The sequence below is a fragment of the Drosophila tropicalis genome, unplaced genomic scaffold, assembly GCF_018151085.1.
Source record: "Drosophila tropicalis isolate 14030-0801.00 unplaced genomic scaffold, ASM1815108v1 contig_4, whole genome shotgun sequence".
Taxonomy (NCBI): Eukaryota; Metazoa; Arthropoda; class Insecta; order Diptera; family Drosophilidae; genus Drosophila; species Drosophila tropicalis.
Window position 1 is genome coordinate 1,305,574 of NW_027172862.1, and position 136,980 is coordinate 1,442,553.

General features: G+C 37.1%; 9 protein-coding genes across 13 annotated transcripts; 3 read left to right on the forward strand and 6 right to left on the reverse strand.

The window, feature by feature from the left end:
• Window positions 1-5,700: 5,700 nt before the first annotated feature.
• On the reverse strand, window positions 5,701-7,959 carry XRCC1 (DNA repair protein XRCC1). The gene is given in 6 exon segments (XM_068285056.1): window positions 5,701-5,967; window positions 6,042-6,364; window positions 6,426-6,514; window positions 6,575-6,686; window positions 6,688-7,760; window positions 7,822-7,959. Coding segments are annotated over 6 exon segments (1,758 nt in total). The 5' UTR covers window positions 7,873-7,959; the 3' UTR covers window positions 5,701-5,857.
• A 309-nt stretch (window positions 7,960-8,268) lies between these two features.
• LOC137573222 (protein DENND6B) lies at window positions 8,269-10,660 on the forward strand. The gene is made up of 2 exons (XM_068285095.1): window positions 8,269-9,560; window positions 9,619-10,660. Exons 1-2 carry the CDS (start codon window positions 8,373-8,375, stop codon window positions 10,468-10,470), a joined length of 2,040 nt encoding a protein of 679 aa, XP_068141196.1. The 5' UTR covers window positions 8,269-8,372; the 3' UTR covers window positions 10,471-10,660.
• An 876-nt stretch (window positions 10,661-11,536) lies between these two features.
• Window positions 11,537-14,476, reverse strand: Mcm3 (minichromosome maintenance 3). The gene is made up of 3 exons (XM_068285094.1): window positions 12,979-14,476; window positions 12,690-12,923; window positions 11,537-12,628 (listed from the first exon to the last, which is right to left on the reverse strand). The coding sequence occupies exons 1-3, from the start codon at window positions 14,335-14,337 to the stop codon at window positions 11,747-11,749; spliced, it is 2,475 nt and encodes an 824-aa protein (XP_068141195.1). The 5' UTR covers window positions 14,338-14,476; the 3' UTR covers window positions 11,537-11,746.
• Window positions 14,477-14,839: 363 nt separating this feature from the next.
• On the reverse strand, window positions 14,840-18,479 carry LOC137573198 (protein MMS22-like). The gene is given in 4 exon segments (XM_068285068.1): window positions 14,840-15,936; window positions 15,938-17,322; window positions 17,385-18,016; window positions 18,079-18,479. Coding segments are annotated over 4 exon segments (3,423 nt in total). The 3' UTR covers window positions 14,840-14,931.
• A 507-nt stretch (window positions 18,480-18,986) lies between these two features.
• nmdyn-D6 (nucleoside diphosphate kinase 6) lies at window positions 18,987-20,250 on the forward strand. 2 transcript variants are annotated; one of them, XR_011031833.1, is made up of 3 exons: window positions 18,987-19,282; window positions 19,344-19,941; window positions 20,000-20,110. XR_011031833.1 is itself a non-coding variant. In XM_068284998.1 (2 exons), the coding sequence occupies exons 1-2, from the start codon at window positions 19,083-19,085 to the stop codon at window positions 19,624-19,626; spliced, it is 483 nt and encodes a 160-aa protein (XP_068141099.1). In that variant the 5' UTR covers window positions 18,987-19,082; the 3' UTR covers window positions 19,627-20,250. The 2 variants fall into 2 exon arrangements, 1 of the variants encoding a protein (XP_068141099.1); XM_068284998.1 differs by having other exon boundaries at window positions 19,344-20,250.
• Window positions 20,251-21,255: 1,005 nt separating this feature from the next.
• Window positions 21,256-39,479, reverse strand: sbm (sobremesa). 3 transcript variants are annotated; one of them, XM_068285243.1, is made up of 9 exons: window positions 39,341-39,479; window positions 26,713-26,887; window positions 26,541-26,587; window positions 25,736-25,837; window positions 24,192-24,434; window positions 23,623-24,121; window positions 23,452-23,548; window positions 22,965-23,283; window positions 21,256-22,875 (listed from the first exon to the last, which is right to left on the reverse strand). In XM_068285243.1, the coding sequence occupies exons 1-9, from the start codon at window positions 39,390-39,392 to the stop codon at window positions 22,805-22,807; spliced, it is 1,605 nt and encodes a 534-aa protein (XP_068141344.1). In that variant the 5' UTR covers window positions 39,393-39,479; the 3' UTR covers window positions 21,256-22,804. The 3 variants fall into 3 exon arrangements, with proteins under 3 accessions (XP_068141344.1, XP_068141343.1, XP_068141345.1); XM_068285242.1 differs by lacking the exon at window positions 39,341-39,479 and adding an exon at window positions 27,031-28,152; XM_068285244.1 differs by lacking the exons at window positions 21,256-22,875; window positions 39,341-39,479 and adding an exon at window positions 27,031-28,159 and having other exon boundaries at window positions 22,989-23,221.
• A 2,891-nt stretch (window positions 39,480-42,370) lies between these two features.
• Window positions 42,371-42,799, reverse strand: LOC137573400 (zinc finger protein kipf-like). Its single transcript, XM_068285336.1, has one exon. It carries the CDS (start codon window positions 42,797-42,799, stop codon window positions 42,371-42,373), a length of 429 nt encoding a protein of 142 aa, XP_068141437.1.
• A 1,339-nt stretch (window positions 42,800-44,138) lies between these two features.
• On the reverse strand, window positions 44,139-97,762 carry NetA (Netrin-A). 2 transcript variants are annotated; one of them, XM_068284996.1, is made up of 7 exons: window positions 96,177-97,762; window positions 60,544-60,732; window positions 49,214-49,363; window positions 48,966-49,151; window positions 44,948-45,013; window positions 44,546-44,873; window positions 44,139-44,485 (listed from the first exon to the last, which is right to left on the reverse strand). In XM_068284996.1, exons 1-7 carry the CDS (start codon window positions 97,336-97,338, stop codon window positions 44,344-44,346), a joined length of 2,223 nt encoding a protein of 740 aa, XP_068141097.1. In that variant the 5' UTR covers window positions 97,339-97,762; the 3' UTR covers window positions 44,139-44,343. The 2 variants fall into 2 exon arrangements, with proteins under 2 accessions (XP_068141097.1, XP_068141098.1); XM_068284997.1 differs by having other exon boundaries at window positions 44,361-44,485; window positions 48,962-49,151.
• Window positions 97,763-128,374: 30,612 nt separating this feature from the next.
• On the forward strand, window positions 128,375-129,734 carry LOC137573326 (gamma-butyrobetaine dioxygenase). Its single transcript, XM_068285256.1, has 2 exons — window positions 128,375-129,312; window positions 129,372-129,734. The coding sequence occupies exons 1-2, from the start codon at window positions 128,405-128,407 to the stop codon at window positions 129,697-129,699; spliced, it is 1,236 nt and encodes a 411-aa protein (XP_068141357.1). The 5' UTR covers window positions 128,375-128,404; the 3' UTR covers window positions 129,700-129,734.
• Window positions 129,735-136,980: the final 7,246 nt, after the last annotated feature.

Sequence of the window (136,980 nt, forward strand, 5' to 3'; positions counted from 1 at the left end):
TTTGTTTCATTGATTCTAGTGCTAATAATATAAGGTATACACACGATTATAATAGATTAGATAGAAAACTTTCACAAGAAAGTCTCTGTTGGAAATTTCTCAAATTAACTTACAAAATGATCATTAAGTAGATTGTAATAAAAAAGTGATTAAAGTGCTTCTTAAGACATGCCCAGCATAGTTACATCTAAAGGTAAAGTTATCATCCAAGTCATGTTGATCGTTGAGTGGATTTTACTCCCGTACAGCTAATCAAAGTGCTTCTAAAGACATACCCAGCATAGTTACTTCTAAAGGTAAAGTTATCATCCAAGTCATGTTGATAGTTGAGTAGATTTTACTCCCGTACAGCTAATCAAAGTGCTTCTAAAGACATGCCCAGCATAGTTACTTCTAAAGGTAAAGTTATCATCCAAGTCATGTTGAAAGTTGAGTAGATTTTACTCCCGTACAGCTAATCAAAGTGCTTCTAAAGACATGCTCAGGAATATTTGCCCCCAAAAGTATGCAAGAAGCAGTCCATAAAATATGCTTTTAGAATACTCTACAACTCTGTAGAAATCAAATCTTGAAAGTCAAAATAGTTTGTAGATAATTTTTAAGTCACAAGGCATCCGAAAAATATAAGCTTTGTGTAAAAATTGAACACTTTTTCAGCCTTTGGCATACTTTAAGGGGCAAACGTCCTACATTTAATGCCGTAAAAGCAATTCAATTGGGTAATTGAAACCTGAGGTAAAGGAAATATTATTATTCTAGAGATATTTTAAATTAAAATTTAGTTTCCATAACTATTTGTTGCCATTTAAATGTGTTTTCTTTTTTTCTCAGTGTATGCAAATTACTTAGACTTTCAGCTTTCCTTCCTTTTTTTTGTTTACTGTCTTGTTTTCGCTTTTCTTTTCTTAGTTTGCAACTTAACCCTTTGGACTCGCGATGGTGGTGAATTTGTTTTTTCGTCCTCTTTTTTTTGTTTTTTTGCGACTGGCATTGCAATTAAATGTTAGACATCTGAAGATTGCTCCTAATCTTTATACGTTGCTACCACTTGGGCAAACGAGAGGCGTCAATTGCAGTAAAATAGGAGTGGAAAAAAGTGAAATTTCACACACACAAGGCACAGGAAGCTGTAAAGAAGGCATTGGGAGTTGGAGTAGGAAGTGTGCGTCATCAGGTTTATATGTGGTAGTGATGCTTAGATGTTGCTGTTGCAGCTGTTCCCTAAAACAAAATGGGGTTAAATTGTACAGAAATCACGCGTCATGTATCCCCCACCAAACAGAGGGAGAAGGATGGGAAGAGGGAGAGGAAGAGGGAAAGCGTGTGATATAGTGTGGGACTAGGGTTATGGGTTGCCTGCTTTGTTTGGGAGCACTTAACACGACGGCAAAACGGGGCGCTGAATCCAACAACGACTACGACTACAGCGAGAACGATGACGACGACGACGACGACGACGGCGACGGCGACGACGGTGATGATGACGACATGCACTTGAGTTGCACAAAAGGCTGCCACCCACTCAGCACAGTTTGCACCGTTAGATGCACTAGACAGACACGAGACAAATAACCAAACAAGAGGGAATGGGTACAGCGAGAGAGACGAGAGTTTCTAACCCCCTTTTTATTTCTGTTACCGTTTTTATGTTTAGCATCCCCCAAGCAAAACGTCAACGTCGACTGCTCTGCTCTGCCCTGCTCAGCTTTGCATCGAGGCATTGCAGCTCTTGATGTCATGTTGACATAGAATCATTTTCTGGCCGCAGGTTTAGTTGCAACCACCCAAAGACACTCGTGTTGCAGGTGCAAAAGTGCCTCAAGCTCAACTTAAAACTAGAGTATGAGAAATCACTGGAGATGTGAATGAAAGTGAAATGGTGGTGGCTATGCCAATGCTCAAGTGGTGTGATGGAGCATGGAAAGGGAAAGGGTCGTTGCTTCTGCTGGTTGAGTGCACTTTTTGCACTATTCAAAAGTGAAATATGATGGAGACGAGATGAGAGGAGAGGAGTGAAGAGAGCACGTTGGTAGAGATTGGGGGATTGAGTTGCATTGGTGGTGCGTCGTCTACTGGCACTTCTTTTGAGGGTGCGTCTCGTCTGGCATTTACCACCTACCCAGCTACCTACCTACCTCCCACTCATTCTTTCGTTCTACCCCTTTCTCTCTGTGTGATTGACAGAACGGGGTGCGAGCCTCATTCAAACGAATGTTGGCTCAATGCAAAGATGCCAATGTCGCGGCCGAGACCGAGACCGAGACCAAGACCAAGGCCTTCAACTGAAGATAAAGAAACTCACGTTCAGTTTCTTTTATGCAAGCACCCTCCACAGGGTGGAAGGCTATCGTATAGGGCACAAAGGGTACATTAATAAGGTTAATATCCATGTAACTGGCGGAAGTTACAAGTGATCAAACCTGGTTGGAAGATCATTTCCCAACTCTTTCTTTTCTTAAGTATAAGCCTCAAACTTCTCTGCAGCCATTTATTGTATTTACTATTTGAGGTTGTTTCATATTTAGTTGTTCCATGAAAGGAAATGGAAAAGAAACTCGGCTTTGGCCTTAAGCGATCTCTGGTGAAGCTTAATTTATCGTTTCCCCTTGAAGATTTAACTGATCCTTAATCTGTCTACAATTATGACCTGTCTATAATGATCATAGACCTTTCACTACCACATTTTTCCTCTTGTTTTAGTTGTGAGCGATCTTTTAACAATTCAAATTCAATGAAAAGTGTTTCATCTTCAAATGTTTTCAATTTCATGAGTGTTTCCTTCTTCGCTCTTTTCTCGAGAGATCTTCCTTCTTTATCAATCTTAATGTAATTGTATTAAAGTAATAGTCATCTTAGCTTATCAAAGAGTTTATTTGAAAACAATTTGAAAGCAAAACAATAATATAAAATATCACGAGCATATATAAATGCATATTAGATGGGATGGAGCGAGACACTTGAATGTATAGAGTAATGGCAAAGTCGGCATTGCCTCTAGACATAAATGTGGAAAGTGAAAGCAATGAAATTTCGCTTAGGCTCTGATGCCCGGCCTGCGCTTTACGAGCCCTCTGGAACAGGAGCAGTAACATGGACAAGGACACGGACCACGGATCGTACATAGCTGGGCCAACTGTAAAAACTTGAAATAAAAAGCAACTGAAATACACAACACTAATGTCCTTAACGGCCAAATGCGTTTGACTTGGGAATAAAAATAAAACAAGGAAGAAGAAACTTTGCCTTTACCCACACCTACCCACCTAATCCTCCATCCAACCACATCAAGCTCCTTCTCATTCTCCTGCAACTCCAATAGCTGCTGGTCTCATGTGTCGACGACGATGAAACGCACAACTTTTTTTTTATTCCTTTGTTTAGAATAAATATAAATGTGCACGTGTTTTTGGCAAATGTCCTGCTGCTGCTGCTGCTGCTCTTGCCCGTTTTTAGTGGTGGCGCACAAAACCGCCGTTCATGCAAGGGGCACGGAGGAGGGGGCATTGGGGTTGTTGCTGTTAAATTTTAATGCCACCATATCGATATAGTACATACGTCTGTATGTATTCTGCATACTTAGATGCTAATATGTATGTATGTGTGCGTGCATAAATGCCAATGGAATCTATAAAATCCACAAAGAAGATGCTTCGATGCGGCAATGATGCCGTCGCTGCGCAGTCGCGATAAGAATGACGACGCTTCCAATGTTGGCAAAAAGGAATCACTGGGCACACACACACACACACACACACGCACATGCACACCCACTTTGCCACACCTATGAATATCCCATGAGCCTATGCGAAACTCAAGCAACTGAACATTTGTTTTCACTTTACATAAATTTGCAATTGCTTCAAATTTGTAATCAATACCTACCCCCGATGTATAACAGGGGCATCGCGCTCCCCCTTACCCTTCCCACACCTCCACCACCATCATTGTGCCTAACATCCGCTTTCGCATTGCATGAAATCACAACATGTAATCCCAAAACAGATTTTATCTTATCCATGGAAGAAAACTTTTTCTAATAGTTTGCATTGAATTGAAAACTAAATTAATTCCGAATCACTTGCCTAAAAAAGATTTCGAAAATATGGAAAAATAGATTATTTTAACTAGCACTAGTTTTGTTCAAAACGTTGATCCTATTGCAACCATTCAGGTTTCGTTCTCGTCCTCAAACTGAAATTAGATTTATTATTAAAATTTTCATGAGTTCAAAGGTGATTCACTGTCTAAATGGCAAACGATTTCAAATGAAATCAAGTGGACAAATTTACTTGAAAACAAAATCAAAAGACAATTTTGATTCCAATTTGGACTAATTTATGCGGAGTGGAAACGGAAAACAGGATCTTGCCAAAACTTTCGGATCATTACTATAAAAGAGGTAAAAATCTGTAGAATTCCTTTTTGAACATTTGCTAGATATAGAATCTATTAATATTTACTGAGATTAGAACAAATTTCAAATCATTTTGTGTTCAGAACCCAAGAACACATCCTGCAGCTTGCGAGGCCATAGTAGTCAATGTCTCATTAGTCTGTTTCTCTCCTTTTTTCATATTTTAAAGTCATAAGGACAGTAATAAGTCGATCGATTATGTATCAAGAAACCTTGTAAAATAATTTGCAACTAATTTTTAAGCTTTTTCTATGTACTGACCATAGAAAGGATATAATAGATATAGACGAAATACCAATAATATCTATTATTCTCCCCCTTTTTTAAAAAAAAAATTCAGCCTTAGGAAAGTTATTCAAATCTGTAAAAAGATTTCAGGTTTCTTAAAATTGAAAATATTTCATTAATCCACAATTCTTTACATTGATATTGAGAATTGAGAGGACCAACAATTAAATACCATGACATATATCATATCACCGACTCGAAAAGTACTTTCAGTTTACTGATGTAAACTCTTACCAAAAGTATTGATCGAGTATTTCACATTACTTTTATTACTGCAAACCACTTACCTATACAAGTTACACACTTCAATTCGTCAAAACAAACAGTTGATTTAATATCGACCACCTATTAAATTAAAAAAATTGTATAGGAAAATGTTTAAGTAATATTTTCATAAATTTAAATAAAGATACCAAGATTATCGGTATTATTAAAGTTTATTTGCCCAACAAATGCGGCTGATTGCGTTTTTTGATTGATGCAAATTGTATTGTTTATTAATGGTCCTTTTTTTTCTTATTCTTTTTGTTTAATTTATGTGAAAAAAAGAATCATTTTAACCAAAACACAAACCCATTTGAAAAGCTTTTAGCTTAAAGTTGTTTCAGGATGTGACTCCTTGAGCTTTACTGGAGCTTTGGCAAGCTTATTATTTAAAGGACAATCGTTCTTAAGCTAAGTTTAGAAACTAAGAAACTAAAGAATATGCTTAGATATAGAGAAATGGTTAGACAGATGGTTGAAGAGTTGGATATATACATATATACTTGTTCATATCCTTGACAAAGGATAAGCAAAAACGCCATTAGAACTTTTCATCCCAAACGGATTTTCACACGCAAAATCAACAGACAGTATAAGTTAATAATTATTCGGAAAAAAAGTTATACTTATTTAAATTATCAACTAACACAAAAAAGACAGACAAAAATGGAAAATCTAATGAAAATGATCAACTTATGGGTAAGAAATGATGAGTTTAGAAAACGAAACGAACGTTTTCGTGGGAATACTCGTACTATATTCTCTTGGTAGTCCCGAACTGAAATTATCTTGGACGATGCATTAAACAATATTCATATTCAACTTCCTAGGGAATTTCATGTAACAAACAATTTAGGGTAAATAAATATATAAACTTAATGATCAATACCATCAACTTTGTTTTTTCTTTTCATCTAGATAATCCTCCTCGTCTGTGCTAACTTCATAGACATCCCGAGATTCGGTTTTCATCTCATTTTGTTTCTTCTTTCGATTGTTTTCTGTATTAACCCAAAGAAACAAAAGGATAAAACAAATAAATATTTAATTAAAGTCCAAAATTCGTTTATCAAACCTTCAGCAACTCGCTCCAGTTCATCTTCGGTATCAATGCCTGACGAAATATTGTGTGTAATGTTTTCTTTGTCCTGTGGTACAAATTCCACATCCATGTCATCATTATCGTCGTCCTGGCTAATTAATTTAGTTTGCGGTCTCATCGATTCGTCAAGTAACTCAACATCACTTTCCGGTTGACCCAAATCATTGGTATCCAAGGCATAACGTCGCCAGGGTAAATACTTTTTCAGAGCATAACATTTCTCAATCCAACTGCGTGTCACAATTTTTCCCTTGCCTCGGACTTGATTGTATTTGGGTGTATTCTTAAAGGCGCATCTGTGAATGGAGATTAATATACATTTTAAGGAACCTTAAGCATGACTTTTGTTAATCTTACATAAGATGAGTACAACCAGATTCCCAGTCTGCCTTATATTTAGCTCCCAGTGCCACAGCTTTGGAACGTAAATCAGCACGATCGGGATTCTGGAAAGGAAAAATCATGAGTATTATTTAAAATTCAATTTAATTCTGGTGTAAAATCACCTGTATACCACTTATAACTAAAACCACGCCACGCAACAATTGATTAAAGGGTCGATACTGAAGTTCAATCTCTTGCTTTTTTATGCTTTTTGGCTGGAGTACCTTGGTTGTCCTGGTCTATGAGGGAAGAGGATAAGCGTTTTGGCGCTCGACTTGGACTTTCTTTGGGCTTGGCCTTGGCTTTGGCATCAATACTTTCTACTTTTGCCTCTGACTTCTCTAAGGATAAACGTTTTGTTTTGTTCTTCTTGTTGTTTTCCAGTTCCTTCTCTTTCTCGTTCTCCCGTCGGCTCTTGTCCGCCTCAATATGTTTACTTAGACGCCGTAGTTTGGGATCTTCAATGGGAACTTTATCCGTGTTCTCGTCTTCGTCATCATCATTGTCGTCGCCAAACAAAAGGGATTCTCGATTGCGGTCAAGTGTCTTGGTCTCTGATTTCGTTTCTGCTGCAGATGCCTTTGCCTTGGGCTTAGGCGTTACAGTCAATGGAGATGATCTTGTTTGACTCAATCGCCGCAATCCTGATCCACTAGATGCATCGCGTATAGCAGCTGCTGTTGTCGCTGGTTTGGGAGTCGGAGTGGCCGCTGAAGCTGTTGCTTCACCCTTCGTTGACTTCCAACGTTGAAATAGTGCCGCCTGACTCTCTGATTCCGAATCGGGTGATTCTTCACGCATTTTAAATATGCCAAAATGTTTGAATTTCTCCGGCACCAAGGATTTTGTTTTGGGAGTCGCCGAAGCGCTAACCGTATTACTAGCCACCGCCGCTGGGGGGCTGCCATTAACATGTATTTTGATAAAGGAAAGACCATATTGAACATGCTTATTAAATGGTTGAGTGCATATAATCTTCACCAGTTTCCATTTATCTGGCAATGCAGTCGAACACAAGGCCTCGCCATTAAAGCAACGCACACGATTCAAATTGCTGGAGTTCTTACTCTCAATGGGAGTCATAAACGAGCTGGACAAGAGAAGGGCATTAAAGTCATTCGGTTGGCAGCCACTCCGACTGACCATTACCTCAATAAAGGCCGAGTGCTCGTTTCCTATATCAATGCCCGTGATTTGTTGGGGTTCATTGAATTCTAATATCACATAGGCAGACTTTTCGCCAGTCTGTTGGGTCTTCCATTTCATTTTGCCTGAATGATCCTTGAGCAGATTTGCCGCCACATGCACCTGGGCGGGATAAAGAACAATCAGTCTATCAACAAACCGGAATGCCCCATGGACTACTTACTGCATCTTCGCTGCTAACTTCACGTACGGCTTGGAATACACCAATGGGCATTCTGATCTAGTTTCTCCAAAAGATTAGATCGGAGAATCAAAACAACTATGACAACAATAAACTTATTTATGGCGGTTTGATGAAATTTCGTTTTAGTGTTGAAAAATATATCGTTATGATTTATCGATGTTATCGATTGTCTAGAAATCTGCCACTGTCGATAGTTGACTTTATTTGCGTGAATGCTTGGATTACAATTTTCTACAATCTGTTATCAGTTCAGTATGGATTCTATATTTTATTTTATTATTTATATATATTATTGTATTTTTTTTTTAAATAATAATATATACTTTCATTTATGTAAGAATTTAGTACAGGGTATACTCAAGTCGATGCAATAGTATCGGTGTCTTTTATCTCAATCAAAACAATCGACAATCGTTTGTTGATTTGTATCGATGTGTCTCCCACCGCTAGTTTACGTGTGTAAATAAATATAAAAGTGAAAGTAGAGATTAAGCAATTTCTATGCGACTGTAAATGTTGCTTTTATAATAATGAACACCGAACGCCAGTTCAAAGAGTCAACATCGGATCACCGTCATCCTCCAGCTATGGCGACGACCACGGTCACAGCAAGGCTTAACGCAAGAGAGAAGCAACCAGCAGAGGACTTGGAATCCAATAGCAATATCAACAAACCCAATTCCAGCAGTCTCAACGATAATGCCACCAACGATTGGATACACTTTTCACAATGGATTCACTGCTTTTGTGTGGTCACATTTGATTTGAATTTAGGCCAGGCACTGGAGCATGTGTATCCACCTCAGTTTGTGCCCAGTGACCAGGAAGTCAGCAACATTTGCTATATGGCGTTCCCCGACTCGAATTCGGGCTGCATGGGCGACACCAAGTTCCATATGCGTTTGCGTGCCTTGTCCAAACCCAGAGCCTATGCGCCCATGACCCAATACAACGGGGATTGCGCACCATCCATGCGCCAGGATGCTTCCCATTTCTGGGGTTTCGTCTATTTTCGACAGAAACGTGATGCAGATCTGCCGCGTGGTTATTTCCAGAAGAGTTTTATTATAATCACAAGGCTACCGTTTTTCAATCTCTACTACGATATGCTATCCCAGCTGGCACCTCGATACTTTGACGAGGGCATGGATGTGATTATGCGGGCCAGCGAACAGATTAACAGTCATTGGCCCGGTCTGAGGGTCGGTCAAATGTTAAATTTGCCCCTACTTGGTTATAATTATCAAATAACCATACCCAGAGCCCAGAGCAGCAGTCGTGGCAGCAAATCAGCATCATTATCCCACATTGAGCAACAGTCCAACAACAAATCTTCCAGTGCCGAAGTGGTCACAATGATGACCATAATCTTGCCATCGGTTAATGAAATTGATTTATTTCGTAGCTTAAGCATGGTCCTAGAGCAAATATATACACTCTGGGAGCTTGTCATAACCGCTGAACCCATTGTGGTGGTGGCCACCTCACCATCGGATTGCTCTCATATGGTACAATCCCTGTTGGCACTTATAGCACCCTTGGAATACTGTGCCGAGGCGCGTCCATATTTCACAATACATGATAGCGAATTTCGGGAATTTACCCACGATTGTTCCAATAAGACGGGACCACCGGCCTGCATTTTGGGTGTAACGAATCCATTTTTCATCAAATTGCTCAAGGATTGGCCACACATGCTGCGTCTGGTGGACAATCAGGTATGAAGTTCACAATTTTTCCATAATGAATTTGAATTTGAAAATTTTGTTTTTGCAGCAACAATTACTGCAACTGCAATTTCAGTTCCATAAGAATTCACGAAATGCCTCATCATCATTGATGAAGCCCACATCAACCAGTGCCCATAACATACTCAATGGTGGTGGTGGTGGTTCCGAAATCACTTCATCCTCCACATCTGCATCCACCTCTGGTCTATTAACCAAATATAAGCCATATCTTAAAAAGGATAAAACACTGATTAAGAAAGTTTTGCTGGGCATGAAAACCAAACGGCCGGAGCATGTACAAACCGCTCTCATTCGACGTCATTTGTTGGAGTTGACGCAAAGTTTTATGATACCATTGGAGCGTTATATGGCCACATTGATGCCACTGCAAAAGGATATTAGTCCATTTAAATCGGCACCAAATGCCAGTAGCTTTAAATTGGATGATTTTCTAGCCACCGTGGAGTTGGCTGGCCCCCAATTAACATCACCAGTGAAGGGTGATTGGAAGGGTCTATACAGACGTTTCTTTCGTTCGCCAAATTTTCGCGGATGGTATGAGTCAAGACATCGCGAATTGCAGTTAACCCTACAGGATCTTCAATTACAGGCCCTATCGGAGGCCAATTTAGAGCATTGGGCCCATGATAAGCAGGAGGTGGAGATAATTGATATGATACTCAAATTGAAACAAAAACTGAATCTCTACAGTGATAACAATGCAGAGGGCATTGAGGGCATATCCTGGCTGAGCACTGGTAATGGAAGTGGTGCTGGTGCTGGTGCTGGTGGTGGCGGTGCTCTTAGTGGTAACTCTACACAACAACAAATTCGTGCCCAGATAGAGTGTATGAAAAGTTTACTGCCACCCGATCTCAAGAATGTGGTGAATCTTTGATCGTTAGCCAAATATTCTCTCAGCCCTTAAATTCCCGCCCCCAAACCATCCCCCTAACAACATATATATATCATTTATGAGAAATTTGTAGTCGCTTTAGAGTTAGTGTTGATAGATTTGATGAATGTTGTCTCTTGTGTGTTATTTGATTTTATTTTAAACTAAACTTAAGAAACATTTTTTTCCCCCACTTTTTTTTTCTTCTCTGTCTAAATATAAGTTTTAACTGGCAGCTATATAAATTTATATATATATATAAATATACAACACAAAATGTAATCCAATTTGAGATCAGATTTAAATCTAAAAGTAAATAAAACCAAATAAACAACAAAAACATAGTAAAAACCCCTGTAAAATAAGTCCAAGTATTAAAAGTAAGAAAAAAAAACTGGTCACAATGACTAAATCAATTTGAAATTATCTAATTATAAGCTAGTTTAAAAATAATATATCTCGATGTAAAGAATTTTTGGCAGACCAAGTAAAATCGAAAAATAATCTAAACCAATTTATTAAGAGAGTCTCAGTTCAATTTTTCGAAAATGTTTTCAAAAATATTTCAAATCTGTAATTAAATATTTGTTACCTTAAACATTTTTAAGTGCTAAAACATTGAATTGTATTAAGTTTTAAAGATCTAAGACCAATGAATCGCATATTTTAAGAGATTTGGCTCATTAGTTTAGTTAGTTTTGAAATTCTAACTAAGTGTCTACATTAACTATTTGGTTTTAAACAACTCGAAATTAGAGCGAAAAGTTTTTTCTTTCGATTTCTGTATGTTTTATATTGATTTCTTCTAAGTAAATTGAAATACTTCTTCCTTTAAAATTGTAATTCCTCTTAAAACTTTGCTTCCTTAAAGATTCCTAGGGCTAAACTTTAAATAAATTTTATAACATTTTCCAAATTAAGGCTAATTTCAGAGAATGGCTCAATAGTTTCAAGGTGGAAGTTCTTTTTATCGATTTCTTTTATGGAAAAATTGCTCAAAAATTTTTAAAGTCCTTCCTTTCTTGGAATCCACTCAATTCGATTTGAAACTGAACTGCCAATTGTTCCATTATTTTAATTATTATTATTTCTTTAATCAACTTTTTATTAGGTTATCAAATAAACATAAAAAAAAAAAAAATATTACGAATATATGTTTAAAACTTAACCAAAATATATGAATGTGAAATTAGATAATGAAGAAATGCCAAAGAATTGTTAAATGATTGGAATGAATCTCTATATATATGGGATAGAATAGTTGGATGAGATTTGGTTTTTAGATAAGGAATACAATGTCATCGGCGACCATAATTTGATTGTCCTCGGTCATGCGATGGACGGCAGCTTCGATCTCACCTGGAGTGAATGTCTCCGGGTTATTCTCATTGATGGCCGCCGTAATGCGAGTAAGGGCTAAGCTCTGTTCGCGAGCCTCCCGGAATAGACGCTGGAGTCCATTCTTAAAGGCACCCAGACGAGAATCTGAGATAACTGCAGGCTCTTGGGTTGTTGATGCAGTGGATGCTTGCTGCTGGTCCTCACTGCTCTGGGCGGTTTGTTGACTCTGGCGAGAGGGTATCGAACGACGGGTCTCACGACGAGTAAGATCACCGGCATCCGGCTGTGGGGTCTCGATCTCATCGTCATCATCAGTGTCCGCCGACGGATCGGTGCGGGTACGCTTGCTGCGTGCAGAACGTGTTGTATTCTCATGGCCATCATCGTTTTCGTTATCCTCTTCATCCGAAGTGGCGCCATCACGACGACGTTTATGACCACCGCCGCGTTCCTTTTCGAGAACCTTCTTGAAATAGGCAAACTGTACCAACTCAATGGCGGAATGGGCATCAACCATGGTCACCGTTTTGGACAGGCGGGCCCGGGCATGTGCCGTGGCCAGACGAATCAGTGTCTCCAGTGTACGGGCCGTAATCGGTTGTGTGCGTGCCACATCGTTCTCCACCGCCTCCTGGGAACGCAGACGCGAATACTCATTGGCAATGGCCTCGCAGGCCTGTTCGCTCAGCTTGGGCTTCATGCACTTGGCAATATGTATGTATTTGCGCATAAATTCCACCGACAGAATCTTCTCATGACGTTTGCGTGACTTGCCATGAAGTAAGGCATCATATTTCTCATACAGTTCTGTATCCTTTTTCTATAAAAGGACAAAACTGAGTTAATAGAAAGCTGGAGCTTAATTTAGATATGAATCTTACCTCATCTTGGTTGGATACAAAGGACAAAGAGTCCGCATAGGAGCTGCCCATTGACAGTGGTTCACCATCTGCCTCCTTGGGATTTCGATAGCGATGCATGCGTACCACATGATCGGATATCATTTGATCCACATCACTATCAATCACATCGAGCATGACAAAAAGTAAATCGAAACGTGATAGCAATGAATCTTGTAGACCAATATTCTCCATGGGTGTCTTGTATTGATCGTACTGCAAAAACCAAAAAGGCTTAGATATAGGGAGGGGACGAGACAATTTAACTTACCCGTCCATAAACAGGATTGGCAGCAGCCAGCACCGAGCAACGGGCATTGAGTGAGGCATGAATACCGGCCTTGGAGATGGTCACACGACCCTGTTCCATCACCTCATGAATGGCTGTGCGATCGATGTCGCTCATCTTGTCAAACTCATCAATGCAGACAACACCACGATCAGCCAGGACCATGGCACCAGCCTCCAGACGCCTTTCGCCCGTCTCCTGATCCGTGGTCACAGCAGCTGTCAAACCCACACCGCTGGAACCACGACCCGTTGTGGGTATGGCGCGCGGTGCAGTGTTTAAGACATAACGCAATAATTGGGATTTGGCCACAGATGGGTCACCGATGAGTAGAACATTGATGTCACCACGCAAACGTGTCCCGTTTGGAAGTAGCTTCTCCACGCCGCCTAGCAGCAGGCAAAGAATGGCTTGCTTCACATACGTATGACCATGTATCGAGGGGGCCAGACTCTTGCTGAGCAGCTCAAAGATGTCATTGTTTGTGGCCAGCTTCTTACACAGCATGATATCCTCACGTGAGATGACCAAATTGCTCTCCTTACTCAGCAGTGAAATGTTATTGGCCAGTAGAACTGTGCGGAAGGTACCAGAGGTGTAGCCACCTTGTTTGCCCGGCAGACAGCGATAATTGCCCACAATTTGGACACGATCGCCGGGTTTGCAACGATCCACCAGATCATCATCGCATACAATGTCCACGGAGCGTGGCAATTGACCAGCTGGTGCCTTCTCCGGCATCTCCTGTATGGTCAGTGTCTGATGATCCTTGTAAACAGATAAGCCGAATTCTGTTTCCAGCAGATTGCCATCCTCATCCTTGGTGGGATAAACGGCACTCGAGGGCACAGCCTCGAATGATGTTAAATCTGTGTATTTACGCTCCATAACCTTGCGTGTGGTTGGACAATAATGCACACTGCGCACCACCTTCGGATGAATGAGAGAGACCTTTGTTACAATGCCCTCCACACACACAAGATTACCCAAATAGACGGAGGTCAGTGAACGCGGCGTCACATGCCGATTGCCAAAGCAACCCTCGAAGCCCACAAAGAAATCCTCATGCTGTTTGGCATAGCTGGGATCCACAGTCGATGTGTATTCCTTGAGGGCACGACCGAATGCCAATTGCTCATCCGACGCATTGCTAAGTAGTCCCATGGCCCGGGCCGGATTCTTGCGCTTAAGATCATTGATATTGACCACCAGACGCTTGCTCTTTTCGGCTATCATATCTTTGACATGGCCAGCATAGATACCCTGATCCTCTTCATCGTCCAGAAAGTCCATATATTCCACTTGTATGTCTCTAATATATTGCTCGGCATCGTGGGACATTTTTGTATTTATTTATTAAACAACTAACTGTTCTCTTTTCTTCAACAAATTTCTGGCGTTCCTTTCACAACAATGCAGCGAACCAAACAACACAAGAATATCAGAATATATTTATAAGTATTCTCTTTTTGCACGCCGTTCGCAATAATTTTGGCGGGATTTGCATTTATCGATAATCGTATCGATAGGCAGTGCTGCCAACTTGTAAGCAGTATGCCGCATTTCTGGCAACATTACGAAAATTTATTGGCGGCATTTTAAATTTCCCAAAAAAAAAGTGAAAGGTTATTAAAACGAAGTTCCTTATTTTATTTTAAATAGAAAAAGAAACATGTATATTTTTGAAAAGTTGTGTTGGAAGCAAATTAACTAATTAAGAGATATCCCTGGACAGTGCTGCCAGTTAAGATGCAGACATCTGGCAACATTGTGAAACAAATATTTAATGGCGCCATTTTTAATTTTGAAAATTGCATTTGATTGAAAGGAAATTCTTGAAAACTTAATGTTAATATAAAAATGTATTATATTTAAAAGTAAACTATATACAAAAATATACTACAATTAGAATACAATCGAGTTGATTTTGTTCAATTATTGCTGAGGGAAAACCTGCTGCAATCGCTGAAGGCATTTCCTTATACCCACATCTTCGCCAGCGCCACGTTTAAGCTCTACCATTTCTGCTTCTTGCTTTACGAATGGCAACAATGGTCTAACCAATTCTGGTGCCTGCTCAGCCAGTTTGATAAGCATTTGAAAATAGAAATATGTGCAATGAGCCAAATGCTTTTTGGCCAATGAGCAAACGACACTTGAGCAAATCTCTTTGGCTTTTGTGGACGACTTGAATACTGGCAATGAGACAAGTACCCGATAAATGGCTAAAACCTGGCCACGACTATGCTCAAGTTCATCCACAAACATAATATGCTCCAGCAGGGGCGAATGAATGGCTCTCAACAGAGTGAGAAGCTCCCTCTCCTGTTCCACATTGAGTCCTTCCATCAGTTGTTGCAGCAATGTAATAATAAGACCAGCATGTGTACCCGCCTGGCGACGTTGTACGGCTAGAAATTGGCTGGTAAGTTGATTTAAAACATATTGAGCCAACTCTCCATCATTATCGGCCTGCAGGAGAATAGAATAGGGGCGAGCCACCAGTTTCACATTGGTGGTAAAACTGAAATGTGGTGTCCAATGGTGTATAAGCTGCTCCAGAGTCTTGCCCAAATATGTGTCCGACGTATAGGATAAACGTCCAATGCCTTGCAGCAATACCGGAAAGATTTTATGCACAATTTGTGGCAGACGCGGCTCGGGCGGTGTTCCAGCCTGCAATTGGGTGGTCAATAGAAATCTCACCATTGCCAGGTGAAAGAAACAACTGGGCTTCGATCGAACATAGGCCAGAGTAGGACAATTGTAGATAACAATGGCCAAGAAGCTAAAGAAACGTGAGCCCAATTCACTGCGCAAACGATCCGGAGGTAACCACTGCTCGAAACGATAGACATAGGCATGAAGCTTTTGGCTATATTGCATGCGCATGTGCAGACCCTCCGACTCCTCCTGCTGCTGGGCACGTTGGCCCAGGGCTCGAAAAAAACGAACACAATGGTTCTCGACTTGCCTGCAATGATGCTGGCTCCAATTGCAATTGCCGAAACTCATCCAGTTGGCTAATATGTTGGGTTAGAGCCACAACCACTTCATGTTGTGCCGTCAGAAGAACCAGAGATTTAACCCAGACTTGTATCATTATGGAATTTGTTGGAGTTTTGCCCTCCGCTTGAAGAATATATAGCAAAAGCTGTGCCGATGCCGACATATTGGCCGGTTCGGGACCTTGGAAGAGACCAGCAATTAGATTATCTCGCTCCTTATCCTTCTCCAGGCCAATAAAATCGGCCAGCAACTGGGTTAGCTTATGACTTTGGGCATTATTCACATATTGCATCTTGAGCAGAGGTAAAATGTGTTGCTGTAAAGCATCTTTCATGGCCACAGCTCCTCCTCGAACATCATTGAGACGTCCAATTAGCGTGTGCAACATCTCCCATATACGATCCTGCGAAGCTTGTCCACACTTTTCCGCATAAATGGTTAGCCAGGGACCCACCAAAAGTTGCTCGCCACGACTAAAATCATCAGCCAATTCGAATATCGATTCCAAAGTATTAGCATAGATTCCACCAATTTCCACATCATTTCGTATGGCATTCAATTGGCTTAAAAGTTTACCAATATAATCCTCCATATTGTGATGTTTCCGAGCATGAAGTAAAAGCACAGCCATATGTCCTTTGGCAGCCAAAAGACGGCGTCCTGGTGGCAACTTGTCCAGCACCAGACACAGCAGCATCTCTCTCAGTTTGGTGGCCAAATCGGCAAACGATGCATGCGACAGTAATATGCATAGGAATAGCTCGATTATATGATGGATTCCAGATTCATTGAGGGCCAATAATTTTGCTGCACTAAATTTACTGAATATGCGACCCAAAAGCTTTTGTCCCTGCGACGGATGCGAACGCATTGTTCGACCCAATAGCCAAACATACATGCTAAAACTACTGAGATTCAAGTCATCCAATTGCGTCAGATTCAAGAGCTTTGTATAACGCTCCAAATAGGCCAAACCGCTGGCCTGGGTGAGGGGCAATTGCTCCAATTGCTGGACATGGAAATTGGAATTTAACAAACGATGCAAACATTCCCAAAGTTGACCCAGAATATCGGGCAAAGCAGCAGTAGCATCTTTACCTTGCTCTAGCAGCGGGGCTAAGAGACATAAATAGACACGACGTTGCTGTTCATCCGGAGAAGAGGCAAGAAATTGTCGTAGAAGCGTTGAACAATGATAATCTCCAGACATAGACCCTTCAGTGTCATCAGCATCATGATCGCTGGCCAGACGTGCCAAACCAAGACGCAGCCATGCATAAAACTCATGATAGGCTAAATTATATGTAATAGATTCACCTAGACAAAATAAATCATAATTAGCTTTAATTTGGTCTTCCTTTTTCTTGGCCCAAACTTACTCTGACTATGTCCTTGGCCCTGTGTGATCTTTAGCCTTTGCATGGCCTGATGAAAGTGTGTCCAAAAGGCCATGTTCTTAACAATTAAACGTTGTTTGATGAGCAGCCACAACTCTTTGGTACAGCGACAAATGAATGGTGAACTATGTATCAATTCGGGACGATGTTTGTTACGATAATGATACCAAGAACATAATATTAAATCATCCAAATTACGTTCCATTTGCCGCACAAATTGTTCATGATTTTTTTCTCTTTGAGATAAAAGTATAATATCCATTAATCTCCATTCCAAGATACCATGATATAAGTGATAGCCTGGAGACTGACATTCATTTCCTTTGCTATTTTCAGCAAAATATAAAGTTTTCCATGTCTCGGCATCCAATTGTTGATTAAGCAATTGTTGCATATCCTCCAGCCAATGCCGGGACAATGTCTCCTCATCATCTGCATCATCATCATCATTATCATCTGTCGCCTGATATAGTCCGATCATCAGATGATAGAAATGTGTCACCTGTTGGCGTATTTTAAACCAACTTGATCCAAGAGACAAACGTGTTGAATTCGTGGCCCCTTGTAATTGCTGCTGACCATTAACAGCCGCAAAAAGTTTCTGTATGTTTTTACTGTGAAATGAATGAAAATAATGGATTTGGATGGATTTCATCATAAAGTACAAGTTTCTTACCAAGCTTCGCCTTGCAGATAGTTTCTTACAGCGACCACTTGTTGCAGCTGATTGCAATTGAAATCAAAATTTAGATTCTCAATATTAGGACGTGGCAAGTATGGCTGACCATAGCCATTGCGTATGAAACTTTCGTTGGGAAATTGTTTTGTTTTCAATGTATCACGACCATTGCAATTAAATTCGGGTAAAATTTCCATAAACCGATCATCATCTTCTCCATGGTGCTCGAGTACCGATTGTTGCTGGTGTCCCTGCTGGGAGTGACATCTTTGGGTGGCCTCATTAAAAGCAGTGAGTAGATCATCATCGTCATCTGATTGAAAAAGATCATAATCCATGATCCCAATAACAATAATAAACAATTTATTCTTGATGAGCGCCGCGCTTCTTTTTGGCATTGCCAGACTGCCGAAAGTATTTCTATCCCACCATTCAAGTGATTCCTGGTGAGTGCGGCGTGAATTTCTGGCGTTGCCAGAGTGCGGAAAATATTTTTTCAAAGTTCTTATGTTTCAAATCAGTTATTACTACTTTGAATTTGAATACATATATCTATTTCAATTCGGACAGATGTTTACTTGTTTAATCTTTATATTAGAGTTGTGTCGTTTATCATTAGCAAATTTTGCATTAGCATTGAAAAAATAAATTTTAATGATATGTGTTGTCAATAGCATTGAAAATGAAAGGTCATGAAAAATTTAAATTTGGCATTGAAAACACAATTCTATTAGCATTATAGTTAAAAATTTTAAATGAAGAAAAATTAAAACCTTTTTTTTTAATTTTTGTATTATTAATTAGCTGCAGCACTCGTGAATCTCGTGACAAGTGATAGTTACTCTAAGCTAACTCATTTAAACACATCACTAACAAGTGTCATCACTATGAGCACTAGTTCTTACTTATTGGTTCCAAAATTGAGGCGGCAAAAATTTTGCAATTTATTTAGTTTTCTTTAATTTTTGTTGACATTCGCCATAAATTACAAATTAAACACAATGGAAATAACATTGGCACTACTCAAGCCACATGTCCTGCGTAATACCTATGCATTGAATCAAATTAAAGCGCTAATTGGCAACAATTTCAAAGTGCTCGAAGCGAAAGAAGTTCAGATTACGAAAGAACTTTCCGAACGTTTCTACGCAGAGCATAAAGGAAAATTCTTTTATCATCGCCTAACCAGTTTCATGAACAGGTGAGTCTCACATGAAATAAATAGTTATTTATTTCGATTCAATTATCTGCAAATTTCACAGTGGTCCCTGCTATGCCTTGATCCTGCAAGCAGACGCCGGCATACAAAAATGGCGCCAATTGATGGGGCCAACAAAAGTCTTTCAGGCAGTGTACACTGAACCCCAAAGTATTCGTGGAATGTATGGTCTATCCGATACCCGCAATGCCTGCCATGGCTCCGATAGTAAAGCATCCGCCCTCCGTGAGATATCCATCATTTTTCCCGAATACAAAATGGAGAAGGATACCCCACAGGCTGAGGGTCAAGTTGCACCCCAAAGCCAACAGACCAAACTAAAATAAATACAAACACTTTAAGCGTATAATAAGTTCATCGGATGAAACGGTTTTACCATCTCATCTCATTCGATAAAGGAATTTCTCGATCTCGATCTCTCGTAACACTAAAATCAGCAGCAAAAAGCTTTAAATTTTCCTAAAATACTAAAAAGTCTAAGAAGTGCAAATGGAATCCTCCACTAGTCGGTTATTCTCCTTGGGCTGGAACTATTTCAGCTTATGTAACTAAGTTATTGATGGACTCATCTTAGGATTACTTGTAGCAAATAATACCAAAAACTTTCGGACAGTACTAAGTTTTATATGTTGGAAGCTAAGGTAAGAGCCTAAACCAAACATATATGTATCTCAACTGATTTTACGGCATTTCTTTTAGAAGTTAATATATACATAATATTAATTGATCTAAGGTCTTGCCTTTTATACAATTTTTCCGTTGAATATTTCTTAACGTATTTCCTAAGAGAAATAAATAGTCACAAACAAATTATTTATATTTAATAAGAAAATATTTTTTACTGTTCAGACGAATTCCTATAATCAAAATGTCATGTTTTGTCTGTTTGTCTGTGATTTGTTTGATTTTTTTCATTGTTCATATTAAGTAAATTTTCATTTGATACTGCAGCATACATAGAAGATGTTCATAAACTTTGACCGAATCGTGAAATCCTTAAATCCATGTATACCATCTTTGTTTCATGCTAAAATTACTTAACGATCTCTAAACAAACAAAATAAGCAATTGTTGTATGGGTGGATTGTAGTCCCCTAAATGTATGCAACGAAAAATCTGTCGCCTACATTTTTCGCTATTGCTGAATATTTTCTGAACCATTTAAATGTCTATTCGACATTTTAAATATACAAACGGAAGACTTATTGAACAAAAGTTTGAAAATAATCGAATTAAAACATTCATACCTGAAGTTATCAGTCAATTAATATCGATTAATAATATGAATATTTACCAACAAGACTCTGGTTGTAACTCAATCCTACAAATATTGTCGATAAGAGAATATGAATTGACCTCAGGACCAATGTTCAAAAAAATTCTTAAATGTCATAATTAGTTGAAAAAATTTAAGTGCAATTAGATTATGAACATTTCGTAACTAGTGAGGGATGTCTTTCTAGTCTCATTATCTATTATTGCTAGTTAAGCGATACATTTTCGTCACTTAATTAGCATAATTTAAGTAGATCTTGAATATTAGCATATTATGCTATTACATGTTATTTTCTAAACAGAGTGGGTCTAATAAGAATACATTAATGGATAAATTTGCTCCGTAAAGTATGCAATAGGCCATCGAAAGTTTTGCGTTTATGAATGTTGGAAGGTTGTGTAGGTACACAAGAGACTTGAAAAACAATGTTGGCAACATTTTCAGCTACAGGATAATGGAAAATTTCTTTTAATTTTCAAAAGTTATAATCTTTAATAACTCATTGCATACTTTAGGGGGCGAATTCCCCTCATTTAACATTCCAAAAGGGTGTTACTAAGTGGCTTTCGCTTCTCTCTTGTGTAAGCACCGATTATAGCTATAGCGTGATATTTTGTCGTTGTCGTGTTGTCGTCCCCGTGGCCTGGTTCCTTCGAGACTAATGTGAGTATTAAATGCATTTAATTCTGTGTTTCCAAAACTTTATTTCATAAATTTCATCTGGTTTACATAATACAATTTTTACTTAGCTTTAGGTACGTGTATAGATAGAGAGAGCTGTAATTTTCGAAACGAGTTATTTCAATTTGCTCGATTTCCTATCGAATTACCATGTATATATATACATATATCATTAGTTTTGCTCTTTTATTAGTTGTTTATCCCCTTTGGTTTTCTTTCTGGTTGCATCCTGTTTCTTATTTCTTTCATTCTGATTTGATTTTGTAAATAGTTTGTTGTAATAAAAATTATAAAATTTATAAACTTAACAAATTAGATGTACATATATATATCAGATACATATATATTTGTGTGTATATATATGTGTATGTGTGTGTGTGTGCAGTTGTAACTTCAGTTCAGACAAGTTTCGAGGTGAACAGGAACAGGAGCAAGAGTGTTAAGCGAAGGAGTCATTGTGGGTTTGTGTGTCTGTGTGTGTATCTCACTTTCCCTCTCCCACACTGCTTTCCATCTCTCACACTCTCTCATTCTCTCTTTCATTCTCAAGTTTTGAGTGCGCTTACCCTTAACCTCATCTTGTTGTTTGTCTTTTTCTAACTAATGCTTCAATATATTAACAATTAACTGTAAAATTTGTCATATTTACTTGCTCTTTTCTGTCTCATCTTTATCATAACCTTAGAAAAGAAGGATATTTGTGTTTCTCACATACACACACACCCACACACACACACACATACACACATCAAAATTCTAGAAACATTCATTCAGTTGGGAAAAGGAATAATTCTTCCCCGCCTATGCCTACGTCTACGCCTACGTCTAGATCTACATCTAAATCCTCTCTCTTATAATATATGCATGTAATATATAGCTACATATATATTTATAGATATATTTATATGTATAATAGTATATATTGCTATTCAAATGGATCACTAAGTATCGATCCTAAACGTTACAAAACAAAATGAGCGAGAATTGGTGGTCATTCCGGTGGTTTTTGGAGTGGATTGGATTGGTTTTATTTTTGATTTGGTGGATAACACTTCTCCTTTTTGTTTGTTTTTTTTTGCTTTGACCTTTTGTCTAACCTCCTCCTTAACCCAGTGATCTCATCTTGTTTTGCACATACGTTTTGTATGTATGTATATCAACAACTATGCAACATTTTTTGCTCCTACATGTAGATAGATTGATTGTTTTTTCATAGATAGATAGTAGTTTAGGTAGTGTGTATACATATACATATATATATGTATATATATATATATATAATATAATAATAATGTTTGAATGTTAGCAGCTATTTCGAATAGCTGTCCTTATTAGCTTTGTAAGTGTAACTGAATGTTTTTTTGCTTTGCATTTTGTCACATGACTCCAAATCCACAAACACACACAAACTTATGTTTTCTCTCTCTCATACCACGATCATCATCATCAGCATTATCATCATCATCATCACCCGTAAACATCATTTGCAGGCAATTTGAGCATTCTATTTTTCTCTCTTGTTTTATAGAGTAGTGACTATATGACTATTACTCAAACATGGCCATTGATGAGGTGGGTACCACCTCCAATAGCAGCTGAAAGAATAGCGTTACTTTATCTAAAAAGAAAATGAGAATAAAATTAAATACAATCTTATAAATATCGATGTACATACATATATACAACTTGTGTATATTTTGAACTTACTCATAAATCGCGGCGTCATTCCCAATTTAACAAATGGCACATAGAATATGAGGCCAGCGAATATAAAGATCAACGCATATAGATACTCAATGCGTGGTGTTTCAAAGATGGGTGCGGCAACCAGATATATGGATATAACCAAAACCACAACAGGAATGATAATTGGCACTTTATATGGCCGTGGATAGTTGGGTTTGGTATAACGCATCACGATAAGGGCCAACATGGCTCCGCCATAGAATATCCAAGCGGTGAAACTGAAGAAATCAATCAGTGAATCAATTGTGCCATGCAGCACCATAGCCGAGGCAATCAGCGACTGCAGAGATTTAACAATCGAGAAGAGTTTTTTTTTGGTTTTTCATTTTGTTTTTTTGTTTTTCTTACGAATTGGGAAAAAAAGAAAAAAAATCGAATTCCATTTTCTTTTTTTTTTTCTTTCTTTGGGTTTTTTTTTCTATTATGCGTTTTATATATGTACACTTACATGGAATATCAGTCCTGGAGCTGGTGTTAGACGTCGCACATGTACATAAGATAGAATATCCAGTAAATGTCCTTCACGGCTGGCCGCAAAGCAGAGACTGCAAAGTGCAAGGAGAAGAAGAGGATTTCAAATTAAAATTGCCAACTGTTTAAATTTAAGGTTCTACTGTACCGTCCGGCAGCAAAGAGTGTACCATTTGCACTACCAAATGTACTAATGGTAACACTCAGTGGCATTAGCCAGGCCAAGGCGCCCAAAATGCGATTGCCAAAGGTTACCGCCACCGCATCCGATTCAATCATCTCTTGCGGGGACATGGCTGCCAAATAGGAGATATTTATAAGGGCATAGCATAGTGTTACCAACGGTATGCCAATTATAATTGAACGTGGCAAATTTTTGCTTGGGTTCTTGATCTCTTCGGTTACATAGTTTAGATTATTCCAGCCATCGTAGGCCCATAATCCTGTATAAAATGCTGTAGCAATTGAGCCCACATTTGGTAATGGCCCACTAAATGCATTCGATAGATGATCCGTATTGCCCTGTAAGAGTTTCCAGGCACCGCCACAAATCACAATGAGCACAGCAACCAATTTGGCTGCAGTGAATACATTTTGAACGGCCATGCCCGCATTGACGCTATAGCAATTGACGAACAGGATCATCACTAAATTGAAAACAAAAATGAATAAGTTTGTCTGTGTGTGTCTCGTGGTGTGTGTGATCGATCCACTTACCGATTGCCACCAGAGCCACCATTTTGACAACGCCACGGGGTGGATCACATTCCGTCATAAAGGCTTCCACTGCATATTGGGCAAATGATAAACATATTATGGCCATTTGTGATGGCTTCAATACCAATGTCGATACCCATGAGAATAGAAATGCCGGCGCCGGTCCATAGGCATCCATAAAATAGGCCCATTCTGCACCAGATGATGTGTTCATCGTGCCAAGTTCAGCATATGCCAGAGCGCCTATAAGTTAAAAATGCAAAATCATTTCCATTAATTGTTAACCCAAAAGATTTTCAAGCTTAAAAGCATACAATATACAAGGATCTAACAATGATCGATACTTTGATTATGTCCATAAGGACTTTTCTAACAATTCGTCTAAAAATTTACTCATTACGCTTACTAAATACAAATACAATTTCGAAATTATCTACTTTTAACGTGGTAACACTTAATTCAAACTTTTGAAATCCCGTCATTAAGGGTTATTATATTAATCTAGAGCCCCAAAACTGGGAAATTTCGACAGAATTTCTTCAGGGAAGTCGCTAGATACCAAAATCTAGTGTTTGTTTCAACACAAGTTGTAATTTAGTTAGTGTTTTGTCAATGATAACAATGATAATGTCCCATCACATCAATCGTATCTTTACTTTTCGAGATATTTTAAACATGAATTGCAAAAAAAACGTTTTGACAGTTTTGAAAGTCGCTTCCACATAAAAAATTTAGTTATAACTTGGATAATATTCAACAGATTTGTAACGACTTTTTATACCCTAAAAACTGTTATCTTTAAAGCATTATAGTTAACAGAAATCCTTAATCCATCGGATCAAAATGTTAGGTCCAGAAAGTAGCAATAGCTAACTAAATATGTTATTAACTTTTATTCTCTGAATTTTCACTCTTTTTAAAGGTTTGCCCTATCAACTACTTGACTGCGTCAAAGGACATTTTTCTGCCCATGCCATATTGAAAGGTTCCCATAAAAAATGCCATTTTAAAATGGATCGAACCCATAAAAGATTCACAGATTTTTGGCGTGTGCTTTATATGACGATGTATTTTTCGTGTATTCTGAATAATTTCATGGTTCATCCATTTTAATTAAGGAAAAGTTTTTAATCTAAAGCTCTCTCTGTTTGTCTATTTCTCGTTTTGATCATAAAGAACTTTTAGTGTCAAAATGTTATCAAAATCAGCTTTAGGGACTGAGTATGAGTATGAAAATAAGTTTGTCTCTCGAAAAAATGCACGTGTTTTGTTAGGGAAATTGGAATTGTTGTGAGTTGAGAATTCAAGAAAGAGTGAATGAAAGAGCGAGCAAGAGAAAGAGAGGAAGAGCCAACTATGCCATTCACTAGAATTCTCTTTAGTTTGGCCATTTGCCAGACTAAGCAACAAGTTGTATACACATGTGATTAATGATGGCTCCGCCTGATGATGATGATGATAATGACGCGGTGATTTTGCCAAATAGGTCGTTCATATGCATGTGACGCGCGGTGTTTATACATATTTTCCTCATATTTACTTACCCAAGAGCGAGAGCAGACCACAGGCAAGCCAGATTATAAAGCTAACTCCAACGGAACCAGTGCGAACCAGTAAACCGGAGGGTGACACAAATATTCCAGACCCTGTTGAAAGAATGGAAAAAAGAAAGTGCAACAAGAAGAGAAATTTAATAAGTATATAAACTATTGCATACTTATGAGCGTAATGGCAAGCAGACTGTCCAAACAGCTGTGTAGATATAGATATATACATATATATATATGGTAGATAAGTGTATGTATCTGTCTATATACATATATATATATGCATACGTATTCTTATCGATTTCGAAATGCTAGATAAACGTGTGGGCGTTTGCGACGTCATCGTTTTGTTTTTTCGAGGCGAAGAGAAAGCTTTCGCAACATTAACAAAGTTTGCCATGCAACAATATTGCCGAAGTAGACTTCATTGCGTGTCCGCTTAAGGTCAGAGGTGCAGTAACAAAAATTGTTGTCAAAAGAAAAACGAAACGAAACGTTACAAATTTCCATATAATCCTAACCACGCGAAGAATTGCCTGTTGCCTGTTCGTTTCAATTTGCGTATACGTTATATATGTATCTAATACATACATACATACTAACATACATTCATATGAATCTAAATTTATGCGTATACGTATTTTTGGCCATGCGGCACATTTAAGAAAAGTATAAAAACGAGAAACGAAAAAATGTGCCACTAGTAAGAAAATGGCGTGTTCTGTTGTCTTATGTATGTATGTACATACATATAGTCAGATATAATGTGAATAGATCATTAATAGAAGGTAATACCACTTACCTATCATAGTTCCGACAATTAAAGCCACCCCACTGAAGAGGCCCAGCCTAATAACAAAACAAAGAAACAATATTAGATCAAGAAATAATGAAAAGTTAGCATTAAAGTGTGAAATATGAAACGACGGAGGAAAAAAAAAAAAACTTTCCTATGATTTAGACATTGATCTTACCTTCTCTCGAGGTGAACAGTGTCGTTCGTCGTTGAGCCATTCCTCTCCAGCGGCTTCCGCAACCGCCCGGTCCCTGATGTGTCGGTCTCTGTCGCTTCGGGCCCTTCTGTTCCAACAGACCCATTGGCACACATTGTCCCATTGTTGCACGTTGCTTTTGTTGGCACATTATGTCCTATAGGAAACACACACACACAAACACATTCAATTAGTTAAATTATATTGGAACCGTCAAAATAAAAAACAAAAAAAAAAACAAAAAATGGATGGCCAATAGATCCATGGGCTTTTCTATTTTGATGGGATCCGATTTGGTACCTCGATTATCTGTTGAATTAGCTTTGCATGCGTTCTTTTGCAAGCAAAATAGTTGTGATATTTTTATCGCGCATGGCATGGACGGATAACAAGTAGCTAAAATTATTTCGCCGTGAATTTCAGCTCTCAGCGAAGAATACGAAATTGAATTCAACTAACGGAAGGGAAAAAACGCGCGCGCGTTTATTAAACAAGAAATTTGCGGGCAAAGAATCACGAACGTGAACGATGTGGGCGACTTATCGCAGGCAACTACCGTTTTGTGCCGCTTGGCCAGGCCAATATAGTTGTAGTCCAAAAATGCGGCAAGCCGAAGGCAACCCGAATGCCAACGAAGACGATACGAAGGCAAAAGCCGTAAACCGAATGTCGAACGATGGCAAGAAAACGTAATGTAGGATGCTGTTATCTCTCTTGCGCGTGCTCCACACACACACACACACACACACTCTCTCTCTCTCTAGCTTTGGCTCTCTCGTTCTCTGTGTTGCTGCTGCTGCTTTACGGGGCCTGTCTACGTGACATACAACAATGTGGCGTATACTTGTCGTACTTTTTCTTAATACACATACAAATGTATGTATGTATGTATGTACATATATCGTATATGTATATCGTAAAATGTATAATACACGAATGCGAGTTTTGTCCTCTCCCCTCCTTGTGATTTATGCAATTTGTTAAAACTTTTTATTGTTTTTATATAGTAGAAACAACTGAATCAAATAGAACAACAACGAAAATTTCTTTCTTTTCGTTTTCTGTTTTTAATTTGATTTGAAATATTTTCTGCTTCAAATTGCCAAGGTGAAGGCAATTCTATACTCTTCTAAAGAAAATTTGCTTGTTGTTTTCTGTTTTTTTTTTTTGTTTTTGGTTAGTCGGCGCCGTCGCTTCTATTTTTAACGTATAATTTCAAATTGAGTTAGTCGAGTGTGTGGTATTTTTTTTTATTTTTCTAAATTTTCTTTTTGATTTTTTGTCGCTCAGTTGTTGGTTTGTTGGTTGCTCAATCGAAACTGTAATGAGATTTTTGTTCTTTTTTTTTTTTTTTGTTGTTCATTTGCTGGGATGCTGCAAGGGCTGCACGAGTTTATTTACGAATTCTCTTAAAGTCTCTCTCGCTAGTTGGCCATATTTCTCTTTCTCTGTCAGTTGTTCTCTCTTACTCACATTCGCTCTTTTCGATTCTCTAGATTTTAGTCAATAAAAATTGTTTCATTTGTCTCAATTTGTGAAAGAACTTTTCGCAGCAGCAGCAGCAGCAGCCGCACGCACTCCAAAACATGTTGCCAAGCTTCGAAATTGAATTGACCGAACTAAGGAAGGGGGAAAACTACGTCACATACCACGCGCTGACAATGGAGCTCCTTGCCGACAAAATTTCATCAGTTCAAAGTTCTAGATTCTAAATTCCCTCACACTTGTAATCTATGTACATATGTATGTACATACAGATGTATCTCTCTTCATTCATACTTGGTATACATATATGTGTGTACATATATCTTTCCGACTGGATGTGCCCCCAAAAAGCCAAAAAGAAAATGAAAATTGAAATCTTTATTCTGTTCGTTTTATCTTGAACATGAGAAAATGAGGTACGATAATCACACACACACACACACACACACACACACACACACACATACATACATACATACATATGGTTAGACGGCTATACGGGTGGTACGTTCCGTAAAACACGTCGGGGGCATATGTATATAAATAAATACTAGATATATATGAATGTACATATATGTCTATATATATGTACATATGTATGCCCGTCTAAGACTCTTTGCATACATATGTATGTATAGCCACATACATCTGCATATAAACATAAATAAACCGAAAAGGCGTAAAAGCCGTTCGTTTTCTTTATTGTTATTATTCGTCTTATTCTTTTTTTTTTCTCCTTTTTTTTTTTTTTTTTGTTATTTGTCTTGTATTCTGTCATAAAAGTCACGCGGTTCATGAACAAACATGTTGCGATGGGCTTTTGGGAATGGATGGGCGGATTGGGGGCGTTTGGGTTTGTTGGGTAAGGGCAAGGAGGAGAATTCGTTACTATTTTCGATCTTAATAGATTGGGCAATATCTCTCGTATTCTCCATAGATGAATGGGAGAAATACGAAATTTGCAGTAAATAGAATTTGTGTGAAAATGGGTTAATTATATATGTATGTATGGTATTTTATTTATGTGCCTGTATATTGGTCATTGGGTCTTTCATTTGGGCAATCGAGTGTATTCATAGTCATTTCATAGCTTATTTTCAGATGAGTGGGCGAATTGAAACGAAATACATTGAGTAATTGCTTCATGGTAGACACATTGACGGAAGATATTGAATATATTTTATTCATATCAAGTGAATGCATTCATTTGCACCAATTTGGCTGAATGATTACATGCTTGAATACCAAACCAAGATGCAACGAGTTCAATCTGACAGCTGTCGCCTCCCAAACGTTCTGCTCTTGTCAAATCTAAACATTCATCCCAAAAATCGGTCACATCCTTTGCAATTCATTTTGGGTATACACTCATTTTGGGTTGGCTATAACCGACTATGACTACAACACGTAAAAGACTTATCGTTAGCTCTGATATAATAATTTTGCACACGGCCTTTTTTCTTCGTCACTTCTCACTGTATCAATTTATATGTATCAGATAAATTATGCCATAGATAAAATCGGACTTGCCGAACGGTTTTTAGTTTTCAATGGTATTCTCGGGAAGATCACACTAGTTCTTTCAGATAAGATCCGTTTCTGTTTTCCAACTGGATATTTATTTGAGCATTTAACGTAAATACGATACGATAAACGAACGATAAACATTGATCCATCAAACTGGCAGAGGGTATATCCATTTTTGTGGAAGCTTGAAATTTTTTCTAAAGGACTCGAAATGTGAATCGAATTTATTGTCAAATAATGTTTTTCTGTGTTAAATTGAGTTTATAGTCCTTTTTTAGTCTGGGCAGAGCGCGATTTATTTCAGAAAATGGATAGTGTAACGAATTGATTAGCTGACTGAACCTTAGATAAATTGAACAGTAGATTTAATAGATTATTGAATAATTGATACAATAGACTAAACAGTTGAATAGTTGGTTCAACGGTATATTGAATGGAATATGTAATAGTTTATTGATCAGTAGACTTAATAGTTGATTGAACAGCAGATTGAATAGGTTATTGAACAATTGATTGAAGAGTTGGTTCAACGGCTGATTGAATAGTAGATTGAAGAGCTGATTGAATAGGTTATTGAACAGTTGATTCAACGGCTGGTTGAAGAGTAGATTGATTAGTTTATTTAACAGTAGATTGAAGAGCTGATTGAATAGTTAATTGAATAGTTGATTGAATAGTTGATTAAACAGTTAGTTAAGCAGCTAATTGAACATCAGATTCAACAGGTTATTGAACAATTGATTGAACAGTTGGTTCAACGGCTGATTGAATAGTTTATTGAACAGTAGATTGAAGAGCTGATTGAATAGTTGATTGAACAATTGATTGAACAGTTGGTTAAAGATCTAATTCAATAGTTAATTAAACAGTAGATTCAATAGTTGCTTGAATAGAATATAATAGAATAAATAGTTGATTGAACAGCTTTTTGAACAGTTGATTAAACCATCGATTAATGATTATATGGAAAAGTTTATTTAATAATTGATAGCCGGATGAACTAATGACTAAACTTATCAGGTCCAAATGATATCTTGTAAGATATCTAGCTTATGTCTCATTGAAAGATCGCGTATATTCTGTCGCTCACAAAATCTATAGAAATTGTCAATTTTTGACACAGGGCAAATGAAAATCGGCTATCTGATGCCATAAAACTTTCGCATATCATTTATTTTGGCAAGTGTTTTATTAGATATGATTTGGATTCTCTGCTTTGTCGTGCCCAATAGACCCATTTGCCATATAATGTGCCACAAAATTTTAATACCGGGGCAATTAGATTTGTCCCCAACACCAACACACAGCCACAGGCCACACAGAGTACATGGGCACGCCCGTGGGTGCACGTAGACAAATTGGCCAAGCAAATAGACAAAAGCAGTTAACAGATCGGCTGCAGCTACAGCTACGGGATGGTTACGCAGCGGCAGCGGAGGAGGAGGAGAAGAAGGTGAAGGTGTTTTGCGGGTACACAGGTCGAACGCCTGATCGGTTAATTATTTAGACAAATTAACACACGACAAGTGCAAAACAAAATATCTACATATATATATATATATGTACATATTTAGATAGATAGACAGATAAGAGAGAGCCAAAAAAAAAAAAAAAAACCGACCAACAAAAAAATAGAATAAAAGTAAATAAATATAAAGCTTGTTACTGGACACCGCAACGGACACAACGGACGGACAGCAGTGAATATTTATAACAAAAAGGGGTCAGGTTTGGGGTTTTTGGATGGACGTATGTATGTATCTGGTATCTGGTGAGGTTTTTGTTTTTTGTTTTGGCCAAAAGTACTGCTGTCAACATGCGTTTAGTTTAATCGCCCCCACATCTTCATCTCTAACCGCAAACCCCTCCCCATACACCCACCCACCCAATGAAGACGCCTCTGCAAGTGACGCAAAGAAATCGCCGACGTTTTTGACGTTAGCAGCGGCGCTAGCGCCGTTAAATGAGTAATAATCACGCGCTGGTTTTTTTTCTTGGTTCTTCGTTGTTTTATTTTTTCATCCACCCTCCCCCAGCCCGAGAAATTTCAAATATGCAAAAACGAAAGGCGACAGGAAAAAAAAGGCAGGGCATTAGGAAAAGTCGAGCATAACCCTGAGGTAAGAGCACATGAGGTACAGGTACACTGAGAAAATAAAGAAGAGCGGTCTAGGAGAGGGGAATGGTGTGTGGTTTGGATTGGTTGTTTTATGCATTTTAATTGGCAAATATCCAAATTAAAATCATGTTGTCTTGGTCTTTTAAATGTATACATACATACATAGGAATGTATGTATATATTTATATATGGAACACTAACTGAAGTCTATAGAAATTGTAATCAAAATGAGACAGAGACAATATTGAATATTTTTTGTTGTATTTCTTTGTGAAAAATATTTATCCAATTGATTTGTTAAATGTTTGATAGATGATTGTTTATTTAGCTATTGATTGATTGATTGATTAACTGACTGACTGACTGACTGACTGACACAGTTTACCTTTGACACTTTTGAATAGCAAACGATATGAGCGCGTGTCTACATCCTGGGGTTTTCGTCAAGTGTTTGCTCAAGTGTCGACAAGACACGCAAAGCCAAATACATGAATGCCTCTATATATACATATATCGGCATACATATATATACATAGAGAGAGAGAGAGAAAGATGGAGAAATGGACAAAACACGCAAACTCTTAATTGATTTGTGTGTATTGATGGACAGATTGTCAAGCCATCATCATAAATATGTACATATGCATGTTCTATGTGCCGCTGGTTATTGGTTCAGTGTCATTGGCCTCATCTGTGGGTATAAGTGAAGAACCGCAGGCAACCAGTTTCAATCAAAGTGATCATGGTGACGCTCTTTAGGAAGTCTGGTAACTCAATCAACGAAATGCCACAATTTTCTTCAACTTTGTTTTGCAAGCTTTATCTACAAACTCTTTCAGCGCCTGATTTTAGGTGGCAACTCTATCAAAGAAATGCCAAAAAGTCCTGCATAAATCCCTTTAAATAGATTTTGTGGTCATTTGTAAGATTCCTTAAAAACACAATTCTTTAACAAAAGTCTGGCAACTCTATTGAAGACTTTAGTAGATTGACGATTGTCTTAGCTTAGAGACCTGTAAATCATGTTAATAAAACAACCATAACGAGAAATTAATGTAAAAAAGTCATTTTAATCTATAATACAAAAGCAATGCACTTCCCCTCCCTTTCCCTTTTTTGCTTGGAAAAAATAGCAACTCAGTCAACACATTTCTATAAAGGATCTACTGGAGTTTCTCCTAAGTCTCCTTAAAAAAAATTTGGGTAAATAAAGCTGAATAAGGTATAGAAAGATCAAAAATTCCTTTTCACAACTTTCATCAGTGTGGTAACCCTGACAAAAAGACACTCTAAACTCTTCTTATAGTTTTTTTTTTTTTTGAAAAGTTGTTTAATTCAGTCCAGAAATTAGAGTATTCCTTTAGACAGATTATACTTAATATCTAGATAAATATTGTTTACTGACCTAAAATTGTTTTTGAAGTCTATTAAGCCTGATAGAAGGATAATCTAGATTCTTGCAGCTCAATGTCTTGCCTTTAAGCATCTAAAATTACTTTTATATTACTTTTTCTCAATCCTCCGATTGATATCGTAAATTTAGTTAAAACTTTAGCAATTTTAAGTTATTTAACTGCAATTACTTATTAATTATCAATAAATGAGACACGAAGCACGAGTAAATTAAAAAACAATTTAACGCAAAAAGCATCGATATTTAATTGCAAACATTTGTCAGTCCATTCGTTTCGTTCTATTATTGTATATATACATACATACATATGTATAAAGGTCGGTCTCCACATGAAACATAGAAATGGCTGATCCCATTTGCGTCAAACACTACCACAGACAAGCACATCCAGCACCACCAGCGCTAGAACCACCAACACCATCGTCACGACCCTCCTTGCGTCTGCCCCCGCAGTGTATTCACTTTATTGGATGCTGTCGAAATGTTGTGAGTGTGTTTTCCTTAATTGAAATGTATCGTTTTGTTGTCGTTTACTTCACTTTTTAATTTCAATTGAGTGGAGACCCCGCAGACAAATACACCGACGGGACAGACAGACAGACAGACGGACAGACAGACCAATAGACAGAGACACATGCCATTAAGTGGGCGTGGCAAGGGAGAAGAAGAAATGCAAGTCAAAGTCAATGTCAAGTTTAACTGCCGCTCATTTTCATTCATTCAGCGCCATTTTGTAATAAACGGGGCTGAGAGGCGGGTGAAAAAAAAAACATAAATAAATAATAATAAAAAAGTTAAAAATAAAAAAAAAAAACAGAAATAATTTACAGCAATTTGTCACTTTCAGTGTGTTTTTTGTTTTAATTTTAACATTTTTTCTGCCGTTTGTTTGCCTATTTTATTTATTATTATAATTGTGGCATTGGGTTGCTAATTTATGTTCCCAACGACCTTGACATTGTCACCACAAAACACACAAACACACACACACACAAATCCCAGAAAGTAAACCGCAGTGAAATGACCAAAAATTTAAACTTAATTTAACACTGACAAATTATTGCTAATTTTCCTAAGCAAATGCCTATAATTGTGACTTAAGTCTAACGATAAATACCATTTAATCACCCTTATTTAAATTTTACTAAATGAAATCCTTTATTAAATCATTTTGGTTTAACCTACAGTTATATATTCTATCATTCAAGTAACCTTTAGTTAAATATATAACCAAGAAACAACCCCCTATTTAAAAAGGAAAACAAAATGTTTAAGTTCGCTTTCTTTAACTTCAAGTTGGTCAAGTTTTGCAGATCAAAGGCAACAAGAGAAGAAATTGTTTGCTAACTTCTCTTCAAGTGAAGGAAATTTGAAATGTGAGAAGAAATTAGATTAGACCTCTGGTTTAGGTTGATCAAAGTAACACTCAAAGACTGTTTATCGTATATTCAATTTAAAGTTGATAAAGTTTTGAATATGTAAAGCAAGACTTAAAGCTGACTTCTAGATAAAGGTTATCGAACTTATAGTGACTCAATTTTGAAAATGGTAAGAAAAGACAAGGTAATTGCAATTAATTGCTAAACTCTGATTAAAGTTTTTGGAACTTTGAAGATCAAAACGAACTAAGAAATTTGTTTGTTTGTTAAATTGTGGTTAATGTTTATAAATATTAGATATTTTTATTAAGTAGATGATCCCTCTCTCTGTGTTCGTTTTTCTTTTGGTATCTGTTGATCGGTTGCGTATTTGCTGATCTTTGCAATACATTTCATGGGGCTGAGCCATTCGTTATGGTTATGGTTTGAGGTCTATGGGTTGTTGCGGCTGTTGTCGCTGGCATTTCAATTTAACTCAATTGAATTTTATTTGACTCGTGACGTGCTAGTTTAACGCTGTGTATCTCCCTTTTCGTCCCACTCTGTTCTGCCTTCTCGAAATGACGCTAATGATCGGCCATAATAATTACAAAGCGATAAATTCATTTGCCCAGCAAGTAAGAGAGAGAAAGAGAGAGAAGTAGGATGCTGCTGCCATAGAGAAGAAGCGTTAGATCCCCCTTCCCCCCACACATTCTTCTTCGTTTGTTGGGGCAAAAGCAATTTACGACAAACGCCGCCAGCGAGAAAAATATATGGAAAATTTTTAAGAAAATAAACAAAAAAGTCGACTTTAAATCACCCTGTTAAACAAATTGGAAATAAATTTTTGTAAGCTCGAGAACTTGAGGGAATTTAAAATTAGTTTTTCTTTACGAATAGAAAATGTCATCAAAGTGAATTTCCAAATGTGTTGACTTGAAACCAAAACCATGGCAAAAGTTTTTTCTTGGTCGAATGCAAGAGTTCACATCATTGAAAAATAATAATCGAGCGCACAGGTGCACATCCTTGTTTGTCCTTTTCCCATAAATGTTTTATGCATGATGGCAGTCTCGGCATATGTCCAGCAAAATGAAGGTAAAAAACCCTAAAAAAGTTTTTCCCTTTTTTTTTATATATATATATTATATATATACAAATGTACATATATATTTTCTACTCATTTCTTTATTGTTTAGTTCGTTCCATTTTTGTTTTTGTTGGTTTCTCATGCAAACTTAATGCCGGCTGATGAAATACGAAAAATTGGCTGGGCTGCTCCTACTCCTTCTTTTTCAGACTGTTGCCATGCGGCTAGGGTCCAGGGCTCAAGTTCCAAGCTATTTTTAGAGGTAAGGCAATGTGAGACTCAAGAAGAACGATTCACAGACATACAAACACGTACAGAAAGAGAGAGAGAGAGAGAGAGAGAGAGAGAAAGCCAGCTGGGAGCTGGGAGGGGGGGTCTCAAAGTGCTCCGTTTTTTGTAGAGGCATTGAACCTACTTTCGTTGGCGGCTTATGTTCAAGCACAGGCTGCCAGGCGCCTGACAGTCAGCCGGCCAGACAGTCATTCAGTCAATTACTTGTAAGGACGACAAGGATTCTTTTTACTTTGCTCTCTCTATCTCTTTCTTATGCCCTCTTTCTTTCGTTATCTCTCTTATTTTTGTTGTTTGCCTGCTTGTCTGCTTGTCTGTAGTTGGGTGGAAAATGAAATTTAGAGGCTCGTCCTATTTGCTTGTTCCTTGTAACTTCTCCCCAGGCGTTTTCTAACTTGTATGCTTGAATACTCTAACCAAAAGTTGATTCATTACGAGATTTATGCAATTTTATACATTAAAATAGGTTTCACTAAGCCACAAATTTGTAGTTTTGTTTCTTTTTCTAGAGTTTTATTATTATTCAGGATCTCAAACAGGTATTTTACTAGATGTAATAGAATGTCCTTAGTTGCTACTACTTTCAATTAAATTGAAAGAGCATCTACAGTACGCCATTCATAAGTATATTTTCCGCGTATAGTGCCTTGGCATCCAATTGAGTTTCCTTCAATATGTAAGCACGTATTGTGTATGAGGACTTTATAGCAACGTCTGTTGCCTGTTTTTTTTTTTTTTCGTTGTGGCGGCCACACGTGGCGTTTATATATCCCTAGCCACGCCCCTTTTGTGAACGAACAAAACGAACGATATAACGAAATGCCTTTGGCCACCTGTTTTTATGGCCTTCCTCACGCAGATCCTACCCTGTCTGCTTTTAGCCTTACGCAATGTGTCGTTGAATACCGGCTGCTGGTGACGTTACATATACCGTCATCCCAAAGAGAAATTTAGCTCTTCACAGCTTAGAGAGAGAAAAGTGTGTGTGTGAGTTCTTTTTTTTGTGTGTTTTTGAGGCATGCGCCAAGCAGCTTGTCCTTGCCAAGAGGACATCTCTCGTTAAGGTTTTCTGATAACGCCAACGCTGTCGTTGTTATTCGTCTCGTAGGCTGTGTTATCGTTGGACCCAACCCTCCCCCAGGCCAATTCTGGTGTCTAATATCTTGGCTTCAGTTGAAGGCTACCAACTGATTTTGCTGAGCGCCGATTCATTGTGACAAAACTTTTGCAGGGCAAATATGGAAATCCTTAGCATAGTTTTCAGCGCTATGAGGGTCGCCTCAAGGTCCTATACAAGTATGAATATATACGCATGTATGTGTGTGTATCTTTCAGCTGGTCAATGAATGGATAGAATGCAATTAAAACTTGCGAGGGGTGTGCGGGGCTGTGAATTAAAACAAACATTACACACAAAAGGGCAGTGAGAGATTTTAATGAACTGCTGAGATCATCGGCACTATTTTTGTTATTATTACTTTGATTGATGAATGAAATCTTAGACAAGCAAAATAAACTTTTACTGAAATCATCATTAATATTAGATTAAAATTCAACAAAGTGTGGCTGAACTGAATGAAATTAAATTTGGACTTTTTAAAGATTCCTTTGTTCTTTATGTCTGTGTGTGTGTTTGTTTGTTAGCAAATGCGTCACAAATGGTGAGGCAAGCACAAATTATGTCAAGTGCCTTATCCTGTTTCTGGCGTCATCCCCCTTACTTTGTGTTTTCCTCTCTCTCTCTCTCTCTCTTTTGCTCGATATGTCTCTCTCTCTTTCTTTCTCTCTGATATGCCCCAACTGCTGTTTCATACAATCGGTTGCCTTGACTTTGTCCTTGACTCTCGCTTGGCTGCAACATTTGGCATTGTCTTATTGTTGCTTCCGGCTGCAACGCAACTAAATAATTTCCGTCCTCCCCCTACCCGACCCCAACCGCCCAACCATTTATAAAAGCCGGATAAGTCAGGCTGGCTGGCCAATGGCAACGCCTAAAAATAGACAATGTTTATTCTCGAATCATAGAACACTTTTATGCGAATGCTGGTACAGTTAGCTAGGCTTTAGCATTAACAAAAAAAAAAAAAAAAAAAAAAAAAACAAAACAAAACTAGAACTAAAGGTGATAACGATTGCGTAACAAACAAAAATTGGTAAGAGGAAAATAACCAAAACCATAAAAAACCACCCATTTGCACAACCACAAATGAAAGTGAATGGACAATAATCGGTAATTTGCTTTATGTATAGACGATTAGAAGGTCTCTAATATCTGAATGAAATGAATCATTGAAAATTTGACCATGCTAGAAAACCTTAAAAAAAAAGGGGTCACCTTTTTAGTTTGAACCTTGAAATTGTTTTTTTTTTTTTGTAGCGTTTCCCACATAAAAATATAGAAAGTCGTTTTACAAAATGAATTAACTCTTTTGGGCAAAGCCAATCTGTTGATCCGATCAGAATAAGTTGAACCTTTGATCAAGTACAGTTTCGGTAAATTGAAAGATCCAAAAAGTATGCTACAATTTTGTATGGTTTTTTATGGCATTTGTGATTGTATTTAAGCAATGTTTACCGTTATGTTTAAAAGGTTATCTATTAGATTAAATAAATGTGCTGGTATTCACATGGCACTTTCACTAATTGACAAAAGAAACATATACATACATACGTATACGTATGCAGATAGATATAAAGATAATGTATTCTACCACGTGCACTCTTTAATAAGAGAGGTAAAGAGAGTGTGAGAGATATATACATACATACATATGTATGTGTATATGTATAGATGCACAGCTGTTTATTATTGTTGGTTTGTTGCATGCGGCAATGCCGGCTGCAACTTCAATGAACTTGGCTAGGACGCAGAACAGCTGTTTTGTTGCAGCACACACCGACACACACACACGGACTTTCACACACACCCACGAATATACACTCATATTTTCTGGTAATGTCCATAGTTAACCGTTATTTTTAATCAAAACGCATGCGTCGCTCATCAAAAAAAAAAAAAAAAAAATTAACAAAAAAAAAAAAAAAGAAAAGAAAACCGACTTTTGCTCAAAGAAGCCCATCAAAAGGCTTGCCGAGGCAAACAACTTCATCACATGCTGACTGGGCACTTAGCACCAATCACTAAAAAATCACAGTAAAAATCGCAGATATCGAATGCTAATTTAAGGTAATTGAATTGGCGATACACTTAGATGAAATAATGGATTTTGGAGGCTGGACCGCGCTTACGTCCTACGTGATCTCACTCACATATATACACCACACACGCACACACACACACACACACACACTTGCACACTCACCATTGGCATGAATATTGTGATTTGTGTCGTTTGGTTGGACATGCTGATACATGACTTGCTACAGTGCACCAATGTCGTCACTATCATGTCACTTTAACCACTGCAAGAGAATGAAAGCGGTCTCGTCTAGCTCTCAGTATTTATAAGGTTGACGGCTATTCGGAAATGTTTTCGGTATCCGAATCGAAATTTAGTTAAGCGTTGCCGGTTTTTTTTGCAGTCGTCGAATCGACTCCTTGAGCTTTCTGCCCTTTTTGCAGCCACGCGAGAGACAGAGAGCGCCAAAGAGAGCGAGACCGTCTGTGCGAGAGAGCGTAACTGTAATTGAGAGGGTCCAGCGAGAGCTTGTGTAGGCGGAACCTTTCGAGTTAGAAAGCTTTATTTTTGGTGCGTCACAAATATTCGATATATGTATGTACATATATGTCGTCTCTTTACATATACATATGTATGTATATGTATATAGATCTGTATGCACTGATTATTTAGCTTGATCGGCACAACAACAACAACAAAAACGTGACGAAGAATGCACTTGTCGTACAGCTGGTTAGCTACCAACTGAAATGCACTTCTGCACCAAACTTTCATGCAATTCGAGGTGAATCCATTATTCACAGTGCCTTAAAGCATATAATGAACAAATTATTCAACAATCACACAGTTTGATTTTGAATAGACTTTAACACCCTGTTGTTGAGTCAACTTGCAAAAATAATGCTTCATATGGGGTTTGATAACTTTTATTTTCAAATACTAAGTTCAAATTACGAGACGGTCCAAAGTTTGTATTTAGATTATACCGTTTATTTATCAAGATGATCTTGGAACCACTGTGTAACCAAATATATGTTTGTATATATAATATATAGCTAACTAACTATGTATGTATGTATATACCTACCTACATATGTACATATGAATGTATATGTACCTATATGTCGCCCGTTAGATATAAACAACCTTTCAATGGCGAGCCGTAAAGAAAAAAGAAATGAGTAAAAAGAAAAACAAACCTAACCAAGACTAAACAAAAACCTCAAATCCGAGCCGGCACCAAGTAAATAAGAAAAAAAAAAAGAAAATAGAAACAAATTCGCTGACTACATGGCATTTCTTTTCTAATGTCATGTTGCTTGTTCTCGTTTGTTTTGTGTGTTTTGCTTCATTTCACATATAAAAGAAAAAGAAAAACAACAACTGCAACAACTAACTATAATTAGCTGACTAGACTAAGTTTTGCTAGCCATTGACGTAGCCCAGTTAAAACACTGTAATCTGAGATTTTGTTCGTTAACCAGTTAAAACCGATTATATGTACATACATACAAAAATATTTATTTATTTCCTTTTGCCGCAATACAAGTTAAATGAAAATGCGTAACCCAAAAGTCAACACAAATCGATTAGTTAACCGCACTAAACTGGCTCACATCTAGATACATACATATATACATACATACATATATAGTTATTCATTTTTAAATTACAAAAATAAATTACAAAATTTCAATAGAAATCTCATGCCGCAAATCGCACGTAGCTCAATTTTACTTGAAATTCTTTGTGATAACTCAAAAATCACGTTATTTGATTAATTGCTGCAGAATTGCTCATCGCATGATTATCTCATTATCCGACCTCCACGTGAGTAGAAAATAACCCGTGATTTATATTAATTAGAAACTTGCCATGCATCTGAAATAAGTAATCTCAAATTGGTATTCATTCATTTTCATTTTGTAGCTCTAAAACAAGCTCTATCTGAAGAGTCAAACAAGATCTATCTACAAATGTCTAGACTTACTAAAGTAAGGGGTGAAATTACCTAAAATCGTGACATAGCTGTTCCTTAATCAGTGTTGTTAACAGACTCTAGGTTTAAATTAAACTTACTATCCTATTCATTCGAATCGCAAGCAATACATCAACCAATAATGTTGTTAATTCAGTAATCAAAGTTACTTCAATATATTGACCAATACATTTATTAAAACATTGACAGATGAGCAAACCAATATATTGACCAATTTTCTTCAGTTAAAAAACGTATTGAATAATCTGCTTTAGTTTGAATTTGAAATTCTTTTTGACAATTGCATTGCTAATGTTTCCTTCATTCCTTCATTAACCAATATATTGAGTTTTGTTTGCATATTAAATGATCCTCTTTGGTTTCAAATTTATATCCTTTCTTGTAATCGTTAGTTCCTGACGTATCCTTTAGGCTGTTGTAGTTCCTATTAACAAAGTATTTTAGTTTTAATGAATTTCACTTTAGTTTTTTTTTTGTACTTTCATACCTAAAAATAGTCACAGCGATTGTTCCATCTCTTGATTGCGTTTAATTTGCTGTTGTTGCTCTTCCATTGAACGAAATTTGGTTACTCGTTGTATTAAAGCCTTCTCCTCTATGCCATGCTTAGCCATTTTATGCAAACGCAACTTATAGTGCTGCAAAAATGTTGCCGGACAGCATTCACAACGATAACGTTCGCCGGTATGTCGACGTATATGCGATTTCAAATCATTCGCCTGAGCAAACGCCTGCGGGCAATGTGGACATTTATGTGGTCTTTCGCCCGTATGAACACGCATATGTATGGTTAAATTGTATTTACGCAGAAAACCCTTATCGCATATTGTACAGAAATGTGATTTTTCGCCGGTATGATATCTAATGAAGAAATAAGTAATAATAAAGAAACATGATAGGTTGAATCAATTTACTGCCTACTAACTTCTCATGCACTCGAACATCGTCAAGTCGTGGAAATCCCTTGCTGCAGAATTTACATTTGTATGGCTTTTCGCCATTATGCCGCCGCAGATGGATGGCCAAAGTGTGACTATTCTTACAGCGTAAACCGCATTCCGGGCAAAGCATTGCTTTATTATGGCCTAGCTGCTTTATATGGGCATTCAGTTCGGCACGAGATTCATGACTGATGGTACACTCCTTGCAGATATGCGATTTGCTTGTGGCTATAAAAAATAAATAAAATTATCTTTCACTTGGGGTCCAAATTGTTATGTTTTTACCCTTTGGTGAAATCTTATTCTCCTCTCCCCCTCTGCTAGACAATCATTTTCTAATTCTAGTTGCGATTCCTGGTCATAGTTGATTAGCTCCTCCTGGTGATCATCATCATCATCATCGATATTGTCTTGCTGAAGTTGCTCGTTCTCCTTGCTCTTGAGTAACTGAAGAAGTTGACGATAGCTTTGCTCACACTTTTGCTTAAAGTGAAATGCATTCTGGAGAGCCAAAATACAGGCACAGCATATTCGCTGAGGTAGTGCATCTCTCTGGACATGGCAATTGGTGCACTCGTTGAGCATTTCAACTAGACTTGGTTCCTGTTTCTGATCCTTGTGCTCCTCATTGGGATCATTAAAAATGTCCATTAATTTCATATTCCTGTCCATGCAGAGGCGGCACATTTCCAACATTGACATGTCCTTGACTTGGAATCACTTGAAGCAACAAGATTAAGGAAATACTTTTATGATTTCAAAATGACTCTAAAATCAAGTAGATGAAAATTTAATATATATTTCATATTTCCTTATTAAGATTTTACATTTAACACTTATGAATCTGTTGAATCATTTCAAAATATTTAAGTTAGATTGTGGATTTTAATATGAAATTGAATATCTTAAATGTCGTTCATTTTTCAAAGGATTAAATCCTTAATAAAAGAAGTTATGTTTTGTCAAATAAAATATAGATTTAAAATCTAAACAGTCCATAAATACTGTTAAACCTCAGAATACTTTGGAAATCCTCGGAGATGGAGATTTTAAATTAATTAAATTGACTCTGATTTAATCGAAAAATTATTTAAAGTAAATTTTCAGTCAAACTAAAATATTTTGTTTATTTTTTGTTGACATTTCGAAAGCAATTAAAACTATGTATATTAAGATTACCGTTTTCTAGAATTTTTGGATGATTTAAGTAGTTAATTTTTAAATTATAAGTTGAATTTAGTTAGCCCGATTTTGAATTAAAATTGTTTATGTTTTGGTTTCTTATCAATTTGTCTTATCGTATGTATAAACTCACACGACAAGTAACAAAAAACAGCTGTAAAACTCACCACCAATAGCGATGGTCCACAGACATATCGTGACTGCTATCGATAGTTTATACTTTATAGTTAAATAAAAATGTTCATTTTCTTTTATTTATCACAAATAAACTTTAAACGAAATGGCAACGAGACGGCTGGTTTTTGTACTTGCGTTTTTGTCCCCTCTTGATACTAAATTTTAAAACTGCTTTAAATCGAAGTAGCTTATTTAATTAATTGCCAAATGTTTATGGAATTTTGTCATTATGAACATAATATCGTTCAACAATTTGCATTTGTCATCGATTAATTCAAGGTCTGCGCTGTTATCGATATTTTTTTTGGCTCCATCTATGTTTCAAGTAGTTGCGCAACTGTTTGCAATTTTCGAAATTAAATTTAAAATAAAGGTTCGTTTGAAACTGGTTTGTTTTTCTTTTACTGTACAATATCTATTTTTTTTATTGATTTATTTGTTCAGTTGTTGGTTTTGCTTACAATTATTGATTGGTTTTTTTTTTTTTTTGGGCTTCTTTCTGTTTTTTTTTCTTTCTATTGCTGAGACTGTGTAAGTGGCAAATATTTCGATTTTTTTTTTGTTTAGGAGAGGGTTCTTATTGGATAAAATAATACAAATCATATATATATATATATATATATATATATAGGTATATATATAGAGATAGATTGAAATTCTTACGTATAGATAGATGCTTGTTGTTAACAATTAAAGTTATTTTTAATAAATTAAATACCGCTAAGGTAGCTCTTAAGATTACCACAAGAGAGAAGAGAGATAGAAAAAAAAAAAACATGAATTTGATTTGATTTCTGGTCCTTATAATATAAATAGGGGTAAGAAGATTGAGATTACAAGGAAAGAGATAGAGTTATAAGTAAAGTTGGGAAGAAAGTAAGGAAAAGTTACGCGCACGAACGTGCTCGTCTCTGAAAACGTTTCATGCGCCGATACCAATCATCTTTCCATTCGATAACAATCGAATGTGGTCCTAGACCCAAATAACCTGGCTGGGCCTCGTTATCACGTCCCAAAATCAAATAAGATCTGAAATAAGTAAAGGATAATTAGTTGTTAAGCTCAGACAATCACACTCTTTAAACTCACCTGTTCACTTTGATTCTGGGACAACGACACTCGAGACTCTTAAATGGTATGATCCAGGTCATAGGACCTCGTCTTAGCATTGTATTCGGCATTCCATAGACGGCGGCGTTCCCTTTCGTCGCGATTTTGGTACGTTTGAATATGGCCTGAATTTGAAGATCGTAGCGAACCATTTCGTTGTTGTCGCTGTTGTTGTTGCTGCTGACCTCCGACCCCGTTTGATCCACCTGCTGATCCATTTCGTAATCCGCGTCGGTATCCATTGCGCGACTTGCTGCCGCTGCTGCCTCGCTGCTCGTATCGATACCAATCACTTTGGCCATTATTGCTGAGAATAAAAACCGCAATATATAATCGATTACTCAATTAAGCTGATAAATTTGTAGATTTACTATATCTTACCGTAATCTCTTCTGCAAAACTTGTTGAGATTTAACCTTTTGGTGCTTATTTTGCATCTGCCGCAATCTATTTAAAAAACAAAAACAAAAATAATGGAAAAATCGAATATTCCAATTAAAATTTAATTAAATTGTAATAAGGGCCCATTTACTTTGCCAATGCGTAAATGAGAGCCCAATAAATTTGAAAATAGATGGAAATGTGAAGCTGACATAGGCAAAAGCAAAAATTCGTATACATCCATATAAACTCACATACATACAAACATACATACATATGTATTTACTTTCCTGCCAGCCCCTTTCCTGGCCCTTTTGCTGACTAAAACCAACCATTCTTTGAATATGCCCTTGTGTCCTTCGTTTAGTTCATTCCACTTTGGTGTTTTAACATTTTAATTGCAAAATTTATGTCTTTATGGCCAATGCCAATTAGCAGAAACAGAGACCCAGCAACAACAACAACAACAACAACAAACTCAGCTAAAACAGCAGCATACATACTATAATACCATACATATCTGCACATAGCTCGATCAGTTTCACATTAGCCTTCATTTCATTACTCCACTCCACTCCACCCCAATTGGCTATCTGTATCTGCATGCCAACTAAATTTAGCCAATGCAGGCGGCAAATGTAGTGCAACAAGTTGGCCAAAGAGACGACTTTTATTATACCCTGTGAATGCATTTTTTCCAGCATTAAATCTCACAATCAATTTTTCTTTTTATAATGTATACGACTTTAACTGGGTGAAGGAAAGATAATAGATTTCCGTGGAGATTGATTGTTTTAGAGCAATTGTTCAATACATTTGCCATAAAAAGTTATCATGTAACTAAAATACCTAAAGTATTTCATAGTTGAGTCCTGGGAACTCCTTGATTAGCATTTGGCTTAGGCTTATGAATATGAGGTCGATAAAGAAAAGACAAAAGACTTCATCCTTTATGGATTATCTGCCAAGATGTTTTGATCTCCTTCGGGAATAGCTAAATTGAAGGAGTAGCTAAATTTTTTTAATGATTACTTTAGTATTTAGTATTTAACAACTAGTTTTAGTAGCAATCACTACAGCATATGGCCATGAAGCAAAAAGGTTTTGCACCAAATTTCATACGCCCCGTTACCCAGAAAAAGAGAAACTTTAGTAAATTCTTATCAAAGGAAATAAAAAATATATCAAAGGCTAGCGAAATGAAGAAGACTAATGTGAGACATAAAATATAAAACAAAATCAAATATAAAATGAAACATACAAATTATTTCAATGCGTAAAATTCATTGTAATAAAGAGGAGCTTATGCTTATTATACCCCAAAGTGATGGGTATGAAAGGCAGCAAATCGATTTTTATGTTGTTTATTTATTTGTTTGTTTTTTTGTTTTGTTGTTTTGTTGTGCCGATTTTGCTCACGATCGATGGCAATGTCAAAGCACATGCCACATGGTACATAGACTTGTTGAATCGTGTGTTCAAAACGAAACAGCAACAAACGACAGATTTGCCCCTTCACGCAAATCAGTTGAGAAAAGTTAAATCACTTCCATTAGCATTGTACACACACACACACACACAGAAGCACACACACATACACAGAAACACAACTTTAAATTAACTCAAAACTCGAACAGAATTTTAAATTAATTTAATAAGATTATCAAATTATAAATTCATAATTAACATTCATGTTGAAGCACGGTTATATGGCGATAGGCGGAGTCAGACCAATGGGCCGGGCCAATGAATGTGGCAAGGACTAACTTTTTCCGCTTACCCCTTCTCGCTCTCTTTTTGTCGCTATTTCTCCATCTCTTCTTTTCCATTTTGCTAACTCTCAGTTTTCAGTTCTCAAGTCTCTCAGTTTAGTTAGTTTTTTTTCTCTCTCTCTCTCTCTCTCTGGTTATGGCAAACTTTTGCGCTTTTCTTTGCCGTTGACAAATAAATTTAACTGGCTGCCTTTGGCTTGAATTGATTTGCATTTCGAATGACGGTATGATGTGATGCCATGATGATGATGTTGGCCAAGTTAAATGGCATAGTTACGTTACGGATAGGCGGCTTCGGATAGTTGACATTCGCATACATCAAGTTCGGTCTCAGTTAGTTTGTAGCCAAAAATGGAAGTTGCTTAATCGAGTTAGACAAATTTGCATATAGTTTTAAGATTTTTCACTTACAATGATGCTTGTTGTTGTGGTTTTGAATGAAGGCAAATTGACGAGAAATAAACTAAATTTTTTGTACATTGCGCCCATAAGTATGCTTTAATTTTTGCCAAATGTAATGTAAACAGGCATAAATGGAAATTAAATGTTAAAATATACACATTTTACATATATGTATGTTGACATATTTGATTTAAAATCAAAATTTATTTAAAACTTTTAATAGTTTTTGGCTTTCACTACATAGTCTATTATGTGTATATCATATTTTGTCTAGACAATAGTGAGTATTAGTAAACTGGCACTTCTGTTTGGAGTATATTGTCGCTTCTTTCACTTAGCCAATTTGTCGTTGTCTTCAGTTTACCCATTACCCGAGATCTCTTTCTGTTATACCAAGTAAACCACTTTTTGGTTTTTTTTTTTTGTTAGCTAATGCCATGGGCAAATAGTTGGACAGCAATTAGCTTTGGCCAGGGTGGAAAGTGTAGAGTAGCACTAAAAAGTATCTAACAGATACTTCTCCTTGCTTATTCATGGGAAATTAAATAAAAGAGAAACTTTTTAATACATTTGCGTAGCAAATTCTCACTCCATCTTCATCTTGTTCTCCCCAACTCATCATTTTCATTTTCTCGTTCCTTATTTTATATCACTTTTTTGTGTGTGTCTGTGCTACTTTAGAGAAAAGTTTGCTTTTGCTTTTACTTGAGCACGCGCCACCTTGAAGAGAGTTGTCCTGAAGCAATGGAAGAAATGTTTTGGTGAAAACAAAGGATGCGGAATGGGGGAGGGAATAAGGGAAGGAGATGCCATGGTTTCAACTGGGCTTACTATGATTTATGCTGCGTGGCGCATTTTGTTTGCTTGTTGCATTCTCTTTTTGGCTCGCCATCACTGGGCCCAAAAACTGTAACTAAAAGTTGCTGGCAAACATTCTGTCTTGTGTCTGTTGAGTGCTGTTTCTGCAGCCACGCCCCCTCCCAGTACAGTGGCCAGTACTTTTGTTGTTGCTGTTGTTGCCGCTGCTTTTGGAGAACCGACAACCGACTGCACTTTAGCGGATTTGTGTTTTCTCACCCATTTGAAAGGATTACAAGAAACCAACACACATAAAAGCGTTAGAAAGCGCCGCGTTCAACTTGAAGTGTTATAAGCGGTGAGTAAGGAGAGACAGTAGAATGGTGAAGCAGGAAGGGAGGAGAGGCAAAGTAATGGTAAACACACGCTAACTAAAATTGTATTTCAAACATGAACAACTTGTAAACAGATCTTGAGTATAGGGTTTCGATCTATCCGATTTGAATATTTTTAGATATTTAATTTATTCATTCGATCTCAATATTTTCCAGGTTTTGTTACTACTAATCCAATTCATTTTTATTGCATTTAATTTTTAAACCATTTCTTTAATGTAAACAAAATTTATCACTATGAAATTGGAAACTATTTTAAGTTGTTAACGAATTTTCATGTTTCCTTTCGATAAATAAGGTTATTGAAAGAAAATCAAGTAATATTTTAATTTTATAAGCATTTTCATTTAGTGGTGGGCTTTCATTTTCAAAGAGTAAAAGATGTTAAAACTTTCGTAAATTTTCTTCATTTCATAGTCGAAATTTGTCTTTCCTAGGACATTGAGTAACCTAAAACGACGGTTCTGGAGTTGACTATCTTTTCTTTCAATTGCGTCTCTTAAGTGTACAAATAATCTTCTCTTCTAGTTAGTAAAAAAAGGGCGGCAGAATTAGTGGGCGGCAAGAACTGTAGTTGAAACGATGATGCACATATACACACAGAGACACACACGCACAATAATGGAGAATGAGTTGAGATCACTTACTTACCCCTGCCGCCCTCGCTGCGATAATATTGAGATTGAGCGGCGGCGGTCATTGAGGAAGAAGATGCTGATGCCGCCATTCTACCATCAACTCCCCCTCCTCCTCTTTCTGCTGGTGATGATTCATAATCGGGTGTCTCCGGTTCTGTGTTCTGTGTGTCCAGCATATTGGTTATACGCGGTGATTGCTCTATGAATACATGATAAATATTTCAAATCCGTTTAAAGGTCAAAGCTCATTGGATCACTTACTGATACAGGGTGCAATGTGTGAACGACTCTGTTGGTAGCCGAGGGCACAGCGATTGCAGGTTAAACCGGTGACACCGTCCTTGCAGGGACATTGACCGCTGGTGCTATTGCAGATCTTGCCAGATGAACCAATCGGATGGCATGCGCAGGCTGAAAGCAGAAACAAAAATCAGAATACAAAGAAATTTAGCAATATCGAAATGGTAAATCAATGGGGAAAAAAAGAATTCTGAATTTATAATAGTAATACAGATGTTGCTCAGCGTGTTGAGAGCTTAATTGGTAAGTCCCGCTAACCCCCCTCCCCGTCATATTCTCGTACATATGGACACTTCAAAAGCCATAGCATCATCCCCCACGTTCAATCTCTTTTCCTTCAACGAAACGAAAACAATTTGCCAATTTTGGTCCACTTGAGTTTTACTCAAAGTCGTTTTAAGTTTTCTTTTTTTTTCTTTTCAATGGGATTCCTTTATGAGCCGGGGAAATGTGCATTAAGAGAAACAGTTTGTATGTATGTAAAAAATGGATAGAAAAAGAAGGAATGGCAAAAGTACACAGGGAATTATGCCCTTTCAACGGTTCTGTCTATCAGTTAATTGCAATTAAAAGTGCCAATTGGCCAATGGCAAAATAATTACCACTGAGTGATGAAAGGGTCAGGAATGGTCATTTAGCTTAATGACCAGGCTTGCCACACAATTTGAACAGTTTTCGTTTGTTAAACTATGCAACAATTTTAAGAATTTTTTTTGACGAGACCTGCTAACTTTGTATCATTTCGTTCTTTGAACGCGGTCAACTATTTTAGTTAGAATATTCATTAATCTTATTCATAGACATTGCAAAATTAAGGCCAGGTCAGTCAGAAATACTTATCTAAGGGAAACATTCATTCAAAGCGATATGTTGGAGTAATGCAAGAGGACAAGACTTTAAATTTAAGCTGGGAAATGTTTTTAGGAAAAGTTTTGACTCTATATAGTTTTAAAATGATCAAGTACAGCTGATGGGGGATTAGCATTTTGGTACTTGAAAAGTTTATGCATAATATTTTTTCGCCTTATTTTTTTGAAAGTATTTTCATCTACATATTTTCTTTTCTCTTGGTTGTGTGGCAATGTTTTGGTCATTGCAAAAGTTTCTTTTCTGCAGAGACTTTGTATACGATTTGTATGTCATGTGTTATTTAGCATTATCTATTATGAAGTAGTTTTAAAATTAGCCCCTCTCAGGCTTTCATGTTGTTGACTTGTCTAGTTAATAAGCCGCTTTTGGGCCACATTTAATGGGGCTTTATGTTGTTGATTCTTGGCCAAAAGCTGTTGCATATTTAAAGATATCTGTTGTCAGTTAATGGCGAATGGAGGGGCAGGCACACGTGTAGTTGAGGTGAAGTTAAGGTAGAGTTTTTGGTAGAGGCGGGCGGTAGGTATGAAATTAGTGGAATATGTTAACTAGTATTACTATCTCATTCTCTCTCCAACTCATTGACACTGCCTCACTGTTGCTGTCTCTGTATTTATCTCGTACTCTATGCACCGAGTGCGTGCAACATTTGGTAATTTAATCCGATTTACAATAAATTAAATGCGATTTATATGCACACAGCGACACGTCCGGAAGATAACAACAACAATTCCAGCAACAACAGCAGCAGCAACAGAAATGACAATGACAACAGCAACAGACAATAATAACTGGCTACAGCAGCAACAGCTTCACAGTGTGTCCATTGTTACCAGCCCGGGGCATCATAGCCCCACCCCCCACCAAACACACACACTTTTATATCATTCCTGTCTCCCCTTGATTGCACATGAACAAGAAGGGCAAAGACACAGGATATGGCACAGTGATGCAAAAGTTATAGAAATGCCCCTCTGAAATAATCAAACTAAATGTTGCTCTTTTGTTTTCTTAGACTATTATTATGAAATAAGTTTTCAGATGAACTGAGTAAAAGTTTGTCCTCGGTCTTCCTCTGAATTCTTAAATTTTTCTCCTTTCTTCACACTGTAAGCCATTTGGTAGATAATTTTTCTATATTTGGTGCCACTGTTAAGCGAGTCGTGCTATAATGGACATTTACCAATATGCGTATATTCGGATATTGTTAAAATAACCAAGAACGGAAAACCAAAAAGAGCAACTTCAATCACATTCAGCATCGACTTTGCATATACCCATCATTCAGTTAACACTTTTGAGCACCCTATAAAAGGAAAAGGGTGTTGAGTTGACATTGACTTAGTTTGGGTTATTGATATTCAAGAATATACCCATTAATATATCGTTTTACAGGGTGAACACTATAAATACGACCAACTGAAATGAACAACAAGTTCATTACGTAAAGAACTCCTACCAATGCCACCCATCAAACCATTTCCATTTCGCTGTATCTCTTTATCAGTCCATTGGTATAAACCCGTCCATATCCACCATTCAGAAATCCTCCATGCATATCCCTGGCGCATTCCATATGTTGCCTGCTGCTGTGCTTTTTTTTTTCCGTCCTGACCAAGCAAAAGATTATGAATTTTCATTATAACGAGCCAAACCATAGAGACACAGAGAGTGATAGGGAGAGTGAAAAGAGAGAGAGAGACGGTGATAGGGAGAGCGAGGCGGGGAAAGAGATAGGGATGAAGATAACAGAGGAGCCACATGATGAATGCAAAATGCATGCAACACATTTCGAGTGGCTTCATTTTCGGTCAGTTATTGTTGCTTCGTTTTTTTTTTTCTGCGGGATTTCACTCTCACCTTTTTCCCCGTTTTTATCTTGGCCAAGCAACAGGGTATATGCCTTTTTGTATATGGATTCTTGATCCCCGCAAAGCGAATGAACATATTAAATCGGTTAAATAAACTAAAGCTTCTCGACTGTCGATTCTTAAGTATTGGTTATCAAAATATATTCATTGAAATACGAATTTTTAAAGCGTATTCAACATTCGATACTTAAATGAATAAATTTTAAATTTCTAAGTTGCTTTATTCGGATAAGGGAACAATGAGGCGACTGCATGCTTTTGAGTCATAAAGGACGACCTACATTTTTGCCTTTGATTTGTCCAAGAGATAAAGCCACAAAAACAGTTGTTAACCAAGTCCAACACGAATCAATGATTGAATGAATGAATCATCATTCATACATCAGCCGCAACATCTGTGGACGATCATTTGTGGTTGGCTTGGCTTGAATTTGTATTGCACTTCTCCTTGGTCTGGACAAAGTTTTGGCTTCCAAAGTGGTCTGTTTAATGTTTTAGCTCTTTGCCCTATAGTCAGGTGTACTATGTGTGTGTGTGTGTGTGTGTAATCTTTCACTGCAAATCATTCGATTGCGCCAAGGATCTGGAAATTTTTCTTCATAACTCTAAATCTTTTTGTTTGGTTTTCTTTTGAAAATTGCATGAATCTTTTTCTTGCTGCTGCTGCTGCTTACATTTCTCTTTTTTTCCCTTTGTTTTTGCTAATAATAACAAACAGAGGGGAATAACAAAAAAAAAAAGAAGGGGAAAAATACTCCCCCCATTCCTTTTACCCTTACACTTATCCACTTCCAACGCTTTCCTTTTCAGCCTGTCCAGCTGTTGGGACTGAAAGAAAATTCTGTTTCGGTCTAATATTTTATGGCAATTGATAGAAGGGGCCAACAAGATTTTGCTCAACGTGTACTAAATTTATGTAAAGGTGATTGGCAGAGAGTTAGGGACGCGCGGGTTGGGTCGTGGCAGGGGCAAGTGACGCGAACTGTGCGGGGGACTGTATATTCGTTTGCGCAAAGTTGAAATAAACAATAACAAATTGCGCTTGATTTGCTTTATGATTGTTTACACTTTGCCCTGTGCCTGATGCCTTTCTGTGTTTGGTTTTGCGTAAGTGAATGCCTCAGAAATGAATATACGATTGTGTGCGTGTGAGTACTCACACTATGAGATTGCGGTTAATTAAGCAACATAAATAAATAATACATACATATGTACATACATATGTACATATATACTTACATATGTGCAGCAAGGCAAAATTGGGCAGAAAAAAAAAATCTTTCTTTCAAATTAATATGAAAAGTTTGCTGAGTGATGGATTCTTTTGAATATTTATTTGGCAGCTGCCATAAATGAATACTCAAACCTATCCAAAAATAAATGGATGAGGTAAGAATTAAGCGAACTCGAAGAGTATAATACATTTGTACATATGTTAGTGGATTTTAACCAAGTAAAAGCAAGTTAAATTCTTTTCAATTTTTGTGTAACAACTGAATCAAAATAAGAATATTCAAAGTGAATAGCAAATTTCTGAATAAGGTTTAATGACAGTTTTACAGACATTTATTATAAAAGTCGTATCGTATAAATGAGTCAACTAAGAGACTTTTCTCAAATAAATTAAAACCCTTAAAGAGGAGAACAAATTTTAAAGCTTGTAAGTGAAAAACGATGAAAAAAATGATCAAGTAAATCAAATCAAGCGTTGCCATAATAGTATTTAAAGAGATGTTTGGAAGGAAAGGTAATTTTCATTATCAAGCAGATAGATGCCCATCACTTAACGTTGCCAGATTACTCGGAATCTGTTTTAAAGGCCCTTCACACATGGCTGCAATCGCTACCTAGTTAGGTGGTTTTTCAACATTTCATTCAACGACAAAAAGTTCCTTTTTTGAATTCTCCTTTTGTCTTGTCTGTTGCTGCCCCATTAATAAATCAATGACGACTCCACGACATTAAGGCAAAAGTTATGCCAACAAGCTGAATCTACTCATCCCATGCCATCTCCTATATCTTTTATACTTTGCCTTTGCCACTACCATACAGATAGACAGACAGGCATACAGCCCATACAGCCCTTTACAAGGTAGTGAGGCAGAAAGTAAAGGGGGTGGTGAAAATAAAACTTTATCGCGGTTGCAACTGGCGCAAAGTTTTGCTCCTTCAACTTTTGCCCCGTTTGCCAAATGAGCAAAGATGAGGCTTCGTCTTCGTCTCAATTTGGTTGCAAGAAAACTTTTACTGCACAGGTGACGACGATTGAGTGTAAGGAGGGCGGTGAGGTGAGGTCGTAGGTGAGTGAAAAGTTGTATAGTGAGAAATGGAATGGTAGAATGCTTCAACAGGCAATTGTATTGCAAAAAAGCAAAAAAAAAAAAAAAAAAACAAAAACAAAATACAAACTTTTACGCGCTTTTTAAATTGTGCGTTAAGATTGAAAATGGAGATGGAGATGAAAACGATGAAAGTAAAGTTGGCCGCCTATTGAGAATCAAACGATGCGCACAAAAGTAGGCAACGCCTACACATTTTACCTCCTCCGCTTATTTTTTTTTTCTGGTTGGAACGTGCAACGTTTCGGAAAATGATTTTCCAAGCGGTAAGCGACGGAATGAGTGGCCCCCAAAATGGCAGCGCCAATTTGACGCTCGAACAATTTGCACAGCTTTAAATGTCAACTCGCATGCAAAATGTCATAATTCAAATTGGGTTTTTGGCCTCTTTCCATTACTACATTTGTCCACCGCCCCCCCGCGTAACACGGTGGAAGAGCCAAAAATCCTCGCCATGACCAGGAGGGCGTTATGAGTGTGTTATGAGGGGGTTTTGTAGGGTTAAACTATACTGGTTTTTTATACTCTACAAATAAGCTAACTGAATCTAGCAAGGATCTAAGGGAAGTATAATTTGAAATATAATATACTGATATTACTATTTCATAATCGGCTAAATACTATCCTAATAAAGACAAATATTATTTTAATCAAGAGTTACGATTGAAATTGTTTAATCTACTCTTTATTGTAATCAAATTGATCAATTTGTTGATCATATAGTCATTTTTAGAGTATTTCCACATGTTCTATGATTTTTTTCATGTTGTATCTCTGGCATTTTCTATCAATTTACAATTTTCCATTTTTATTTTATTTGTGGACTTTTTTTTTTTTTTTGGTTCATGGCATAAACTTTTATTGCTTTGGTAGCATAAAATTTGCCACGCTGCTTAGTTTTGTTAGACCCAGAGATAGCGCGAAAGGAGAACTTCAGGGTGAGTTAGAGGGTTAGTGGGTGGGTAAGTTGTAATAGATTTTCCCAGCTTAGTTTGGAAATCGCCTTTTGGCTTAGTGTCCTCTCGTTCTCTCTCTCCACTTTTTTGGCTCAATGATAAATGCATTTAACTTTGGCATTTTCAATTTTGTTTCAAGTAAACCCCAATTGCCGCCTCATTTCGTTCTCCGCCCCCTACACTCAGTAGAAGAAGTAAATGGAGATAATATTACAACCACAACAAAAAAAAAAAAAAGAAAAGAAAATCTAATGACATTTAAGTGAGTGTGGCACTCTCCCATCCGTCATATACATAAAGTTGGTTATAAATGCAGAAAAAGCAACTTTTACCTTCAATCTTCTAACCATAACCTCGTCACACAATGTCTAGGTAACTTTATGGCATTATTTTAATTGCTATTCCTGATGTTGCCACCCCCCGCCCTCTATCGTTCTCATTTTGAGCTCTCTTCACCCACCACCTAACACACACACACACACACACACACTCACTTTCATCCTCCCTCGCCCATCTGGATGTAGTCAGTTGTGCTGCTGTAACATTTCGCACGTGACTTTGTGATTTTATGGCTTTTAATTTCATGTATTTAGTTACGGATAATGTTAATTGTATTCAGGGGCATGCTATGGCCCTGCCACGCCCTCCGACCTCGGCCCTTCCTTCAACGAAACGTTCACTCATACATTTATGAATGCCATTTTGCCATTGACACCATGCAATTATTATTATTATTGCCGTTGTAGGAATGCAAAATGTAATATGAAAATTATCCGACTAGTAGATAAGCACACACCTCAGCTATTGCTTAGGAATTCATCTACAATTCACTGAAAACAATGCCGCAAGGATAGCTCAATAAGAAATCCTTAAAGATCATAATGATAGCAAACTAAGCATTTTGATCATTTATTAGTTTTCTTGACTGCTTAAACAGACACATAGACAGATAGATAACACAGATCTGCGTGGAGAGAGTTTAAATTCCCAATACTGGTTTTAAGTTGAGACTGAATTGATCCACAAAGGAGCGGAATCACAGTTTCGAAATTAAGCTTCGATCTGGCAAATTTTTAATAACATAGTGAGTAGGAAACAAATCAGTCGATCTGTCAGTTCTACTGTAAACACGTTTAGGAAATTTCGTAAACAATATTATTCCAAATATAAAGATTCAACTGTCAAACTGAAAGAGCATCAGCATGGTCGCATATTAACTTGGCTAAGTTTATGATTATTTTTTTTTCTTTTTGCTCTTGCTTTTTATGGTCATGTTGTTTGCAAGCCAATTTAATGATGTCAATACAGGACACCAACACATACGGTGACAGAGAGAGAGAGAGAGAGAGAGAGAGAAAACAGCAAAAGAGCGAACGAGAAAGATGAAGAGCATACTTTTTGGGGCCAGATTTTAATTATCAAAAAGAGTCGTACAACAGGAAAAGCAACAACAACCACGATGAATAATGATAATGATTCATTTTATAAGCCAGCAATCTCTCTTTTCATTGGACAAATAATAATATGTAATTTTCCGGTCATTGCAAACACACATTACGCACACACAGATAAAGAAAGATACACACATATGTATATATGTATATGATATTTGTGGATACATATATACAAGGAAATTGACTGAAAGCCGAGAAACACCAAAATGACTTTGACATGTCCACAGAGCCAGGTGACATCTGTGCGTATTTGTGTGCTCAATGTGTGTGTAATGGCTTCTCAGTCTGTCCATGTCCAAATACATTTGTGTCCATCTCAGCTCAGGGAGCAGCCAATGATGGGTGATGGGGGATGGCACATATACATACAAACATACATATGTATGTACAAGAGAAAGAGAGACACATGCCTTCTAAGTGAGTGATGAATTATGTCTTTGGCAAGTTTTGGTCTGTGCCTCATTTGTCCGTTCATTTCATGAAATCGTGCCATTCGTTACTCATTCAAAGTAAACCATTTGAATATTTAAATTGAATCAAAGTCGACAACATGCAACCGGAAACTGACTTTTAAGACATTCATTATAATGCATAGACATGCAACTGAATGAAGAAAAGAAATCATCCCACATTTGGGGCCATCTAATCCAACTCCTACTCCTTTTTGTTGTGCCAACATTTAATTCATCACTTGACATTTTCTCATATGCTTATAGCTTTAGTACAGCTGAGACCCAAGATAAATACATATGTATGTATGTACATACACGTTATGTACATACATAAATGTATTTTACCAAAAATTTTCCTCAAGCATTTTCATTTTTCTTTTAGAAATCATAATCGGTTTGCATTAAGCAGTCAAAACCGAGAATAAGGAGAAGAAAAACGAGGACTAACTTACCACAAATGAGTGAGAGTGCCAGAGTTGACTAATTGAAAGTCTGAAAACATTTTGTGCCAAATGTGGCAACATGACGTAAAACATTTTGCGAACAAACGACAAAACGACACCAGCAGCAGCGACAACAACAACAACAACAGCAACAACAACGACAAAAACAATGAATGCCCAACAACTGTAAAGCGGGAGTGTAAAATACTTTTTTTTTTTCGTCTTATTCTTGTTTTTTTTTTTGTTTTTTGTGTTATTATTGTTGTTGTTGTTGCTGGTTGAAAACAAATTGCAAGCATGTCAAAATTAAAATGAATAAATTTTTTTATGACTTCAGTCATTTCAGGCGCTAAAAACAAAATCAAAATCTCTAAAAAAAAAAAAACAAAAAACCAAAATTACAAAAATAAAAACAAATGAAGCAAGTAAGTCGACTCGTCGACTTGGGTATACCATACACCAGGCGAAACAAATATTTCAAATTTCGAAAACCAAATGTATGTCTATTAAATTGTTTTTACATGTTTCATAGTATGTGCTATCTCGCTCACTCTACGAACATACGAGCACTCTAGCGCCGCCACTAGCCAACGGCCAATTCTGGCCTTGTGGACTGCTTTGTAAAATACGTTCATACGCATATTTTGCATGTTTCTAGTCCGATTTCAATAAAATTCGGTAGTTTTGTAGAAATAGATAAGAATAATTAGTCTGCCGAATTTGAATGCGATAGTCAAAAATCTACAGGAGAAAATCGGTTTTTTCTTAAATATGGAGGCGGAAGTGGGCGTGGCAAAATATGAAAATAGATGTACCCTGCGCGCATACTAAGCCAGTGTACATACTAAATTTGGTGACTTTAGCTTTGTTAGTTTTTGAGAAAATCAGTTTTGTTTAATTTGCGGGGGCGGAAGTGGGCGTGGCAAAATTTTTAAATAGCCAATATCTGCGCGTCTATCAAGCTAATCTGCATACCAAATTTGATGTCTCTAGCTGTTATACTTTTTAAGAAAAACAGTTTTATGTGATTCCTGGGGGCGTAAGGGGGCGTGGCAAAAAGTTTGAACAATCAGTTTTTGCGCGCTAACTAAACGGGTATACAAAATAAATTTGATGTCTCTAGCTGTTATACTTTTTAAGAAAAATAGTTTTATGTGATTCCTGGGGGCGTAAGGGGGCGTGGCCGAAATTCCAATTAACTCTGTACGCGTGCATAATACACGAGTATACATACCAAATTTGGTGGCTCTAGCTCTTATAGTCTCCGAGATCTGCGTGTTCATACGGACGGACGGACGGACGGACGGACGGACGGACAGACGGACATGGCTAGATCGACTCGGCTGTTCATCCTGATCAAGAATATATATACTTTATAGGGTCGGAGAAGCTTCCTTCTGCCTGTTACATACATTTTGGCGACTTTAATATACCATTTCACCCTATGGGTGTATGGTATAAAAACCATTCCGGAAGCAAATTTAAAAACAACGAATTTGTTAATACTCTTTCAACAACTTTGTCATCATCATTTTTGTACTTTTGAGTTTGTTCTTTTGGCTTTGAAAAGGTTTTTTTTGTTGACATTATAAACAAAACAAACTATTATTTTTTTAACATAAAGATTGAACCTCTTTGAAAGGTTGAGTAACAAATATTATATAATTAATGTTTTCTTGAGATATCAATATCAACAAACATTCAATATTTAGTTGAAACGTTGACATGACAATATTTAAATGTTTATTGCGATATTCAAAATGATATTCAATTATCTTTAAGAGCTCTTTTGAAGTTTCATTGAGATGCTTGATTAAAGTCGGTATAGAAAGATATAATAGATCAAACTCATTACAATCTATTGATTCCATTGTCATAAAACTTTCTTTAACTTCTTTTTACTTCTTCAAACACTTTAAATCTTAATATCAGCAACTTAATAACAATTTCAATAACTCCTTTCGCAAAAAGAGTATTGAAAAATGTGTAAAAAAAAATGAAAAACGAGAACAAATAAATTGTCACAGCGGCGCCTTTTGTCGTCGTCGTCGTTCTCTGATGATTTGCTGGCTTCGTCGGAAACTGGACGGTTGACGGTGTAGAACAGGAGCGAGGGGTGTAGGAAGTGTGCGGAGTGTGACTTATTTCAATTATTTACGATGTGGTTCTTTGACAGAGTTGTATAATTAATTAAAAATCGATAAGAATTCGATTTGAATGCGCATTGAACAATTTTGACTTCTCGTTGGCTTAGTCAGATGCTGAGTCGTTAAATGGAAAAACAAAATTTAACTAACGACAAGCGGACGGCGGATTAACTAAAAATAAAACTAAAACCACATATACTAACAATAAGTAGTTTATATTATGCTTAAATTTCTTACGAAACGAATGTGTGTTTTTTTTTTCATTTTGTTCGTTGTTTATTTATTCTAGTTTATTCTTCAAATTCCCGCCACGATTTGCAATTAGCCATACAAATTGATTTTTTTTTTCTTCCTTTTGTCGACGGGATATACATATGTACTTATATACAGGTGGTATATAGCATATTCCATATAGTAAACGTTTCAATCTATAAATACCGCCTACGAAAATTATTGCAAGACCATTAATTTTGGTAAAAGAAACCAAAAAAGTAAAGGAGAAAAACTTCAACCGGCCATGTAAGCTTTTTTCTTTTTGTTTGCACCGCATGAATTTATTGTTTTCCATAAATATAAAATGAATCGGACGGAGAGAGACAGAGTGAGAGAGGAAATATTTTTTGTTGTAAAGGTCGCTGTTACCTAGGGCGCGTTGTGGTAGTAGCTAATTACATTGTAAATTTTGTGCATTCATATCTTAAATAGAATTTACGAAATCGCAGTCGATTACATTGGCTTGTTTATTATGTTGTGGCTTACCTTTGCACACCTTGCGGTGAGTTAGCGGCTTGCTGGGATCCCTATAGTAGCCCTCCTTGCATTGATGGCAATTTCGCCCTGTGGTCGAGTGTCGGCAATTCTGACAGACGCCACCAGAGACTCCCTGCGAGAGTCGAAAGATTTCCATATTGAAGCGACATTGACGGGCATGCTTGTTGCAGTTGCACACTAAAAAGAAAATAAAAACCAAAATCGAATTTAATATTTAAGATTACTTTAAGAAAAACAAAAGCAAAAGAGCTCTTGAGATTCAGAATCAAGTGTTTGTATGTACTTTTTGAAATAATTGGAATCAGTCTCTAAAATAACTAAGTAATTTCCATTTTTATACCCTTGTAAAAAGGGTATATTAATTTTGGTCAGAAGTGTGCAACGCATAGAACGAAGCATCTCCGACCATACAAAGTATATATATTCTTGATCAGCACGACGAGACGAGTTCAACTAGCCATGTCCGTCCGTCCGTCCGTCTGGATCAACGCAAACTCCTCCTAGACCGTAAGAGCTACAGAGCTGAAATTTTGCACGGCTTGTGTATACTGCAGGCGTTGTATATCTCGGATTCAGCCGGATCGGACCACTATATCATATAGCTCCCATACAAACCCCAAAGTCACGAACAGTGACTTTTCTCAATAACTTTGTTATTTTCTATGCTATTATCGTGAAACTATGCCAAATTTGATCAAGATCGGGTGACTATATCATATAGCTCCCATACAAACGGCCAAGTCACGAACAGTGACTTTCTCAATAACTTCGTTATTTTCTGAGCTATTGTCGTGAAACTTAATATTAGAGAGTTTACTACGCCTATAAGCGACTATGCCAAATTTGATCAAGATCGGGTGACTATATCATATAGCTCCCATACAAACGGCCAAGTCACGAACAGTGACTTTCTCAATACCTTCGTTATTTTCTGAGCTATTGTCGTGAAACTTAATATTAGAGAGTTTACTACGCCTATAAGCGACTATGCCAAATTTGATCAAGATCGGGTGACTATATCATATAGCTCCCATAGGAACGATTGGTCGAAAACAGTGACTTTTGTAAACACCTTCGTTACTTTTAACGCGATTGCTTTTAAATTAAACATTTCTTAATTTAATATATATGTTAATGACTGTGCCGAATTTGATAAAGATCGGGTGACTATATCATATAGCTCCCATAGGAACGATCGGTGGAAAACAGTGACTTTGATCAATATCTTTGTTATTTCCTATGATTTCGCAAGCATAAGCCTTTTTAGATAAAACGTTCTTCCACATTGATGGCTAATAGGTAAGGAAAGAGTTACCAAAAAAGTTGCAAGGGTATACAAACTTTGACGCGGTCGAAGTTAGCCCCGGCCCTCTGGTTTAATTTATTTAAGGAATTATCTTATAACTATAAACTTCAAATTAACTACGATTTAATTATACTAGTAGGAAAGTAATTTGTTCAACAATTGTTAAGGAAAATCTTCATATCATTTCCTTATCATTAATCATTAATTAAATATTATTCAAATAAAAGAAATGTTTGTCTTTATAAAGCCAATTTAAATTTTCTATTATTCTACTTCTGTAATTCATTATTACTGCACTAATTACTTATGATTAATCTAAAAAATGTAATTTACTATAATAATTCATTGATTGATGGTTATTTTATTTTCATTTTTTAAAGTCACTACCTAGGTACTGCTCCAATTTGATAATCAAACACTAAATACTTAATAAATTAAATGTGGCTGTCTTTTCATTATTCTGTTAAATGTTTCTATAATAGATTTTCACCCCATATTTAAGTACTTGATATTTAAATTATACATTTGCGTTAAATACATGAAAGTTATAACCAATAGAGTTATTTTAATAAAATAATTATTTAATCAGTGTCTAAATTAGCTTTGAACCTGCTTAAAACTTATACAGAAAAAGATTTCTTTGTTGGATTGAATTAAAAAAGAGTAATTAGTTCTCAAGTGCTTACCTTTAATAAAATGTAACTAAAACTAAGAAAGTAAGTTCTCAGATACTTTAAGTTCTATCAATTTGTATCCTAGGTAAACTATATGTACATGTATGTATGTACATATGTACATGTATGTATTTGTATATAGTTTGTGTACGTACACACACACAACATAAGAATGCGAAATGTTAACTGTGATGTCTTTATCAGTTTATGTAGATTGTCGCGTGTTCGACACGCATTTGGCAATTGGCAATGCGATAAATGAAAATAAATGGCACGCAAATGCTTCTTTGCCCATACCGAGAATGTCCCAAGTAAACGCCAAGAAGCCCCCAAGTAGCCTCCAAGTAGTAGTAGTCCCATCATCATTTGTCTAGCGGGTTTCCATTGGGCGCTTAAATTGTATAATTTATGCGGCGATTTGTTTTCACAAAAAAAAAAAAAAAACAAAAAATTGAAAGAAAACAAAAGCCTTAAAGCAGACCAGATCGACCGAACCGCCGGGGGTTGTAGGGGAGTTGTAAATGGTGGAGCTGAGCCATCGTAGGAAGGGTGTAGAAATATCGTTAAGTGGGTCGTCTCAGTTGCTTTGATTATTTTAGCTTTGCTTTCGTTCTGTTTCGTTTTTTCTTTTCTTTTTTGTTTCTTACTTTTCGTGTCCAGCTTTCTTGTTATGCTTTTGGCAAACAATTTTGCTATTGACATTCGACTAGGGATTGCTGGCGTTGATGTTGATGTTGCTGCTGAGTTGGCAACTTTGGCTTTAGCTTGGAGCAAAAGCAGCTGTCAATGCCAAAGGCCACAACGACAATGTCGATGAAGGGGGGAGGATGCGGAATGCAGCGAAATGCAACCTTTTTTTCAAAAAATCCTAAAACAACGAATTGGCATTATCCTATAGCAATTACATTAATATAACTAGTTAGGAAAATCCTTGTTAATAAAAAATACTAATGGAGAAGGACTTCAACTTGATATTATGAAGAATCTCCTGAAATGAGGTAAATGTTCAACCCCAAAATCGAGAATATACTTCTGTAACTGATCATATATCTATCTTTAAGAACGATTTTGTCCATTGAGTTAATTTTCGATAAAAACTAACTATCGAAGTGGCATTTCGATAACTATCGATCCTTAAAATGTTATCGCTTCAATTTCAGGAAAGATGGCAAAGTTTGTCTGCAATTACCCGCTAGTTCTTAGTTCTCTTCCGATTCTCTTGCTACTATTGATGTATTTTTTTTTATAATTAAAGCTTTGATATGTATTACATTTGGTTTTTAGTTCGATTGCTAATGATTTTTAGCAGGAACACGCGAAAAACTTTCGAAAAACATTGCTTAATTTGCTGTTGCTGAATATACTTTCTCTCTAGTTACAGGGTATGAAACAAAAAACAGAAAAAAAAAATAAACTTAAAGCGCCGTCAATGTACTTCTCTTAGCTAAATGTGTGTATGTTGTGTGTGTGTGTGTGTGTGTATGTTATAATTATCTTTCACACATTGGGCCAGACAAAGCGGCTGCTTGTCCTTCCTTGGCAGCTTTCCCGTCCGCCCTTGGCGCATGCCAGCCGCAGACAAAGTTATGTCAGGGCAAATATTTGAGCTGAAGCTGATGCTGCTGCTGCTGCAACTGAAACTGGAGGTTGGAAATGAAATCGGAGTTGTAAGATGGAATTGAAGAATCGTCAACAACAAAAGAGCTAAGCAAATATTTGGTAAAAAAAAAGTCAAAGCTTGTCGTCGTCATCGTAGTGCAAGGCAGCAGCAGCAGCATCAGCAACAGCACGGCGTGTGGCTAATTGCCAAGCCCCTTCTCTGTTATAGGGATCGGCTCGGTGTTAAAAAATGCTAGATAATTAATTTTAATGACACACTTTACGGCTCCCCAGCAGCAGCATCGGCAGCAACAGTAACAGCAGAGGCAGCCACAGTCGACTGCTGGCGAATGCAACTTGATTTATGGTCAAAAAATATAAAACCAGTCCGAATCAGCCAACTGGCCGCCATCTATGTAAATTTTCATTCGAAATGCAGACAAACGGATAAGAGATTACAAAATGATGCCTACGAATGAACGAATGAACCGATGGACCGACGGACCGATGATGACCGGCAAACAGAGCTCAATCAAATGCAACTTAAAGCGATGCATAAAACTGTTCATTAGCTCCAAGACCTCTAACTAAGCTCTGTTATCTGAGAAGAAAAAAAAGGTGAGCCCAGTAATTAAGTTCAAATTTGATAAGTGGCACCCCAAAAAAACAAAAACAACAATCACGAAACTGACACTGAAACTGAAACTGAACACAGACTCGCACACAATGAAATTGTCAGTATCAAGATAGTTGGTTGCCGTAACTCTAATTAACTCAAACTTTCAGTTCAAACGATTCAAATTTGGGGCGGATTAGTGTTGTCGATTTTTTTGGTTTGGTTTGGTTGTTTTTCTAACATTTTTCTTTATGTTTTTACAGTCAAGCACACACACACACACACACTTAAAATAAAAAAAAAATAAACCAAGTTCACATGAATTCAATATAATTGAATAATAAGTTTGAGGCTTAAGTAAAATATAAGCTTAGAGATCGATATATTTCTGTCTATGCATTTTTTTTTTTTGTTGCCCAATAAAATACCAGAAAGTATCAAAGTATTTTGTTGCGATTTTTTTAAAATTATTTGGTCAATATTTAACAAATAAATTAAAGTACAAAATGTGAAAGTGAAAATGTGGGACACCAACAATATAGAATGAAGGATAATCGATAACTTAAGTGAGAAATGAAAAAATACTACAAACAATCTTTTGTTGCCAAATTTCTTTAGATAATTTTATGCATAACATTCATGTTCTATGCATCGGGTATATACCAAAGGCGTAGCCAGGATTAATATGTTCTAAGGACAACTATTTTTTCAAATAGCTTTTTCAGAATATGTTGGTTCGAAACGTTCCAAGTCTCTTCCTTAAACGGTTTGACCAATAGGAAATAGTTTTATGCAAAGCAATTGGAGTCCTAACGAAGCAGTTCTTCGAAATGTGATTTTAAATGTTTTGGAAAAGTTTCAAAATCATAAAAAAAAATTGAACTTAGTACTTTTCCAAACCCTGAGTGATCGCAGCGTTTCAAAATCGAACATTTTTTTATGCATTTTGGTCAATGTATAGCTCTCTAATTAACTGCTAAAGCAGACCATCGACTGCTTTGTTGGTTGTGCTCCCTCTGACCGACTGACCGTCCGCTTTTCACTTCTCATTGATAAATTGTCGAAAAACGTTTTTTGAGGAGTGAAAGCAGGAAAAGCCAAAAACCAATGAACGATGTAGTTTCCGTTACGCTTCTGACTTTTACCCTGTTTGCTGGACGTTTTTTTTTTTTGTTTGTGTTTTTCTTCTCCCTGCATTTTCTTGATGGGGAGTAAGGGGGTCCTCATGGTCCATGGTCCTTGTAGCATTTTCAATTTGTGTGTGTGTGTGTGTGTGTGTGTGTGTGTGTGTGTGCATGTCCTGGTCGTCCATTCGACAGACATTGCATCGTTTTATGATTGATTGCGTTCGCCTAGCAGTGATTTTCGGTTACCAAAAATTGCGAATTGAATTCGGTGACCAGTCCTGTAGTATGCACGGTAGATGTCTACCTCATTCAACCCCTCCCTTCAATCACTCACCACACCCAGTTGCCGGCCCAAAACCCCTTTTTGAATCTCCAGCATATACGTTGGCCAGAATATGTTGTTAGTGTTGCACTGTTGCGGTTGCTGTGGTTCTTGCTGCTGTTGCGTTTTTCCACTGCAATTTGACAATTTCATTGGAAAATTGTTTTGGTATTTGCGGTGGTGTTATGCTTGTGGCATTTCGCTTTCTCACTCAAACTCACCAGTTTTCCTTTCTCTCTCTCACACACTCTCTTCATGTCCTTGTGCTTCCTCTGTGATTTATGAAAAACGTTTTGTTTACACGCTTTTCTGGTAATTAATAATTTTCCAACAATAAATTCATTTGAATTTTATAAATATTTTCATGGGATATATTCCACACTGGATGTTTGTGTGTGTGCTTAGAGTACTCTGTGTTTTCAGGTGTAAACATTAATCTTTTAGTGCCTCTTTGACCTATTCCACATTTTTTTTGTTCTTTTTCCTTTTTTTGTTGTTTTAAGGAGAAAAGTAAACCAAATTCAATTGCATTTCATTTTACCCATGCTTAGAAATGTTGCAAAAAGCCCATAAAAATAAAACTCTTTCATATTGTTTAAACACATTCGTTGGTGTAAATTGTTGCCACTTTCTTTTCCTAAAAACAAATGAAGCCACATACCAAGAAAATGTATCATCCATATCTATCATCTGGCACATGGTCCATAGATTTCAGTTCAAAAGAGGGCAGCGGGCGAATGAACGGCTAATAAGCTCTTTTAAGACAATTAACAAGTAAATTGCCCCTTGAAGGCATATTTCGTCTGTCACCCTTGCTGATGATCATAATAACTCTCACTTACTTTGTCTCAATAAAATTGTAATTAGCTGTCAAGCGAAATGTATGGCAAAAAGCAAAAAACAATTTGGTTTGCCAGTCGAAAGAGTTTACATTGCCCATTTCCTTCGTCGCTTGTTAACAATAGTTTTCTTCTGTCATCACATTGGAATCAGGTGTAAAATTAAATAAGGTAAATAAGCAGAAATGAATAGAGATGGCAAATAATAATCATAATCATATGATTATGACGATTCAATTAGTCGATGGGCACTTTTCAGTATCTTATTAGTAAGTACTTTGGTCTTAATTTCTTCTCTATATATCTTGTTGAATGCGAGAGCGAAGATGCTGATAGTTAATGCATTTCCTTGATCAATACCCCAAAGAATCATTAAAGAATTCCTTTCGACACAAAATGGCGAAAATCAACCAACCAATTCAGGATTCTTATCTACTTGTGGTAAAAAAAGTTAACCACTTAACTAAGGGAAAAATTGAGATCTGTAAATCGACATGGCTTCTCATCAATTACATAAGGCGAAACGGAAAAGTTTTATCCTTCCAAAATGATGAGTTTTACTCGAAATTTACAACTCTATCAATTATCTTGTATTAAAAGAACTTTAAATGGTTTCTGCATAAAGTGCTTTGCACTAATTGAACAAGACTTCATTTAAAAAGTTTGGCACTTGAATATGGAAAACTTTTATTTAAACTATTTTTAAATCCAGTTAAGGAAAACTTTTACATTGCATAACATATAAGCATTAATCATTTTAATCAAGTGATATAGATACATATATACATACATATATTTTAGTTAAAATTTTGTATTTTTCGTTGCAGCTGCAACATTTTGTTTTTTGTGTCAAACAATCAGCAACAAATAAATAAATACAATTTAAAAATAAATGAAAAATACCATTGAAAATATATGTATTTCGAGATATTGGAACGTTTATGTACAGATGTATACATAAATGTGTGTTTGTGTGTGTGTGTGGCATTTTCAACATTTTGTTTTTCCTAATTAACACAAATGAATTAACATGAAAATCGTCTCGGGTCGATGGGGATGTGCGTTAGTCGATATATCCTGTCGCTATAATAAAAAACAAAGTTCATGGCTGCACTTTGGTTGCCGATGAGAATTTATGTTTGGTTTTTCCTCGAATTGCCTTGCTTTGCCTTCTTTTTGGTGGTTGCTCCCTCTTTTTATTCACCTTTTTACGTTTGGCGTCTTTGTTATTTTATTTAAATCAAGGTACCAAAAATTATTTCAATTTCCCAATTTCGAATTTCACTCTGCGGCTCTTTTAGAGGACCCCAAAAACCAAACGAAAAAGAAAAAAAAAAAAAAAAAAAGGCCAAACAACAATAAACAAATTTTTCGAAAATGTTTTCTGTGCTCGGCTTCAATTTGATGTTAGTTTTCAGAATGAGACACAAAACACACACACACACATACAGACACTCAAGATGTGGGGAGGTGAGTTAAATAAACGACTCGTTAAAATACATAAATAAAATGCTCCAAGTTTCCTAATTAAGTCGCCCTAAAGTGAAAATTGGTCCCCTTCTCTCAATCATGAGAAAAAACCAAAAAAAAAAAAGGAAAACAAAAACAAAATATATAAGCAAAAGAAAAATTGTAAGGGAAATCAATTCAATAACGAATGAAATTTCTCCGAGAAGGCAAAGTCTTTATAACTAGACTTGAATTATTGACCCATTCGAATTGATAAGCATCAACACATCGAAAGATAGAACATTGCAATTAAATCAAAGTTAAAATGTAACTTACTGACTTAAAATCTTTAGTTTTATATCAATTCTGTATGATCCAGAAAAATTGTTTATAATCCATTGTTTATTCATGTTGATCTCACATTATAATTATAAAGTGACAAGAAAAGTGAAATAAACACGTTAAGAGAATTCAACATAAAAGTAGTCAAAAATATAACTAGAAACATTTTCAAAATAAATCAATTTAAAGAAAAAGAAACACTTTATTGATGAAATTAACGAATGTCTACATAGCTGATATTTCGATAACATATTTTCTTAACCTTTTTGATTGTCACTTAACAAGTGTTCTGGGTCTTATACGATTTTAAATTTGCTTCCGTCTATGTATCTGTTAACAATTCTGTTTCAAATCATTTTCCAAACGTTTTTTTGGGTTTAATGGAATTTCAAATTAATGTCACATTATAAAACATTATCTCTTTGACTGCTTGGAAGTAATTTTCCATTTAAGTTCTTTTTAACTTGGGTGGTTTCTCCTTAAGAGATTTTATGAGAAAAACTGGAATCTGGCAACGTTTTTCTTAACCCTAAAGTCTTTAGCAATAATTTCTTATAGATATGGATATGTGAAAGCCCAAATCGATGATTATAAGAAATTTTCTAGTTGATTTAATAAGGAAATAAACCTATGCAAAGGTTTATGAAATAGAATCTAAACCGGGCTAAAAAGGTTTAGAACTTCCTTTTCTAGAGGGCATTTCATTTTGCATTACTAACACTGAGTTGTGAGTTAACTGTTTCAAAACGAGACGAGAGACATAAAAAGAGAAAAAGGTTCTTATTGTTAGATTCATCTCGTTTTGTGTTGCCAAAAAATGAGCAGTTGAAAGAAAATTTCTTGGTAATTTTTGTGTGGTTCCTTTTTTTGTTGTTGAATGTTTGTGGTTTTTTTTGTATTTCTATATTTTATTGTTATTACAACAACAATAAAAATGCAAGAGAAAAGAAAATACAAGATATTTGCAGAAATACATATATGTATATGTGTATGTTTGTATGTATATAAATTCTCAGTGACATTGAAAATGCCGGCAACCTCGGACTGCAAGTCAACTTGTCTCGGATCGCCCTGGCCTCATTTGATTTATGTATTCTTCTGTTCCCATTTCGACCTTCTCTGGACGCAATGCAACTTAACTCAACTCAACTCAACTCAACACAACTGAAGGCATCGCATTACATCTTCTGGAATTCTAGGAAAAAAGCAATTCGAATCATTGAATAGCAATGAAAAGAAAAGAGATAGTTAGTGAGAGAATTGTTGTAAAAGGGGAAAAAGTGAAGTTTGCTTAATTAAATGCAATCTGCAGATACAACTCTATTGTTTAGTCTTTCATACTCACTCTCTCTCCCTCTTTCTCTCTCTCTCTCCATTTGCCTTTCTGTGTATGTAAATCAGTTGCAGTTGGCATAAAGTTGCATATTTTGCACATTTAAAAATCATTTATATGAATTAGCCTGACTACAAGAAGACTTGGCCCGATCTCTTAATGGTAATTAAGGCGTGCCAGAGTCCAAACGATCACCCGATCACCGATTCACGATTTTGTTTTGTCGCCCTCCCCCTCCTTTTTCTTCTTCTTCTTTGCTCTTTGAGGGAGCTGCTGTTGCTGCTATAAGATAAACAAACAGCAGCAACAAATGAAATGCAAATGCAACAGAAAAAACAAAAACCAAAGAAGTTAAACAAAACATATTGCCGGCACTTGGAGGCCATGTGCAGAGTCATACAAAAGTGCCTGACATTTCAACACTGCAACAACCTAGGCAAATGGTGTGAGAGCAAGATGGGGAATGAGAAGCCGAAGCAGAATAAGAGAGTTGGGCGGGGAGGGGAGGGGAGATGGAGGCGAAGGTGGAGGCAGCAGTCAGGCAACTAACATCTAGCACCTAGCACCTCCACCAGCAACACTTATTCATTTCATTTCATTTCGTTTCATTTCGTTTCGTTTGTCTAATGACAAAGCCTAGTCGTATGATCTTTTTGAACTGTAGGCAAACCGAAACCGAAAAACTGAAATTCAAAATTCCAAATCCAATCAAAACAAAGATCAAAAAACCAACAACAGCAACAACACTATTAGGTGGACACTTGAGCGGCAGCAGCATCAACGACAACAACAACAACAACAGCAGGAGGGCAAACTGAGGTCGAGCATACCTTCTTTAGTATCTTATATGCCATCACCTGCCCCTGTCTACTGCTGCCGGATTTTTTTTTTTATCTCTCCTTCTCCTTTAATTTATCTAACAGATACAACAATAGAAAGACCGCAGTAAGAGAAATATAGATAGAGAGAGTAGGAGAAAAAGAGATAGATTGTCAAATTTAATTTTAAACGAAATCCCACATACAAATCAATTAATCGTTACGAAATCAGAGATTGCTAATATCGATTATTTTTCTTTTGAATTACCAACGTCAACTTAAAAGGAAATTACAAAACTAATTGCAGAAAAGGGCATGATCATAAGTATGTATGTAATTCATCTCTTAAGCAGTTTCAGGACTTCCACAAATCATTCCAAAGACCAAAAATTAGCCAAATCGGTGAATTTGTTTTGTTAAATCTCACTTATGGAACACATAAACTCACTAAATCTCACCTAATTCACAATTTCAACCTGTCAATATACAAATTTACTTATTTTGCTATTAAAATATTCATTTTAACTAGCTAATTGTTGAAATTTCAAGTAAATGTAGTTCAATAGCAGATTCAATTGAATTCAATTTGATAAGAACAATGAATAAAATTAAGATAAATTTGATGAAGAAGCAAGTGAACTAGTTATAGGAACTTAAGACAATTGAATTTTGTTTATACTACTTATGTAGGATGTCCTTAGATGTAATTTTGTGTTTACTATTAATGGCATACCATATTGCCTTCTATTACACAATAGGAGTCTGTGTTTGTGTGTTGGCCAGTGCAGAGCTGTTATGTTTTTGAAAGTACATACTAAAAGTTGGAAGAGTTTTTTTTTTTTTTGCTGTGATTTCGGTTAATTCGTCATGGTCAGGTGGCAGAAATGGCAGCTACGTGTAAAATCTCCAGCTGGGCGGTTCAAGGCGCAAAATACAATGCCAAGAATTGTACAAGAAGTAGGCAAAAAGAAGAAGCCGAAAGGAAATCCTTTTGTGGCCTTACTGGGCGAGTGTGTGTGTGTGTTTGCCATTTATGGCACTTAAACAAATTAATAAGAGATGCCCAGGCTGGGTATGTCCTATGGCTATGGCCATTGACAATGGCTATTATGAGGTATAATGAGCTAGAGAAGCGGCCACTGTTGGGCGTGTCCATCTCCATCTCCTTCTTACGCTCATCCTACATAGGGATTTCAATCATTTGATGCTTTTACTTTTTGTTACGCTTGAACAGAATGAGATCTCTGCATTCGTATTCACATTCGCATTGGATTTTCAATTGTTCAATGGGCATTGGTAACAGCTGCCAGCAGCTCTCTTGCCCAGCATTCTCCGGGTCTAGTTCGGAGTCCATTCAGCATAAATGAATGCATGCAAAACTATGTTCCTCGGTCGCTCGCCTGCTCGCTTGTTTGTCCCCTGAGTGCCGCGTGAGTTTGCCTTTTGCATTTATTTACATTTGTCCCCTTGGTCCAGAGACGACGACTGCAACTGCTGCAATCGAGTGTTGTCTGTGGGAAAGGCTGTCCTTCTGTTCGTTTGTCTGTCTGTCTGTCTGTCTGTCTGTCTCTCTATCTGGCATTCGCATATCGCTATTCATAAGAGACCAAGTGAATTTGGAACCCAAAAACCAGGTACAGGTGTGCGTGTGCGGTATTGTTAGCGAAATGAAAAATCTAAATGTTATTTTAACTCTGTGTTCTCTTTGTCTCCCTCTCCCTTTAGGTCTTACTCCAGGGCTAATCAGTGTGTCATATAAATCGATTTATTTGTAAATGAAAATTATTGAGCTGCAAATAATATGTTGCCCTTACACTTGAAAAGATGCTAAGCTAAAATCACAAGCCAAACCTAATACCCTTACTGGTAAGTCAAACAACGAAATCTCAAAACTTACAAATGCAGCTGTTGTGAATAACAGAAAAGGTTATAAGCGAATAATATGGTTTATTTAGAGTGGTTACACCTAAGAAGACTAAAACAGGAGTTATTAATTCTTGTCTCTCTGCTGTTGGGCAAACTTTCAAGCAGTGTTGGTTAACATGGAAATTAAGCTAAGTGTTTGATAGTTTGGCCACACTTTCGAGCAGTGTGGGTTAACGGATTGACATTTGAGTATAAGATGAGAATCGTTTCGAATTATGGTGCCTCGTTTTTATTGTGTGTATAATCTTAAGAATAAAATAAAAAGTAAAAGATGCTTATCACTGTGACTGGCGGACTGACTCACGGTTGAGTTCAATTCAATAAGAAGCAGGAAGACAGACTGGAAATGCAGGCAGTCAGATAGTCAGGTCAGTTACCTGATAGCTTCTATGTTGGCTTGTTGTGTCTCCAGTGTCAATGCCGTTCACTTTATGCCTGGCCTAAAGTACGTATTATTGTCACAGACAAATCGTGAAAGTAACAGCAGCAGCAACAACAACAACAACAATAATAATAATAAGTAAAATGTGCAACAATTTTGTCTCGATTCTAGTCATGATTCGTTCGAGGAGCAAAGCAAACGAAGCAACCAGAGTGAGGAACAAGAAGGGATTCTCTATTAATATTTTTGTCAGCGCAATGCGCGCGAGGTCACCAAAACGAAAGAAAACAAAATGATAAACGGGAGCCCACAATCTGTTGTCTCTATCTATATCTTTGTATCTCCGTCTTTATCTTCTCAACTGCTCTGCAATTGAACCCTAAACCTGAGACGGGACAATGCAATTTGCATATTAAGACAATGGCAACCGGGCACAAATATTTCCTTGGTTCTTTTTTTCTTTGGCATTCAAGAAAAACTGTCACGACGTTTTCGTAGACTTCGTAGCTGCTGGGAAAAACCGCTGGAAAAACTGGTCAACTTAGCCCAAAAACACAAACGCCAACAACAACAACAACAACATTAAATCAGAATAGAATAAAAGAACACTGTGTACAGGGGACGGGAGCACATGAGGGGGAGGAAAGTTAATTGCAAAGGGGAAATTAACACTTGACCAGCCCTCACGAAAAAACACAAAAAACTTTCTCACAAAACAAGCCACAAAAAGATGAGATGAAGATGTGAAGAAGACAAACTAGAAGTTGGAGGCGGAGAGTCATAAAAACCAAACAGAAATGGAAACTCTCAAAAAAAGTCAAGAAAGAGAGAAAGAGAGGCCTAGCAACCGACCAAGTGACTTGGCCAGATAATATTTATGGCCAAGAGACAAAACAACACAAGCCACAAACTAGAATATTTTTTGTACATACATAGATAGATACCCGTATCTTCTTATGACTCTTGGTCACTTGGGTCGGCTGTTGTTGGTTCGCCCTATCTTACCAATTTCATTTCATTTCATTTCCATTGGCCATTTCAAGGGACACATTCTTTTTCGTTGCTCTTTTAGTCATTTCATATTCTTACTCTGTGTCCTGCCAACTTTCAGCCACTACCAACCCAATCTCCCACACACACACACACATACACAAACAAAAGACGGATTATAAAATATTGCAAGACCCAACTGGCAACCTTAACGGCTCTTTGTTTTGCTAGTTGCTTCTGTCACATTTATCGCACTTTTTGTAATTAAAAGATGAAGCAGCAAACGAAGCACCAATCTGACACCATGGGCGTAGAGAGGGAGAGAGAGAGAGAGAGGTAGAGATCGATCGAGAGGGCTAAAAATGAAATGTTCCACACATTAACCCTTTAAGCCTCGTGACAAAAATTACGTACTGCAAAAGCTCAGTGATGTCCTTTTTCTCTATGATAGTTCAATAGAAAGTCCTTAAATAACTATACATTTTAAACAGATTCTATTGATTTGCACATGTCCTTGGAGTATTCTTTGATATACTAATGATTTCTTGGCTTTATATATGTTTCTTTGATACCCTGCAATTGTTCTTTTAAATTGGTTACTTTTGCATTGCATACTTATACCAACAAAAAATGTACCCATTGCTCCTGAGACTCTGGACTCCAAACTTCAGTTACCCATTTCCCATTCTTCGCCTCCAACAGCAGCTTTTGCTTGTGTCCTATCAGTTGGCTAAATAATGATAACAATAAACAACAACAAAAAAAAGAAGAACAACAAATGAGAAGATGAAAAAAGGGCCAGCGTTTTGTTGTAAACTGTTTTACTTCGTTTCTGTCTCACTGTGCCCCGGTGTCACTTGAATTCTTTGGTTGGGGTTCTTTTTTTTGTTGTATTTGCTTCCTTCTTTTAAATAAATTACATATTTATGTAGCTTTGTTGTTGTTCTCCCTGTGTGTGTGTGTGCTTGTTGTGCTTGGCTACCACCCGCGCTAGTTGGCATAATTGTCGCTGCGTTGCGACGCTCTGGAAGATTAACAACTTCCGAAATGGCTTTTTTAATGACACCAATTATGAGTTTCTTATCGGCGGGGACACCCGAGCAAGTAAGCAACCAACCAACCACTGTCCCCATTTCTACTACTTCTCGGTGCTCCATCCAGCTGTTTGGACACTTCTTATTCAGCTTTCTTCATTTCGAACTTTTAATGAAGTAATTTTTCCTCGTTGTTCTTTTCTTACTTGGAGATGCTTGAGGTGAGGTGTGGGTGAGGGTGACGCAGGTGAGTTTTACTGCATTGTTTGTTCATTTCTTGGCTTCTTAACTTACACTTTCTACCTTATTTTGTGTCTTTTTTTTTTGTGTTTTGTTCTTGGGCTCTCTCATTTTACTCATCATTTAGCCATTTAATCATAAACTGCTCAATTTCCTTTTCGACTTTTGAGCCTCTTTCAATTTGTTTGCATTGATGAATTTTTGTTGTGCGTGGTAATGAAGGCAATGTCAAAAGCTTCTCCTCTCTGTCTCTCTGTCTCTCTGTCTCCATAACTCCAACTTCATTCTCTTGATTTTTGCTACGTCATCTCTGGTCTGTTGTTGTGTTGTGGTAGACCTCAGTTTGGTTGATTAATTAAATGTAATTGAGTTTTAATAGACCCTTCTTCTACCGTTCCCGCATCTACCTCTTTCAGTTTCAGTTTACCTGGTCTCAAATATGCGGGTGTCACTGAAGGTCGCGTGGGCTGCCACTTGGATTGCCGTTTGGACTTACAACTCTCTAGCATTAATGACTCGGCACGGCTCTGCCTCGACTCTTAACAATCACTTAGCGCATTATTAAAAACGCTTCTTTTGATTGCGCTTTTGCGTGTTGCTTTTTTATGTACCTACATATATAGTTATATCTCTCGGCTTCGATTGTAATCGATAGGTGATCTTAGCTAGCGGCTTTTCCTAATACATTTATACATACACTACAAACACAAGGGAGATTTAGCTAGATAGTCGATTACATCTCGAATGGGAACTACAATTTGGTCATCCATTTGTTAGGGTATTAAGACAATTCGTCATGGTGTGTTATTGATTAAGATTTAAGCGGCGGTTCTTCAATGGCTCATGGCCAAGAAGTGGCACTTGGAAATGTCTCAATCAAAAAAATACAATATATACATACATATGTATATATATATATTAATATAAGTTTATATACAACCCACGGCAAATCTACATAATTTTTGTTTTGTTTCTTTTTGTTTCTTTTCTTGCACGAAAAGAAAGAGAAAAATAACCGAATCGAAACTTTTTCTTTGAGATTTTGTTTTGTTTTTTTGGTTTGGTTTTCTTTGACACGCCCCGCACATCAAATATGTGTGTGTGTGATTGTTGTTGATAATTTGCATTTGATTATGTGTTTGTGTGTGTGTGTGTGTGTATGTTGTTTGGCTGCGAAAATTGTATGTCCGGAAAAAGGCTTTTGGATTTCTAATCAAAGTTGTTAGATCTTGTATATGAGCTCGAACAAGGGTCTTAAACCGATGATGATATTCGATCTGTGGATAAAGTTGTCAATGTTCTTTAACATGGCTTAAAGAGGGGTCACATAAGAGAGAGGGAGAGAGGGAAAATGACAGGGAGATCAGAGCATCGACACAACATGCCGCTAATAAGCTCATTTTTAGACTAACAAAACAAAAATAAAAGAGAAAAAAAAAACAAAATTAATAACAACCAAAAAGGAAAATTGTCGTGACAGAGAGGCACAAGGTCTGTTGCCTGGAGAGAGGGGGTGAAATTTATGTGGCAACAGCAATAACAAAAGGCAACTCAATAACAATAAAAATAACAAGATGTCATAAAATGAATAGCCAAAAAGGAAGACAGAGAGAGAGAGAGAGAGAGGGAGAGAGAAAGAAATAACAAGCACCCAACAAGTATAAAAAGTGAACCCAAAAATGAAAGAAGAAAGCCAAATAAATAAATAAATGAAGTGAAGTTGAATGCAAAAAGGACCTGAACAACCTGGCCGAAGAAGGGGCCCAAGGATGATGATAATAATGATGATGCTGCTGCTGTGGCAAGAAGATGGTGGAGAAAAAAGAGCATGGGGCGCCTAGGTAAAGTGTGCAAAAAAGGATAATTACGTGCTCAAGATTTTTTTTATATACATTTCTTATTTTTATTATTATTATTAACAGACGCATTCAATAAAAAAGTAAAAGAAGTCCTTAAAATTTGTCATACCCTTTGAAAATGTTCTGTAATCTCATAAACTATTCCAATGAAAGGCTGTAAATCCAATGAACGAGATTTCAAAAGTAATTAGAATTAAAGTATCCCTTTGCATTAAGAAATTACTTAATTAGAATGGCCATCGACTAAATTTAAAACTATTTGTTATCATTTAGGAATATTTCTTTAAAAAGTTTTCAAAACATCAGATCATGTAGTCAATGTTTTTCGATAAACTGTAGCTCTAGTTGGGAAATTATTTTTAACAAATTGTTTAATAAATATTAAATGTCTGTGTTATTGGCTGATGAACAATAAACCACTGTGTTTAATATCTCATAAGAACTTAACTTTATTTTTACTTAAACTTCACTGAACTGTGTCTGCCACTGCCAGAACACGTCTTGATCGTTCGTTTGCTTGCTTATTACTAAATTTTCAATTCTTACGCAACTACGTAGGTCATATAGGTTTATAAAGAGTGACAGAGACAGAGCATACCAGACTGACGCCAGTATATTCTAGAAAACTTAAGAGAAAATACAAAAACAAAAGCATTGTGAGATGTGTAAGATCATTCATGAGTCTTTGTCTTGCTGCGTATAGCAATGCGAGTCAAATGACAATTGGTTCCTCAACATCCCGCCCCCCTGAAACTCCGTTTCTGAACCCGGTAGGGCTGCAATCTTTGTGATAGGGCGAGTGACTTCTCCTGATTTGGTGAGAACCTGAACCGCTCTGACGAGGCCATCATCTCCTGTGAACACCTGAGTTACCCGTCCTAACAGCCATGCCGATGGGGGCGCGTTAGAGTCCTTGATGAGTACAAGTTTACCGATCGCAATGTTTGGTAACTTGGTGGTCCATTTCGGGCGCTGTTGTAGCGATGTCAAGTATTCTTGATGCCAACGCTTCCAAAATCCTTGAAGCATTGCTTGAACATGCTGCCAGTAGCTCAATCGATTGGTCGGAATCTGCAAATAGCCGTCTTCAGGAACTGCTGTATATGTTCTGCCAATTAAGAAATGTGCCGGTGACAGGTAGGCAATTTCAGTATCCGATGCTGTGCACAATGGTCGCGAATTAACGACAGATTCTATTTGCGAGAGCAGTGTGTGCATCTGCTCAAAGGTGAGGACGTTGGTTCCTATTACACGTCGCAAATGCAGCTTAACCGAGCGTACTGCCGACTCCCACTTACCACCCCAGTGTGGTGAATATGGAGGAATAAAATTCCATTTGATGCCTTGATCCGCAAGGGCTTTTGAAACGACATCATTGTGCTCGCGTGAAGCGAGAAGCTGTACCATTTCGTCTAGTGCACGTTTTGCACCAACAAAGTTGCGCCCGTTATCGCTATACATTTGGGAGCACTTCCCACGACGAGCCATAAAACGTTTTAATGCCGCCAAGAATGTGTCGGTGCTGAGATCAGTGGCCAGCTCCAGATGAAGAGCTGAAGTAACCATACATACAAACAGGCAAATGTAGCCCTTTTCCTTCCTGGGGTTTCGTCCCTTGTGAACCTTCAACAAGATAGGTCCAGCATAATCGCATCCAGTATGCTCAAATGGAAAGGCTTGTCGCACTCGAACAGCCGGTAAATTGGCCATAAACTGATTTGCTGTGTGATGGCGCTGTCTAAAACAGTTTAAACACTCATGTGTGATACGTCGAATAAGGTTTCGTGCGCCAATGATCCAATATTTCTGGCGAATTATTACAAACATTGCTGAAACTCCTGGATGAAGATTGACCTTATGCTCATGTTTCAGCAGCAATTCCACAAGACGATGTTGTTTCGGCAAAACTACTGGATGCTTGGCATCTGCAGGCAATTGCGACCTTTCCAAACGTCCACCCACACGTACAATTCCATCTTCGTCAACGAAGGGAGATAGTTTGCTTAAAATTGATCGTCGCTCCACCGATTGCTTCCTCAAAAGCAGCTGTCTATCGTCATTGAATTGATTTTGTGCCTGTCGTAGGCAAAACTTCCTTGCTCTGGTAACTTCATCGAACTTTAGAGGTCCTGAATATTTAGACTTGCTTGATTTGATTCGATGAACGAAGCGGAATACATATGCGACCACTCGAACCAGTCTGATCCAAGATGATGTCCTTCCGAGTAGTACCTCAAATGGAGAATCCTCAATATCCTTGGAAATGGTTGTCAAGATTTTGGTTTTGAACTCAAGTTCTGCTGCTGGCTTGAGAATTGAGCAGCAAGTTGGTGGTCTGTTCATTGTCTCTGAGTATAGTGTACAGTCGTGCAGCCAAGATGGTCCCTTCCACCATAGATCAAAGTTAATTAAGTCACTCGCTAGCATGCCTCGTGATGCACAATCCGCAGGATTCTCTTTAGTGCTGACATGTCTCCAAGCGCTACGTGGTATGGTCTCTAGTATTTCTGCCGTTCGGTTGGCAACAAATGTTTTAAGTTTACAGGGTTGATGCGAAAGCCATGACAAAACGATTGTAGAATCGGTCCATGCGTGTATCTTAACATCCTTCTGGCGCAGACCAGACCTTACTGCTTGGAATAAACGAGCTAATAGTAGAGCTCCGCAAAGTTCCAACCGTGGCAACGACTTCTGCTTTAATGGTGAAACTCTTGTTTTAGCTGCAATGAGTGCCACTCCGATGCTTCCATCTAGGTGTGTCACACGGTTGTAAATGACAGCAGAGTAAGCCTTTAACGAAGCATCTGAAAATCCATGGAGTTCGATGTCATCGGGTTGATTGTCTACAAATCGTGGTATCTTCAAGTTCCTTAACGTGAAAATGTCCTTTCTGAATGTTTGCCATAAGTGCGCTTGCTTCGTTGGCAGTTCCGAGTCCCAATCCAGATTAAGCAGCCATAATTCTTGGAGCAGAATTTTAAAATTGATCACCACTGGCGCCAAAATGCCGAGTGGGTCAAAGATGCGTGCCGTGTCAGATAGCACTTGTCGCTTCGTACAAGTCATATGTTCCGATAATGAAACCTTATATGTTAGGACGTCTTCTCCAGGACGCCAATGCAGCCCAAGCACTTTTGCTGCCATCTTTGAGAAATCGATTTCATTTCCCTCGTTGCTGGCAATTCGTTTACTATTCGAGACCCATTTGCTTAGCTCCAATTGTGCCCGCGACATAAGGAGTATCAGCTCTTCCTTAATGTCGAGCAGTTCTTGTTCGTTCATGGCTCCTGTCAGTACGTCATCGACGTAGAAATCATCCAAAAGTATCCTAGCCGCCCTTGGAAACTCGTATTCGTGATCAGTTGCCAGTTGTTCCAGCACTCTAACTGCCAGAAACGGTGCACATGCCGTGCCATAGGTGACTGTGGTCAACTTGTAATGCTTCAATGGTTCCTCAGGGTCTTCTCTCCATAGGATTCGTTGAAAATTCTGATGTTCAGGGGCCACTAAAATCTGTCTGAACATTTTGACGATGTCCGCAGAAAATACGAATCTGTGCATTCGAAAACGCAGACAAACGTTGAAGAGGTTGCGTTGTATACATGGGCCAATGTGAAGTGCGTCGTTAAGAGATCGTCCATCCCGATCTTGAAATGATCCATCGAACACCACCCGCAGCTTGGCGCCTATGACTGGATGGTGTGGCAAATAGAATGACTTCTTACATACGTTTGTGTCTTCGTCTGCAGCTACTTCCTTCATGTGACCCAGCTGGATATACTCTCTCATAAACTGAGTATATTTTAACTTCAAGCTGGAGTCCTTCATTAGACGACGCTCGACTGCGAGAAAGCGCGATCTCGCTCCTTGAAATGTATCCGCAAATTGTGGGTTTTGTTCCTTGAAGGGCAAATCGACTATGTATCTTCCATTCGAGTTGCGGTTGTGGGTACGGCGGAAGTGCGTTTCGACCTTTTCATCCTCTTTGTTTACAGTTGTGTGTGATGGAACTTCCTCTAGTTCCCAAAATCTTTGCAGTAGTCCATCTATATTAACCGTAGTCAGCAATGACGTAGATGATGTTTGCAATCTTGAAGTGTATACCGATGTGATTACCCATCCAAATATGGTGTTAACTGCAATAGGGTGTCCTTGACCATCGCATAACTTCTCTCCGGTTAGAACTAACCAAATGCAATCATTGCCCAGCAAAATGTCGATTGAGGCGTTAGTTCTGAAGTCAGGGTCAGCCATTTGGTATCCCTTAAATACCGACAGTGATGAAGCATCAATGTTTTCACGTGCCAATGGTGAGGTGATCTTTCCTAATATGTGAGCTTTAATATCGATGCAATGACTCGACACACGAGACATCATCTGGAGAGAGCAGAAACCTCTGGTTATTCCCGCCTTGACGTCTGAGATGCCCGATGTGGCAACTCGAAATGGCGAACGTGCAAGCCCCAACGTCTGTACGCACCGTTCCGAAATGAATGACAAGTCTGAGGCGCTATCCAATAAAATACGGCACGTCAGCAAGGCTCCTTGAGAATTTCGGACGTGTACCAATGCAGTAGGTAGAGTGCTTCTTCGTTGGCCATTTGGCTTACTGGGTCTGGTTACATTCATCATTGCTATCGCTGATGCCGCTGGTGACTCCTCAGAAACCTGGCCTGAGTTGCCTTGGTGCTGCTCTGAGCTATTTTGCGGTGTAGAATGGCCTTCAGAATGCAGCATAGAATGATGGCGGCGCTTGCAATACTTGCAAGAAGACTTCGAGCCACAAGCGCTTACTCCATGTCCAGTTCTCAAACAATTAAAACACGTATGTTTCTCCTTCGCAAAGGTGTAACGTTGCTTGACAGTCAAGCTCTGGAATTGAGGACAAGCCGACAGTATGTGCTCAGTACTATGACATTTCATACAATTACCTGTAATGGCAAGCATGGTGCGTGCTTGCCTTTTTCCCTTTTCATCCCTCGGTTTGCTCGCTACATGATCGATAACTTGACTGAGCTCAAGGCGATCGCATCGTGAGTCCAAAAACTTGAGCAACTCTTCAATGGTAGGATTTTCGATATCTTGGCTTTTGTCGATCCATTCACGTCGGGTAGCCTCATCAACCTTGTTGATGAGCAAGTATATGAGCCAACAGTCACGGCCCGTTTGTCCAGAAGCGTCTAAAGCCCGAATAACATCACTGGCTCCGCAAGTCAGAGCGCGTAGCGATGATGAGTTTTGCCCAACAGCTTTTGGCAATGCGGTGAATGTGTCCATCAGTAAATTCACCAAGTAACGGGGCTTTTCATATCGATCACTCAATGATTTCCATGCAGTGACGTAATTTGCATCCACTACGGGCAGATGCTGGATGAGTATCGCTGCTTCTCCTATGACGCATGACTTAAGGTGATGAAACTTTTGGATATTCGTTAAAGTTGTCTTTCCGTGAATGGTACTCTCAAACAGGTCTTTAAAGGCATGCCATTCCTTGTAATCACCACCGAAGGGCTTGATGTTGATTTTCGGTAACTCACAATCTCTTGTTGCCGCTGTTGCAACCGACTGTGAGCCTGACGAAGACGAAGATTGCTGTGGCGAGAGCAATCTCTCAACCAATAGTTGCTGCTGCTCCATTTGCCGTCGCTGGTGTTCCATTTGACACTGCATCTGGAGTTCCATTTGACGCTGCATCTGGAGTTGTAGTTGTTGCTGTTGATTCTGCATTTGTTGCAGAATTCCTTGGAAGAGCGAACCATCGTTACCAGCCGCGCCGATTTCTTCCAACTTGCCAGACGGAGCCAAGGCAGCTCGTAAAGCCTTAAGGCGGGCATTTGCTATTTCATATTTCTCCTCGTATATCCCGAAGTCTTCGGTAGGGTCCACATAACCCTCTAGTTTGTCGTATTTGGCCAATTCGTCGCCAGACTTCACGAACTCGTTCCACGCATTGGACAAAGTTTCCAATTTGGTGTCAATTGCGAAGACGTCGGCATCCTGTGCAGGATTCTCTGCATATCCATATATGCGGGTAATGGTTGTCTTCAATCTTCCTCTGGCCTTCATGAATGTTTTCATTTCCTCCATGATGAAATACCAAGAAATCTCCACTGCTTGTGTGGACCAAAAATTTCAAGATGCGTCTTTTTCCAGAGATGTGTTCCCTCACGATCTCGTCGATTATATCGATAACAGATTCCGATAGGCGAGTGGCGCCACCGTTTGTCCGCGCTTTTTCCAATAAGCACGCGATTGTCTATTCGATAGTAGGCCAGAACTATCGACTACTAACTTTGAGGTTAACAATTAATTGCAACCACGTTGCAACAAATTATTAAGCAATGAGTAACAAACAAACAATGCCCAACGATCCGGCTCGAAGGACCAAATTATGATGAACAATAAACCACTGTGTTTAATATCTCATAAGAACTTAACTTTATTTTTACTTAAACTTCACTGAACTGTGTCTGCCACTGCCAGAACACGTCTTGATCGTTCGTTTGCTTGCTTATTACTAAATTTTCAATTCTTACGCAACTACGTAGGTCATATAGGTTTATAAAGAGTGACAGAGACAGAGCATACCAGACTGACGCCAGTATATTCTAGAAAACTTAAGAGAAAATACAAAAACAAAAGCATTGTGAGATGTGTAAGATCATTCATGAGTCTTTGTCTTGCTGCGTATAGCAATGCGAGTCAAATGACAATTGGTTCCTCAACATTGGCACTTATTCTTGATGATCCTATAAATTAATATAACCTGAATGTGAGGGCATCACAAAAAAAACAACAACAGCCAAATTAAACTGAGAAAGCAAGTCAAGGGGGGTTGAAACGGTTGGCCAAAGATAAAAGGGGGAGAAGAGGTTTTTGGCGCTGTGTTTGCCACAGGCAAATAAACAACAACATAAACACAATTGATAAAGAAAGAGAAAGAGAGCCACAGAAAAGGAGTTAAAGAGAGAGGGAAGACAACCGCCCACAACAACATGGGGGAAATCGAAAAAAAGAATTTGTCAAAATGAGAAATATTTCCCTTTTTTTTTGCAGAAGGCAAACCACAAAGAAAAAATGGAAAGCGATAAGGAGCCAAGCGACCATCGGTAGAACCAACCATCAATTCATATCTGGCGGTCTGTCTTCCTTTCCCCCCATTTTCTTTTCTTTTTCCTGACTTCCGCCTCGATGAGTTAATCTCATCGTCTTTTAGCGCCTGTCCAGTGGCAATGGGAAACAAAAGCCTTTAAAAAGTCAAGAAATCTCGCTTAGACTTGTCAGAGAGGAGCACAGACAGATCCCAGGACTAACTACTGTGAAGGACCATGGACCAGCCAGAGGCAAATGCGTCTTTTGTCCAGTTTTCTTATGCCTAAGCCCCATCATGTCGACAAGAAACCCTTTTCTTTTCCCTTTGCACAAAAAACAGGTGTTCTCTAGACCTACCAAACTTATCGCCTCACCCGGTCCCCCGTTCCCCCTTGCCATTCTTGACTAAATCAAACCACCCTTACCTTTAGCCCTGGCATCCATCTCACCCTCAATCCCCGGCACTCTAACCAAATGGAAAATAGATGGTTAAATGCCAAGGGTGAGTTTCCACCTTCAATTTTCGAAAATATTTTGTGTAAAATTTAATTAAAGTAAAAATTGGGAGACGTTTGGAATGAATGGTATGGCAAACCTACAAATTCCTAAAAAAGGAGCAAACCAAAATAAGAAAATAAGTAAAAATAATTACCCTAAAGACTGAATATACTCAAATGGGTGGTGGAATGCCCTGCAATTGGGAAATGATGAAATCCTTTGAAAACTATATGTATCTTGGTTCTTTTTTTCGAGTTGTGATTCAATCTTTAATCGAATCTGAATATAATCAAATGTATCTTTGGTTGGCTAACCAATCCATTTCTAAATAATAAACATGGAATAACTGTCTCTAATTTTAGTCTGTATAAATAAACTGAACTGACATGAAAAACAATTTCAAAGAGTAGCGTAGCTACATAAACCTTATGCGGTTGTATCTTTTCAGGCCATATCTTGGTGTGAAAGCTGCTAATGCCCATACTAAATGCCATTTGATGGGTTTAGGGTATAAAGGAATGGGAATGGCCTGGCCAGCTGTCAATTTGATAAACTTTTGCACCCAACAACAAACTTTCAGTTAATTATTTGTCTGACCCCAAGGCAAAACCACCTGCCCTGTCCAATGCCTACCACATCGCTACACATTTTACTCATCTCGAATGAAACTCTTTTCATCAGCATTTGGACAGTTTCAATTTTAATTGCTTTTGACGTTTTCTTTTTTTTTTTTTTTTTACTTTTATATCATTTTATTTGATTTTATTTGCGTTTGTTGATTGCGTGGGTTGGGCAAATTATTTTTATTTTCCATTTGTATTTGTGTATTTGAATTAATATTAGTAGCTATGTATGTATGTATGTGTTGCTTTTTTTCTCGTTTGTTTATTTGTATATGTTGCAATTTGGTCAACTCGCCTAATGAACTTTTTATTTGGCTTCAGAGTGAAGAGAAATGGAAAATCTCTTTTAAAGAACTAAAGAGGCGAATTGCCCTGCCCATATACAAATTGTGTGTGCGTTACAGACTTGTGATTAAAAGACTTTGGCACCTGCTGCCCTGCTGTTATACAACCTGCACCCTCAACCTCCTCCTCCTGCTCCTCCTCACCTGCTGCACTTTGATTGCACTTCACACCTTCGTTAACCGTGCCAAGCCAGCAGCCGGCAATTGTTGTCTATGGCGTCTTTGTACAACTTCGGAGCCACTTGCTCAACTTCTTTGCCTTCGGTTTCGGTTTTTCTGTATTTTTATTTTCTTGTTTTTTTTTTTTTTTTTTGTTTGAAATAAATTTGCTTACTGACAGCCCAACAGCAGCCTCCAACATCAGAGAAAGAAAAGAGAACACACAAAACAAAAATTTATCTAGCGGCCCCCAGAGGCGTCCATAGACTGTCATGATTTAAGACTTGGTAAATTATGTTAGCTGCAAGTTCTCATTCTCTAATGCCATAAAATTGTTGCCAAAAACAAAAAAGAAAGAAAATTTTGGCCCACATATTCCAACAAAGTTGATGGATTCATTCAGTTATCACATCATTAAATCAACTTCATTAGATACTCTAGCAAAATGTAGGAAGTAATCAAGTAATTGCTATTTGTTACCCCTTACAGAAAAGTCTGTCATAATATCCCTTTTGTTGTCAATCTTTAATTGGAAACATTCTGTAATTGATTGTTTATAAGCCATGAGTTTTATGCTTTCAATTGAAAAACTAACTAATAAATTGATGACTAACAATAAGTAACAGAGATCGAAACCTATTTAAAAGCTTATTGTTCTACGATTTCGGTAACCCTTTCCAGGCCTTTGTACCTTTTAATTGGGCCTAGACAGGGTTAGAACAGTTTTGAGAGATCAGAATAAACAATACATTTGTTATTGAAATGCTACTTTTGGGACTATTCTTCCAATCTTGACTTTTACCTAAAAAGTTCTTCAAGTACAAATTGTTGTTGTCTTGATTTTAAGTGGTAATAAAACTACCCACATATGTGAACCGATTCATAATTCTGATCCATTGCAATGTCTAGTAAGCTCTTTACCCTTGACTGCGATTATTATTATATGTGTTGTTTGGGTATGTTGCATTTGTAATGTTGCTGGTGTTCTTTTGGTTGCAAGGTGCAACAGCGGCAACAAAAAAAAAAAAAAAAGAAGAATAATAAAAACCTGCCCAGAACAGAGGGTAAGGTTGCCTTTAAAATAGTGGGAGGCGTCTTGTAGGTTGTTGCTTGAAAACTCGAATTGCATGTCCAAAAGTGTTTTGAAGCGTGGAAGTGCAATGAAGGAATACATACATATACATGGCTAGTGGGAGAAGGTTAGTGGTTGGTGGAGAGTTGGGTGGGGACGGGGGGTAAAGGATTATGTTGCTGTTGTTACACGAGCATAAGTCAACATGTCTGCGGCAACACCATGTGTCAGTTGCTAGTTGTGGATTTTACTGTTGTTGTTGTTGTTGCTGCTGCTGCTGCTGGTGTTGTTGTTGCATGCATAAATCTGTTGCATGTTGTAAATGTTAAACTCCGGCAGCAACTTGAGTTGCTCAGTTTCATCTTTGCGTCGGCATCGAGCCTCTGTAAATTGCATCTTTGGCGCATTTGCGCTTCAATGCGATTTATTTGCCCGTTGTTTGTAATGCCATTTATTGCCGATGACGTTGCCGGTTGCTGCTGCTGCCGTTGTTGGTTGCTGCTGTTGCTGTTAAATGCTTATTTACATTACGTTTAGCGGCTCCTCCAAAACTGTTGCCAACTTCTTTCCCTCTAACTCTCTCGCTCTCTGCCTCAGTTGGTCATTCAACAAAAAGGTAAAACACAAAAAATTGCACCGCCTTAGGACGTTGGCTGCTGTTGTTGCTAGATACATTTTGATTTATGTCGGCAATGTTGCAGCGAGTTTTTCTTAGTTTCTTTCATACACTTTGGTTTTTTTTTTTTTTTTTTTTGTATTCATATGCCACATACATATCATTAGCCAAGACATTGGACATTGGGGTTGGCTCAAAGAGTTTTGATTGATCACTTGCTTAAGTAAAGTCAACTTAAAAATGTTTCAACATTTAAAGCTCATTTCGAATTCCGCCTACTGTGAGCACATACAAATTATTCAAATGCGACAAAACTATTTTAATTTTTAAGGTTTTTTTTTTTTTTTTTTTTGTCAAAATTATGTAGTAAATTTTTATTTAAAATTAATGAATGTCACACTTTTGTGTTTTATGACTTAATTAGTTTGTTTCTTTTTTGGAAGCATGTCATGTTCATTTTCAGTTTCTTCATTTTAAATATTTCTTATTATATGTTTTTTTCTTATTTATTAATTCGTATTTTTGCTTTTGTTTGATATTTATTTAACTCGGGTCTATTGGCATTTAATTCCAATTGAAATCTCTTTCTATTTCACTTTTATTTTCATTCCTTTTTCTATTCTATTCTTTCAATTTCAATTCATATTCATTCAATTCCAATCCTTTCTCATTCAATTCCATCTCAATTACATTTTCATTCCATTTCAAAGTTTTTAATCAAATCTATTTATTTTTCAGATTCTTTTTTCTCTCCATTCTAATACTTTTCTCAGTCTATTTCACTTGTAATGTCATTGCATTCTAATTATCTTTATATTCTATTCCAGTACTCTCATTCCATTCAGTTCTTTTTTCATTCCATTTCAATTCATATCATTCGAATGATAATATACCATAACATTTCATTCCATTTCGACTACATTGTTATTTTCCTTTAATTTTTTCCCCATTCCATTCTATTCCAGTTCTACTTCAGTCCATCCTTTAAAATATTGTCGTTTCGTTTCATTTGGCATTCTATATTGACAACTATCCTTATCCCAAACTAATCCCATTCCCATTCATATGTATATATTTCGGCAAACTTTCAAAGCAACCCATCACATTAAGTATGTAAAGTTCAGCACGTCCTTAAACACTTGCAGTAGTCAGTCCATCTGAAAGTATCTTTTGTTGTTAATATTTTTGTTTATGTTGCGCATGAGCAGTCGCCTTAGCTCTAAGACCGGAGCTGCACATTTCCATTAAGCATTTCGGCAGGGAATTTCCAATTCAAAAGAATTGTTGTTGTATGTTTGCCGGTTTGCCGTTTATTCTGCAGGCACAGATGTTGCTTTTTTTTGAACAACAAACATGTTTAAATAGTTTTCCCGAACTCAAGCAAAGACTAAACAAGGGAAAGAATGGGAGTGAGAGTGAGGAACTGATAAATCGAGTGATGTCTTTGACCATATGCCAAAAGACTGACTGACAGCTTATTAAAAATTCATCTAAAGGCGCCTACGTGTATGCAACAGAAAAATTGTTAAGTAAACGAAGAACGTAATTGGGGGGAAAATGCCCAAGCCCCTGATCCAATTAACTGCTTACACACACATACACAAATGGCCAGACAAAAGAGTGAGAATTTTGTGTGTGTGTGTGTGAGTGTTTGTGTGTTTGTTGGAAAGAAATGAGTGGTCAACATTCATAGACATATGGCAAGCAATGGCTATAACGGCAATGCTCCGCCCTAAAAACCAAAATAATAGCAGTAAAAATCAACGCACAGCATTCGTCCTGACATATCCTTTTTGGCCACGTCTAGATGGCTGGCAGGCCGACTCACTTACTCACTGGCCTGTGGCTACTACACTCGAACAGACATAGACATGAGTCTGGAAATGAAAAGGTCGCTTAACTCATCTCACTTTGCCTCTGCCAACTTCGCCGCGCCGCCCATTTCTCTCTCCTCCTCTCGTTTTGTCTTTAATGCTCTCTCTGTAAGGGTATATTAGCTTATTTATATGTAAAGCTCTTAGTGATATTTGTGTAAATTTTACTTAAAAATACATTTTCTCGATTTCAGTTGAGGATTTTGCTTCTATTCTGGCCATTAGACGTTCCATAAGAGTATTGTCATATTCTCATATATGTAGGACTTGTTTGATGACACAAACTTGACGATTTTTGTTTGTTTTCGGGCTTGAAGCTCATGCATGTCCTTCTGACTTCTGGGCTACTGGCCTGCTGGTTGGCTTTTGATGAAGCTCGTCAGGCGGGGTTTTTGGGGGTTGTAACGTTATGTGCATAAAAAATAATCATAATCACTTGAAAGCCAAATGCAAAGCCAAATACCGAGTACACAAAAAGGGTCCAACATATTCTTCTACTCTTTTGCCACTTGGCTAACTTGGCTGCGAGCGCTTTGAGCACTTCACACAATAAATAAAACATAAATTGCAACAATATATGTAGAAGTAACGTGTGTTTGTCCACGTTTTTCATCTTCATCTCCATCTCTCTGTCTCTTTCTCTCTCTCTCCTCCTCTATTCCTCGCTCCGTCTCTCGTTTAACCCAGCATTATTATCATGCTCTTCTTTGTTTTCGTTACGTTTTGGCTTATTAGAAACAAAAGTAAAGGGCTAAGTGAATTTTTCGGCGGCAAAGACTGTTTAAAATTCATAAACGTAAAAATAATAAACAGTAAAAGACAAAAAAAAAAAAGAAAACGAAATGGAATGATGTGATGTGATGATATGTCTAGTGTGGCCAGTAAATCAGAACCCAAATCTGTTCTATACTAACGTATGGCAATGACAGTTCTTGTCACATCGTCACAAACAGCGGACGCCATGACGAATGGGTCGCTCGAATCCTGCCAAGTCACCCACACACACCGCCCACACACACCTAAATCCACCTGTGTGTGTGTTTTGTTTTTTTTTTTGTCTGACCCCCACCGTCTCATTTCCAGTCCAGGTCTACACTTTAGAAGGCAACCAGTAAACAACAATTAAAATGACAACGGTGAAGATAGCAAGGCGAAAGGATTTCTTGTTTGCTTTTTTTCTTGTACGTTTCGCTTTCTGTTTCGGTGCGCGTAATGAAAAAAACGAACAGAAAATTCTCACAAAAAAAAAAAAAAAAACACAAAGAGAGAAAAAACTGCAACATGAGAAGCAGTTACAGAGAGACAAAGCTCAAGAGAGAGAGCAACAAAAAAATACTGCTAACTGATGAAAACTGACAGGGCACCCAAGGTACATACATATATGGAGTAGGAGTATAGTGTGGGCATATGCTGGGTGAAATTATAGCCGCAGGACATTCACACACAAAGGCAAAGGCAAAATCACATAGCTCCAAAGATACAAAACAGCAAAGAATGAGAATTGTGCAAAAAAAAATACAAAAAAGAAAAAAAATAAAGTTAAAACAAAAAAACACTATTTGCCAATCCCGTAGTAAATAACTTGAGGACATGGCAATGCAATTTCCATGCCAATGTCAATGAAACACACACAGACACACCAATACACACAGCAAGCACGCAGTATACAAAGATATAAAGTTAGAACTTACTGCAAGCAGAAAAAATGAGTAAATTTTACATAAAAATAACATCAAATCTATTTTTTTTTTTAAGAACTTCTTTAAAAGAGTTACAATGGGGACTTATTTTTAACTTTCAATGTTTTTTTTATAGACGACCTGCCAGTCCAGTCCAACAATTGGTATAGCTTTTTTGTATTTCAAATTAAATTACTTCAATTACTTGTTAACTACTTCATTTTAAATTTAAAGTCTATTTTGGCCCATTTTTGTTGTGTCAATACGTCAAGTTTAGTATGAACATCTTTTGGTTAATCTTTTCCATTTTTCTTGTACTTAAACAAATAAAAGTAAAAGTAATTAGTACTTAGTACTTTGTTAATGCTTTATGCAATAGATTTAAACCGCTCAAAACATTTCTATACCTCGAACAACATAGGCGTATTCAAAACTGTTTGGGTATACCAAGTATATATAATGTTTTAAAAAGGCTAACATAAGAATATAACAACACTGAGTAAATGATTCGACCATTATTGATAAAAATATATATAACTTTAGTAAGTGAAGTTAGGTGAAATTACAAAATTAATTTGAATTTAAGACTAGGGATAGATAAAATATATAACATATATAATTATATAAACACTTTTGATTATTTCAGAATTTGCTCTGATTTTTTGGCTTGTCTAGTTATAGTACCTAATATTGATTAGTCAAACATGTTTTAGAGGAAAAATCTTTTGGTTTGTCATAGTTAATCCAACTCTCTTAACTTTGCTGAGCAATTGGCCTAGCTTTCATTTATTACATTCAAAATCTGCATTTATATAGGTATATATTTCAAATCTTGAGAGAAGAAAATAGCTTTCGATTACTCTTGCGCAAGAAACTGGCTTAGCTAATGTTTTTTCAAGTTGTTTTCACAGTGCGTGCATATTGGATCTTTTAACCACACACTGAGATTAGCCCAACCGACCTTCATCCAAACCTTGCTCCATACACTTTGTTTATCATATATCATTCAACTCATTTGTAGTAAGTATTCGTAAATGCTGCTGATCAGCTAATCCCTAGACAGGGAAACGGGGATTACATAATAAAACTTTATGAGAACTAGAACCTTGATATGTGTTTGTATACAATATAATGATATGTATATGTATGTATCACCCACCTATATCTAATCGCCTACACTAATTTCTATATCCTATTTGACTGGGCAATCTGCTTTATCATCATCATCAACATCATCATGTGTGCCTGAGATCTATTTGATTTCATTTCGACAAATTGTTTGGCTAATTTGCGCGGCATTTTTGCCTAAGCCCCAGGCACATTTATCATGATGTCTAAGCATTTTAGATCCATCTGCCTGGCTAGTTGCCTGACTGCCACCATTCCATCCAGAAGAAGAGAAGAGAGTGAAAACTTTAAGAAAAATGTGAAACTATTTTTGGTTTACGCGCAAACCAAAAACCACACGGCGTATGAGTAATGTCTCTATTTGCCAAACGGCTTACGAATTGAAAATTTATTCATTTGAATTCTTGGCGCTCGGTGTTTTAATTTTAGATATGTCTTGATTTTATTACTCTATTTTGTTTTTTTGTTTGGTTTTGCTTGGCTTCTTTTTTTGTTGAAATGTTTTTAGTTTTTTTTTTTTTTTTTGTTTCTTATTTATATATTTTGCCCATGCGAAAAGTGAGCAAATGAGAAGTACAAGAGAGAGAGAGAGTGATAAAACAAGACAGGGAAAACTCTTTGCATTATGATAAACTGAATATTTGATTGGTTTCCTGCAGAGGTTATAGTTCATGTGTGTGTGTCTGTGTGTGTGTGTGTGTGTGGTTGAAAGTGCGTTTCTCTGCCAACAAAGGTTATTGTCAAACAAAATAAAGTGGCAAATGTTGTCTTTGTCATTGTTTATGATCCAATAAATTTAGTTAATTAATGTGTTGACTCAAGAGTTTAAAAATGTTCAAAGAGAAACTTTGACTAATGACAAATGAGTTTTATTTGGACAGTTTTATATGTATACATACCTATCCTAGGTATATTTTGCATATTTAACTCGGACAAATTGGATGGAAAATATATTGCAGATGACAATTAATTGAAAACCATTTGAATACTTTATTCGTCAAGTTACTCTTTGACAGCCCAACAAATGGAAAACTAATCAAATTGATTGACAAAATTCAGATCTCTTCGTTTTGAATACTTTTGAACTATTATAACTATTATAGAGATGAAAGATCCTGAGAAACATCGCAATAAATCAAAATTAAATTAGACTTCTACATCGTTCAGTAAAGATAACAATATATATTTCAAATTATAATAATTATCAAGTGTGGTAAAAGAATATATTGATTCTAGAATTGCATTACATTATTGATGTAACATTTAACTAACATTCAGAATATGCCAGAAGATAATTATAAACCCGTAGATATATAATAAGAATTCGGTGTATGTACATCGAAGAGATCGGAAGATGATTCGGCAAGTAGCTTTTATAATCTATGAAGCCGGGCAACAAAAAAAGGTGTGATATTAATCGAAGTGTTTAAGGAAGAACTATACCTATAACCTAGTGATTAACTAGTAGCTTTTTGTTAGCCACTGTTATGGTATTATCTACCCTCATATATTTGCAATAAATTTGGATCACATGGCGCTTAAAATTCTCATATTCTGTCTAATAGATTAGTTTGCTAATTGAAATTGAAAAAGTAATGAAAAAATGTGCTTCAATCTAGACAAAAGCAAAAATAAACTACTTGAAATTATAATACATTTTTTCTCGGCATTACGAACTCTTTTGAATTCACGGCAAAACAGATTTTGTTTAAATTAGAATTGTTTTGTTGGAAACGAAGGCTATTTTCTCTCTCTCTCTCTCTCTCTCTCTTTCTTTCTGGTTCTCTTTTATATACATAAACGAATTTGTTTGTCGTGTCTGTCAATGATTTTTCTAATTTGTTGATCTTATCGAGCGAGTTATCCTTACATATGTGTGCTTGTATGTTTGTATGTGTGTTTGTGTGTGTGTTTGTGCTGTCTATACAGCAATTTGCATCTGCCATTTGATGGAGGACAAATGATTGTGAAATGCATTTTTTTTTCTCTTGTTGTTGTTGCTTGGTTCACTCCTTTGTCATTATGACAAGAAAATTGATAGCAATATTTTTACAATTTTTATACGCCTCTCATGTGTGTGTGTGTTTGTCTGGTGAAAATTTTCCAATTTTCTGTGGTTTTTTGTTTTGCCGGATCAGAACGGAAAAGAACGTTTTTCCCCGTTACCGATTTGTTTGTTGCTTTTGTTTCTGTAGTTGTTGCCTGTTTGAGGTCACATTGAACGTCAAAAGCGGCAACGTTAACGTTCATTTGCCCATAAACATGCAACATATGTGCGATGGTGAGGGAGTGAGAATTGTGGGCTGCTGTATACATATACCTACATATGTATATGTATTTGGTAGGCGGAAGGGTCGATCCTTTATGCCTGCATTTTGCATTTTGCAACCCTAATAAAGCGCAGGCAGGCGCTTAAAACGCGAAGTAAGGGTCAGAGTCTGGCACACGTGGCATGCCTCCGATAACACACAGTTACGTCTGTCCACATTGTACATTGTCCGTCTAGGCTTGTGTGTGAGTGTGTGTGTGTGTGTGTGTGTGTGTATGTGCCTGGTGTGACTGTGATTTATGCACTAAACAATGGCAAAAGATGACCAAAAAATGTTGGCTATTCCCTTTGCATTCTTGTTTTGATGATGTGTTATGGCACGTGGTGGCCATGGAGGACACAAGCTCATCCATACATCAGTATAAATAAATTTCGATTCTCCCCCATATTCATTGGTGGCTCTTTCTGATTCTCATTCATGTATGTATGTATTAATTTGTTTTGGATTTTCATTTTCATTTTTGGTTTTCGTTCATCGTTTTTTTCCTCTATAGGCAACGCTTATCAAATTAATTCATGTTTATTTGTAAGAGCTAAGCTTGTGTTTTTTTTCCCGTCTTTTAGAGGGTTAATTGCGAGGGCTTATCTCCCCCACCTCCCCACTCCCTGCCTCTCTGCGCTCTGATTGAATGTTTGTGTTTGTTTATTTGTTTGGCCTTGCCGAAAGGTAAAAGAGTCTCAATTACATTTGATTTTCTTTAAAAAAAAAAAAAGCCAGCACGAGGGTTGGCCCAAGAGTTATACATATGTACATATATTCCCCCTTTCATTCAGGTCAATCCTTGTCTATGTAGGAACACGTGTCCGAGAAAGAGAAGTTGTTCAATTATGTTTAAGCCAAATCCGCAGTACAAACATTTTTCTATTGCTCTGAAAAAGAGCAAGCAAAAAGGCGCCAAACCACCCACCCATCCAATCCAATTCAACCCAAACTCAAACCCAACCCAATCCAACCACCCTCCATTGCCCTTCTTTCCCCCAAAAATTTTCTATATGTATGCATTGTTGTTCATCCCATCTTAAAATTTTTGTGCTGCTTGTGTGTGAGTGTGTTTTTTTTTTTTTTTTTCTTCAACCCCGAAGCAATGTTAGTGCCATCAAATGGCCAATTTAAGACGAAAACTAAACACACGCGTCGGCATCATTTGAAATTGAGTTGCATAAATTCCAATAACAAGAATCTCCCCACTCCCACAATCATTTGCCCGCCCTGCCCCTTCTTGCATTTAAAAATGAATGAAATCAAAAGAAAATTCCTAAGATTATAGGTAAAAGGGAAATTAAGCCGCGCATCTATTTATGGATTTAAGGAAAATCGTTTCATAATTTAAATGATACTTTTTTCACTTACTTTTGCATTCGTTGGCATCGCGAGATGTGGCCCTGCCCCAGGGACGATCAAAATGAAAGGGTTTGCATCTTTCGCAATCCCGTCCAGCTGTATTATGACGACACTCGCAGCTCAATTGTCCAGTTGTCTCATCCGGCGAACATTTCGATGCATGTCCATTGCATTTGCAACGACCTCCCACAGAGAAATCGGAGACAGCATAATGTAGTCCACCAGCAGCAGGATTATGGGTTGTTGAAATCTGCTCAATATTATTGCCCATCAATTGATTATATTTCGATGGATGAGATTTGAGATCACCACCAGCAACATCAATGGCATCGGCAGAGATTTGTTGCTGCTGTTGTTGTTGTTGAATTGCCGTTGGCGGCTGTTGCAAACGATGGAAAACAATGCGTATATCGGTGGCTGTTACCCAATCCTGTAGAACCGGCGATGAGTCCAAGTCTCTGGCCGACGGACGTCCATCAAGGGTACTAAACGCAATTCTCGAGGTTACGCCCTGACGATGGGGATCACTGCAACGTGGCTCCTGTTCGTTGTGCTTTGTGATTGTCATGCGACTATTCTTGCCATAGACCCGTCGACACTGTGAGCTATAGTATTGAAAGGGTTGCCAACTGTGGCCATAATCGGAGCTCTTGTATATGGCCAAGGAGTCGGGTCGTGGTGCTTTGGGGCAAAATTGTAAGCTCACATAGGTCAATTCGTATTTTTTACCCAGCGACAAGGTCAATGTGACATTATCGCCACTCGTCGCCAAATTGTTTGGTGCAACGGGTGCCGATCTCCAACAGGTGACATTGTTGGAATTATTTAAGTCGGTTAGAGCACGTGACGAGAAACTTTTCTGCAAACTGCGTCCATCACAACTTTGGCATGACATCTCCTGTGCATCCTGTGTATATTCGCAATATCTTTGCGGCTGATCCTCACCGCAAGTGCTGCTAGCTACCACAGGAGCATCGTAGGCGGCATTCACGAAATCGGGAATACATAGACGAGCATTCTCATCATTGTAGCATGGATCCTCGACCGGTGGCATGGCAAACATTTTCATATATATATCATTGGGTATGGCTTCGTTATGGATTGGCCAAAAGCAGATGATGGCCAAGAGCCAAAAAATCACTATATTACCGCGATTACCCGACATCGACATTATCGCGCATAAAACACAATGGACCAACAAAAAAAAAAAGAAAACACTCACTCACAATTGGCAAATCGAAAAAAAAAAAAAACAAATGAAATCAAGCCAATAGAAATTAACTAAATTAGTTTTTAGTTGAAACTCCTAAAGACACTAGGATATAAAATTCCTTAGAGCACTACGCGCAGGCGTTTTGTTCACACTATATCGAGTCGTTATTTTGTGATTTTTTGGTTTTTCTTTCTTGGTTGGGCTTGGTAGTCAATCGCGTTTCCCGCACGATACCACACGGTGGTTGTTGTTCGCGTTGTAGTCTTCGTTTCACGTCAAGTCGGCCTGCTTGTTCACAGTCGACTGTGTGGCCAACAGCATCCACGAAGCGGGGCGAAGTTGTTTTTTTTTTTTGTTTTTCGTTTCGTTTCGTTCGTGCGTCTTTGCCTTTGATCGCGTCTGCAATGCGCTTTGTGCTGTTGCTTAACAACATTGTTGCTGTTGGCATTGTTATTGACCTGCAACATGTTGCCGCAGCATAAGGAATCAGCAGCAACAGCAGCAGCAAACAGCATCCCAGCAGCAACTCACCATAGACCGATGCCGACGACAACTCACCAAACATCACTCTCTCGCGAGTTGCGCAGTTGATTGGTTGGTTGGTTGGTTTGTTGGTTTGTTGCCTGCCGTCGGCTGTTTGGCAACATTTGTTGTGACCATTTGGCGACACATTCGTTTTGTTTTCCCATTTATTCCATTTGCCGTTGTCTGCAGTGCTAACAAAAGCAAATAGACAAACAGTCCACACTTAAATGTCAATAAATTGTTGAATTTTTGCATTTAGTATAAATACTTGCACTTAATTAACTACATCTGAAGGCGTTAGTTGGCTTTGAGTTGAAATTTTTCTGCTTTTCAATAAATTTTCCTTTACTTTGCGGTTTTTAAAAAAATAGTTTTATTTAAACAAACTTATTTTAATTGACTTTTATTTTTAGACATTTAAATAAAGATTAAATATCTAGGCACATAATTAAATAAATAAAAATAAAATTAAAAAACAATATATTTAACAACATTTCTGCCAACTGTGTAACTTACACTAAATATAAATAATTCAAAAAACATATATAAATCATTTTAAGACACTTTGCTAGTTATTCTTTAAAATAATATTTGGCTAGTATTTTTTAGTGCGTTTTATTTAATTTATTAAGATCATTAATAACATAGTTAGATGTTAAAAAAGATGATGAAATTATTAAAACATTAAATTTTTGAGCATTATTACTCAAAAATATTAAAATTTTCAAATCCAATTGATTTTGCAGGCTTGATAATTTTTTATATCATTTTTTTCAATTCGTGTTTTTATTTTTGCAAAATTAATGTGAAATTTTATTTTATGCGATTTGAGATAAAAATTGTATTGGATCCACACAATCCACACTAATAAAACAAAAACCAAAGGATTCATTTTAGTTATTGTGTTTAATGGCAAATAAAATATTTTTCAATATTTATATTTTTGAGATAGCTTTTTAAACCCTTGCAGAGGGTATTATAAAATTGATCAGATGTCTGTAACGCACAGAAGGAGACGTTTCCGACCCCATAAAGTATATATATTCTTGATCAGCATGGCCATGTCCGTCTGTCCGTCCGTCTGTGCGTACGCGTTTTACTCAGCCGTCTAGAGCTATTGGGCTGAAATTTTTTTCGGGGGTTTTTATTACCCGGCAAAAATAAAGTATGAAAACCATAAGGATCGGACCACTATATCATATAGCTCTAGAAGAACAAGAAGAAACATTTTCATAAAAATCGAGTATGCTATGAAATTTACATATGTGATAATATGAGAGTAAAATTGTTTTGTTTGTATATTGATGAATTGAGTTGCAGAAAACAAAATTTGAACATGTAAAATTATTATTCCCAAGGACTGCAAGGGTATACAAACTTCGGCATAGCCGATGTTAACTTCTTTGATTTTTTTTAAATGTTTCTTATTTTCGGATATATTTTGCATTCATTTAATTTATTTAACAACTACTTACTAATTAAGTAAGATACTAAGCAATTGATCTTCAGAAATATAACTTTTCCTTAAAAATAAAATCAAATTGTTTTCAGTTAAATATTAAAGAAAGCCTTTCTTTTGTTTAGCATTATTTACTTTAGGCGAATGTGGAAATGGAAAGTGAGAAACAAAATATAAAGATAATGTTAACTAGCAAAAGAAAATAATTCGAGAAGAGTTTATTACGTCTTTGGAAACTCTTAACACTTTTGCAATAGGGTTTTTTTTTTCAAGAGCTTTTCATAATTTCAAGTTTATTTTGTCCATCAAAACTTCTTTAATTTGAAAATGTCTTTTGGCTGGCAAGCTTCGCTTTTTTTTTAAGTTTATTTTTTTTTTTTTTATCATCATCTTCATGTTGCTGCAGTGCCTCTTTATTGGTGTTGTATGTGGAATGTGTTTACCTTTTGCGATGGCTATCCGATAATGAAGTTGGCCTAAGTTATTAAGTTGTCGTTAATGAAAAAACATCAATTTTCGAAAAGAGGCGCGTAATTACGTGAAGACTTCGATGATGAGGATGATGATGACTTCGATGGCTTCATTAAAAACAAAAACCCCTTCCTCTCACTCTCTCTTCCTCTTTCTACCTTCTTATGCCACTCCAGTCAATGTTCACCTACACCACCTTTGGCTCACCTGTTCTCAGTCAATCTGGTTGCAACTTGCTAATGATAAGAGACCGCGTTTCACTTTCTGTTCTACTGGCCCCCATGTGTTCTCCCCATCTTCCGACTTCCATCGTCAATTTCCAGTCATCGTATTATAATTTGCGGCCACGCGTTTTTGTTTGTTTTGGTTTCAAGGCGCACCTAATTAGCAACTCTCTATGTATCCCTCTGTGTGTGTGTGTGTGTGTGTGAGTGGGAGTGTGGGCGTTCCATGGGTGTATGCGTGTGTGTAAGAGTGTCAATGGTGTTGACCATATCAAATCAAACACATGAAATTCTATAGGCATACATTAATTGTTTAATTTGTGAGAAAACTGGTTGATCAATCAATATTAATCGATTCAATTTGAATGATAGAAAGAAATGTGTGGCATATATATTCATAATTATACTCAAATAGTGTTAAAATTAGCACAAAATCACCAAAAAACAAGTTCGAAAATGATATGTTTTGAATTTCTGTAACTTAACTTTTCGATTTATTGAATTTCGACTCTGACCTTATACGATTTTCTAAATGTATATATTAACTATTTATTTTTAGCCATAATGTTGTTTATTGATTTAAGATTTTACAATGATTACAATGTTGTACAACAATTTTTACCACATTAAAATAGATAAATGTTTAATTTTTTTAAATCAACACACAAACACATGAAGTCTTCTAACGTGAATGTCTGATTGATTTTCGTCTTACAGACCTAACAGATATTTACTTAACATTTATTGACTTTTAGTTGGTCCTATTAAGTTATTGTACTTAGCCTATATAAATGTAACTTCAATTATGATAAATGTAGGCAAACATATTAAAATTCACTTGCCAGCAAATAAATTGTGGGTAAAGATACCAAAATGAAACTTACGCATATTTTATATGTTAATACTGTTACTTATTTTATATTTTTTTTTTATCTTTTAACTCTTATCTTTTAAGATTTTTGTTAAAATTGTTTAAACGATTCTAAAGCCGCAGGGATTTTTGTGTATAAGGAAGAAGAGAATTTGTCTGCTGTGCACTGGCAAATGGAGACATAAGTTATAATGCTTAACTGGTTGTTTACTAACAAGTAGAGAATTGTAGTGTCAATAATATAATGATAGTTTGCTTATTTGATATAAAATTAGCCTATTGTAGTGATTATTAAGCATATCGATGGAGAAGATGGAGAAGAGAGACACACACATATACTCAGTCACATTTATAATGTGACATGGATAGCGATAGATAGAAAGAGAGAGAGAGAGACGGAGAGAGGGGTTAGGTCGTTATAGCATAGGCCAGCTCATTTCCGTTTCCGTTTCACCATTCCCGCCCCTTTGTCAGCCTCATCTTGACTCTTAGGCTCATGTGTTATCAGAACTTTTGCTTTATTACCTTGGCAATGGGCGTGGCACAATACCCACGACCACAACATGACAATGTCTGAGTGTGTGTGAGTGAGTTTCTGTGTGTGTGTTTTTGTGTGGGTGGACAGAGTCTGGCTAAACTTTGCCTTAATATTGGCAAGTGCGTAATGAAAATTGCATTGTTGGTGTTGTTGTTGTTGTTATTTTTAGGGAGAGAAACAAAGCACAGAGATGAGATACAATGCGATGAGCTGAGGATGGTTTGAAAGCGAGCCTTTGTCTGTCCTTTGTAGTCCATTTGGATCAAGAGTTGGAGTATTTAGTATATAACTGGAGAATGGTGAGTAACGAACGGCTTTCAGTTTGGTTTTTGGTTTCGGTTACGCTTGTTTGGTTTGGTTTGTGTTTGTTTGTCTGGCCGGCGGCAAGATTTTTAGATTATGACAGCTCTACACAAGCCATCCTTTGCAAAGACAAACAGCAACAGCATTTGATCTGGCCCATACATATATACAACATATACACTTAATACAATGAGAATAAGGGAACAATTTCTGGCAAATCAGTTAGTATGATTGTCCGTTCTTGCCAAATGTTGGAGACGTTCTTTTGTCATTGCCTTCAAATTCGCACATTTGTAGTATGCAACCGCTAGGTGTCCGACCTATCACCCCACCTTTCACATCTAATTTTGTTCACTATTTTGGCCAATGTTTATCTCAATGTCTTTTTTGTTTGTCTTTGTTCCTTTCTCCGACTTGATTTTATTGCTTTGGACTCGACAAACATGCAAACGTTAGCCTAAAACAAAAATCAGAAAAGAAAAGTAAAGAAATTGTCCCTTATTAACTAACAATGAGTGAAACGAAATTTTAATACCCAGTACCAGTTGGGCCAACGTAATAGCCAAATCGATCTCAATAAGCCACAAAATTCTTTAATAACTCACAAATTATACTTACACAAGTTCTTCTTATTGTTGGACAAAAATAGTTCCATAAATATAGTCTAGGGTATTTAAAAGTCATAATGAATTGTGAATTGAGGGCGGGGCCTATGGGAAAAGCAAGCGAAACGCATAGATAGATGACTAGATTCCTATCAGCGTCAATAAATAAAGTTTTTAAATGGAACAAGAAAATAAATATGTGTCTCCTTGTTGTCACAGAGAAGTACAGAAATCTAGGAGCAAAACAGCAGAGAGGGAGGACAACAAAAGCCTAGAGAGACTCTGACAAACAGTGGGCACAATAAGTTTGATTCAAGTCGCACTTATAATACACTAGTTGAAAAAAATTTTACAAGTTGACATAAAACAGTTGTTAACTTTTCGATGCATAATCATGAGTTGTGGGAATTTACGATAGATAAAATAACTTGATATCGATTTGATCAAAATTATCGCCAAATAAATTGGTAAAAGTTCTCATTAATCAACAAAGAAATTTCATTTCAACCATTATATAGATTCATCTGCTTAGGTAAAGAGTTTGAAAATCGTTTATATCGTCTATGCACTGAAAGAAATTGCCCCAATCAGTTGCAAGCAATCGACATGGTCTATGTAATAGTTTTATGCAGTCCCATCAACTTTGACTCCCACTATGCTTTAAGCCATGTTTTGCCTTCACCTTCCTCCACCTCACAGTGCCTTTTGGCCATTTTTTGTTTATTTTTTTGTTTTCTTTCTCATATATTGAAAAAGTTTTGTCGAGTATCTATCGTTGTGTCTTGCCCTGTCTGTTGGCTGTCTCTTTGTCGGTCTATTCGTCTGTTCGTCTGCCTGTCTGTCGGTTTGTTTGTTTGTTTGTTTGTGCGCTTTGTGTCTCTTGTCTTGTGCAATATGCGTTGTGTCTTGTGCTTCATGCCTGCTCCTACTTCTTCTTCTTCTTCTTCTTATGCTGCTGCAGCTGCATCTGCCACAATTCCCTCCCCCTGTCTGCTAATTTGCCAGCCTGCAGCAGCTTTTTACCATGCCCTTGCCAAAATTGGGTATAGTGAATCTTTATGTTCAAAAGTTTGCAAAACTGAAGCATATTTTATCTAAATAGCTTACATATATTCTTCTTCTTCTGTACTATTAACTTTTAGGCGTAGTTTTTGAAAGTTAAATTTAGCGCTATGAAAATTATAAAAAAGTTTCCGTGCATTTCTTGTTGTGGTGTTTTGCTTTCAGCCACTAGAAATAAAGTATCGTTAAAATGAGCCAAAGCAATTTAAGACGCAATTTTTGTAAATGTTTATGAAATTGGCGAAAATTGTTTGTTATTTTGTTCAAGTTTATTATGCTTTAAAATTCATTCTGCAAAAACGAATTAACTAATAAGACTACTTAACTTTACAACTTTAAGAGAATGAATTATGAAAAAAAAAACCTTGAAGGAGGTTTTCAATGGTAATCAAATTGAATTTTGGTTAAATAATATCTCTCATTATGTCATGTTATTATCAAGTTGTAATCTTTTGGATATTAGGATCTGGATCTTCCTTTTTGCAATCTTCAATGGAAGTTCGACAATTCGTCAATGTAGTTAATACTACATTGTTCAAACTCTCAAAAAAATGTTGTACTTAAAGTTAATTCTCATTTTTTCTTTCTTTATCCTTTACTTCTTGATCAGATGACTAAATCGTATAAATTTCTGACTAAATGTCCATTATAATGTTGTTTAACACAATCTTCAGATTGTTATTTCAAAGGAACTTCAATTTTTGCGCCATAAAGAAACTTTCTGTTTTTTAGAAGACAGAATCGTTAAAATTTCCAAGAGTATATAAAATTCGGCATCGTCTCTTTGGTTATATTTTATTATTCTTTTGTTTTTGTTTCGAGTTCGCTTTGTTGTGCATTGCAAGCCACTCAGTGCTAGGTACCTAGTTACTGCAGTATGTAGTATATGTGTATGTAGGTGCCCGCCTTACATTGATTTTATAATTAGCCATGTCAACTTTGGCAGCAGTTGAAGCAGTGGCATTGGCAGCGGAAGGAAGCCAAAAAAGCAAAAAAAAAAAAAAAATAGGAGTTGAGGAAGAAAAAATATCGTAGGCGGCGGGGAATAAGGAAGCCAAGTTGTTCTAGTCGCAGTCAACTCATGGCCATTAAAAACAGCCAATTACCTTCAAGACTCATTAAGTTCTACAAGCGTTAGAGCTTTGCGGGTCGATGGGGTGGGGTGGTGGATAGGGTTGGGATTGGAGGTGCGCCAAAGGGCTGTCTGCTGACCGTTACAATCGAATTAGGCGCCCGTTCGCAGCGCTAAATGCAATTAAAACTACAAGATGTTGATTACATTAGAAGTGCCAGGACACGAACAGGACCAAACAGCATGAATAACACAGAGGGAAAGAGAGCAAAAGGAGGTTAGCGCGTGCTCTGCCAGAGAGAATTTCAAACATTTTTCCTTCAGCATCCTTGCTTGTGCCTGTTGGTTGTGCTGACTACTGCCTCATCCCTTGTTGCTGCTCATAATTTATCCCTTTTTTTGGCACGTTCCTTACGAAAAATTGTTGCGGTTGACCAAAATTATTTTTTACACACAAGTAGAAAAAATATATAAACAAAAAAAAACCAACATGTCAACCTTGTTGCTCATGTTGTGGGTAAAGAAAATGAGAGAGGAAGCTATGAAGGTATATACACTCATACTTATGTAGAAGGCTGAGGCAAAAGGTTAACCATCAGTCATGTGTGTGTGAGTGACATCAAACCGAAAATCCTCGTCGCTAATTTGTGCATGATAAATTATTTATGTTAAAAACGAAAAGCTGCCAGAACCAGCCATGAACCATGAACCCAAACAACGCCAACAACAACAGAGCCACATAAGCCTGGCTAAGCACAACTTACAACAATCCAAAGTTGGCCCGGCCAACAGAAACGGCAGAGAATGAGCCTGAGTGAAAATATGTCGTCAACAAGCTAATCCCCAATGGTTCTAGAGCAACACGATTCATTCATAAAATTATTTTACTTTCATTGAATTGATATTTCCGTCACTCCACAACAGTTTCCTCTCTCTCTCTCTCTTTATAAAAGATTAAGGGAAAAAATATTGAAAATACCAAGTGAAAGTCATGCAATTGGATAAACATCTCAAGTACCCAGTTGAAGCATACCAAAGAGTTGGTTTAACTTCCGTCATGCAGTTCATTCAAGTTTTTACGTTATTTCATACCTTATTGACAAGATATTCTTAGCTTGTTCTTTGTAAAACCCAACAGATGGGGTCTCACAATCAGTAGAAGTACCTTATCCTATAACCTATTACTTATTATTATTGATGGTAACCAAATAATAAATGTCCATCTAGATATCCGTTTTTCTGTTTATTAATTAGGTCTTTGCGATTTCTATTCTAAGCCAGATTACTCACAAATAGGTTCGGGTTACACCTTCCAACACAAGAATAATTCTTGGCAAGTAATGATAAAATTCAGTAGTTAAAACATGCAATTGAAATTGAGTTTTTCGTTAATGCCAGATTTGGTTTGTTTGTAAAACACGATTGATATTAGAGTAGTCTTTAACATAAATCCACTTGTTGGGTTGAAGTTTGATATTCTTGTCAGGATTTGCACTCAAGAACGAATTTATACCGAAATATTTGTAAAATTCGACAACTCTGTAAAAGAAACTAGGCGAAATGAAAAAGGTTTGAAACTTAGCTCCGAACTGAATAGAGACTCGGAAGCTAGGAGAGGCTTGAATATGTTCTTAACTACAACAATCTAGACTTGTGTTATAAACAAGAAAGTTAATTCCTAGGTTTATATAACTTAACCTTACTTTTATACATTATTATTCTTTTTCAAATCACACTTATTTATTAAGAATTTAATTTGTAGTTTATCGATTAATCGGAATGTCAGTTTAGAACATTTGCATTAAGATCGTTAAAATCCAAATAACCCATAACCTATCTGAAGCTTTATGAAGTTATTTGAATTTATTAAACTAATTAGAAAAATGATATTTCTACGTAGCATTTAAATTGCAAGCAAAGATATTTTATGAGTAAAGTCTAATATATTAATTAATCGAAATTTAACTCTTCAGATTATCATCCGATTCAATTTTGTTGAAGCTCAAAAAGAGTAACATAAATGTCGTATAAAATGATGTTTTAATTTATTTTTAGTCTTAAGGCATATTTATTTGAATTTAAAATTGTAATCTAAAATTAAATATCACATGTTAGTCCTATGGTTGGCAGGTATAAAAAATCTCTTCCATTAAGTGTATTCAGTTTTTGATTAATGTATTTATGGGATCTTTGATTCTGAAGTGAAAACCTGTAGGCAAGTGCATTAATTCTCACTGATTTTGTTTGTTTAACTTAATGTAGTACTTAAGAAACTTTTACCTAAAATATTTGCAAAATAAAAAACAAAAAGAAAATGTTAAAATATAAGGACAATTGGCACAATTTAGTAAATTAAAGTTTGTTATAGGGTAAGCAGGAGGTCATATTTAAGACTGACCAACTTTAATTGATCGTTAAACAGACTTGAGGCTAAAGTATTAAATTTCCTTTAGAAACTTTCTTCAACTGATAGACATCATCAATTGGCTGCTTGGAAGTTGCTAAATCCATTTCAGACTCGTTTGCCTTTGGTGCAAATTCCATTTACCTGCTGCTGCTGCTGCTTAAACAGACAAAATTCTCAAGCATAATTAGCTGATGGTGCTCCTGCTGATGCACTCAAAGTCATTTGCCTTATCCTCCTTTGCACCCGTTTGTCCTTTCAGTCTTGACTGGCCATTTCATTGGCTTTCGAACCCTGGGCAAACAATTGCCGCCAGCTGCTGTTGTTGCTGTTGCAGCTGCAGCTGTTGCTTGCATTTGAATGGTATCTAAAAGGGGAGGTTTTTGGCCAACTTGAAAGCTCATCAAATAACTGGCTTACCATTACCCACCATTCCCGTCACTCTCTATATATGTAGATTGCATTTAAAGGTGTTTGGTTGGACATTGTTTCAATTAGTGAAATGCGGTGGCAATCAGTGTCTATTCCAGCAAAATGCAAATACTGAAATATCAGATTTCAGTATCAATTCAATTCTATCTATTCAAACAACTTCCCTTTATTGTACAGTTTTTTTTTTTTTTTTTTTTTTTGCTGCTCCTGTTGTTGACAAATTCACTTTTCCCTACATCATCATCATCTAGCATACTTTTGTGCAACATTTCATTTAAAATTGCCAGGAACCTTCCGGCTTACTTTTGTTCAATGTCTGTCCCATGCGCCATCATCAACCAAAATGCTTTGTGCATTTATAATCATTTTTCATAAATGTCTGACCATTGGCCACAGCATTCTCCAGGAAGCTAAAAGAGGTAGAGCTGGAGCAGATGGAGCAGTCACATTTACTGTGACAGCTCTCAAAGGATTAGACGTGTTTCACATTTTAAATTGTCGTCCCCAAAAGCCCAGAGACAATGCACAGTGGCTCGTTGGGTTAAAAGCTCTTTGCGAAAATCAATTTTCAATTAGAAATTAGTTTGATCTACACATTTTTAATATATTTTATTAAGTTTTTTAAGAGAAAGTAATCTTGAGGCAATTTTAATTTATTTTCAAGATCTTTCAAAAAATGACAACAAATTTTAACAGCCATTTTGCGGCAAGAACCGTAGCAATTTTTCATTTATACTGGAACGTAATTGCTCAAAGCAGAACAAATATAATGTAATTATTGGAATCCGTAAGCAAGTCACACTGTGCAACACTCATGAGTATGATGATGATGATGATGGCGAGACAACTAGTAGGTATGTCTATTTTTATCTCTATCTGTAGATGTATCTGTAACTAGCTTTTGTCTCTAAACGGTCTAGGCGCCGATTGCTGAGCTCGTTAGACACATATACTACCGCATAATACCCCTCTACTAGCCTAACCTATTGCCTTTTTTTATTCATTTTATTTTTCTCTGCCTAGTTGTTGCAATTGCCATTTGTTGCTCTCATTTTCATTTTCATTTTTGTATTTGATTCTATTTTTTATTTCTTTTGTACTCTGCTTTTTTGACTTTTGCGCTGGGGCAAAACTGATTTAAGCCGCTTACCCAACTCTGTCTCTATCTTTCACTCCCTGTCTCTCTCTCTTGTTCTCTTCTCATTTCGCCTTACTCCCCTCATAAGCTGGACGCTTTCATATACCAATTCTGCGTGTTGGTTGGTTGGTTTTACTGGTTCGCCGCCGATGATGCGCCTCCTCCACATGGCTCTTTGGTTTGGGTAATTGACGTTGATGGAGATTATGCAGACGTCGATGTAGCAGTTAGCGCAGTTCTTTTCTCTATCTCCCTTTATCTTTTCTCCTTCTCTCTCTGAGCGTTGTGTATCTGTATGTTATCTATCTTTCTCCCCCGCATTCTCACTTTGTTTGCATTGGCGTCATGGATAGCAACGGCAGCTCTTAGCAGCGAATGGGGAATCATAACATGAAGTTGTAGTTTTTGAAAACATTATTAAAGCTTTCGATTTCCCCCTTAATTTGAACCGATTGTCAGACTAATAATAGCCTGTTCCCATTTCTAAATAAGTCCGAATTTCATTAAGACTTACAATTAGTTAGCTGCTTTTAATAAAAGGAGAAATTTGTTTGAGTAAAACTTTGGTATTCAGTCAAAATATATACATATTTAGTTAATAAATATGTCGATCGATTAATCGATTGTAACTTTTATCCGAATCAAATATCGACAAATTACGAAATCAAAAAATTTGAAAATGAGGAAATACTGTTATCGTTTCGAATCAAATGAATCTGTTGGCAGTTCAATTGACTTATTATCCATTTTCGAATTGAAAATCTCATACGCATAACGTTTTGTCATCCATCCCAACGACAAGTAATTAAAAGCCATTTGGCAATGGCCCATGAAAAGCAATGCTCTTATTCCTGTTTCTGTCTGCTGCTCCTTTAGACATTTTATATATATCTATTTCGTGGGATCTAATGAACCGGCAACCGATTCAACTTTAACTTCGGCATTGACTTTTTGGCCGCATCATCAAATGAGGCGTCATTAAGTAATAAGTCTTACGGGTTTCTCATTTTCTTGGTGCAAGACAAGGCAATGGGTGGATGTGCGCAAAGTTTAAGGCAAAAGCTATTACGCCCACTTTTTTGTGTTTCTTTTTGTTTTTGAAGTTTGGTGTGTCTTTTTTTCTTGCTTTTGTTTTTGTTTTTGGGGGTGTGGGGCAAAGGCAAAGTGAAACCGCTTAACGACTTCATTAAGTAAGGGATAAGAAGATGAAGCTGCCAAAAAGGTACGACAAAGCGAATGAAACGTAATGTAAAGGAAACTTCAGTTTTAAGCAGTAGTAAAGAACTCAACCGGCCAGTCTAACAGTCTGGTCAAATCCCTTTCCTCCTTCTGTGCATCCAACTCGCCTCTCGTCGTCACTCTGTTCAGTTCGAGTCAGTCAAGACCAGTTCAGTTCAGTTCAGTCCAGTCCAGTTCAGTTCAGTCAATCAACGTCCCAATCCCAAGAGCAAGTGCAAGTTGCCATCTCAAGACGTGGCACTTCCGTTTCCGTTTCAAAGTCCATGCCAAAAGAAAGGAATCGAAATGAAATGAAAAAGAGAGAAGTGAAAAGGGGGGCAAAACGGAAAAATGGCGAATTGCGCCAAACTGACAACACTTTACTTTTTTCTTTTTTGTATTTCTTTGTTCATCTTCTTCTACTTCCATTTTTATTTCGCTACTCTACTCTTCCCTTTCCATTAACATTCACTTCCATTTCCACTTTTCACTACTTCATTTTCAAGTGTTTCACTTCTTGGACGATCCTTTTGATTTCGCTTTCGCTTTGGCCACAATGGCTGCCAACCTTCTACTCCTATTCGCTTTCTTCATCTACCCGCTTCACCTTCCCTTTATCCTTTTATTTTGGGGCGCTGCGCTTTTTTTTTGTATGTACATATACATTTTTTTTTTTTTTGTTTGCCGTTTCCCTTCGAGTAGAGCAACGTGAGAAAAGTGTTTTCTATTTATTTATTTATATTCCCATTGTGCAAAAGTTGCACAAAACGCACAGAACAGAGACTGAGAAAAGGGGGAAAAGAGAGTGAGAGAGAGAGAGAGAGAGAGAGGCAAATAAACCGAGTATTCAATAGTGGGAATGTCCCATGTGAAAGGCGGGCATAGTGCGAAAGATTTGATAACTAAGCTTCGGCTAAGCCGTGAACTAGCACAGAGATTAGCTGCAAGGAATCCGCGAATTGCAATACGAACCACAAAAATTCTTTAAAGCAAATTTCCTTTTTTTTTCCTGTCATGGTGAACTTTTGCTCTATTTATATCCTATTATCGATTTTCAGCTTGTGATCAATTTTCAAGAAATAGTTTTAGTTGGTTTATTAGACAATTTAGTTGGTAGAAGATTCCCTAAGTAACTTTTATACCAACTCTGATTGTGATTGAGTTATGAGTACATTACAAGTTGAAGAATTGCTTTTCTAAATGACATTGTAATTAAAAGAATATGAACTCTTCTTGGCTTGGCATCCACCTGTTTGTGTGCCCTTTGACCTATAAACTGTTCAACTTTGAAAACATTATGTCACATAAATATTTAAATTCAGACAGTCCAGAATATGCCCGTTTGTTATCTACGGTTAAAGGGTGTGCCAATTCAAGCCGTATGCTTTGATCGAAAATTGTAAGCACATATTTAATATAGTTCAATGATTATATTATACAGTTGCATAACCAAATCAGATGGAGCGTAAAGTATTTTCATTTGAAATCGATTTTATGTTGATTGATGTAAATAACATAATCTGCTTTTAGATCTCACTCCCGCATACATGACAAGAAAACAAAAACTTTATAAAGGAATATTTTGCACCACAAGACGTTATGCATTTGTCAATTTGTTAAGCGCATAAGTTTCTGAATACCCCGAATTCCAAATAACAGACTTAACAGACGCATCCCCCTTTCAGAGGATGGCATGGAGATGGAGGAGGAGAGAAAGTTTATAATCCTTTACAGAGCCGAGAACTAATTGCAATGTAAATAAATTACAGGCGACACTAGCAGAGCTGCACTTCCTTGCTGCTTCTCGCTACCGCCCCCTATTATCACTGTGCAATATTTCACTCAATATTCAAAAGCTGGCAACCATTCCTGTCCCCCCAACCTCTTTTTTTCCCCCGTTTGGTCTGCTTTGCTCTGCTGTGTCGAAAAACGCATTCAACTCGACTTAACTAACTATTAAGGACTACTTCAAGTTTTACACAGGATATATGCATGTATTTGCACTACTTGTTGTCCTTGCATCCTGTGGCAGCCAGCAGTGACTTTGTGCTCCACCCACCACCACCGAACCTCCCCCTTCACACACACACACACACATATCACAATGAAATTTTATGACAAAATTCTGTGACAAGCTCGATTACACTTACATTTGACAATCGGCTCTTATATTTAAACTAAACTTAATAAAGACAACAGCAATTAATTGACATTAACAGAGATAAAGATTACAAAATTGAATCAACAATAGTAATTCACTGATGACAATTCACTTAAAAGTACTTACAATTTTACTATTATTTTACCGGCAATGGTTATTCGGAAATGTAAAACGATTTAAATCTTTAAATATGCATTTGATCTTCAAAATATTTAAATAAAATTAAAATCAGTCAGTATTATTTGTGAAAATAATTTAATCCTCAACTTAAATCAATCAATTTGATTGGTTTATTGGAATTATTTTGCAGTAATTACAAGTAAATACATCAAGTTTATTATGTACAATGAATTGCATTTTTAACAATTTAAAAATATTTAATTCAATCATTTAAACAGATTTAATAAATATTTTAAAACAGATTTCATGTGGTCAAACTTATTAAAAATTACAAATCAATATCTTTAACGGGACATAGTTCCTTTCTTTTCTATAATTTACAACAAATTATCCACAGGTATTTTGATCTTAGGGTGGCAAATTTTTCCATTTAATAATGTAAGTTTGAATGACAGAAATGAATAAATTCATATGAATGAGTTATGACTATGCAATGAAATGATTGAGTGTGAATGGAAATACTTGTAAAATCTCAAAATACATACCTCAGTTGAATTTAAGTCAATCAATAGATCATCAATGCTTTGAAATGAACTAAGGCACACGAAACAATTTGATTAAATCGAATTCTCTTATTTCATTTGGAACATTTCGAAGCAAACAATCAAATAATTTGATCAAAAAATGTATCGAAAATAATGGTCAAGTGAAAGAAGAAAATACGGGCCAGTGAAATTTGGCATTTTAGGGACAAATGCGAAGTATCTAATTAAGATGAAGGGTGCCTAATTACCTTAAATCCAGAAAATGATATGATATTAAAGTCTGTCAATAGAAAATACGATAATTTTTTTTTTTTTTTTGTAAAATTTGTTCCACTGTATGTAGGTTTTTAGGGTATTTCTTGACCATTATGTACAGAAAATATTTGCTTTGTTAATTCATGTTTTTAGTTGGCATTTTGGTCATCTTTCGCCATCGTTTGCAGATCTTTGTCGTCCTTTTTGTATGTTTGCCATTACGACTTTAGCTAGGGTTATGGATGTGTGTGGGAGTGTGTGCCTGCCTGGCTTGTTCTCTTACCGATTTACATGAGTTGCAATTAGTGTGCTCTCAAAAATTTTGAAATCCCCTTTGGTAGCTTTGGCAACACTTTTTCGCACACGGGTCTTTTCTTAACCCACTGGCTGGCAGTCATTTGGTTGGTTTTTCGGACCATTGTTTGTGGTAAGCTTTTGTGTGCCCCAAATGTGCCAGAGAATATATGTATACATACATTCATACATATGTGTATGTGTGTGTGTGTGTGTGTGAGCCGAGTCCTTGCCCTTTTCCTTGAGCCAACCACACCTACCCGCTCTATTCCCAATGTGTGTAACTCATGCCTATCAACTGCATCCGGCTGGCACATCCGTTTGCCAACAGCTTTCAGCTTTTATGGCTTTTAAATAGTTGCAGCAGCAGCAGCAGCAACCGAACCCATCCATGCAATATTCAACACCCACTCTTCTTGTATTCTACTCCTTTACCGTTAGCTGGCCACTTTTGACAGGCGCCAAAATTTATGACTATATTAAAGAGTTTTTCATTCTTTTTGCCAGCATAATTTTTGCATAGTTTTTCGACCCGTCCTATTGGCCTGGCCGGCCCTTGCTTGTGTCAAAAGTGCCTGTCGACGTCCACTTGAACCATTGAACGATGCCCATTTCGCTTTGCCCCTTTTTTATACTCTTGTGGGCGTGGCTGAAGAATCTTTATACGAAAACTACTTCAAATTGAGCTTAAAAACTTGCCTTTCCATAGGACACCAGAATGGAACAAAGTTGCTGACGTTGCACATTACAATTGCGACTCTCCGGGTGGGTGTTGGTCGAGTGGGCATGGTTTTAGAATGTGCTGCTGTTGTGTGTGCTCCTTGTGTGTGTGTGTGTGTGTGTGTATGGCCAACTATTTAAATGTTGTTTTAAGCTTTATTGTTGGCCGGGTTTTTGGGGGAAGGGGAAGGCTGGCAAGACGAGTACCTACCGAGAGTTTGTCCAGCATGTTGCTGATTTCCTGTTGCAGGATGTGTCAAAGGATATGCTTGGCCATGGATAAAAGGGAGTGTCAAAAGTGGTTGGAGATGATGTTGTTGTTGTTGGCCCTGTTTGTGTGTGTCTCTCTGTGGCGTGTTGTGTGTTGTTGCTGCTGCTGCTGCGTAACCTCTGTTGATTGCCGCAATGATACTTGACGGTCGCTTGACAGCAACAGCAGCTACCTTGCATCCACATCACCTCCTCCTCCTCATCCTCCTTATCTCTCTTCACCCCTCTTACTCTTTTTGGCCAAATAGCAGCTTGCATGCTCACACTTCATTTGCCGTTTTGAAGAGCGCCGATAATGCACGTGCACAACTACAGCAACAACAAGCACGGCAGCAACTTTGTTACTTTGTTATATTAAGGACACGCCATCCTTTCGCCATTTCTTTCAGTGTGTGTGTGTGAGAGTGTGTGTGTGAGTGTATATGAGGCTTAGTCAACTCCAAGTAGAGAGTTAGTTTATGGCCAGCTGCTGCTGCAGCGCAACAGAGGCAGACACTGAGCTCATCGTTGCTGTTGCTGTTGCTGCTGTGTTGCCGTTGTCGTCTCAAGTTCTTATGGTGAAGTGCACTCTTTATGTTAATAGTTGACACTAATTAGGTATGTTTGCACAACAAAGCGCTACACACATACACACACGCACACACACTATTAATGTTAATGTGCATATGTATGTATGTAAGACTCTGAGCCACAACTTCAGCCCTCTGAGCCTTAGTAAAATGTACAAAAAAAAAAAAAAAAAGAAAAAAAACAGCACCAGCAACACAAAAGCCTTTTGTTAGTGGCGCCTTTATGGCCCAGGCTTTAGCCAACCCACATACAGTTGGCTCTGGCTAAAAGTTATCAAAATACTTGAAATTTCATTCAATTGCAAAACATTTTCAAATAAAATATTTTTATTTCATATATGTATGTATGTATGTGCACATTTAATTCCTTTTATTTTTCAACAATACTTTAAATATTTATTTTATATTTATTTAATTGGTAAACAAACGAAGTAAAGAACAAATACATAGAATGCAAAAGTAAACGAACAATATTATGCATTTTGATATTGTGAACCGAAAACAGAAAATAGAAAAGGAAAACATTTGCTCTCATTCCTTTGTATTTTTCAGCAAATGTTTGAATTGAACATTTTATTGACATTTCAATGGATTGTAAAATAAAGCAATTTATATTTGGCTACCTTTACCTATTAGCTTTGTCTTCCCAGAGAGAGAGAGAGAGAGAGAATTGTAAATTTTAAGGAAATTGAAACCTTTTGAAATGTTATCTGAAGTTTTTTTTGTATTAAAAAAGTTTTGTTTTCCAAATTAAACTCCTTTAAAGCATAACTTAATTTTTAGTTTTCAATCTTAATTTGCTGCTGTTTAATGCTTTTATCTTTAATGTATGTGTATTTAATCTCACTCACTTTTAATTCATTGCATATTCATATTTGATTCATTACATGTAGTGTTTGCTGTAGCTCAACTCTTTACAGATGATTCACATCCTTGTTGCTGTTGTTCCACATAATATTACACAGTGTTAAGCAGAGGGCACAACTATTACTTAATCATTTTAACCTGTTTAAGCGGCTTAATGTGTGTGTGTATATGTGAGTGTGTTTGTGTCTCTCACCCCCTTTTTACACACTTTTCTTAGTTGCATGTCTCTGTCTCCTCATCTGTTGCCCTCAAGTAGCACACGACGAGCATCTTAAAAGTCACTCGAAACTTTGCTGCTTGTTGCCTTCCTTTACATCCTTTACCGCTCCTTACCCTCCGCTTTTTCTACCTCTATTTGTGTAGTATTTGTAGTTGTTTTACAAAGTGTAAAACTAGCCGTGGCTTTGTGACAGCTGCTGCGCTGCTATTGTTGGTGTTGTTTTTGTTCTTGTGTTTGTTGTGGATGTTGCTTCTGTTGCTTCTCCATTGTCTAGAAAATTTCATATTGCTTCCGACTCCGACTCCAAAAAAGAACCCATTTCCATTTCGAAGCGCCCAATGGCTCCTCCAACATATCCCATCCCATTCCATAACTCTCCCTCTCCCTCTCTCTCTCTCTCTCTATTGTACACCCTAATGTGTTCGCCCACCAATCATGCATCCGTTTTTGTTGCTTTTAATGAAATTTTAATTTGCTGCGGATATGCGCAGTCAGTGTGTTTGCGAACTTCGACAGACGCCGCCGCTGCCACTGCCACTGACGTCGTCGACGTTCCGTCTCAGCATCAGCATCATGTAGGAAACATGGAGTTTCTGGGAGTGCTACAGGCAGCCACCAGGGCATCCATAGTTCAGACATCTGGCCAGCAAATAGCACCTTCTCCTCACTATGCGCCAGCCCCACACACACACACACACACACGCAATTACTTAGACTTATGTATGATTTATGTCTATGGCTCGCTCTTGGTATTATGAATACACTGGGATAAATTAACTGAATACAAAATCGTTTTTTTTAACTTTAACTTAGTGTATCTCAACGTCACAAGAAATCCTCAAAGGATTCTCGAAAAAAAGCATTTTCCCTATAAAATAGCCAGGGAATAGTAGATTAAGAATAATGGAGGATATTTATATGGTCAGACAGAGAGAAAAACTGTGAACTGAGAAGAAAAGTTCTTGGGAATTCCTTAAAGAGTGCCGAACAGACAAAATGTTGAAACTTACAGTCTAATTAGTTAATACTAACTAGACTTGAGTACACATATCAAAACACGAAGTATTCGAATCAGGTCCTTTCTTTTTAATATTAGTAAGAGAGTTAAGTGGAAGGAAAAAGCAAAACTAATAGATAACTATATGTGAATAAAACAAAGTTCTTTGTTTCTCTGAACAACGGATAATTCGATTATTTCGAGTCATTATGTATGCAAACCTTTAAAACCAACATATCATATCCTTTCGAAAACTGAGAAAAAAAGCTAAATTACTGAAGTTTCAGAGCATTTCTTAGGATTTATCTATCTTAAAATATGGATTATGCTTAGGAAAGCTGAGACAAGAGAAGAGAGAATTGTGAAGGGGAATGAAGGCACTGTTCATTTATTTCTTAGAATTCACTTAGTCATTTTTTGCAGTGTATGCATCACATGTAACGTTGCTGTTTCATTGTATTCACCATGCACCAGGGCACTCGGACTCGAGAGTAGCTCTCATATACAACATACTCTTAATACATACCAACTCTATATACCCATCCATCTATTTAACCATACATTTGTATATAAACCGATCTGTTTCGCCCACAATGGACGAAACGCTTGTCGATGTTTAGCCTAATTTGTAGCGCTGCCATCGGAGAATGGAACACGGTGTGAATAGAATGGGTTGAGTTGAATGGGTCCCTACGATTGCAGCGATGGGCCAAGAAGTTCGTTTGCTATTTGGCAGTGCATTTCTTCATTTCTTTTCGCTTTGATGTGTGCTTCAGTGTTGATTGATGGGTCGAGCAAACTTTGATTGAAAGCTTATGAGAAGCGTGAGAGAAAAAGGGGGAGGGTTTCGAGGTTTTCCGAATGGTAAATCATTAAGGAAATTGAATTTTGAAACTTTCCTTTGGCCTTTTGGCCGTAATGTGCGAAGTCGTGAATGAGAAATTTCATTTCGTGCTATTTTCTACAAAAATTTAATCACAATTTTGTGTTTAGTTTGGTTATGTCCTTAAATATGAATATTTTATAGTGAGTCAGCAGAAGCAGGAACATTTTTTGCCATGTAATGTCAAAATGGCAAATGAAATACATAAACAATTTATAAAAAAACGTGAATTATCACAAAAACGTAAAAATGATAAGGCAAAAAAAAAAAGAATAAATAAAAATATACCAAAACAGAAGGACAAAATGCCGCCATCAGTCAACCACAAGTCCTGACAGCCTGACAAGGATAGGTAAGATGAGCTGCAGGAATGGAAATGGGAATGAGAATGGCAATGGCAATGGAAATGTCCATGGTATATGCCTTATGGCTCTGACTGCTAGCGATTTGTATAAAGTTTCTATGGCATACCCTGTACCAGTAAAAATAGTCAGAAAAGCATTGACAGAAGCATTGATTGACTACGTGGCTGACTGAAATAAAAGCAATTCAAGTAGTAGCATGCAACCGCGGTTTGTCTGCATTACTTAAGTACTTCGATTTACTTTCGATAAAATGATTATTTGTTATCAAAGTAAGGCCAATTGAATCTTTCTATAAGAAAGAACGAAGATTTTCTGAAATCTACTTAAAGTCGTCCTCAACCAAAATGCATTCGTCGTAAAAACTTAACTTAGAAATAATATTCAATGAATATTCAAAATCAACTACAATCCTTAAGTTGATTGTGAAGCACAACCTCTCTAGAAATTTAACATTTAGGTTAAGCACTCTAAGCTTTAACTCAATTTGAAAACCAAATCGATATTTGTCCACTTAAGTCCATCTAGGAAATTCAGAATTTTACTTGAATCTTCCTTATTTTCTTACCTACTTTTCTTTCTGACCAGTTGTAAATTATCTTAAAGTTGTGGGCTTTTTCCATAATATTTTGAGAAAGATCAAGGATCATAAGAGATATAAAAAAGAGGATAACTTTTGAATTCAGTCTTAGCCGGCTACTCATAGCGACTGTATTCCTCTTTGCCTAGGATCAAAAGCCTTTGATTGCTATACAAAAACTAAGTACCTAGAGAGTAGTAAAGGATATCTAAAATTCGTTACTTGTAATATTATTCATTGCGGTATTACATTTATTTTTGTTTTGTTGTGTCTTTTTTTTATTTATTTATTTATTTTTTTTTTTTTTTGGCGAGGGCGTTACAAGACAATAATTGTGGCTTGGAGCATGATGTCGTAGAACTCGAGCGTCTCGAGTGTCGCAAATAAATGTGATTACAATGCCGGGCTCGAGGGGGTGGGTTCGCCAAGTTGGGTAAGGGAAAAACCAGCAAAATTCCAACTGAACCGAAATGGCAACTAAACCTGGCAGTGATTTGTCACTTTGATGCCTGCTGCCTCACCCATCTCTTGGCCATAAATAACATCTGCACTTGAAGATGCCTCAAGAATAAGGTAAATCAAGTGTTTTACTGTATCTCTGTGTATATCTAGATGTACATACATACAATTGTTTGTTAGGCAAAATCGACTTTCGTATGCTCTCTATTATTTTGAATGCTTTTGTAAAAACCAAAATGCAATTAGTTTCACAAAAATTTGTAGATTCTTTCTGTTCTAGCTAGCTTGTTTTTGGTTGGCAGACAAACACACACAACATAAAAACAGAAAATAATGCAAATTCTCTTGTCTGTTTTTGGGCCTTAACTTCATCATGGCTATCAGTTCATTATGACCGCTTCGCATGCCAGAAATAACTTCTTTTCTTCTTTCGTTTTGGCCCCTGCGGCTGAAATATAACTGTTCATAAATTTCATACTCGCGCCCATGAAATCTGGTAATATAAAAATTGTCCATTATCTGCTTTTCTTATTCTCTCTCTTATTTTATTCTTGATGCTCGTTTTCTGTGTGTGGGATGAGTTGCTGATGCTGCTGCTCGGCACTCTCTCTTATTGGGGGGTGGCATTCAGAATGATGTCTGCTTAATAGAACAAATATTGAAAGAAGCATCTCCTGCCGCCCCCTTTAACGCGAAGCCAGCAGTGGACATTGTAGACCATCAGCAGAGCATGATGGGTTTTTCATCCCTCCCACATGGTCCCCATTCCATTTAATTCATTCTTGGCTCGGTATCGGGCCAGTTTTCTCTCTACATACATACATATGTACATCGGTTAATGGGCATTTCATAGACCATTGACCACTGGCCAAACGGTAGCCAAACAGCTGATTAATTGGATTTTATTCCACTGCCAGTGATGGTCACGTTCCATCGGTCGCATCTACTATACATATACATACATATATGTATGTTCTGTTGCTGTTGCCCTTACTCACTTGCATGCGTATTTAATACGTTTATTAATTACATTCTCCGGGGCTTGGAAAAATGTTTTGCAAGAGGTTCAACAATGTGTAAGTAATTCTCAGTCCAGCGAAACACAGAGTGTGAGAGAGAGAGAGAGAGAGAGAGAAAGCGCTCATGTGTGTGGGAGTGAGAAGGAAAAAACTTGGTGACAATTTGAGTATTGGCCATCTCGTTCACTCTTCTTACGCATTTGCGTCAATTAATTTGTTAAATAAACGCATTTGTTCATCGTCCAGCGCGTTAATTATCCTTCGGTTCTCTCTGAGTATGTGTACCTACGGACACATTCATATTAGTTACGACGGCAACATAATTGCATAACAGTATAACCGCGTCCACATTACACCCATCTGCCAATAACCGAAACCGCCCATATAACCATAATACACTGGCCAACAGAACACTAGATTCTTGTGCCAATTAAAGTGCTTCACATCCTTGTCGATAAAATGGAACTTCTTCCATGCCTTCTATGGTAAGTCTTACTGAAAATTAAAAGCTCAGCTAGTTGTTGAGACATTCCATAGCCAACTAGAACTCAACCTCAAGGCTCAGACAGCTGTAGTTGTTTATAATTATAAGCCAACATCTTTAGACTTTATATACTGAAAGTATATCGTCCGATTTTAATAACTATAAAGCTCAGCCAGTTGCCGGGTGAAATGGCTACCCAAAACAGACCATATCATTAGGAAACGTGAATTCCTTCCAGCCATTTGTTGCTTAAAAGAGTTGACAAGAAATTTCTCTTAGCTTTTGCACACTAGTCCCAAAATCTTGGAACTTGCTGTCTAGTGTTATCAGTGTCATTCCGTCGCTTGTAAATTGATTGGCCATTGTACTACTGTACTGTATAAAGCTGCCACTGCTGATGCTGAATCCTGGCGACTGGTTGCCCAGTGTTTCCTCCCGGCTACTTCCTTTTAATTGAATTCCATTTCTCGGCTTTTTTTTTCCATAAATCAATTTTAATTGTAGGCAATTATGGAAAAAAAAAAAAAAAATACATTTATAAAAGAAAAACTTTCGTTCCCATTTTGTTTGGCATCATTAATTGTATTGCCTCTTTTTTTTTATTTTTATCATAATCGCTTTTGGTGTATTAATTTTTGTAGGTTGAAGTCTTGTACAAAAATTATTACAATTGCAAAATATTATCTGACAACAGAATTAATCAATAAACAGATGGTTGGACATTGATTCGAAGCATTTTCTACAAATTTGAAATGATTTTTATTTTAATATTTAAATTGAAAATGAAGTTTCCATAAACGTAAACTACCATAAATTCATTAAGGGTGTAAGAAAACATAATTTTTAAATGTTTATTAACTGATCATATCTTTATTTTATGCAAATGACTTGGAACTAGGGAACTGTTCATTTAAAATTAACTTAAAGGTAAACGGAATATAAGATTTTCAATTAGCAAAAAAATGAAATTGTGGAACTAGTGAGGGCAGAAAAAAGGAAACTCAACAAATCGTAAGAAATTATTGATGTCATAAATATGTATCATGCACACCTTGCCCTCCAATTGTGCTAGATGAAAGTTGTTGAAAAGTTTGTCTGTGTTATTCTAGAATAGAAAAATCTAGAAGAGTATACATAACTCTTTCGAAAGGGTCTCTCAAATATATTGTAAGCATTGTTGAATCTAAGAAATTATTTTTGGGGGTGTGGGTGTCTCATCAAAAAATTTAGATTTTCGTCTTGGAAAGCTCTGTTATTTTCGAGTGTTGCATTTTGCCACTTTAAGGAAAAAAATTCACATTTTGAACACCCCTCCAGGATCCGTACAATAATTTTAGGAATACCGACAAATCTTGTTTTTTATTATTATCTATCTATCAATCTGTCAATCTATTTTGGCAAAGAATACGAAGCTTTAGCAAAATATCGTATATAACAAAATCCTTGTTAAAGACAACTAAAATGAACTCTGTATGAAAAGGCGACATTCATTAATAGATTTTTATGCAATTCCACAAACTAAAAAACAAAAATCGTTGTGCTTGAATTAATGTATTTAAATTTATATGTGAAAACTGATGATAGCACAACTTTTCCACCACTAGGGTGAGACTTGAAAGCTCACGTAAGTGATGGACGCAAAATTTCAGTGTTTTATTGCGGGCTATTTAAATATTTCAATTGTTTTTAGCATACTTTTAGGGGCCTTTGTTATGGCCAGGGTATAAATTGAGAATATGAATACGAGTGATAGAGTGAAATACTTGTAACTTTTGCCTCCTGCCCATTCATTAAGCTCAATGACCACTTGCCGGGTGTTTCAGTTACCCACTTAAGTACACACTCGCACATACATACATACATACATTCTTACGAACTTATATAAACCATGCCCCTCTTGTGAAGACCCCCTCCTTTGCCCATTTGTGTTGACCATTTGCCTTCAAGTTTTATTTGTTGTTCATATTTTTCGGTGGCATTGCCAACGCAGTTTTTATTCCATTTGTCCAATTTCTTCTTCATTTCCTTTTCATTTTCGGTGCCCTTCCGTTTTTATACAGTTTGCCCTTTTTTTTCTTTTTTCTTCATCTTGGTCATTTTATCGGTTTGTTTCTAACTCATAACCAGTTGTTCGTTGTCGGGCGTGTGGGTGGTTATGGAATGGTGGCGGTGGGGGGATAGGAAGAAAAAGTGTACAAATGGCCAAGTTTATGGCCTGACCATTTCAATTTCATGCAGCTTGACCACATTTACAAAATGCTCAGCCGTTAAGTGACCGAACCACCACACCCAACCCTCAACCGCCAACTGAACACCCCTTTCTCTTACCTTCTCTTTCATACATCTGCTGGTTGCCATTGCCATTACCATACTGAAGAGAAAAACCCTTGGAATACTTGAGCTCTCGAACATTTTTGCTTTCATACTTTCTCAATTTCTCCACAAGACACTTCAACACTCTTTTTTTCGTCTTCTTCTTCTGGACTTATAGTTTTTTTTCCTCGCTCTTGCTCCCTCGATCCTTGCTCAAACTGTTGAGTATCATTGACCTCTAGCACGCGAGGAGATGGAAACTGAAAAGTAGGGGGTGGTGATGTAGGCGGGGTTAGGGGGTTCAATAGGCGCAACAGTTGCCCGAAAAATTACCTTTTGAATATATAAACAACGAGCAACAAGGTAAGAGTTCGAAAGAGGTGTGGCAAAACGTGGGGTGGCGAGTTTGGGGGGAGGGGAGAAGAGCACAAAGTGTGAAAATAATGAGCAGGCATGCTAAACACAAAGGCAACGCAGGTAAGGGGTGGGGGGATGGGGCTCAAGAGGAAGGGGACGGCAGTTTAACACAAACAGAAAATGAAACGAAATGCAACCGAAATCCCTGGAAAGTCATTTTCAAAAAACTCTCTGTATATACATACATGCATATAGCTGTGTGTGTGTGTGTGTGTGTGCTTGTGAGTGTGATCCATCATTCAGTTGCTAAACAAACAAAGGCCAAACCTGAGCAACATTCACGTTAATTTTTGTGGACCTCTTACCGCACCGCACCGCATCACATCGCATGGTTGCTAGCTCACTCGCTCTAGCACTCGTTCCTTGGTTTGGTTTTGAAAATAAAAATTAATATATGCCGCAACACGTTCCAACTTCTCGGCTAAAGTAAAGAGTGAACGCAATGTGAGATAAAGGGTTGTGCAGAGAGTGAGAGCGAGAGAGATTGAGGTGGAGAACGGAAAAGTTATTGTTGATTTTAAGCCAAAGCAAAATCAGAAAAGTTGAAAATAGTTTCCATTGAAAAATCACACAGTGCTCGTGCTCTCTGTGAGCGCAGAGCATAGAGCAAGTTGGTCCAGCTTCAGTTCCATCTCCAGCTGCGTTTAATTGGGTGCGAGGCCTTAAATGTTTCCCTCAATCCTGGTTAATGAACCGCAGTGCCAACTATCGAATTGTTTTTCCCCAAAATTCCCTGCCCCACCCTTAACTCCCTTCCCTTGCCATCTCAACACATCGTTTCTCTAATTAGATATAGTAGTATAAAAGTTGTAGAAGTGTAAGAGGTTAATTTGATTTGTATTCCTGCCACTTGCTAAAATTGCAGACTGCATTAAGCTCAGGATGGCAGGCCCTTCTCCCCCTATCCCTCATTTCAACACACTTCATTGCACTACACTTGCACTTCACTCCAATTCACTCTTCACTCTTTCTGCCCAGACAGAAGACAGGAGCAAGACAAAGCTGTAAACAATGCGCAAACAACTCCTCAAGGAGTGTCGCTCGGAATGAGCTGTAAAAATTGCACAAGAAAAAGGGATATTTAGACGCGGCTTACCAGAAAGCTCAGCCAAGGAAAACAAGATAACATGCCAACAACTAAGGACTACGGACTCCAGACTAGAAAGTAAGAAAGGCAGGAGCCTTTCAAGACTGTGACTAGACACAGTCGGCATATATACGTATACTTACTTATGTATAAAGATATAGTACAAGCGTTCAGACAATGTGTAAACTATGCATAGAGCCACTGCGAGTTGATATTTCCCTTCAACTGTCAACTTTGCATAACTCTCTCAAGTCGCAAAGATAAAGCTAAAGTAGATTCAACCAAGCAACCAACACACAAATATAAACTCAACGTCAAAGAAAGTTCATCTTAAGTGTGAAAGCGGTAAATAATGAAAGTTTTATTTCATGTAAAATAATCTAAATATATACATACAAACATACATATATGAATAATATGAGTAGCATCTTTGAAAACAATGCGAGTTAGTACAAGGTTATAATTTATTAAGACAATGGCAGTGGCTCGATTCAAAATATATCTTAACGTGAGTTTAAAACCGGGAAGGCACTTTATATTAAGTGAGTCTTTTCATTTCAATCGAAAGTATTATGGTAATACAGTTAAGAGATTCTTCTAAATGACAATTAGATTAAGTCTATTTATTTAAGCTGCTCAAAAACTTATGTTTACTTACGTTTTCCATATTTATCCGCAAATCAAACACTTTAACTGATTATTCAATCTGTTTTAGTTCAACTCTATTTTGTTTGGTTCTTTGAGAGAGATTTTATCCAGAAATCTGCCTTCTGCAATGAATTGCATTCAATTTATAAAGCATATATATATATATTTTTTTGTATATGCAAGGACATGCTGTAACCCAGTCTCCGTCTGAGACTTTCTGTGTCTCATATCCAATACCAATCCGAAACCCTATTACTGTCCTAGTCCTTGTCCAAGTTTATTTTTGTTTGTTTGCCAACTGTCTGCTCAGGCTGGGCAATAAAATAAGTGAACAAAATGAAATGGCTGCAGACATTGGGGCGGGCATCTTGGCGGAATCATTGTTGTTCCACCTGCAAAACGGCCAAGATATTGTGTATGTACATAAATATATCTACATATATATATGTATATATTATATATGGAGCTAGTTGCGCTTGGATGGTTATGGCAATCCAACTCGCCTCTTCCTTCCTTTTGGATTTCTGGTTGCGTGGGTGCATTCTTTTTGCCTGTCGCAAATAGTAAAAATATTTACCAATCGATGTCGATGCTGAGTCAACTCGGGCCACCCGGACACCCGAATCTTATGTGCCACCCATTCATTGCAAAAACCCAAACTCAACTCTTGCCTGCTCCTGCTAACGAGTGGCCTTTGAGGCGGCACGTTCGTGTTTAGACTCTTAACACATTTCGTTTTTCTTTCTGCTTCAGCCTTTGCCTTTGCTGCGTAGACTGCTTAGACTTGAAGTGCAATCAGCAGGCAGGCAAGCGGACCAACGGGCGGGCGGATAGATGAAGAGATAGATGGACGGACTAACGGACGGACGGACAGAGGGTCTATGGGCCACGTACAACAACGTTGTCTCGCCCAGACAGTTTGCAAACATCGATGTTAGCAGCCAACGCCTTGCCTTGCCTTTGCTTTTCTTTGCTTTGGCTTTATTGTTTCGCTTTCGCTCGGGCCAAAAGCTTTCACTGTCCGGTCCGGTTTAATGTCCCTCCCATGGTCTATTGTCCGTTTTGTCCGGTCTTAAAGATAAAAACTAGTGGATCAGCAGCACTTAATTACATGAAACGAAAACTGTTAACATTCAAGACATGTTAAGGGTTGGATCCCAGGACCCTCTTAAGTGGTTGCCCCATTGTTCTCCATTGCTGAGGTCGGCGAGTCGGTGGGGTTCGGCAGCATGTGACATGATAATCATCGTGAGGCATCTTCAGTCAGTGTATCAAAGTAAACGTCAAACTGAAGGACGTTCCGGACTGTTAATTGACCTAATTGTTGTATAAGTGAGACTCCTCTCCTTCCCATGTTTTCCCTGTAACTTTGAGTGAGTGAGTGTGTGTGTGTGGCCGGCATAAATATTGCAAAACAGCGGGGCGTAACCCAACATTGTGACCCAAAAAAAAGAAGAAAGAAGCCTTCTCCTCCTTCTCCTCTACCATTCTCAATCTCTCATGCGTCTCGCTGTTGTATGAGTTGTATAATCTGATGCGATTTTGCGATTTGTAAAGCGAACAAACAATGGAGCGGCAGTTGAGGGGCTATATAACGATATGTGGATATATGTGGATGGAAGGAGTACTAGCCAGAGCCGCTTTTAAAAATGCAACAGCTATACAACAGCAGCAGCCCCCTGGCCATAAAAGGAGCTAAAGTACAAATCGTTGTCACATGTGAGCCGCATTTTTATGGCCGCCGGCTTGGGAATGTTTTTTTTTTCTCTCTTTTTTTTGAGTCAAGTCGCATGAAGAATTTATTGTAGCTCACTGGAAATGGTCAAAACGGGCCCAGACATTTGGGCATGGTGCCTGGTTGCCAGCCAACCAACCAACCAACCAACCAACCATCCATCCGGCCCACCAACCTCCTCTGCTCCTGCTCCCATTCAAATGTGCAACAGGTCAACTCTCCATTTCCATTACCATTATCATTTTGTTGCTGCAAAATGCAACTGCAACTGCTGCAACAACTTGGACATTTTGAAAAAAAAAAAAAAAAACTTTAGCTCCATCTTTAGGCGCTGCAATTTTTATTGCTTTCACAAGAATTGTTCGCCCTTAAAAGGCGAGCGAAAAAGGCAAAAGATGATTCAATTGATTGATTGATTGATTGCTGGCCAGATAAAAAATGAAACGTAGCGGGTGAAAAGCTGAAATACAGAGGGCTATCCTAAGATTATATGGTAACCAATTCGTTTTTATATCATATCAACTTCGACTTTAATTTATTAACAACCGAAACTATGCATTCAAAATTGTTCACCAGTTATTCTATTAATATGCATAAAAAACTTGGATTAACTTGTCTTGCTCTTTCGTTTTTTAAAAGAATTCGTTCCTTGGAAAATTTCTTTTTGAATCTCATTTCTTTAGGAATTCTTTTCTTCTTTATTCATCAAAGAATAAACGGAATTTCGCATATTGTTAGTTATTTATTTATATGCTATCACAGTTTCATGGTAAAAGAATTGCTCAATCAAAAAGGTTTTTAAAAATTACATCTTTTTAGAAATAGAAAAGCATTCCAAAAGATAGACTCTGATATTGGCATATAGCTACGATTCTTAACTAGTTTTGAAGCTGAAGATATGAAATGGCTCTTGGAAGTCTAAAGTTTTTAAGGAAAGTTGGCTGTTTAGTGACTTTCTGTTCAGCTTTTACGACAAGCTAAGAAGTGACGGCGATTACAAAAGTTGAATCAAATTCACCCTTGCCAGTAGTTGAAAAGCGTTTTAGGATCAGAGAAAGCAGGATCTTAGAAATGAGGTTGGATCATTAATCGATTAAATCTTGAACAAAATAATCGATTTTTGTGCATCATATGTATAATAATTAATCGTGCCATCACTAAGTTACTATCTTTAAGAGCAAGGCACAAGATTTAAACGACAAACCATCAGGGGTTGCTTTGTGATGGGCCGTAAAATTATCGTTATTCTGCTTCATCACATTATGCTGAAAACTACTCAATTACACGGAAGAGTGGGACATTATTTATAAAGCAACTTTTATGACAGCCCGCGCTGTTAAACCGTGTGAGAGTTGCTACTTATCTTATCAGTCGTTTATGAGGCGATCGAAATACTGGACGCTGGGATGTTTTCATATACTAATAATGAAAGCTAAATAGATCAACAGCAGCGACGTCAAAGAGATCTCTGCCTATGTTTATTTTACTTTTCAATGAGCTGGCAAGCAAAGTCCAAGAAAACACACACACACACACTCACACAAAAACAGAAACAGAGAGACAAACAAATACTAAATTCGCCCAATGGACGCCCCACAGCTGATAGCTGTGGCTCTTGATTTCACTTTCTCACAACGAATATTAGCATTGCCCATTCGTCGCTCGAACGTTGCGGTTGTTGGCTAGTTGTCGTTGCTATGTGGATCAAGAGATTAGGGCGCGCTCTTGCCCACGTGCCGGAATTTACATTTCGTCGCCAATTCAGTGGACGCATTGTGAATGGAGGTTCTTGTATTGAAGTGCTACCCGATTCGGGATCATCCACATTAACCTTTCCCGGTGTCTGGTTAAGAGACAATTGTCGATGTTCGACTTGCTTCCATCATAGTTCACAATCGCGACGTTTGGACTGGGATAAATTTGATACAAATATTCAAGCATTGGCCCTGCACACAGATGAGTCCAAGCAGCAGCTACAAATCACCTGGAGTGATAAGCATAAGAGTAACTATGATCTAAAATGGCTAAAGCAACGTAGTTTCAATGCCGCAAATCGTTGCTCCTATCTGGATAATTTCTATAGGCCACGCACTCGGCATTGGGCTGGTGAAGAGTTTCAGCAAATTGCCGCCAAATATGATTATGAGCAAGTGATGCAGGAAGATGCAGTACTCGAGCAATGGTTACAATCTCTAGCCGTCTATGGTGTGGCATTATTAAAGGGTGCTCCACTCGATCAGGGTGTTGTTCGACGTTTGGCCGAACGTGTGGGTTTCATACGACGAACCACCTATGGTGAGGAATTCATTGTGCAGGCCAAGCCGGGAGCACAGAACTTCGCCTATTTATCCGAACCACTGCCACTGCATACGGATTTGCCGTATTATGAGTACAAACCAAGTGTAAATATACTCCATTGTGTGGTACAAACTGAGTCGCAGGGCGGAAGCAATCTTCTTGTCGATGCCTTTCACATAGCCGATCGTTTGCGAAGTGAACATCCTGAAGATTTTGAACGATTGCAAAAGATTCAGGTCGATTGGAATGATATTGGCAGTGAGGATGGTCGAGAATTTCATAATATATGGCGTGCTCCAGTTATTTGGTGAGTAGAACCCAATATAGGAGTTCCTGTTTTAATAACTCTTCTCTCTGTGACTGCAGCGTCGATGCCGATGGCCAATATACTCGTATTAATCACAGTGTTCCCCAAAGGGATAGCCATTTCACGGTGCCCATTGAGCAAGTGCAGCCGTGGTATGAATCGTATGCCCGCTTTGTGCGTTTAGCTCGCTCCGATGCCCATGCCTTCAAGACACAGCCGGGCGATGTGTTAACCTTTAATAATATACGATTACTTCATGGACGCACTGGCTATGATGATACCGAACAGAATTCTCGTTATATTGTTGGTGCCTATCTTGACTGGGATATTATCTATTCGCGTTTGCGTGTACTCAAGAAGAAGAAGGCCGAACAAATCACGAAATGAGATGCCAATAAAAGTTAAACATATTTTCCAAAACATTTACAACACGCTGTAAGCTCCCCGTTGTTCATTTGAATAGTGTCATGGTGGCGTTCCCCATATGTGGTGTGCCTAAAAACCTAATACTTGGCTTAGGGGACGGTGGGTGGTGGGTGGTGCGGCTGCTGGGCTTAGGAGGCAGTTAAAGTAGCTCAAGCGCAAAAATGAAAAGTTGTAAAAAATCACGATAATGATGATGATCCGCGGGATGAGCACCAAGCCAAAAGAGAAAAAAAAAGAAAGGCGAAAGAAAAAAGTCGCAATGTCGCGGCTTATTTGCATCAGGATTGCTCTGACAAATCGTTTGTGAAAATGATTGACAGCAGTAAGAAAAACGAGGGTAAGAGGCCCAAAAATCACATTCACCATTCGCTTCTACTTCCCCTCTCTCTCTCTCTCTCTCTCTCTTTCTCTAGTGACAAATGTTGCTTGTTGACAAAAGGATATTTGCACTTGAGTAGGACTTTCAGGACTTCAGTTTCTTCTACCTTAAGTTACTTTTCTTTTTTGTTACTTTCTTGAGTGCATTAACCTCAACTTTAACCATTAATCGCTCAACACACTGGAGATGGTGGTGGTGGTGGGTGGTGGTGGTGTTGCCTCTTATGGTGCTACAAGTGGCCATGTCGCAAACTCACAAGAGAAAGAATAACTTTCCATGCCAATTTCTTTTGAATATTTTATAGCAGATCCATTATGCCTACTTATGTCTTGTTATAGTAATAAAATGAAATTTAAAATGGCAAGCTGCGAGTGGGTGAAGTGCGAGTAATGGTGGCAAGAGCGGTTGAGTGGGGCAAGTACGAGTGGTTTATGCAAATTGTTAGAGAAATAATGTAAAAAGTATTACAAATGCCAACAAAGTTTCTTGATTGTGAGCAAGAGTTGAGAATATAAATAAAGTTTATCTAATGAACGGATAAAATCACCTATATGTTTCGTACTATCGATAGCAGACTGTAGTTGCCTGCCAGCCCAAAAGTATGCTATCCAAATGAGGCAAATCAAAATGTTATTTGCCTCTGGTACAAGTGCCTACTTCTTGAAAGAATATTCAAAGTATGGTAGCGCATCCGCAATTTCCCTTTACTTGGTTAACTTTTATGCTGAACTTATGTCATGTGTGTGTGTGTGTGTAAGTGTGTGTGGGTGTGTGTATTTATTCCCCTAACACGCATCAAGACGCCCAGACGAAAAGCGTAAAACTTCTCTTTGCATCTACTTTTCGTTTTACTTTTTCTTAAATTTTTTCTTATTTTGCCCGCGCGAGAAAATGAAAAGTCTATAAAAAGTTTACAATTTTTCTTCTTTTTCGTTTGTTTGTGTGTGTTTGGTGTTTTTTTTTTTTTTTTTTTTAATACTTTTCACATTTATATGTAATAAAAATCTTGTAAAATGCGCCTTTTTTGCACTTCACAATGCGACCCATGTGGATCCATTCCCAATAGAAATTCCGCTTCCGTCTCCGTCCTCCGTTCAAGTGAAATAACGTTTAGGGTTCAGTGCAAAATTCTGTTATACTCGGCTGGCGTCAAGGCGGGGCAAGGCGGGACAAGGCGAGGCCTGTGGCAAGTTGCAACCAACACACAACTATGAGGAGACAGGAGCGGAATTTTGTCTAGTTGAAGGTTTTTTAACACAAATTCAATGTGAAAGATTTTTACTGTCCATTTATAGGCGCCTGCTCTGTGTGGCAAAGCCTCTGACTCACTCTAGTTCATGCTCTCTCTCTCTCTCTGTAGCAATGGCAAGTTTGTTGTATGTAGCATTTGTTGTTGTGTTGCAACAACAACAAGTGGCATCACTTGAAATCCAAGCGGCGTAATTCCAGCAGACGACGACGACGACGACTACGACTAGAGTCAGAGGCAAAACCAGAAGCAGAACCAAAACGAGAATGCTTCTTAACCCAAGCTAAGCATCTCCTAGGGGGCCAAATGAAAAAAGCAAGCACAAAAAAAAAAAAAAATAACACAAGAGAAGAGAAGAGAAAAAAAAGGATTCCTTTGAGCAGAAGAAGTTGGGGGAAAATATGGTGAGATGCCTGAACGGGACTAAAACTGTGATTGAGAGCAGGAAGAGGGGGGGACGGTACATGCGGTTGCAGACTTATGTAGTACATATAACAAAAACAACATTATTGAAGGGAAAAGGTTTAATGCGGCCTAAGCTCTACCCTGTCTCTATCCCTGCCACACCACTTCACATCACTCCACTCTATGCCCCATCTTATACTTTTGCCAATCGGTGTTCTAGAGGCATCTTTTGGCATTTCTAGCCATAGCAACCAACAAAACATCCTGCTCCAAGAGATGATAATAATGATGTTTCGGCGGATGATGATGATTACGATGACGGTGTGCAGCAGGCCACAAAATCCAAGCATGCCGCCCCGATGCTCCACTGATTGGCCAGCTAATAATCCTACCCATATATCCCTGATTCACGAATGGCCATAACAAATTTTTGGATTCTTCTTCATCTTTAGCTTACTCAATAATAGAAGCGTTAAAAAAGAAAAGGAGCAAAAAAAAAACACCGTAAAGAAAGTGAAAGCTAATGGAAAAGGCTTTACTCTCACAATTTTTTCCCATTACTTGCCGTTTCGTCTTTTCAATTTTTCACTTTAATCAAATTAAAATTCATTCGTTGCGCTTATGAAGCGTGTGCCGTTCAGTTCCTGTGTATATGTGTGTGTGTGTGTGTGTGTGTGTTAGTGGTGCGTGGTGGTTCGCCTGCCGCTGACAGACGCGAAACGGCTTTGCCGACCGTGCATTGCCACGGCAACTAGGGCTAGCCTATAAGCCACCAAAAAACGAAAAGAGAAGAAGAAAAAAATAGAAATATAAATAAAACCACCACCAAACCAAGCTTGTCTCTTTTGCCTTTAGAGTTTTCTTGTTGGCTCTGTTAAGTTTTTGCCAGACCAAAAAGTTTGTCCGCCGCTTTGGATTGTGGTCGTCTTCAAGCAAACCACCCGGCTTCTACCATTTAATTTTATTTTTTTTTTACTTTTGGTTTTATTTTTTGGGTAACACAAACTCGCAACTCGCTGCAAGGCATTCCTGGGCCCACTACAATGAATATACATTTAGGCAGAAGAAAGAAGAACCAGAACCATAGCCGAAGCGGCAACTCAACTGAAGCTGAATGCAGTAGTTGCTGGAGGACTTCTGTGCAACCCTTGAGGCACTGAAATTTGATAAATATGCGTATTAGTTTCAGTTTCTTCCTTACTACTTGGGCTTTCCCAGCCGACCCACGACCTATGTGTGTATGTATGTATGTATGAGGAGAGATCATACGAAAAGGAAAAAACGCCAACGGGCTTAAAATTGTACTTAAATTGCGCTTTAAATTAATTTGCCAGACCAAGTGCAGGAACTTTTGGAATTTCACATGGGTTGGCAACTATGTATGTACGTTTGTGTGGAGAGGGTAGATGGGTAAGGATTTGTTGCCCTTAAAAGTATGCAGCACTATTTTTAGCACTTTAAAAAAGTGACAGAACCAGAGAATTTTAAACATAATGATGATGATGATGAGGATAATGATGTTGAGTTGATGATAATAATGGTCAGACAAGGGACCACTGCTTATGCAAATGTAAAATCAATAACATAAGTTGATGATGCCTTAACGAGAACAAAAACGAGAACCAAATCAAAGGCATACAACCAGACATGCAATATTAGTATCGGGGTAAATCAAAATAACTTAAATTTACACAAGCCCCAAAGAGATTAGAATAGAATTACCATATTATTGGCATGGGAACTCATGCTCCTTCATTGTAAGTGTCTGAATAGGGTTTCTTTTCTAGATCTGACTACTTTTTGGGCCTCATTGACGTAATTTTAAATAAGATTGCTAAGCAAATAATTCAATGTTGAGTTTGTAGATCCTCGAAATAGAAACTGCTCCTGATCGCTTTGATCCTTTAAATAATATCAAATATTTTATTAGTTTGCTGTTTGTAGTATACTTTTTGGAGCTACACAAAACCAAAGCTTCACTTTGAATGTTCCTTAAGGAATCCTAGAAGTCAATCGATCCCATAGTTTAAACAAATTTTAAAATTTTTGTATTCCCCGTTTCTTTTCAGTTCCGTTTGAATAATTTTGATGTCCATATCTATGAAACATATTTCAACGTTAACTTGGTAAGTCTTTTTGAATATTCGTCCCTCTATAAATTAACTTTTCCTGTGTGTTTTAATCATGGTAGTACTGTATTAAAGTGATCAGAATGCTATAAAACATTATTTACTTTAGAAGGATATTCAAATTTATCAACTAAGAGGACACTTGTCACATTTTATTAATCGTATTCAGGCTCATTGAACTTGGATTATACCAAAGGATTATATTTTAAATTCCACTTACTTACCTTTCCATATGACAAAGACCAAAATGAAAAAAAAAAAGTCATAAATATTTGATTTTTGTTATTATTTTATATTATTCATTATTAGCAATTTGTCCACTTAATTCGATTAAACTTTAAATTTTTCTTTTTCTTTGCTTTTACTTTTGCATTTGCTGTTGCATTTTCTCATTCTGGCTTCTAATTTTTTGCTTTCTCTATGATTTTTTATTACTCTTTCAAGTAAAATACACATATATGATTTATATATATATATATAGTTGCATATATAAAGACATACATATACATACATATGCTTAAGTGTATAAACATACATATGTATATATATATGTACATATATGTATATGCATTCTTGTCGCAGTTATTTTGGATGTTTTTTCTTTTTATATGTATAATTTGCCACAAAAATTCTTTTAATTTTGCACATTTTGCATTTCATATGTGTATGTGTGTGTGTATGTGTGGGTGTAAATGTTTTATTATTATGATTAATCATTCATACATTTATATATTTATATATGAATTAATACCAGCTACAATACTTTAATATCAGACAATTCTTGAATTTATCTTCTCCCATCTCTGTCTTCTGGTGCGAGAGTGCGGATATTTCCCTCGTTTGTGTCACAGTGTCTCTATGAGAGTGATTTCATTTTGTTTTTAACTTTTTGTGGCCTATCGTTTTTTGAGTATTTACAAAAAATCTAAGAAAAAAAAAAAATGTTTTCTTTTATGTATGTATATGTATATATATAATTATTTATAATTATGAAGTTGGCTTTCCATTTTTGTTATTCGTTTAGTTTCCTTTTACGCAATTACATAAGTACATATGCATGAATGTTGTTTGTATGTGTGTTTTGTATATAAATTAATTTTTTTTTTTTTTTTTTTTTGAATTTTTTGTAGTTTTTTCTTTTTTTTCTTTTGCTTTATTTTTTTCTCTTTTTTTCTTTAATAATTATGTGAATAATATAATTTAATTACCGTTGTTACACACACACAATTGATATTCGTATTAGTAAGAAAAAAAATATATTTCTATATATGTGTATATATATGTATGTATGTGTGTTTGGGGTGTGGCTTGTGTGTGTGTGTTGTGTATGTAGGATATGTGATTAGTAGGAAACAAAGTCTCCTATAAAAAAAAAACAAGCAGAATGCTCAAAAAGTCGAACAATGATACAAACAATTGAAGAAATCGTTCACCATGTTATCGATCGACTCATTAACGATTGTTTTCCTTCAAGTAGCAGTGATGCTTACTATCGAAAACTTCCCCTTGTTAACATTAAAATGAAAAGGATTTGAAATGTCAAAATCGTTGCCCGATATGGATATGTCAATAACTATAAAAGCACCATAATCGATAAGCAATCAAACCAAATTATCGAACATATGTCAAATCGATTTCATTTGTAATGGTTAATTTTTATCATTAGTCCTTTTTGAGCATTCATCTTTCGTCTTACTTTCTCTTTCGACATAACATCTATAAATACATTTAGCACATAATTATATACTATGTGTGCAGATATATATAAATCGATTATATATATTATGTGTCGTGGCATAAATATATAAATACATTTTCCTTTCGTTAGCTTTTACTTTTTCTCCACAATTTCTTTTGTTTTGCTTCTCAATTAATAATAGTTAATAATATAAGTAAATGAAAGTATAATAAATCAAATAAATAAATTGCATGACATACCGACTAATGACTAATTTGGTTATATTTGCTTCTCCATCTCGTTCTCTCGTTCTAACTCTATCTATCTATGTATGTATGTATCTTTCTGTTTCTCTGTTGTTTATTTTAAGTACTTTTCAAAGAGTTTCAAAAAATTTGTTCTTTTGCTTTTCTCTTTGTTTGTTTTGTGTTCTTAGCGGAAACGGAAGTCAATTTGTCAGCTTGGAGGCTGTAGTGGTTGTTATTGTTATTTGTATTGCTGTGATAGTTTATCTTGGATAATGCAAAACCGATGCAATAAGTCAAAAATCTTAAAAAGAAAAAAAACAAAACAGAATTTTGAAGACGATTTTGATTTATTGTTTCGGTTTTACTTCGGGGTTTCATTTTTCTCTTTGTTAATGGGCATCAAAATCTTAATCATGATTTACCTTTTTAATTGATTTTACTCACAATCGAATGCTAACTAATAGTTACATGTATTACACTTTATTTCCATCTCTTTTACTCATTCTATGTCTCTCTCTCTCGCTCTGTCTATTTCTCCACCTTTTTGGGTTTTATTTGTCAAGTGGGCCTGACTTTTTACGCTCAACTGGCGCACAGCATCAATTTATATGCTAATGGAGAGAGCCTGCAACTTGTTTAAAATACATATGCGACAACACGCCGATTGTTACACGCCCCTTACTTGCAAGCCCCCTTCCACGCCAAACATTTCATTCAGCCAGCCTGTCTGTTAAATGAAAATGAAACAGAGAAAAAAATAGATATATAACGCCATTTATTTAAATATATATATATAAATGGTTATATATATATTTATTTATATGTATATGTATACACATATAAAAATTAATATGATTTTTCATGGTCATACGCCCTGCACTGGCGGTTTGACCACGCCCCCAACAGCACCAACCTTTCCTCCGAGGAATGCGTTGACAAAATTCAGTTAACGCGAAATCTCATTTAAATATGCATGAAGGCAATGCCAACAGAATGAGACCAGACCAGACCAAATGAAAGCCAAAAACCCAAACCCATAACCCAAAAACCGAACCCAAAAAAAACCCAAACCCTCTTCGAAAAAAAGCAACAACAAGCTGTGTGCTCAGTCCGCAATTGAATTTCCTATTTTTTTGGATTTTCATTTAAAATTT

Coding starts and splice junctions, on each gene's coding strand:
- LOC137573222 (XM_068285095.1), top strand. CDS start 8,373: ATGAACACCGAACGCCAGTTCAAAGAGTCAACATCGGATCACCGTCAT. Junction 9,561..9,618: donor TGCGTCTGGTGGACAATCAG/GTATGAAGTTCA, acceptor TTGTTTTTGCAG/CAACAATTACTGCAACTGCA.
- Mcm3 (XM_068285094.1), bottom strand. CDS start 14,337: ATGTCCCACGATGCCGAGCAATATATTAGAGACATACAAGTGGAATAT. Junction 12,924..12,978: donor CCAATCCTGTTTATGGACGG/GTAAGTTAAATT, acceptor TGGTTTTTGCAG/TACGATCAATACAAGACACC. Junction 12,629..12,689: donor TTGTATCCAACCAAGATGAG/GTAAGATTCATA, acceptor GTCCTTTTATAG/AAAAAGGATACAGAACTGTA.
- nmdyn-D6 (XM_068284998.1), top strand. CDS start 19,083: ATGGAAATAACATTGGCACTACTCAAGCCACATGTCCTGCGTAATACC. Junction 19,283..19,343: donor CTAACCAGTTTCATGAACAG/GTGAGTCTCACA, acceptor CAAATTTCACAG/TGGTCCCTGCTATGCCTTGA.
- sbm (XM_068285242.1), bottom strand. CDS start 27,109: ATGCCATGCGCGATAAAAATATCACAACTATTTTGCTTGCAAAAGAAC. Junction 26,588..26,712: donor ACTGTTCACCTCGAGAGAAG/GTAAGATCAATG, acceptor TTTTGTTATTAG/GCTGGGCCTCTTCAGTGGGG. Junction 25,838..26,540: donor AATTGTCGGAACTATGATAG/GTAAGTGGTATT, acceptor TTCTTTCAACAG/GGTCTGGAATATTTGTGTCA.
- LOC137573400 (XM_068285336.1), bottom strand. CDS start 42,799: ATGTCAATGTTGGAAATGTGCCGCCTCTGCATGGACAGGAATATGAAA.
- NetA (XM_068284996.1), bottom strand. CDS start 97,338: ATGTCGATGTCGGGTAATCGCGGTAATATAGTGATTTTTTGGCTCTTG. Junction 49,152..49,213: donor ACACATTGCACCCTGTATCA/GTAAGTGATCCA, acceptor ATGTATTCATAG/AGCAATCACCGCGTATAACC. Junction 44,486..44,545: donor CCCAGAATCAAAGTGAACAG/GTGAGTTTAAAG, acceptor TACTTATTTCAG/ATCTTATTTGATTTTGGGAC.
- LOC137573326 (XM_068285256.1), top strand. CDS start 128,405: ATGTGGATCAAGAGATTAGGGCGCGCTCTTGCCCACGTGCCGGAATTT. Junction 129,313..129,371: donor TGGCGTGCTCCAGTTATTTG/GTGAGTAGAACC, acceptor CTGTGACTGCAG/CGTCGATGCCGATGGCCAAT.